The following is a 144179-nucleotide window of genomic DNA, read 5'->3' on the forward strand; positions in this document are numbered from 1 at the left end:
TACAATAGCTAATACAAAATTAACAAGAGATTACAGCTAATAATCACAAAATCAACAACTCACTTTATGCAAGAATTATTTACTTGTAATATTTACAAAAGGAAAATTGATGTTTTATAAATGAATAATCTCACTTTATCCCCTGTTCACAATGAACTACCAAACAGCTTCTGGTGCTTAACCACAGACAATAATACTAACCGAAAATTGAATATTTGTAATGCACTCTTCGCTCGTTTGTTACCCCATACTCACTCCAAATACTCAACACTCACTATGGTAATTTATTGCAAACTGTACTTGTATTTATTGCACACTGTGCTGAACTGTAACTCACTGGTACTCGACAGTATTAGTATCTCCAGGTCTAGGGCTTACATGTAATACCAGTAGCCAACTCATACATTTGTGTGTTCAAGAGTAAAGATTTCTATTGTTCACACCTTCTATGCTTTTCTATAAATTCTTCCTAGAAAGAATTTTTTTCTATTTTCTCTTTAAATTCGCTCTTCATTTTCTCTCTTTTTCTTCTGGAAGCTTCTACACCCATTACACTGCCTCCTTCTTAAAGCTGTTTGCCCCAAATAACCACAAGATGAGGCACCAGGCGAATAAAATTAACTAAGGTCTTCTTTGTCCTTGGATTACACAGAATTCTGTAGACTACATTTTTTATTGTAATCAAAAGATTCTAAGGACCTTCCCAATTGGTCTGAAATTCTGGACATCTTCCAATTGTATTCCTTGGATGGTACAGCCGTACTCAATATTCTTCTTAAAACCCGACGAATTTTCCTGTAGGTTGTATCTTCCTTTCATGCAATCATTGGCCATCTTCAGATGTTATCGGGCATCATGATGGACTTCTGGACTTCTGTTAGGTACCTAACTATTCTACTGTGTACTGTATTGTACTGCTGTTTTCCTGCCAGTGAACTGAATACCAAATCACATGGCAATCTCAGCTCTCTTCCGAAGATCGTCTTGGTGGGTGTAATTCCCATTAGTTCATGCACAGTTGCTCTTTAAGCATTTAGAAAGAGAGATAGTTTCTTGTGCCAATCGTGCTGATTAACCAAGATATCCTTTTGTATGTGCTCCTCTATACATTTGTAGTAGCGTTCTACCATGCCATCTGTCTGGCTGAAGCAACATAGTTCTTGTTTTATGTACACCAAAACTCTCAAAAACCTCTTGCAAAAGAAGAGATTCAAAGTTCCACTCTTAGTCACTGTGTATTTCTTTCGGTACCCCAAACGGTAGAAGAATTCATTCGCCAGAGCTTTTGCTACCGATGATGCTTTTTGGTTTGGTAAAGGGGAGACTTCCAGCTAATTACAATTAATGAAGTAATCTATGGTTACTTTCAATTATTTATTTCCTATGTTGATAATCGGGAAAGGTCCAGCAATATCAATGGTGATGCACTCAAATGGTGCTCCCATGTTACATTGATGCATGTGAACTCGGCTCCACATTCTGGGTCCTCTTCTAGCGACAGACATGTCACAATTTTCAAGCTGGCTTGTGATTGGAGCCAGTAGTTGCATTGTCGCATCTTGTCCAACGTTTTATTGACACCAAGGTTAAAGTGGAGGGTGTCTTCCCATAGGGGAAGACTCCATGTGGCAGTTTCAGTCACTACGCCACCCCCTCTGAACCTAACCCCTTATGGGCTTTACTGGAGGTCATCTTCAAAACCTCAGCAAAAGGCACCTCCCAGCCTTGTTCTTGCCTCAGTCAAGATGCCACCGATGCAAATGCCATGTACTACCAACATTAAGAACTCTCAAGAAAAGAAAGCAAAACACATAAACTAAGTCTCAAACAAGACTGAATAACAAAAATAAGGAACTGAGATCTACTACCTACCCAAAAGGTAAAGAATTGATTTCAAAAGCAATAACAAAGAATATGAGAACAACAACAAACATAAAAGATAAACCACGAATGCAAAACAACAAAAGCGTAACATAACAACAAAAACAGAAACAGAAAGCGGGAAAGCCCAAGCGGCACCCTAAACCTCTCAGCAAGTCTTTCTTTTGCCAAGTAATTTATGAAGTTTTCCACTACGACCCACTCGGCCTGGTTTCGCCAAATAACACGGAGATCTAACGCCGACCCGATAATATCGAGCCGAAAAATAGTCTACGTGTGCATCAACTCGCACTTGGAGCATTCATACAAAACATGATGAACGCCGTCCAACTGTCCGCATTGCGGACACATTCCTGAATCCAACATTGCCGCTTTTATTTCCGCTTTTTGCCAGCCAGTAGCTTCTATAGTTGTAATTCGATGTAAATCTGAAACTTCGGCTTATGTTCTACCTTGTGGCAAAACTACAGCTGACGTTACAGAGTCTTCTGGTAAGAGCGTTCACATTTGAATGTTTCTTTCTTGAAGTTATATTCTTGAAGACGTTCATTTTTAAAACTGAATAGCTACATGATTTCCGAATGATCAGTGTGAAGTGCCTTCCGTATAGATATTATAGAAGTGTTGTATCTTTACTACATCAAGTTATTCTCGATGACTCACACAGTACTTTCTCTCCGGTTTCGATAGTTTTGATGAAACAGCCGATTACTCGTTCTTTAACGTGTTTTATTTACGAGAGTACCCCGCCGATTCCAACATTGCTTGGAACATTGCTTCCAACATTGTTTGTCTGCAAAATTGAACAAGCATCGATTTGCAGCAAAGTCTGTTCCTCGTTTGATGACCAAACAGCAGAAAGAACATCAAGTGGACTTTTGTCGGCAACTTCTTGAACAAGCCAATGACGGTGAAGTATTCATGCTAAAGATCATCACGAGAAATGAAAGCCGGGTTTAAGGCTACGACATCGAGACAAAAGCTCAATCATCACAATGGATTGGTAAAGGATCTCAACGCCCAAAGAAAGCACATCAGTCTCAATTTAATGTTAAAGTGATGCTCTCTGGTTTTATAAATTTATAATGGCATTGTGCATTTTGAATTCTTGCCTCAAGGTGAAACAGTGAACCGTGCGTACTCTCAAGATGTTTACAACGGTTACATGAAAAAATTCACAAAAAAATACCAGAGTTGTGGCGAGACAACTCGTGGTTCGTTCACCACGACAATGTGCCCGCATCTCAGCTTTGTCAGTTCATCAGTTTTGTGCCAAAAATAGATGACAGTCTTCCTATTCGCCAGACCTGGTTCCTAGCGATTTTTTCTTATTTCCAAAATTAAAATCAGTGATGAAAAAATGCTATTTTGAGATTGTTGATGACATTAAACCAAATTCGTCAAGGACATTAAAGGCCATTTCAAATAAACTATCCAGGAGTGCTTCGCAAAGTGTAAACACCACCGGGAAAAGTATGTATATAGGAGAGAGGAGTACTTTAAAGGGAACAAGTACCAATAATCTGTATAATTAATAATAAAGATTAAAAAAATAAACTGACTACTTTTCAAACAGACCTCGTAGATTAAATCATTCAAAACTGATTCCATTACTCATTCAAATGTTGCTGGTGCATTGCATTGTCCAAAAGACATCACTGTGAATTGCCACAGATTTCACCCAGTAGAAAATCCAGCTTTCCCCTTTCTTCTGGCTGCACAGCAACCTACCAGTATCCACTATTCAAATCTAACATAGATAACAATTTTGAACCTTGAAGACTGTCTAAGGTGTAATCGATTTATGGTAGAGGAAAGTAGCCCTTTTTTACAGTGTCATTCAGTCTTTGATAAATCTTACAGAAACACAGTTCACCATTCTTCTTTTTGACTAGACTTGTGACCAAGGAAGAGGACCAAGGACTGTGGGAATCCTAAATGACTGCTTCATGTTCATATCTTATACCATCATTCACAATAAATTCACCCAAAAAGAAAGATAAAGAAAATTGAAATTTTCTGATGACACTGCTATTCTAGCAGAAACTAAAAATGAATACAAGAAATTCTTCATAGCACAGATTCATCTGAATCAGTTCATTTTGAAAATGAATAAAAGTAAAATACGAGATATATGTGACCAAACGGAGAATGATGAGGAATTAAGTATTATGATATGGGAATGTAATCTGAGGTTTGTCAGTGAAGCTGTTTCTATTTCTAAGCGAAAGCAATGAGAACTAATGATTGTGAGCTCTTTGGGAGAGACTGTGGAAGTGTCTGTACCTACATAACAAACTACGTCACTTCATTCTCACACTGCCATTCAGATGTTGTGAATCATTTAGTGCAGTTGTATTTTCTGTTGTGTACCAGAATAATGCTATATTTAAAAGTGAGGACAATGTCAATTTAAAATTTCAAGTAAAATACTAACAGAATGTTTTCAAATGCTTACTGCAGCTAACAAGAAATACAACATGTCTCACATACGAGTTTGAATGATAAAAAAGATTTAGTAAAGGATGTCAAACTGTGGACTTTCCATTTCAAGGACCGAAGAAAATTAAGAAAAAGTTAATCTTTTAGTGGTCTTAAAGTTAAAAGTTTTTGAGAAGATCACTATGTGATAGCTGATGTTGTCAACATTGGCAAAGAAAATGCGTGGAAAATTTTTCATGATCTCAATATAAAAAAAAGTTTGTGCCTAGATGGTCCCTAGGTTTTTCAAATCAGAGCAAAAAATTGCCTCAAAGAAATTTATGCTAACATTTCTGCAGCAGCTTGATGTCTTCCCCTAACCATTTTTAAAAAAATCATCATTTCTGACCAAATCTGAATTATCTTTGTATATTTGGGAGTAATTTATGTCTCATATCAGGTCAATTTTATTATTTTGGTTTTTTTCATCTAATATATATATTGTAAAAACTATTGCTGCAACAATTAAGAGCAATACTGTTTGACTTAAATATCATTTCTGACTCCAATTTGGATTCAGACCAGAATGCAGAACATAAAAATAGATTCATAAAAGTATAAATATATCTCTAAAGCACTTGAGAAAAGTAAGTATTATTTGGCATTTCTACTTGTTTTCATTTTATTAATGTAGATTATTTATTTAATGTATATGTATGGGTGCACATATATATGTATATATTTAATATTTATGTATTATTTAATGTAATGTTCTACATTTTCATTTTTAATCTAAAATGGCTAGTGTTTTAATAATGATTCACCAGTTTCTTCCATTTCAACCATTAAACCTTATACTTCTTACATTACAATATTTTACTTGATGGTAATACAGCAACATTTGAGTAACAAATTTTATACTTTTCTCATCATATCGTTCTACCAAACTACAAATAAATTGCCTTATCTGCAATTTTGTCCACAGATTGGTTTTAACTATAGTAAACTATTAACAAACTTTCATCAAGCTTTTACAGAAATACTCATCAATGCTGTAAATGTATATTGAGTTTTTGTGCAGTTGCTAGTTTTTTCTTGTAAGAATTATTTGCTAGAGACATATATTATAAAGACTGTTAGCGTTCTGACAAGATATTTATTACAGTCGTAAATGGAGGAAAAGTAATTTCTTGAAAATTAAGCATTCCCTTTTACAAGTGAAACGGTTTATTGTTAATTTCCTTATTGAACCGAATGTAGCTGAGAGTACAAGGATATCAAGCTGAACAAAAAGAAGGTAATATCTATCCATATCAGTATTGCCAATGACATAAATAAATATAGTGAAAATAATTACTATCAGAGAAAGTGCTCCACATTTGTCAGACTTGTATTTAATGTACCACAAGAAAGTTGAAACTGATAATGTAAAACAATAAATTAATAAAACTTTTTGTTCGTCAACTTAGTTAAACTTATTGCATCTATTCAGCAAGAGATATTTTTCAAATAATAATGATCTCCATATTGTTAACTATATATTATGTACAGTATATTGGTTTATAACCTATTCATACACTTAGCAAGGAGTTTACTTGGAGTTTTACTTTCTTTCTCACCGTGGTAACAGCAGATAGTCACACTTACATTATTCATTTGATTTATATTAGTTAGTTTAACTATTTACTACCGTACAGAGTGTTCTAGGTTCAGTTCTCTATGATGATAAAAACTAGAATGAAATTTCACCCAAATTTTTCTGACTTACCATTTTAAGAGTCTTTCTTTAATATGCTTCTGTATATCAGTTCCCTTCAGAAGTTGGAACTACTGTTTATTACCTTCAACGATAAAAGTTCTAATTCACAAAGTGCAAAAATGGCATCGAAAATACACTCTAAGTTAATCTTCATTCTTCAAACATTTATAAGCCCATAGTTCATTTGTTTTAAATTTGAATGTGATATAATCATAGAATAATCTTAAATAAAGTAATTTTTAGATATAAACTACCAACTTGAGAGCTTATTGATTCTTTTCAGTGCTACATCAGTTATGATAGAAAGTAAAGGATCTTTCTCTAGATGTACTAAAAATAGAATTTTCAGGAAATGATTTTATTATTAGAATGTAAAAGTAACTAAGCCTATTATAAATAAACAGAATAGAAAGTAATCTCATTTAGAGAAAAATATTTTTAAATGATTTAAGTAAGTGATAGGCTGTAAAAAAAAAATGGAGAACTCCAATTTCAGGGATCACAGTGTACTTTTCTCTATAAGTTAACATAATATATGTTTATTTTCATAGGGGCTACATTTGAAAAAAGTTAACAAAACATTTTATGTACTGGGTGGCCCAAGATAAACCAAATTCGATATGGCAGAGAAGAAACCGAAAAGCATTAGAGTATTCGACATAGCAACAAGCAAAAATATTTCAAATGCCACACAGTGAGCTGTGATTCACATTGACCTTAAATGGTGAGAGGAGAAAAAAGCAAGAGGGGCACACACACACACACAAATATGCTGCGACAAAGGATACCAGAATATTCATCATCAAGAAATATTACACACAGGGCAGATATAACAAAGGAGTGCAAGAAAAATTCCGTGAAGAGTTCAACAGTGATCCACCAGCCAAGCTATTCATATATGAACTCATAAAGAATTTTGGGCGAACTGGATCTGTGCTTGATAAGAAGTACCAACACCCACCTGTGAAAAGGATCGAAGCACAGAAGGAAGAAATTTGCCAGCAGATCATAAAGGACCTGAACCTGAAACCATAAAAGATCATGGCTTTACAAGAGTTAAAGCCTGTAGACCATGATAAACGTGTACAGTGATGCACATGGTTACTGCAGGAAATCGAAAGTGTTTTACTCGATCCAAACCTCTGCTTCATGATGGACGAGGTGTGGTTCTACCTCAGTTGGTATATTAATTCGCAAAATTTGCGATATTGGTCTGTCAAAAACCCATGACAAATATTCGAGGTAGTACTACATGATGTAAAGATTGGAGTGTGGTGCGTTGTGTTGAGACAAGAATTATTTTCTTCAGAGACAGTGAACTCAGCACGTTACATTGCTGACCTCTTCCAGCCCTTCGTAGAGCAACTGGCGCCAAATGAATGATGTTAACATATTATCAGCAGCACATATAGCACATGCGTTCTTGGAAACAGTGCACTCAGTGTTCACATCTGACAAGACTGCTCGAAGGATCTATGGTCTCCATGGTCATCTGATCTATCTAATTTTGATTTTTATTTGTAGGGAAATCTGAAGGGCAAGGTTTATCAGAACAATCCATGACCTCTTGATACACTATAATGCCATCATCAACATCAGGATGAGTTACAGAAAGTTGCACTGAATGTGATTCATCTGGTCAAACTGTGCCTGGACCATATAGGTCAGCATTTCCAGCAGTACCTGTACCATATAAGTAGGTTTTTGTCTTTCATTTACTTGTATAATATTGCCTTACAGTTCATGTGTTCTTCACTTGCTTTGGGTTTGATTTATCTTGGGTGATCGTGTAGTAATTACATTTCTAAATATTATTGTCTTATATCATCTTTACTCTTTTCCATCCTATCACTGGATTTTTTTTTAATTTCAAAGATTTATTAGTTTAATCTTACTGACAAAGAAATCTACTACATACTCATAAATTTCATGAATTCATGAGCAAGGTTGGATGGTAGTGATGGGTAAAGAATCAAATGCGTTACTTACCAGTACTGATAATATTAATGACATTACAAAAATTAGTTTACCTTTTTATTAGCTCCATACACAAAAGCTATTTTCAGTCAGTTACCTAGCTAACTTATTTGAGCTGATTAGAGCTCAAATAAGTTAGACAAGAGCAAAAGTAAAAAATGATTAATACAAACATATTCCGCTGTTGGTGCATTTCTTCTAATACTCAGAGCTTAGAGCAGACCCCTAGGTTAAGCCATAATTGAAAGTTAAAAAGTAAAATTCATGACTTTCCTTCAGTTAACAGCTTGGAAAGAAATAAAAAATACTTAACAAGGATGTAAGAGAATTAAGTTTATTAAACACTTAAGAGAATTTTCTTTATTAATAAAATGAAGCTATAAAATAAAAGGAAATTAGTTTTAAAATGGCTTACTAAAATTCAAATTAAAACTTTTTATTTTAGTTTAATAAAACGAATAGATTATTTATAGCCTATAAACACAAACCAACATGCTGAAGCACCAAATAAGTGATTCTATTTATAAATACAATTATTTTATTTTTCAGTTCATGCGGGGTTTGAGGATTGTTTTTGTAAATAAATTCTTTCATTATTTCCGATATACAAAAATTTGTAGTTGGGGATCTTGGTGGCCAGACATGCTTCAAAATGTGCCCATCACTGAAAACTACAGGGAACAAATTTAGCAAAACACAGACATTGTGTGCTGTTGCTCTAGCTTGTAGGAAGTATGCTCCAACAACTTTTTCTTTAGTTAGTTAGCCGATGAAAGGATAAATTATTTCATTGCAATAATGTTATGACTGTATTCTAATAACTGAATCTTCTTACTTGATGTAGCACACCAAATTTCAATTTTTTTGTTATGTAATGGTTACACAAAGACCTCATGAGGATTATTCAGAGACCAATTTAATTGTTCTGGTTGTTGATATCACCTGATAAATGAAACCATGCTTCATCTGAAAACAATATACATCAAAAATATCTTCCCCTTCTTCATTTGTAAAATCCAAAAACCATTGTATTATTCAACTTGCTTTAGGAAAATCACTATTTGTAACTGATTTTGTACAAAATAACATTGCAGTTGTTAAATACAGGTAACATTTAAATGTTTAGTCAGTGCTCTGGGCATACTTCTTGAGATTTCTGTTTATGTTGACAATTTTCTTCTTTTTTTTTAAATTTGAACTATGCAGTCAGAAATATCATTCTAATTATTCCTTTGTTGATAGATGGTTTTTTTTTAAATTTGGGCATGTCTTTGACAGATCTTCTTGAAACTTATTAATATAATTTTGAACAATAGTGTGATGGAACACTGATATCTAGAAACCTCAGATGAATCATTTCTTTCACATATTCTGTGAATTCACTACCACAACAAATTTCACTTCCAACCAAAAAAATGCAAGTTTCAAGTGTTAAATCCATAGTCACGTATTGGAAACAAAAGACTAACCAAAAGCTTTAGTGGTTAGAAAATAAAAAAAGTATTGTTTACATTAAAAATGGTAATTAGCTTTGAACAAATTCAATTCTTAGTTTTGCTGCTGAAAATATCAAAGTAAGTTAAATCATATTTTATTAATTGAAATCCAGATGCTTTTGTTTAGATACAGAGTTAGAATTGGTGCAGTTGGTATGATGTAGACCTAAAAATTAAAAAGATATTCTTAAAAATGTTTGTGTGAAATGTGCTTTGTGATTATGAAACATGAACAAAAACAGAAAGAAAAATAACAAAGACCTTTAAATTTGATGTTAAAGGAGGAATATGTTGAAAATTAGAAGGGTTTATGAAGTATAAATGAAGAGGTTTTCAGACAAATAGTTGAGAGAAATTATTGCAGAATCTGGTAAAGAGACAAACTAGATTGGTAGCTTCTGTATTAAGCATCAATGTTTGGTTAATTTAGGAATAGAAGGTTGTGTAAATGGTAAAATTTTCTCAAGGAAGACAAAGACTGGAATATTTAAAATAGATTATTAAGAATTTAGTTGTAGCAATTACACTGATATTAAAAGATATCATAAAAGAACAAAGAATAACTAGTTTCAAATAAATTAAATTCAAATGTCTGACAAAAAAAAAATCACAAGGGTAGAGGTAAATTATTATTTTTTATTAATTATTAAGTTTTAGTTTAAATAGCCTAAACTAAACTAATCTAAATAGAAGTTAATGACATACATAATTTTTTCAGGCTAAGTGCCTTACATGTAGAATTAACAAATTTTTTAAAAATTTTGTATTGGTTTAATAAATCAATCAAGCATTTTATTTCTATCTTTTTTTAATTAATTACTTAAATTACTTACGTAGGCAGAAATAATTTTTAACTTTATTACTTGAAAAAAAATCTAATTTAAACCAGGAAAATTCAACAACACTGTCTTCAAATTTTTCTTTATGTACTTGCGTTCCACAATAAGATTTAAACAATAGTGTCCATTTTAATTACTGAACATAGTTAAAAAATAAATGTACAATAATAATAGTTACTAAATTTTATTAATATCTCTATATACTCAATCATGTAGGCTCATTAAATTAATTTAATTTGCAACAAAGTCAAACCATAAGTGTTTTGCTTTAAAACATATTAATAAAATATTAATAAGCTTGTCATCATTATTCAGTAATTATTACACACATGCATTGTTTATTTCAGAATGAATTTTCAAGATATAAAACTGAGATGTCAGATCTATATTATGGATTGTATAAATACAAATCATGCAAACTGATACTTAATAAACAAAATATGTTTAACCAAAATATTTTTATACTTACTGTGGGATATGTGAATGTAGTTTATCAGCCAAATAGGATTTTTTTTAATATTTAATAAATCACCAACCCATTTGAAAAATATTCCCTCCAATTTATTTAAAATAAAATTTTATGATTCTCAGTTATAGAACCAATATTACTAATCGTGCATGATGAATTTTTAAACAATAATGGTATAAAAAACCTCTAATGTTTTTTTTGCATTGTTGCGTAACTTATACTAGTAATGAGGACCCTAATAATCTACAATAATCTGTAGTAATTTGTTAATTTTTTGTAGTTATTTTATGTATTTATTGTCTTAACAAATTTGCTTTGGTGTTATTTAATAAATGCATTACCTTTAAAAAAATTAAAGGTAATATACTTAAAGGTAATTTAAATTTTACCTTTAAGTATCAATAAATAGTTAAATCATTTTTATTTATTTATTAATTCTGTATTTTGTAACACTGCTCCAATCAAGGTTTAAACATAGTTTCCCTTGATCTGCCCAGGGAGTCCAGACAAGTGATCAGGTAGTTCCTTTTTATTATCTGTAGGCTAGCAACCTACCCAGTTCTTAAACAATCTGAATAACATTTATTGCATGTAAACACAAAAAATTAATTAACATGAATTAATTATTTATTTATATGTAATGTATGATGTATACTATATACGTTAGTATATTATATATACTATAAGTTAGCTTGATTGTGTGCATATGTGTGTGTGTTTGAATGTGTATATATTTTGATGTTAAAAATAAAAATGATGTATATTGTATTATTTGTACAGCTTAATATATAAATAAATATTTTATTCAAATATATATATAAAATTAAAGATATGTATATAATTCTATAATCATAGCTGGCTGAGAATGGAGAAAGTACTTTCATTAAAAATTATCTCAGTATTTTAGACTAGGTAGTTTATTTAATAGAATTTAAACATAATTCCACATTTCAAGGGAATAAAATGAATCTTAAAAAGATTAATTCCAGTAAAGTAATAAATATATATATATATGTGTGTGTACATACAGTCAGAGATAAATAAACAGGTCATAATGCAGGTAGGAAGTTTATTGTTATCTAATTTCTAATTAAAAAATAAATAATTTATTATTTTGCAATTATGGCTGTAATTTATTAAAAAATTATTGTACTAATTTCTCTGAAAATGTATCTTAATGTATGTATCAATCTTTAAAATAAAATTAATCATTAACTGAAGCAGTTTTGAACATCTAAATTATTAGACTTAAAATTTTTAATCCTCCATTTTAAAAATATTTTGTATTTAAATTTTTTTTATGTGTGTTAAATTTTATGTAACCTGACATTACAGCTAGTTAGAGAACCTGAAACTATTTAGAATTACAAGTTATATAAAAAACAACACAGCTATTCTCAAGAATAATAAGCATCTCTTGCTGATCTTTTTAAAGCAAGTGACGATTGAAATTGTTTCCTGTTACCTTGTTTACTAAACCAATTACATTTTTGCATATCATAATGCCTAACCCACTAAAATGCAAGTGACAAATTGCAACTTTATTGACTATGACTGACCGTGAGTGTTCATCACAAAGGCTTGTATTATAATGAATAAATTACTTTCAGAAAAAGTTATTCTGCTTAGTGCTGTTTTTATCTCAGATTATTTGTAAGCATCTATCATAGGAAGTATTGTAACAGATAGTGTAAAGCAACAAATAATAATTTCACTTTCTTTAAAAAAACGATGCATATTTATGTTGTTCCCATTCATCAGGGAAGAGGAAATACAATTTTATTTGGCATGTTGTATAGTGTACTGCAATAAATAATTAATAAAAACAAAAGAAATGGTTGATCATAACAACTCTCAGTTTTTACATGTAACAATGGAATGAATTACCTGATATATTATTTCATAATTGATGGTGAATCCATGAATTTAAATTGCTTTTTGTATAAATTGATAAGTTTTATATTAAGTTTGTTATTTAGGTATCTTCATGAGTGATATTTAACTACACATCTAATTTGTTAATATTTTAATTTTTTTTTTATAAGTATGTTATAATAATAATTATAACAATTATTTTACGACAATGAATTTTAGCTTTAATTATTTATAGAACATTGAGCTTGTTTCTGTTTAAATTATAAAGAACAGAGATCCTTTAACAGTTTATGTAGCAAGAGTAAATATGTAACTCACTTTACTTAAAAATCTTAAACTGTAAAAATAAAGAACAAACACAGGTTATCTTTGAAAGTGTAAACATTTATTTACCAGTACAATTTATTCTTGAATTAATTTTATTTATATGTTTGTAAAATTTTAAATATATATAATTTTAACTATTTTTAATGCATTCATACTTTTTAGTATTTTTATACTTCGTAATATTATATCTTTGGATGGTCCATTAAAATTTTTTTACTCTTGTACTTTTGAAAACATGAATAACAAATTTGTTTTAAAATCTACTGCTTGGATAACTTTAAAAGAATTAGGTAAACTATAGCATTCATGAATAATATTAATGTTTTTGTGGACTTAAAATTATTTCAAATTTTTTCATTTTTTAAGAATATAACCTGAACTTAAAATCACAAATACAAAAAGAGAGACCTTGTATAGGATATATGTTTAATCTCCAAAGAAAACTGTTTTGACAGCTGAGATAAAAAATATGACATTTTTATTCTTACTGCCGGTGGTGTCATGAGTACAAAATAGGAGTCTGAATTATTATTGTATGAATGTGATGTATAAAAAAGAATTAAAAAAAAAAAAAAAAAAAAAATAGAAAAAACTATTTTAAAGTTTGTTGCTAAATTTTATTTATTTCTTGATTTAAATTTTTTATTCTGCACATACAAGTAAAAACTCTTTTTTATGGTATAACATAAGTCTTAATATTCGGTTTATTAATATGTCTTTTTAATTAATTATCTTTAAAAATTTTGCTTTGCTTTTGTGTTTTTTTTTAATCGACTAATAATCATTATTTACCTTTCTTTCTTTTCCTGTTTAGCCTCCGGTAACTACCATGTAGATAATACTTCAGAGGATGAATGAGGATGATATTTACCTGTTTAAATATAAGTGTACAGAATAGCCACAAAGTCCCATTCCATGATACAACAATTGAGTAGATCTGAGTTTCTATTTGTAATTTCTATTGAATTCATTCTATTGTTGAGGAGGAATCCTGTTTACAGTCTCCTCCTAACTCGATCAAGAAAAGGTCTTCAGAGTTAAATATTCCCTATTCAATACTTAAACCAATTAAAAAAGATCTTGGATTTAAACCCAATAAGCCTGCTCATGTTAATAAGCTTTCTGATAGCGACATTATTTTAAGGGAAACTTGTTACAAAGCTCTTCTAAGGCATTTTCCCAATGTTCAGTTGTGAAAATCAGTATTCTTCAATATCGAGTGTCACTTACATAATAACTGAAGTAATATCATAATTATCAAAGTATGGTCTTACCATACTTTGAAGGAAGTGTTAGCAGCATTTCATATTTGAAAATTATTTTATTCCTCACCTTTGATGGACTGATGTGGAATTAACTACAGTTTTACAGCAAGATGGAGTTCCAGCTCATTATGCTCAGTCAGTAAAGGACTTTTTAAATTGAAATTTTGAAGATTGGTAGGGGCTCTGAAATTCAGTGGCCATTTAAAAATTCCAAAATTAACAACCTGTGACAATTCCTTCTGGGACATAATCAAAGAAAAGGTATCCTTTTGTAACTAAGGGATGCTGATGAGCTGAAAACTGCTGTGAGAGAGTTTTTATAAGTTTGATTCTTCAACATGGAAGAGAATGTCTAAACACACTTGGTGACTGATAAAACAGTGTGTGGACAATGGAGGAGCACATAAAAATGTAATTGAAAGTAAGTTTTGAGTGTAAAAATATTAAATAAACTAATAAACAATTCATGTTTATTTCTTTATGTTGAAAGAGACATTGTAGTGACTGTAGTTACAGATTGTGTTTTGCAAAGAGTTTTTGAAAGTTTCTATCTAATATTTTACTCATTTCTCAAAAATGTTAAATTGTTAAGTTCTTTATATGTTAAAAAAGTTCTTTAAAATGTACTTAAAGTTCTTAATGTTAAAAGTTATTTATATATATGTATATAGCTACACGTAGTACAACAAAATAGTATATGTATCAAAATGGTTTCATTAAGATCTCATTTCAATAAATAAATTAATATGCTTCAGCTGGCTGGTGTAAACTATACTTCTAGGCCAAATAAACAGACTATTATAAGCTTTGCACGTAGTTAATTATAAATTAATTTGTTTCAAAATTATTTCAAGTAGTTAACTTACTTTTAAGGAAACACCTACATATAAATTAAAATATAATTTTAAAATAATAATAATAATAAAAATAATAAATACTTAAAGGAGATCCATGTTTTGTAAATCATAATGAAAGGAAGTTACTTTGCTTTTTTCTAATATTTACTAACATAGAACCTATTGAATTTGGATAAAAAAGCAAGTTGTAGATACTCAGAACTCAAAAAAGAGAATTGTTTCAGCATTTGGCTATAAGGATTACTGAGAAAAACATCAAGAAAAATAAACTGAGTACCCCTTTAAACAAAGTATAATAAATAAAGTAAAAAGAGCAAGATAAAGGCAGTAATGCATCTGTATATGATATTAAACAAACAAACCAGTATAGAATAAAAGAAAACTTTGGAAAGATATGTGTTAAATGATGATATAGAAAATAAACTTTATTGCATTATTATTTAAAAACTCATCAACAAAGTAATAATTCTTGTAGAATAAAATCCTTTTATTTAATTTTAAATAAGTTGATCAGGTTTAGATTTGAATACTAATTAAAATATGGAAAATCTAGCTTATAAGGGTTCCTTTGTAGCAAGCCAGTACTGCACTATACAACTGTAAATGTTACGAACTTTGTTTTGTATTTTCTATATTTCTTTGTATAGTTTTGTTGTTTAGAAGTATATCCGTAAGAGCCCCCAATAAGCCCGGTAGAGGAAGGATATCCTGTTCCTTTTTTATACGTTCGTTTTATATAAATTATTAAAATAAATGGTACATGTTTTCATTCGCAGAATGAAACATCTAAATAATGTACATGCTATTTAATAGCATTAAAATTAAAATCAATTTGAAAACTTTACGACTCAATCAATCAAACTTTACAACTCAGCTGAAAGAGAATTTTGTGTTTCACTAGATCACATGATCATGCATCACTGTCAGACTGTAATTGCACTTGTTACTTGGGTATGGTCTGGTCTGTGGAGGGGTGGAGTTTGGTGTTGTTGTGTTTTGAACATTCAAATCTGGTATTCGCTGCGTAAATTTTATTGTCTTTGTCCTATTCTAGTGAAAGTGATGATAAACAGTGAAATGTAAAATGATATTATCGTAACGTTGTAATTGCGGCGAAAGTTTTGTAATGCTGTGAGTTCTTATGAACCAAAGTTGATATTTGTTTTAAATTTGTAGACAGTAATATTATAATGAGTAAAGTTGATTTTAAAGTTATCCTGTTAGGTGATGTGTATACTGGAAAAACAAGTCTGTTTCGTCGTTACACTCTTGGAATATTCTCCGAAAATTACCAAAGTGTGAGTATATTTCATACATATTTTAATCGTGTAAAAACGTTTGGATTTTATATGCTACAAAAGTAGGTACATAATATGATGTAGTTCGTATTGCAGTATGTCAGTTTTTGGAATTTAGAAAATTGGTTGTTGTCTATTAAAAATTCTCCAAATTTTATGTATAATAAATTTATTTGTATTACAAGAAATTATCATAGTATGTGCTAGAAATGTTGCTCTCTGTAGATTTATTAAGTGGGAAATTGTTTAAATTTTCGAAAATAATAGTATTTGGAAAGCTACATTAATAATGTGGTAAACTTTATAAAACAAAAAAGCAATATCACTCCAGTCAAATCAGGCAAGAGTTGCCAAGCAGTCATTAACACATTAAATAATACGGTTCTTGATTACATTTGGATACAGCCGCACACCCAAAATAGTTAAAGAAATTAGTAACAAATTTATCTAAACACTATACTAAACACACAGAAATTTTCTAAAAGAAATCCACCTATCAATAATTTTTAAAAATATAATTTTCTCACAGTAAAAAGATTACCACCATCAGTTTGTTTATTGTACTTTTCAGATGCTAAAATATTATTACATTTTTCCATATTTTATCAGTTTCAAAGTATTTGGAGTATTGCTTTGTTTTCCAATCACCATTTTGTTATTGGTATCATTTCTTGATTTGACTATGAGAAATAAACAATTATTGCATTTGAAATTTCAGTTTGCATTCTGAAGAGTAAGCTTGTTATGCTGTGGCTAGTTGTGGAGTAGTGTTGTTAGTTATTTGTTTAGCATATGGCATCAAAACACAACACCAATTACAGTCAAAAATTACAAACAAAGATTTAACAAATTAATATAAGCTACTGATTCTGGAGTCGCCTTCATAAGCTCTCCTAGGGCAAACTTCTGTGATGTGTTTAAAAGTTTGATTTTCACCACACTCACAAATGGGTGTCAGTGTTTTACCCCATTTATACAGGAAAAAGGCGCACCTACCATGCCAAGTTCGTATTCTGTTTAACGTTGACTATGTCTTATGTGGCAAGTCAAAACCTGGTGGCCTTTGAGTAATACGTGGGATTTGGTTATTCTGCTTTGTGGTCCATTCTTAACGCCAGGCGTCAGTTTGGTTAAATCCGTCCTCTGTTGCAGCAATTGCTGTTTTGATAGGTGGCGTTCTAGATTGAAGGTGACCACGATTGGCATCCTTAATGTTCTCATGTATTGGTAGGTTTCGATTGTCCATAATCTTCTTGTACTCCCTTACAAGAGCGTTCGTACCGTGCAGGTTCGGGGGTGGTTTGTGGCTCAGAACCAGGAGCCATTCCACAGGAGTAGACCTTGTAATCCTGGCAATCATTCTCATAGTGTTATTAAGTTGAGCATCAATTCTAAAAACATAAGGGCTGTTAAGCTACACTGGTGCACAATATTCAGCAGCCGAGAAGACGAGGTTCAGATTCGATGTGTGCAAAGTGGAAGCCGATGCTCCCCACGTTGTTCCACAGAGCTTATGTATAGTGTTGTTTCTTGCTTTCAATTTCTCTGTAGTTTTCATAAGGTGCTCCTTAAATGAAAGCGTTCTAACAAGTTTAGGTATTTTGGTGTCTTATTGTGGAAGTGCCATGTATTCTCGAATAGAATTTTAAGCTCCCTATTATAGCACCCTATTATAGCGAACTTGTTACTCAGATGGAAGCATGACACCTAGTTTACTAGCATTTGGTTGGAGGCGCCATCTCCAGAAGTACCTAACCAGTTTCTCCAGGTCAGCCATCAGGACCTCCTCCAACTCATCAAATGATCTACATTTTGTTGTTAGCACCCAGTCATTTGTCATGCTTTTCAGATCTTGTCTCTGGCATGTCTGCAACATAGAGGCTGAAAAGGAGAGGCACAAGTACCGACCCTTGTGCCAGGCCGTTCTTGAGTTTCCTTGGTGAACTTATATTGGATCCCATGATAACTTGGAACATTCTGTCGTTCAACATGTTATTAAGGAGGTGAGCTGTTAGTTTGCATGGGATTACACAGATGACCTTACAAATCATGTCTTCTTTTCAGACAGTGTCATAAGCAGCCGATAAATCAATGAATGCAGCAGAGATTTTAAGATTTCTTTGGAACCCTGCTTCAATGTATGTTGTGAGTGAGAGAATTTGGTTGGTGCAACTTTGGTTTGGCCTAAAGCATGCTTGTTCAGTTGGTATAACATCAAATATCCTCTGGTAGATTCTGTTGTTGATAAGCCTTTCTAGTAATTTATATGTCGCTGAGAGCAATGCTATAGGCCTGTAGCTCTTAGGTAAGTTTGCTGGTTTCCCTAGTTTTAAAATGGCTACTACCTTCGATTGCTTGGACTCTGTGGGTACGCTACTGGTCTGCATTATGTCAGTGAAGAATCTGGCCAGCCAAAGTTTTGCGTATTTTCCGCAGTTTAATAAAAATTCCGGATTGATACCATCGAATCCTGGTGCTTTTCCTAGAACAACATCTTTGAGCGCCGACTCAATCTCTTCAAGTGTAAAAGGGTGAGCATACTCAGTCTCTCCTGCCTCACTCCTCAAGTTTCTTAGTTCGTGTTTTATTTCAACTGTGTGCACCTTGTCTCTTGGTGCTCTGTATGTTGCCATTATGTGGGATTCTACAGTGTTTGGGGAGACACTTGCTTTTTGTCTGTGAATAGGAGATCCACTTCCTAATTTTCTTAGCAGAGTCCATGCATGACAACTCGAGGTCTTAAAGTTCAGGCTTCCCACCGTTTCTGACCATTTCTGTTGTCTTACAGCATCGAGGCTATGGAGAAGCTCATCTGCCACCTCTTGATCGCCTGTTGCAAGGAAGCTTCCGTAGAGAACTTTGCTATTTTGGGACCACCCTGGGATATATTCTCTGCGAAACCCTCTAGGGATGCACTTTTTAGCGATACTTGTTACTGCTCTAATAAATCTGCTATAGTTTTTGCTGATTGGTGGTATCCAGCTCAGACATTTATCCAGATCCTTAGAAAGATTTTCCCAATTCACCTTTTTGAAGTTCCATCTAGGGCAGGGTACAGAGGTCACGAATGAAATTTGGCTACCTGCCTCTATAATAACTGGACGGTCCTGGCTGTGGGGAAAGTCACCGAGAACTTTTTGGATGACTAGCAGTGGCCGACTGTTGCTGTCAGTTGAGGTGAAACATAGATCCGGGTTTTACTCCCGCCTCCAAGCCGCTGATTTAAAAGTAAATCAGTCTTTAGCATCAAAGACAAGACTGAGATTCTCATCCTCAGCCCATCTCACCAGAGCCTCATCGTTCACATCACAGTCCTTATATTTCCATTGCTCGCTTCCATTGCTTGGCTATTAAAAATCACCCAAGTAGACTGCAGGATGAGGTGGTATTTGGATTACTGACATTGGCCATGAGACAGCTGGCAGTTTATAGATATTGGACACTGTTATACTTTCAATTTTAACTATAACATTATGAATTCTATTGCTCGTGGAGGTGGAGATGAGAGTGGCGTTTTCTATATCGCGTTTAATTTAAGTAGTGACATCATGGTTTGTGGCACCAGGTAATTCATATCCAGGTATTTTGCCTCTTTTTCGCAATTGTTCCTCAGTGTTACAATGTGTTTCCTGGATTGCAACCAGATCAATATTGTCGTTCTTCAGTAGTTTCGATAAATACTGGCTCTTAGAATAACATATGCTTTCCATATTTATGTGGCAAATTCGGACTGAAGGTCCAAGATTTCTTGTTGGCAAGTCCTGAAAAGGATTGTTGGGTATATCTAGCAACATGGCCTGCAGTTTGTAATACTGTAGGCTTGTGTCTGCGTGGTCAGGAGAACCTATCTTCTTGGTTTATCTGACTGCCAGTATGTGCTAACTCATTTAGCGTTACCCAGGATGCACCATGTGGAGGCAAATTAGCTTTACACCCCATTAATGGTGTATTTTGCTGATATAACAAAGAATTGTATAAAGGTTCTTTTTAAAATCCTTTTTTTGTAAAGGAACTTTGTGAATCCTTATATAAAATACTTCCCTATTTTGTATCCAGTAAAATCTATGTTTTATCAATACCAATTTTTATTTTAAATTCCCAAAACCGTATGAAATTCTTCAATGATCAACATTTCTTTGTCTACATTTTTTTACCTAGATTTTTTATTTTTATTTTACATAACTTCCACCTTATTCTTTATGTTGTGCAATATGTGCTTATAATGTCTGATACCATGTTAAAGAAATAATTTCTCTGTATAATAATTATAAGGACTTCTTTTGGTGTCACCATATGGCCTAAAATAATTATTAATATTTTATTTGTATTGGCCTGTAACATTCTAAAAAATTTTACCAGTTTATGGCTGAAAAAAACATAATCAACAGGTGTGTCAGACAAATATGGCTTTACTACGCTTTGTTGAGACACCTAATTGTTTTACAAAACCAAACTAAACTGTTGACATAAAATCTGTTGACTTTTTTTCATAATTTAGACATGAAATGGGTCTGTCAGCACAAAAATAGTGTTAAAATCAAGCTGTCAACAAAAATAGCTTGAATGACTGATATTTAAAACAGTTGCATTCAAAATATTTTGATATTGTTAATTCGTTTAAAATTAAATTGTTAAAAATTACCAGCAACTCACTCTCAAATTACATGGAAATTGTTTTAGGGAATGGCTTATTATTCACATCTTTGCCATTGAAATTACGTTAGACATTTCAATAAGGTAAAACCATTTTAGGTGTACAGTAAACTATTTATTCAGTTTATTATATTCATTTTGTTGATTTTGTCAAATTTATCTATTTGTAAATTTTATTCACTCGGATGTGTTGAGAAACTAGTTTTTATATTCTAGTAAACCATTTTACATGTTATAGTTTGTGTTTGTGTATTCTTTTTTTATTAGATGATTTGCAAAAGTTGATTATGTTGGTTGTAGTGTTTATATGTGTTATATAGCTACCGTTACTGTTCCTTGTTTCCAATGGAAAAAGTGCTGCTAATTAGAAACAAATGGTTCTTTAGAAGAACAGTATTCTTGGAGGTGAATTTATTTATGATTTTTAATAATTTAAAAATATTATCACATTTCATCTTATTTTCAGTGAAATTAAGATAATTTATTCTTTAATATAATAAAGGACATAACTATTAGTTTATTGGAATTAAATAAATGCAGATATACTGGTTACATATAGATGATCAGAATCTCACACCCAGTTGCAGTTTGACTTAAATTGTATGTATTTGTGATCAGCATGAAGGCTGGTTCAACTTATCTTCTGTACTACAACCATATATTTATAATATTAAATTCTTAATAGTAATAAAAGAACTTCTTAAGAGTAATAAAAAAACTCACCAATTGAAAGATATCTTTGACCATTTTCAATTTTGATTCCCAGTTGTAATGCCTTAAAAAAAAATTAGTTATATTTTTTCAAGTTAGAGCCACCCTGACCTTTGTGAAGATACCTTATTAACATAGGATCCAGAAAGATGAAATTTTTTGTGAAGGATGTACAGCACTACAGTGAGGAATCTTCCTTATTTTATCGGGCCTGAATCTGTTCAAAATCTTTCACTAGACGTAACTCACAAACAAAGCATTTTAGAACAAATGTTTGTATGAATTTTTTCCATTATTTTCACGAGTAGAAAAATTATGAATAAATTATGAGTTGTCAAAGTATTTCCCTATCCTCCTGAATCACTCTGTATATTTTTTCCTAAAGAAAAGTTTACTTTTAAATTTCCATACTTTTTAGTGATCCGAAAATAATATTTGTTTAGAAAAAAATTATTTAATTTATGTAGTGGCCTTTTTTTTTATAACATAAAATTTATTTTATTTTATGTAATTTATTTAAATTTAAATAAAAAATTTAAAATTTATTTTATGTAATTATCTAAATTACTAGCTGCAAGGCGTGCCTAAGGCACGGCTCCGCAGCTAGGCCCTCCGGGCGAGTTGCTCTGGCGGGCAGCGTCTCGGAATGGGATTATAAAGTATCCAAAGTTGATTACCACGTATGTAAAACTTTTTTTGTATGATGAAAATTGATATAACGAAAGTTAAATTAGAAATTTAACCCTAGAAATTGACTAACGAATCGGGATTTTCCGCTAGTGATCAGTAGATTCCGGTGCCTACTTTTATGCATGTTTTTACCCCACTCTTTCATCAAGCGTAAGAAAAAATTTGCAAAAACATCAAATTTTCAATTTGAAGCTATGACTCGCATAATCTTATACATATCACCATCAAGCTTATTGTTAAATCCATTCTCAGATACCGTCCCAAAATTATTTTTTACATTTTAGTGCGTTTAATATAAGAATGGTGTTTTACAGATTTTTTTTGTACATATTTTTATTTTCTACTTTTCAGTGCATTTAATATAAGAGCTATTTTTAAAAAGTTTTTTTTATATATTTTTTTTTCTTCTTTTTAGTCTCGATAAGTTGTTTAAAGTACAGTTTCAGAGGGCGAGTGCAATCAAAACATGGGCTAAACGATTTAATTTCCTGATAACCAAGATCCGGTCGATCAAGAGTGTACTTGATGCGTTAAACAGTTAGCGCTCAACCTGCTAGTACATACGTCGTTTGAATCGTGAAGATTGGACGAGCGGTTGTCGAGATATTACAGTTGCACCCCATCGCACCCTCCCCAATTCCCGAATGGCGCCCTGGGGGCACTTGAAAATGTTAAAATCCGACGGGTGTCACTGGGAGTGGAGGGGGTGCCGTCGAGGGGTCGAAAAAATTTTTCAGAGCGCTAGGACACTGTTTTTGAGATATTTGCAATTTTTGTTTGAAAATTCTGATCGGTTAAAAAGTACTAAATTTTCCAAAACTTTAATATATATATATATACACACACACGGTATATCGCTATACAATAATGTAACAAGTATACACCATCAGACATGTACAAACGAATTGGGATTTTCCACTAGTGATTGTTAAATTACGGTGCTAAGCTAATGGGAACACAAACATACATACAAATGCTGTTTAGTAGGGTAGGATAATTGTGTAAGTTTGTGGCAGTTCTGTCTATTTGCAACAGCATCATGCGAGAACCAACTGATTGCTTTCAAATTTTCACCATATATTTGTGTAATCCCTGGGAAGGTGGCATAAATCAAGGCTGTAGCCCCTGTTTAGGTGAAGTTTTGAATTTTTCCTCTTGGACGACAACCTAATACTGTTTTTGACTTTGTTTTTTTGATGTAAAAACAATAGACTATGCATTTTGTTATATATTCAATTTTCAGCTCCCTACCTGACCCCTTCCTGAGATATAACATATTCTAGAGTAATGGAAAGGGGAACCAAAAGTGATATGTTTGTTTACCACAGGAGCTTCTATGTCAACCCACTGGATTGATCTAGTGGTGAATGCGTCTTCACAAATCAGCTGATTTCGAAGTCAAATGTTCAAATCCTAGTAAAGGCAGTTTCTTTTATACGGATTTGGATACTAGGTCATGGATACCAGTGTTCTTTGGCGGTTGGGTTTCAATTAACCACACATTTCAGAAATGGTCGACCTGACTGTACAAGACTACACTTGACTTACACTCGTACATATCATCCTCATTCATCCTCTGATGGTGACTCCCGGAGGCCAAACAGGAAAAAGAAAAAAGGAGCTTCTACATCAAGAACGAGGGATGTGTTGCAGAAAAGAGAGTGTTTTAGGCATTAATTATTATTTATTAGTTTTATTCTCACAACGTGAGGATAATGATCACAGTAGGACTCCACCACCTGGCTAGACGGGAAAGGCGAGCAAAGCTCTCCCTGATCGGGCCAGTTTTGTATAAAGTAAAATTTATGGATCATTCCATAAAATATATGATTTGAACTAAAATGGTTGCAATACCATCATAGAAAAATTTAATTTTTTCTCCATAATTTCTCTTATGTATGTAGAACCCACAAATGTACTTACTTAATTTTTAATTCAGAATTATACTCAAAAAAATAAATAAATAAAAGTAAATTAGCCTCCTTCATCCTGTAAAAATTATGCTCGCAAGAATTTACTCTTCTAAAATTATTAAAATATATAATTAATTATACAATTATTTATATATAATTATTAAGTAAATGTCAATTTACTTAAGAAACCCTTTTAATTAAGAAACTTACAAGCCACAAAATAAGATGTTATATGCACTGGTTTGTTTTATTTAGAATATAAGATCAAGTTAAAAATGAGAGCTTAAAATTTGGTTTTTCCCTAAGATCAGAGTTAAATAATTCAAAGGGACAAACATACATAAACTTATTTATTATGTATGGCAGAAAGATTAAAATAAGAGAACAATTATTTTTACCTTTCTTCATATGAACAATAGACCTTGAAAGCGACATTTTTCTAAAATTCTGATTTTTGATAGCTTAGGGCTAAAAATAAACCCAAATAGTGAATAGAAATGTAGAAATGAACATGTATGCCATTTTTTACTTATTTGTTACTTTTGTCTTGTTTGTTATAAAATCGTGACTTTTTTTAGTGGGTTATTGTTTCTACCCAAAATAATGGCCTGAATATGGTTAAATATTGTTTGTAGCATAATGAATTCAGGATTAAATTTTTTTATTGAGTTAGGCTGTCTGATAATGACAGAAGTTTAAACATTTAAGGAATTTCTAAAAGTCTTTTCTTGAATGGTGCTTTAGGGTAGTGAAATAAACAATAGGACAGCCAGAAAGGAATGAGGATGTAGTCAAAAATTTAATTCTCTTTATTTAACACCTTATTTCATACGAAATTTGGTGTGATAAAAGAGTTTTGAAAATTAGTAGGTTGATAAATTGTAAATAGAGATATGTTACAGTGAATCAGGGGAAATAAAAACTAGTGAAAAATTTTCATTAGAAGAAATACAAGTAGATTGGTAGATTAAGTGCTAAGGTTTAATAATTTAGTAAAGAAGTTTAGATGGTGGAAATTTTAATGATGACTGAAGAGTGGAGTAAAGTCTTTCCTTATAAAATTTTAATTGTAATATATGTTAGAGTATATCGATTAGATTAAAAATGTGAAATAAATAACTTTATTAATAGATACTTGTACATTATTAGAAAGATATGGAGAAAATAATTCGTAGATCATTTAATTTTCGGTTGGCTATCTCATTATTAATATTTCTTTGTTGTGTAGTTTTAGGAGATAATTAAGTTTTTTTTTTTGTTATACCCATCATAATGTAGCAATTTTTTGTCCATTTTCCTTTATTAATTTTAACATTAATGCTATATTTAGACATTTTTACCTGCTACATTGCAGTGATAGAAATAGTTGTGTCATTAAATTAATTGAAAAATACTGTAAATTTTTGACCTGATGAATTGTTCAGTCTGAACTATAAAGTCAGCATTAAATGTATTATTTATGGCTTTCTCTCTTTTTTTTTATAATGAATGCTTCATTGAACAACATTACAAAACATAACAGTTTAATAAAATGATTAATGGTTACAAATGACTGATTTAAAATTACGTGAAAACTATTCTTGTAGAGAACAACATTGAGCCTTTTGAGCTAATTGTACAACTTCTTCAGTGGAGTTACCTTTGGAAGTATTTTTAATGGATGAGTCTTATTACAGTTATGAAACACTGTAATATGTTGTCAATAAGTACGAACAGTACTCAATTTGTTCATTTAAGTCACAATTATTTTTTGTCAAATTTATTTATTTAATATTGTTTAAATAGTTAGATTTTTTAAAATATTTGTTTAAATATTTAATACTGAATAAAATTTGCATGCTGTGGTCAATGTTTTTGTATGCGAGATGATTTTCAAAAGTTTAATATGTTTTAGTGTTCTTGATCGTATGTGTTCTCTTTCTTTCCTCATGGGAGAATTTGCATCTACTCTGTCCAGTGTAGTATTTAGTGCAATCACTGCACTTTGATTTACTTACTTAAGAGTTGCTGTATATGTCACTCTTGTATGTTTTGTTAGTTTGCTGTATGGCCTTGTGTTTTATAGTTCTAAAAGCTTTTAAATGCATAAATCAAGTTTCAGTAATTAATTTTGATTGAAATTTCTTTATTCCGTTATTATTAATATTGAGTTATTAGATTATTTGATAATGACAGCAGTTTGTTGAGGAATTTCAACATTGAGGAATTTCTAAAAGTCTTTTCCTGAGTATGGTGCTTTAGGGTAGTGAAATAAACAATAGAACAGCCCGAAAGGAATGAGAATGTAGGCAAGCATCTAATTCTTCTCTTTGTGTAAAACACCTTATTTCATGTGAAATCTGGTGTGATAAAAGAGTTTTGAAAATCACTAGGTTGATAATTGTAAATAGGTATATGGCATTAATATCATTTTTGTAGAGATTGCCAATGGCAATCTCTACAGTGGAATTGTAGCATATTTATCTTTCAATAGAAAGCTGTTTGTTGGTCCAACAAACAGCTTTTTCCATTTGCTACAAATATTTTGTATCAAATTTTTTTTTACTTCATAAATATTTAAAATGTTTGATTTAAACATGAAGACAGACTAATTCATTGTTGTATTTATGCCATGTCTTATCTTCCTGTTAAAATCGTTGTGATATATGAAAAATAAATAATCAAAAGTTTGCATGGTAGTTGGTGGTTTTAGGATATATAAACATTATTACAATGGAAACTACGTGATTTTAAAGTATTGTAATCAGTTCAATGAAATGTTTTTTGATTAAATTGAACTTATTCATTGTCAGAAATTGTATGAAAATAGTGCACCAAATAAGTCTTCTGGCACAGTGCTGATTTAATTCAGTTACTAGAATTCATTATGCTATAAATAAAGAATATTTTTATTGGATGAATAGTCTACACTGTTTTAGTTTAACAGGAATTCATGTAATTCATCTGTAGTGGAACTGAATAACATTGTTGTCCTTGTCTATAAAAAATTTTTTGTTTTTATTTTTTTTAATGTTATTTGTATATTTGATAACAAATCCATTGAATTTATCAGTCATTCTTTTTTGGACTGCTAGTAGTTCGATAACCACTGTGATATTCTGTATTCCGTTATTATGAACAATTTTTAATTGATTAAGAACAAGTAATAATAATTTGTGATTTAAAAATTAGTTTTGGAAATGTTGCTTTAGTATAACTTATTCTGCTATTCCATGAATCAGTTTTTCTAAATGCAATATGTTGACCTCTCATCATTCACATAAGTTATGACTATGACTGTAGAAATAATCGTTAATCTAACTGGGTTTTGCAATTAGTTACCAAACTGATAGGTGTAGGCTTGGTATTTCTTCATATCATTTTACGTATTCTCTTTTATGCTTAATAGAAGTTCTGTTAGGCCTCTCTTCAGTAATTAAGTAAAAGAATAAAGGTATTCCATATATTTATGTTTTAAGATATAAAAACTTAGAAAAGTTAAAAAAAGAAGTTAAACATTTAACAATTAAAAAAATAACAAAGGTTAAAAGTTAACTAACTTGATTTAAAAATTAATATTCATAAAAAAAGTTTGAAAATAAAAACTGCATGACCAATGAACAATATCTAAATTTTGAAGATAAGTAACTGCAGAAGAAGATGAATTATTGGTTTCATAGTAACTTTTTCAGAACTTAATGGTAGAAAGTTTTTAATTTCTCATTATGTCATATTTTCTGATATATAATTTTATAAAGACAGTAATTTTAACATTTTTTAAGTCCATTGAGGCTGAAATCCTTTTTTTTCCTGTTTAGCCTCCGGTAATTACCTTTCAGATAATATCTCGGAGGATGAATGAGGATGATATGTATGAGTGTAGTCTTGTACAGTCTCAGTTCAACCATTCCTGAGATGTGTGGTTAATTGCAACCCAATCACCAAAGAACACCGGTATCCATGATCTAGTATTCAAATCCTTGTTAAAATAACTGACTTTACTAGGAGTTGAATGCTGAAACTCCCGACTTCCAAATCAGCTGATTTGGGATGACGCGTTCACCACTAGACCAACTCAGTGGGTTTGAGGCTAAAATCCCACAGATCTTTTTTAAAACCCTTGAATTCCATTTTTAAGATATGATAAATCTTGTTTCAGTTTTTTAAATCTACTTAGTAGTTATGTAGATAAAATAGATTTGCGGTTAGTTACATGTCAGTTGGCAGCTTTCATTAAAAACAAAAAATACAATTTTTGTTCAATGTGTTCATCAGAATTATAAAAGAGAAAACACTTTTTAGATATCTGAAATGACTACCTTCAAAAAGCATATGATTGCTCTTATAGGATCTTTTTTTGGAGCTAATTGTAGAGTTTATTAGTATTTGCTAACAATACAAGACTATTTTCTCAGAGAAGAAAAATGATCGAGTAGTGGTTAACAGTGAATGATGACCCTTCATTATAATTAAATACCAAAAGGCATTTTTTTTAAAGTTTATAATAAGAACTGGAAACAAATTATAATTTAATTATTTTTATTGAAATAAAGAAAAAATTGTTGTAAGTCAATGGGGGAACATGGAAACCATTTGTAGTTAATCCTTCCGTCAGTTATTTAAGTCTCTTTTTCATTTTTATAGTAATTTTTCCTCTGTACCTTTTTTAAAATATGTAAATAATAAAATTAATGATTTTTGACTGTAGGCTTTTGCTCTTTTTTCTTTTGTTTTTACAGACAGTTGGTTTGGCATTTAAAGAAAAAGTAATTGACTATAAAGATAAAAGTTATCGTATTGGAATATGGGATACTGCTGGCAGTGAAAGGCAAGAATATGTTATGTTCATTTTAGTTAATATTTAAGAAAAAAAATTATTTCTTTAATGTAGCTTTTATGTTATCTCTGGAGTGTTAACTTTATTACCTGTTTATTCGTTCAATACAAATATGCAATCAGTGAATTCAGTTCCCTTGTTCCTTTTTTAGCTACAGAAAGAAAAAGGTTGCCAGTTGGTGTAGGGTCAGCATTGTGACTTCTAAATCATCTGGTATTAAGTTTAAATCTTGTCAAGGATTTTATTACTTTTACCAATAATAAGTCTATTTTATTATTTAATTAATGAAAAAACTAAAAAATTGATAGGAAAGATGCTTAATGAGTTTTCATGGTATGATGAAGTAGCTGAAAGAATTTTTAAGAATTGATTTCAATGTTATGAACATTTGCAAAAATTAGCAACTGCTGAAGAACACTGCTTTTAAGGAAAATGTTTTTTGAAGTTTATGATATTATTTAAGTTATTGTTTTCTGAGTAATTTTTGAAGCTACCTCATGAAAATTTACAACTTTTATCAAGAAAAATTTTAATTAAAAAAAATAAAATAAAATTTTTGTAGATTTTTTAAAAATAAAAAAATGTGACTTATAAGACTAAAAAGTTTTTTAATGCCTATATAAAAGTTTAATATACAAAAGTTTAAAGATACATGAGCAAGCATTCAAATGATGAATGTTTCATCCAATTTTAATATCCTGATATCTCTCTATACGTACATATATTGACGTAAGGTGTGCGCCAATATATCCGGCGCAATGAAGAAGACAGCAAGAATCCATACTCACTTTCAATAACAGATTGCCCAGCAGTAGTTGCCTTTTTTTAGAATGACTGCATCACTTTCAGGGACTGACTAGTACTGTAAGTCAGGTTGCTTACAACTTTTTATTTTATTATAACATTTAATATACAAGCATACATACTATTTAAAAAAGTTTGCTACTTTTATTTTAAGCTTTGAAAATATCCTAATTTCATTTTTTTTTCTTTAAAATGATTGTGAGTGAAGTGAGGAACATTATCAGAATACCTTAGCTAAATTTTCAATCAAAATTGGCCTTTTGATAGTTGTCATTATTCAGTTTTGATGTGATGATTTATGTTCATGGATGTATGGAACCTTGTAACGCTGTAGTTTACCCAAGTCTACGTTTTTTTACCTAGCTGACAAATGTTAATGAAAAATAAATTCTAACGCTAATACTTTCTTTTTATCATCTAGTTCTTATCACTTACTTGAAAAAAAATTTATGAAAATTCATCATTATAAGAGTTAAATACCTACTCATATTATAAACAGTAAAAATTTTCACTATTTTTGCAGATTAACCGGATCATTTGTCCTTGTATAATGTTTAAAATACTGAATTAAGGGGCTTTAGTAACCTTCAACATGTATTTTTAACCTTTAAGTATTTTTCATTTGATATCTTGATTATGCAACATCAGAAAATTAAATAGGTCGTTGTGATGGGGAGAAAAGTTATGCACATAAAAAATTTCATCTTTCTATTTTGTCACTGTAATGAAAAACTAAACATAATGTTATTAGCTTAAAAAAAAAAAATTGTGTGATTTTTTTCTTGAAAAGTGAGTTTTTTTTTATAGATTTCTTACTTTCAAAAACATTTTCTCTTTCTAACATTAAACATGGTTAAATAGTAATGCCTCTCTTTTCAGTGCATTGTAAACATCTATATGAATTTTTATCAACACTTCTTAGTTTTCCCCTTATTGATAAAAAAATTGTTACGTTTTGGCCTAGTGCTCTTGCTATATTTTGGTAATGCTTCCCAAGCTGGTGATGGGATGTGCTACATGGTGAGTAGAATTATAACAGCTTTTGACAAAAAAAAAAATAACCTGGTTACTTCTGTCACATGTTATCACAGAAATGTAATACATTACTATATCATTGCATTCCCATTGTTATATCAGTTCATTAGTACTATTTATTATTAAATTATTTTCTTTCAAAAGATTATTCGTTGTTTTTATCTTTATTCAGACATAACATATAAATTTTATTTAATGCAAATACTAATTATTATTTTAAAAATAATTTAAAATAATAATTTTTAAGATTGTAATTATTATTCCATGTGTGTTTTAAACAGAAGCATGTTACTATACAATGTGAATGACTGTTTTAAAACCAATTTTCAGTAATAGAATTATACCATGAATTTTCTGTATGATATTATTAGATTTATGAGATTATGAATGATTATTCCTCAAATTGCAATGAATCACTGACTCCATATATCTCTGTTTTAAATTACATAGCCGTCCATTGTTCACTGTGACTTCTGAATGAAAGAATTCTGTTTCATTTCTTTTTGTTTCAAAAATTACATATATATATATATATATATATATATATATTGTTGTTGTTATAAATTCAGCAAGAATTCAGCAAGAAATAATCAAACTGTTTGTTATATTGTTGTATTACTTATGAAATAAATCTTCAGTCTATCAATTAAGCACAGGATTTAAATAGTGAGTGTCAAGAAATCAAATTTCATGTAACAGATTTTTTTGGAAAAAGAAGTGAAACTTCTTAATTAATGATTACTGGAAATTTGAGAGAGCTGTTGGTTCAGTTGGATTGCAGTAAGGCAATGTGGATTTCAGTCATGGAGTTTTGCATTTAACATGAATAATTTTTTAAGAAAGGTTTTTATTAATTTGAAATACTGTTTAAATTATTCATTTTTCATTTTGTTCCTTGAGTACTGCATTGGTGTGCAGGATCTCCTGTGATACAATACATGTTCCTCAGGTACTATAAGGTCAAAATAATTAGTAATTAATAATCATTAGTTTACCCTTTAATATTCAATCTTTAACTTTTACTTTTAATTAAATATATGTTAATTGCCATAACTTTAATGATTGTAGATGATCTGACATAAGACATTGAATGGCACAGCCATTCTAAGAATATTAACCCAAGATGTGATGAAGGTATCTATTGCATGAGGTAGTATTTTAATAACTGTTGATGAATCCATGGATTCAAGAAATGCTTATATGATTGTATATATATATATGTATAAGAGAAAAAGTCAAAAGGTAAAGAAAAATCTTTTTTTCCCTTCCTATGACATCATTTTAGCACTGATTTTTCTATAAATAATTAATCATTCTATAAATAATAATCTAGTCGTTGGAATTATTGTTTCATTGTTAAGTTATTTGTGGTTGTGTTTAAAATCAGTGTTAAAGTGATGTCATATGAAGGGAAAAAAGATTTTCCTATAAAGATAAAGGTCAGTTTAAAATTTGTGTTGTCCTTTGACACCAACGAAGAATTGCAACCATTGATATGCTTTTACAGTTCAAAAGGGGTGAAATTGGCTAAGTTTATTTGTAGAAAGAAGCAGCAACATGAAGAGAGCTGTTTTCAGTGGAAGCAAGATCTGTGAATGGATTGATTTCTTTAAAAGATTTAAGATTTATCTCTGTAATGAGGAGTGGAAAAGTAGGCCTTCCACTTAAAACAGCAATGACAAAATCTAAGAGGTAAAGAAGTGATTCACAATAATCAAGAAATTAAAATAGATGAAGTTGGAAGTGAATTAATATAGTACATGGTTTGACATTTTCAATCCAGAATCTGTAAACCTTTAAAAAGTTTTTGCTTGCTGGATTCCATGTCAACTGTCAGACATTCACAAAAAGAGTAATTTGAAAATCTCCTGAAGAATTTGAAATATTATGTAGATGAAGGAGACTCATTTCTGAAACAAATAGTAACTCTTGATGAGATATGGAACCATCATTTTAAATTGAAGAGTAAGTGACAAAGTTTATTCTTTCTTTTTTTGTTTAGCCTTCGGAACCACTGTAAGGTATTATTTCAGAGGATAAATGAGGATGATATGTATGAATGTAAATGAAGTGTAGTCTGGTCACTTCTGAGATGTGCGGTTAATTGAAACCCAGCCACCAAAGAACACCGGTATCCATGATCTAGTATTCAAATCCGTGTAAAAGTAACTGTCTTTACTAGGAGTTGAACCTTAGAACTCTTGACTTAAAAATCAGCTGATTTGCGATGACAAGTTAACCACCAGACCAGCTCGATGGGCTAAAGTTTAGTCTGGAAACATCTTTCATCTCCTGCACCAAAAAAATTCAAAACATGCATGTCTATAGCAGAGTTGATGTCAAAATTCTGGGATATGGAAGGTCCAGTTTTTAATTGATTTCATATCTAAAGGTGAAATGTAGAATAGTGAAAATTGTGAGCAGCTACAATCTCAGAAGACAAAAATCAAGTGTAATGGCATTGTAAACTTTCAAAAGGTGTGATTTTACTGTAGGACAGTGCTCAACATCATACAGCCAACAAAACAATCCCTTGCCTTCAAGATCTCTGTTCTGAGCTGCTAGACCATCCACCTTTCAATCTTGATCTTACTTCTCATGATTCTCATCTTTTTGGATTACTGAAAGAACTGTAAGGTAACATTTTTGTTCTGTTAAGCAGATTATGGAGGTGGTATGAAAATAGCTGTGGACCAGATCAAAAAATTACTTCTAAAAGGAATTTAGAAACTTGTTAAAAGATAAGTGAGCTCATCATCATTTGTTAACATCAAAGGGAGCTAAGTTGGGGATTATATAGTGAAAATAAGAATATTTTTTCTATGAAGTGCAAACAGAAAAAACTGGCTTTTTAAATTTCACTTTACTTTTTGATTTACTCTCATAAGTATATACATACTGAAATACCTATTATGTTCCTTACTTGTGTGCTTACGTAATGTTTTATATCTGAAATTTATTTTTATGATGAATTCAGAAGATGGTTTTATATGTTATTACTTGTTGCTACTAATTATTTTGTTTAACTGCACCAGATACTATTTTTAGTTAATGAATTGTTTAAATTTGTGAATTGTAAAATTATAAGAGAAATATCTTTTCTCAGTAGGATTTTGTTTGATTTTAGATTTGCTTCCATGACCAGAAATTACTATAGAGGTGCAACAGCAGCAGTATTATGTTATGATATTTTCTCTTGGTCTTCATGGGATCGTGCTAAGAGTTGGATGCATGAACTAAGACTTTATGAATCTGTAAGTGATGAAATATTTTGTAATTTTTAGTTGGACATGTTTGTTCCTGCCTCTATTTAAAAAACAAGCTGTCACTGATATAATAATATCAGTTTAAGCAAGGTGGACAATAGTCTTATTTAATTAAATAAGTTGGACTTTATAATTTAATTAATGGATCTTTTACTAATATTGTACTTTATTCACATAAATTATAGTCAAATTTCTCATCTGTATTTTCATAACTATTTGAAAAAAGTTATGTAAAGTAGTTGTAGTTTTTAATTTTTTAAAACATATTCAATAAACTTCTGTGTGTTGTAGAAGTTTTCTGCTGACTTCTATTTCTTTTTTTTTCTTAACCAACAAATAATAAAGAAATAACATTTTTAATTTTCATCCCAATAAACCATTCTATTTATTTATGCCTTTTTACTCATAAAAAGTGTAGTTATAGTATTAAAGGTGCTGATTACAGCTGGTTATTCTACCTTATTGACTATAAACAGCAATTAATAAATACAAGTTTAATATATATACATGAGGTCTGTTCAGAAAATAACCAAACTTTATTTTTTTAATCAGTATTATTAATTTTACAGATTATTGGTCCTTATCTCCTTCAAAGTACTCCTCTCCTATTCACACACTTTTCCAAGTAGTGTTTTCACTTCGTGAAGCAGTCCAGGATAGTTTCATTTAAAATGGCCTTTAACGTCCATGATGAATTTGCTTAAATGTCATCAATAGTCTCAAAACAGCATCCTCTCATCACTGATTTTAATTTCAGAAACAAGAAAAAATTGTAAGGAGCTGGATCTGGTGAGTAGGGAGACGGAGGGAGAACATCATCCTATTTTTGGCACAAAACTGATGAATTGACAAAGCTGAATGTTCAGGCACATTGTCTTTGCGAAGGAACCATGAGTTGTCTAACCACAACTTTGTTTTTTTTTGTGGATTTTTCATGTAACCGTTGTAAAACACATTACACACAATTCACTGTTTCACCTTGAGTAAGAATTCAAAATGTACAATTCCATTTAAAAAAAAAAAAAATCGAGAGCATCACTTTGATATTGGATCGAGACTGATATGCTTTGTTGGGGCGTGGAGAACTTTTGCCAATCCATTATAATGATTGAACTTTTGTCTCAGTGTCATAGCCATAAACCCAGCTTTCATCTTCCATTATGATCTTTGCATGAATGTTTCATCATCATTGGCTTGTTCAAGAAGCTATCGCTTAATGTCCACTAATGTTCTTTCTGCTGTTCGGTCATCAAACGAGAAAAACTTTGCTGCAATTCGATGTTCATTTTTTCAGTCAAAATGTCGTGGCATAATCCACTTGAGATGCAAGTTCTCTGACAGTCAATCAGTGATTTGCATGCACTTGACTGTTAATTATCTGAACGTGGTGTCATCAGTTGAAGTCGAAGGGCTTCCTGGTTGAGGGTCATCTTTAATTGACTGACAACTTCTTTTAAGTCTTGAAAACAATTTGTAACATTGCATATGACCCAGAGAATCATTTCTGTAAGCTTGTTTCAATAGTTGAAATATTTCTGTGCAAGTTTTCCTCAGTTTCACACAAAATTTTACATTGTATGTGAATAATGAGAAACAAAGTTTCTCATTATTCACAGAAACTGGTTGCCCACTGTGGAGGTTCATCCTCAATATTCACTTTGCTGATTCACTGGTTAATTGATTGACTGACTTATCCATCAGTGCAGATCTCAATTTGTCTAACCTACATTGACGAATTTTGGAGGGTACATTATTTTTTGTTTTTATAACATACACCTCCTACTGAGAACAGAATTTTGAAATCTGTCTATAAGGGATGAAAAGGGGACAAATTTTTAAATTGAGATCAACATCTCATTAACTGAAAGTGTTACTATTGTGAAAATTGTGGTATTTAGACTTTTCTTTAAAAACAAATGACATGTATGTATTTCATAATTTTTCAAAAATCGTATAAATAAAAACTTTGTATGAAAATTCTAAATCTCAACAATATGTAATGAATATTGATTATACTTCAGGAGATAAATCTGGTCCACTTTCTCCATCATTGTATCATCCAAATTTGATGAAAAGTAATGTTACATTGTTGTTCACTTATTTTTGTATGCTTATCTAACTCTGGTCATTCTGCTTACATCAGAAAGGAAAGTCACTAATGTAGTTTACCTATGTAAACTACATTAATATTAACTACATTAGAAGTGCTCAAATAAATTTTTTGTTGTGTTTTCTCTTCATCTAAAAGAATACATCATCTGCAAATGCTAAAAATGCTGGTCAACTAAATCTGCAGTGTACGAACATTTCTAGGATAAAACCAACCACTAGAAACAATTAGATAATAAAACAAGAATCCTTGCTATAGTAAATAGACCATCAAAGTAGTCTATTAAAAATTAATTTAAAAAATGGATTTCCAGAAGTAAGATCAATTGAAATGAAAGCATGAAAACTTATTCTAGTTATGTTTAATTACATACGTGTATTAAAATGAAGCATAATTTTTGCTTATTTTACATTTCCAGTTTTTTGAAGTGTAGCAGGAATACTCTTATTACATTTTGTGTTTTACTTAACACATAATGTAATATAATGGTTGACTTTTAATTCGGTTTATTCTTTATTGATTTGTATGCGTAGAATCTCTCAAAGTATTTCTTATGAAGTTGTTTTTTTTTTTGTAGTTATTTTTTGTTGTTATTTTATATTGTGAGTCTTTTAATTTGGTTTATTTTTGTTATTTTCAGTCGGATATTTGATTTGTTTGTTTTACTTTGTGTGGGACATTTTGTGTTTTACTTAACACAAAATATAATAATAAAAGATGCCTTAATCATTTAAAAAAGATGAGGATAAAGTTGTTATACTTGGCATTGGTTATTTATTCTTATATAGTGGAAAAATAATGATACATGAAAAAAGTTTAACAAATTTGAAAAATCAATATTTTTTACTCTTTTCACACACCTTTACCCCAAAATCATTTCTCAAGAAAGTTTTTTGATTTATCTACATTTACTAAATTAAATGGAAGAGACTAAAAAAATACCACTGAAAAATGTACTACCTAAAAAAAGTTACTTAAGATTTATCTTTTGTGGGTGGGGATAAATTATGATGAAATTTTATTCCAATATTGTTATTAAAAAATTAAATAAACTAAAAATAATTTTTAAATATTAAAAAAAAACCAGTATTTTTAAACTTTCTTCAGCTCCCTCCAACACCAATATTGCGTTCAAAATACTTTTTGGGGCCACTAGCACTAACACTAGTACTGTACTTAAAAAAAAGTTAATAACTTAACTTTTTTATACTTAAGTTTATACTTAAAAGGAAGACAAAAAAAATTTGGTTAAAAATATAAATAAATAAAAAGATATCTTGTTTCAATTGTTGGGCAGAAGGAGAATTTTGGGGCAAATTTTTTTTTAAAGTTAAGGTAAGTATGGTTGTACTGAGCTTAATGTAAAGTGGGGTTATGTTTGGAAACTTGTTTATGTTGAGAAAATTGACCCCCAAAGAAACTATCTATCCCACCCCCTGGAATCATTGATCCAAAAATTTTACCAACAAATTGTCCCATATACACAAGTCTCTGGGCCAAATTTCATCAAAATCTGTTTATCCAGTCAAAAGTTATTTAGTTTCAAACACACCGCATATGTACATATAGCTTGGCCAAGCCAAATTGGCACAGATCTGATCTAGGCGATGGTTGCTTAGTTAGCACAGGGCTATAATATACTATTCATGGAAGACAGTATAATAAATTTTATGGTATACATACAGTATAATTTTTCTTTATTTTACAGTAATTTTTTAACTTAACTAATTTTTTTATACTAATTTACAGTATGAAATTTTTTTTTAGTATTTTTTATACTAATATTCATTTCAATCAGTAAACAAATTCACATCATGAATTTTTAAATTATTTTTAGTTTTATATTTATACAGAGTGTGCAACATTAAACCGAACCATAACATAACCACTGCAGATCGGTAGTTGGAATGAAATTTTACGATTGATACAGTTAAATTAAATAAGAAAAACGCAAAACGTAATTTAAATGTAGCATTTATTTACCTTATTGTTACGAAATGATGTTGTAAATGATGTTCAAAATGACCACCCTGGGCACTGATGCATTTTTGTGCTTGACTGATCATATTGAGTCATCTGATGCAAAACGTTATTGTCAATTGCGTTGATTTCTCATTGAATGTTCACCTTCAGTTCATGTTTTGCAAATTAACAGCGCCAGATAAAATAAATCTTGCCTCATCTGACATGAAATATGATATCGTGTCTAACTGTCCACCAACAATGTTTTCGAGAAGCCAGTTGCAATAATCAAGTCGTTTTGCTTTGTCTACTACTTCAATTGTTGCACAGTTGTAATGTGGTATGGTTTCAATTTTAATTTATGAAGAATTTTACAAGATGTATATTTAACACCATAATGTCGGGATAACTTGCATAGTGATATTTTTTGGACAGGCAGTAATTCTCCTTTCAATATTGGCAATGGCCTGTGGATTCCTAACAAAAGATTTTAAACTATTCATGTTTTAAGTAAAAACTATAAAAATCTAAATTGAAAAGTTATGAGAGGAATTAAAAAAACATAATAAAAAATATATTATAGTCAGTACATATGAGTTGGTTAGTAGTCTTACCCTGCATTGTATTTTCTTTTTACATTTTGAGATACTACATTCAAAAAAACTCATTCCTATTACTATTTCTAATATATTAGAAATCATATGAATGAACCACACTTCAATCTGTTAGGAAGTGATTTTTTCCTTATTGGTATATGTTATAAAAAAAATCCTGCCAAGTTTCTAAGAGTACTGAGGTTGAATGATGAGCTAATGTGTTTGAGAATCATATGTAGAATGTAGATGTAGTAATATTATAGTAATGTGCAGTAACATAGTTAAGTAGTATAACATTCATTAATTGTTATAAAGAGCTTTTTTTTTTGCAGCTGTAATTCTAACAATAATTTTCAGTTAAGTTGAAATGAATTAATTCATATTTTTAACTCTATTAAATAGCTACTTCCTTATTATCCATATTATAAACATACTTTGTAATTCCTTTTTTTTGTAATTTCTTTTTTTATTTCTTTTAGAACTCGTGAGTTCTGTGATTGTATTTATGTCTGAATAAAAGAATTTTGCAACTTAGTAGTTTTCACACAATTTTTAGACTGCTATTTTAAGTTCTAAAACATAAAAGAAGTCATAAAACATAAAAGATGTGTTCTAGCTTAATACATATTTATTCATTACAGATCTTTGGAATTTAATACAAAATTAACTAACTTTACTTTGAATTATTTTTAGAGAATTCTGATTAAAGTTTCTACAATTGTGATAAATATAAAATGGTTCATTTGCCTTTAAAAAAATAAGTAAATAATTTTGTACAATATTCTTTTATTTTATTTTGTTTATAAACAAACTAGTAGATAAAACGTAGTTATTGTAAAAATTTATCTTTATTTTTTGTGAACTAAACTTTGGTTGTTATAACCAAAATAAGCAGTGTGTCAATTGATTTTTGCTTTCTTGCTTGAAGTAAATGAAGTATTGTGATCGTGAAAAATGTTGGTTTTCAGATTTCAATGGAAATATCCATTTTGATCATCCCTGAATTCATTTTGACTAGTTTCAGTATGAAGTCTATATGTATGTCAGTATGTATGTATGTACGTACGTATGTATTATCTTGTATATCTCAAAAGGTATTAGCTGTAAGATGTTGAAATTTTGGATTTAGGACTATTGTAACATTTAGTTGTGCACCTCCCTTTTTGATTGCAATCGACTGAAACAAAAGTGTCCAAAAAAGCCCAAAATCCTAAAAATTTGAATTTTGGACTTTATTAACCGCAGAAATAAGCCCTCATTGAGAGCTTTTCAACAATATATCTTAAGTGGTACTTATTTTCATTGGTTCCAGAGTTATAGCCAAATGGAATTTTAATTATAAAATATTTGGATCTTATAAGGGGAAGGCAATTGGTTCGATCAGACTTCATCTCTTTTTTTTTAATTTAAATATGTTGATTTATTAATAATTATTAACCTCTGATTGTAAAGAAATGTTTACAATAAATAATAATTCAATAAAAATTAAAAAAAAAATAAGCAAAAGTCAGAAGTTATTAACGAAATAAAATTTTATGTACTTTTCATTTTTAAAAAATGTGTATATATAATTAATTAGGCATACAAGGAAGTTATGTGGTGCCCATATGAGATTTTTAAAAATTAACAGAAATTAGTGAGAAATCTATTGATTTTATTATAAGAACCAGTAGTTTGAGCTTTATTATCTAAATATTTATTGTTTTTACATGACCTTGAACATACTTCTTCTTTTTTAAGTATCTTTACAAGAAAGATGAGATGGATAAAATAGGTGAACAATGCTGCAATTTTATTAAGAATCTTACCCTATACCAGCAGCTGTAAGAGCCAGTAAGATAACCGTTGAGCCAGTTGGCCCAGAAGTATACATAAAAATTCATGGTACACCCAAAGAGTATTAAAGATTATTCAGAGTAATTATTTTTTTTTTTTATCAAAGAAGATAGTGACGAGGTGCTGTCATAATAGGAAAGGTTTTGAATATTTGTTTTTAATGACACTAAATGGTCAATGGAGTATTATCCTTGTCGGAAACCACACTGTTTTGGTGATAAAAGGCCATGTCTCCAAGTACGATGGTGAACCGCGTAAGTCTGCGGTTCACCATCCTCTCCATTACCTTGCTTAGGACAGTAGCTTGCTTAGATTAGACAGTAGCTTGGGGGGACTTGCTTTGTTGTTACTAGATTTAAGTACTTTTATGGGAACGGCTTCCGACCAGACGGGTGAGAAGAGTTATGCAGAGAGTAGATCATTACAAACGTTCAATAGATGTTGTTACACCGAATGAAGAAGGTGTGACCAAGATGTGTTCTCAGGTCCAGGGGACGTGTCATGTGAGTTTTTAAGTGGGTGTGACGACTTGTTGAATGCGGATGGAGTTTATTCACTGACCGAATCACCAATGTTTAACAATAATACTTCCATCTGTATTTTGTACCTTTGAAATTCGTTACTATTTGATGAAGTGAGAGAATATGAGCGGAAAGTATTTGCTAAGGTAGTTGCCACCGCAAAAGATGATGAAAGGTGTTCTCTTTCATGAGTAAGGTTGAGAATAGATTGTTTTGGTGACCAACAAATCACACAGACTTTTTTCACACAGTAAATGTGGGATTAGTGCATGAGATGGTGTCCATCTGTTTGCTCCATGACTTCCTTGTAGTGTCTAAGAATATCTGATGACGTACTGCTCTAGCTTTATGGTACAAATTTAGATGCTCATCTATAGGCCTGTGGTTAAATTTATGCAGTACCTGCTGTCGTTTGCTAATAGCCTTTCGGGAATCATCATTCCACCAAGGATTTCCTGATGTTTGTGGGCTATATCTATTAAAGTCTCAAATATCATGGACGTAAAAGAGGAAAGTTGATCAAGGACACCCTTGTCACAATCGTACTGTGATGGGAAGGCTGTATGGTAACCGTTCCAATTTGCCTGTTCAACAATCCATCTTCGTGGCCTTTTTCTCACCTCTTGGTCAACATTAAAAGCCTATTAATAATAATTGGCCTGTGATCACTGCCGTGAAAGTTATCGCAGACCAATTAAGACGAGGGAATAAACTCGGTGAGCGTACAGAGAGGTCCATGTTGGACAATGTACCAGATGATAAGGATATGTATGTGTCTGACCCATCATTTAGTAGACAAAAGCCCAATGCTGGTCTCACTCTGTTTATCATATTTCCTCAAGCAGAAAGATGAGCCCCAGGAAATATGGTGGGCATTAAAGTCTCCTACTATTAATGATTGTGATGGGATTTGCATGAGGAGATTTAACATTTCTAGAGCATTGAACTCAGAGTTCGGTGAGAGATATAAGGTGTATGTTAAATCTGGTCAAAAGTAGAATAGAACAAGCAATTTGAATAAGGTTAAAACTAAAGAGAAACCAATTCATAATAATAAATTGCCATTTCTTTAGTTTTTTTTTAGTCTTCAGAAATGAAATCCAAATTTCCTAGATGAACATAAAGGTTATTGGGGAATGAAGTAGTTGACTCAGTTTTTTCTGTATTATGAAACAAATTATTAAACTTCAAATTTATCAACAAATATATTACACGATTAGTACAATTACTGGTGTAGAAAGATGAACACTGACTGATAAGATGAGCATTAATAAATTTGTGATTTAATTATTGTAATATATTAATTACTGTTATTATTTTTATTACTACTATTTTCAAATCAGATGTGTTTATAAAGATTTATATCTTAAATTTTTATGCCTGAAGATCTTTATCTCATCTTTATCATTCTATCTCAATTTTATTTATTCTAAAAACAACTTTAGTTCATTCAGAGAAGAATTCACTTATCTGTGAGGAGTATATTTGCACTATGAGACTAATAAACATAATTTTTTTGCAGATTCTTTGTAAGAACCTACCTAATATGCATTGAAATTTTTTTTAAACTGGTATTCTTCATATATTTTGCGATACACTTACGTGTATCAATTATGTATTTATTATTCAAATAGTTACATTAACCTATTAACTGCGAGACATAAAGATACATAATTTTTTTTATAAATCCTTTATTTCATCTGTTATTAAGTATAAAGCTAGAAATAGGTAGAAATATATTTCTAGTTATTAAGTATAAAGCTGTACTTAAGCATAATGCTATATAAAGCTAGAAATATTTTCGTATCAACAAAAAAAATCAATTATCACTCAGGAATAAAATTGTTTGTTTAAAGCTGTTCGTTTAAAATTGTTTGTATAAAGTTAGAAATATTTTTATCAGCAAAAAAAATCTATTATCACTCAGAAATAAGATGCGCATTTACGCACCTTTGGCAAAAAGCATGCAAAAAATGTCATTTTCAGAAGAATGCAGTAAGACAGGAACAGTTTATATTACACTTTATTAAACTGAAAATAATAGTTATACTTAAACTATTTTAATTTAGTTTTTTTTTTTTATAAATTATTTATTTGCTGTGAATGAAATTCCTGTAAAGTTGTTGAATGCAGGTGCACTTTACATTTTATACTCAAAAAAAATTGTATGGTTTTTGCATAGTTTACGTCTTCATCTAGTTTTTTTTCACATGCTATGAAATAACATGGGCCCTATTTGATCTTAATGAATATCTTCTGGCAAATTGTTTTTTGACTGATGACCCTTGGTTGCTATTGGATGAAGGAAAATTATCTTTACTTTTTCTTCATTTTAAGCAATGCTTCATGGTATTTTATTGTTATTTGCAAGTGTATATTTTGCATGAATTTACTAGAATCCACAGCAAGTAATTTTTTAATAGAATCCACAGCATTATAAACAGTGGCCATCACCATTTTTTTCCACAAACTCAAATTCTATAATTTCCAATACAATTGTCATAAGAATCAACTGCATCTGTAATTTTTCATTTTTAATTTTAATGGCTGATTGCTCAGCCATTAATGATGTGTCTTCCTTCTTTTGGCTCTATCTTTTTGTATTTGATAATGCCATTGCTATATCCCATTGTGGTTACTGGCAACTGCCACCACTGCATTACCATTCCATCTAGCAACTGCAAAATTTGTTTTTTCAGTGGGCAATTAGAAAGCCTATTTTCCCTGACAGTGCAAAATAATGTTTTTAGTTCAGTAAATTAAACAGATCATATGTAAAAAAGAAATTGTCAAAAAAATGTTATGCTCATTAGGATTGGTACAACATTTAGCAATGGTAGTATTACTTGTGTCCAAGACCATATTTAGATTTTTCTTTGTACCTTCGTATGGAATAAATTGTCACAAATACCCATCTGAACTACACAAACACCAAAGCTTAAATCTAAATCTAATTGGTTTTCCTTGATAAACATTTTTGCTGAATTTTTACAAAAATATGGCACAATTTCTTCATCAATGTACAAATTATGAGAAAAAACACCAAATTGTAAATTCTGTTTGTTGACAAAGTAGAAAGAGAACATTTGATAAAATAATGATGTCTATAAAAATAGTAAAATGATAAACAAAACAAAAATATAACAATTCAAACATAAAATTAGTACAATGCGGGATTGCAAAGAAATTATATTACAATTGATGAATAAAAGCAAACCTTAAATAAGCATATAAAATAGAAGTATTATTTTTAACAAGTATATCGCAATCATTATCTTGTACAGAAGTGGTTATACGATCTTGTAAAATATCGTAATGGATATACAGATAAACTCTCTAATTAAAAACCTATAACCATATAATTTTTTTTTGTGATTACACCAAAAAAAATAATGGAAAATTGTACAAATTGTGAAAAATCTTGTAGAAATAAAAAATAAAAAATGTTTATGAAACAGTTTGTTTATGCACTATTGTTAACATGTATATACTTGGACTTAATAGATATTTTATTAGCAGCGAATATTAGACTATTGGATTATGTGGAATTCTATGGCCCTAATAATAAACACACAAATCATATTACATGTAAAATAAACATGATAATAAATAAGGAAAAATATACTGAACATCCTGTTGATACAGATTACAATATTTTTTTTACTCTCACAGATAGGAAATTGTAATAGACAAAGAGTTATGCAAAAATAGTTTATGAATGCCATGCTTGTGTGGTAAATAAGAATTGTGAAGTGTGTTGTGCATTGATATTGATGAGTAAAATAACTGTTTTATCTTAATACAAGATTGTATACAATAAATAGATAAAAACAAGACTATTATGGTTAAGAGAAAGATTACATCTATCTTTCAAGTGATGTGTGTAGTGATGTATGTGAACACACACACATCTTTAGTTGAGTTTTCAAGATAAATGTATTTATCAGTATGTAAGATGTTATCCATAATGTACATTCCTTTATAGAAAATAAAAATGTCAATGTATTGTTACTTATTTTTTTGTACACAGTATATGTTTTTATCTATACCCACAATATGAGACAATCAGTAATTATTGGTTTTATATTTAGTATTTTAAATTATTATATAATTATTTTATTATTGCGAATACTATTAATTTTTTTATGTTTGTTTTCATTGAATTTTTAGGAGGGTTTAGGCATAAATTTATCCAGATAATTCTATTATTAGGTAAACATTAAAGCTCAAACAGATATTTTACTGTATTAATATTTTGTTCACTGAATGAATCATGGTTTGTTTTTTTTTCTTTTTAAGACTAACAATATAGTTAACTCTGTAGGTGAAATTTTAAAGAATACTTTATCTTGTTTTGGTATTTTTTAAAACAAAATTGGGTACATTATTCTTTGAATAACACTGTGTGGGCAGGCGCGTTGTCATGATATAGCAGCCAGTCCTCAAATTGTTACCATTCAGGCTGGTTTTTTTTCTCACTTCTCAGCACTTACAGATAGTAATTTTGATTCATTGTGTTGCCCTGGGGAAAAAATTTAACTTTGAATGACTTCTTTGATATCAAAAAAACAAACTATCATGGACTTTTTGATTTTACTTGTGTACTTTTTTTGGTTTGGACAATGAAGCTGTCTTCTACTGGCTGGACTGCTGTTTAGTTTTAGGGTCGTAGCTGTAACACCAAGATATGCCCAGGGTAGGGCTTGCCTTAGTCCTGCTTGTGCTCTTTTCAGAGCGAGGGCCATAATCAGTGTTTTCGTGATTAGTTAGCATAAATGAGCCAGCATTAAAGAGTGACAGGAGGGCAATCAGGCCTCCAGCTGCCCTATCTCGCTGCAGGCAGTTGTCACATTTGTGGACTTGCCTGACAAAGTAGTAATCAGTGAGTAAGTAGATAGATTAGCTTAGCTTATTTTATTTACTTAGGGAAGCATTGGCAAAAATGTTGGTTATAGAGTCTAAGGGAAAACCCAGATGGATTAGAAATGAAGAGGTTGTTGGGAGGGGAGTGGAGGATATTTCTGTCTTCTCTTCTGAGGAGCTACTCAGGCAGGTAGTCCACCCAGGTACCAAGAAGGAGCCTGATTAGTTATTTTGTCAAGGATGATGGCAGGGCTAGTAGTTCTGTCCCTCTAGTAGCACACTTTGAGGAACAATTGTTGGGGTTTCTTGAAGGCTGTTGAAGCACCTCTGCAGCTGTTCGCAGATGAGTGATCCTGAGGCTTAATGAGTTTTGGGCAATGTTCTCTGTTTTGGTGAATTGATTTGAGGCACTTGCCTCTAAACCAACTGAAGTCAAGGAGGTTTTAGTTAAAGAGGCTCCATTCCAGTACCAGCGCCTTGCCTATTAGGGCAGAGTGGAAACGCTATGGTGAGGTGCTTAAAGGCAAATGAAAGGCCAGCTTAGCCCAAAAGCAGCCAGAAGTCACTGTTCTAAACAGAAAGGAGGCTCCACAAAATCAAATAAGGAAATTAGAGGAAAATTTCAATCTGCCCTTCAGGGCAAGAAGTCAAATTTGAAAATTAGGAAAAAAAGGACACTAGGAAAGGACTAGTTATCGTGGTGGATGACAAAGAGACAGTTAGTCATTTCAGAATCTGTTGTTAGTAAAAGTTAGAGGTCAAGATGGATCAGAAAGTAAAAAGAGACCTTGAGCCATTTTCTGTGATATAGATCATCGCCTGTCAGAGGAGGAGGTTGTGTTTCTCAGAAGGGAGCAAAACAATGACTTGGATGAGTTGACGTTCAAGTCTTAGTGTAGGTTCTTGTTCAAAACTGGTAGATGTGATGCCCAAAGATATCACAGTGTATTCAAAGTTGGGCCTACTCTGTTTAACAAGTTTGTCACTGAGGGTAGGTTGTTTGCAGATTTCTCTAGTAGAGTCAAGGAGTATATTAATGTTCAGAGATGTTATAGATTTGATCATAGGGCTAAATTATGTCAATATGCTTCACTCTATGCAAATTGTGTTTACGAGGGTCACAAGCATGAAGAGTGTCCTAAAAAGTCTAAATTGTTAAGTTTGGACAGATAAATTCTCAAGGTTGTTGAGAAGGTAAATAGGTTGACAGGTAAATTCTCATTGTTCAGATCGAATTAGGTGAAATTGTTGAAAGGATATCGATATAATTCTTCTGCAACATCCAAATACGGTACAGGTTTTATTGCATCCAATCTGCCAGGTTTTATTGGTTGGCATAAATGTTGTACTGAAAGTAACAGTATGTCCACAGTTCTTTGTAGGAGGACATTGGATTATGTCTTTTTGAGGCAAGTTTCTGATACTCATTATATTGCTGTTAAGAAATCAAGACCATCAATAACAATGGTCTTGATTTCTGTGGTGTTAGTTTGTATTTTCAGTATAGAGATCCCACTGAGGAACATTTAGAAAGGTGGGATTAGTTTTGTTAGTAACTGTCCTGTAGTGCTATATATTGATGTAAATGCGAAGTCGCATCTTTGGCATAGTGGAGTCACAGATGATAGTGATGAATTAGTTGAAGGCTTTGTTGTGTAGTATGAATTAGAGGTCTTTAATGTTTATGGTGAGTTACCAATGTATGCTGGAATGGTAAACGGAAGGAGATTGTGCACTAGAACGATTATTGATATTACTGTTGGTAGGAATATTTCTGTTAGGGTTGATGCTTGGTCTGTTGTTGCTTGTTCTAGTGATCATCGATTAATTATCTTTGAGTTGGTTTGGGAGTTGTGAGATGCTTATAGATGCAATGTCCTTCTTCATTGGGGAACTTTCTGTGCAGAGAGGCAGACTTGTCTAAATTTGTTAATATTCTCTCCGCTGCACTCCATGTCTTAGACTGAAGACTGGATAATATTCAGTTTGAAGACGTGGCACAAAATCTTTCTCTGGCTTTCATTGATGCTGCTGATAATTCAATTCCTTGTAGTTTGGGTTGAGAGAGAATTGCTCCTTAATGGTCTAGACAGTTAGTTGTCTTTATTGAAACATTCCTTCTTTATTGAAACAGTGAATTGTCTTAGGAGAGCTGCTCAGTAGGAGAGTGATACTGAACGGTGAGCAATTTTGGCAGATGACTACCAAAGGCAGAGGTGTGAATATTTTCATTTGGTCAGAACATGAAAAAGGGATTCTTGACATTCTTTGGTTAGATAGCAAGGAAGTAAGGGTTCTTGGGGTGTTATGTATAGACTCCTAGGGGATAAGTGTAAGAAAAATATTCTTTTACTGGCTCTCTCGACCCAGCAGGTGTCTAATAAAGCTGGAAGATGCTATTGTTAAGGTTATCAACATTGTTTCTTTTAGTAAGTCTAAGTATCTTTTTGGACATATCAGGGGCGTTTAATAATTTGTCATGGTCCTCTGCCCTGTTTCAGCAGCAGAAGCATGACTGTACGCAGAATGAGCTGAATGTATTATATAGTTACTTTAGCAATCGAGACACTCTTTCAGACAGCATCTCAGAAGTAGGAAAAATGTTATCTAAATGTCTGCAGGGTAGTGTTATAGGACTTCTGCTCTAGGTTGTTATGGATTTATCCCCTGACAAAAAATCCAGGTCAGTTTTTGCCTGTTCTCTTCAGTTCCTGGCATACTTACAGATGGTTTCCCTCTGGTCATCGGAAAGCGGTCATGGAACAAACTTTGCCACGAAGCATGTCAAGTTCAAATCTTCAGGTAGGATTCTTTGGCATCAACTCCAGGAAATTCCAGTTATTTCCTCCAATTTGCTGATTGTTCTGCAACATTCAAACATGATGGCATCGCACACTTTTTGAACATTTTCATCTATTCTGGAAATTTGGGTGGTAACCCGAACGAGGTTTATCTTCAAATTACATTTGGCTACTTCTGAACAATCAGATCGCTTGTAAATTCTTGCCTGGCTTAGATTTTTCTTCCAATAAGTTTCCTGAAGCATTGAAACTGTTTCTGCCGCTTTTTTCTTTAACAGGAAACAAAATTTAATGTTGATGTGTTGCTCGTTAAAGTTTGCCATTGCAAAATCGTCGAGTGTGTTGGGAGGGCTTAAGAGAACAGTCACTATCCATTACATTGCTTTCTCATGAATACCACCTGGTCAAATGAGCAGAGTGAATATCTACTAAACACATAGTGAGAGAGGGTGACACTGCCAACCCACTTGCCCACAGAAAAATTTTTTTTTGGGTACCCCTGAAAATTAAAAAAAAAATAAATTCACATTAACAAAATTAAAAATTAACTAAATTATTTAAGAAAAAGTTTAACAGTGACTAATCTCTTACTTATTTCATCCATAACTTGGTCATTTTTGAGATGAAGTTAGAAAGAAATCCAAATGTGGGAAAATATTTCTTTATTGTTTTAAATGGCTTTTTTTATAGTACCTTAATTTGAAAGTTAGTTACAAAAGTATATTCAAGAAACACATTTTTGGTGCTTAGGGGTAAAAAATGGAAAACAAAGACATATTCAGCTATTCTGTCTAGTGAGTAAAAAGAAAAAACAGATGGAGAGAATTTTGTAAGCTTTAAAGAAGACCTTATTCATTTTTTGTTTTAAATTTAGTTAACTGTTTTGGTCTTCTTTACTCTAAGTGTCTATATACTTCCTAGGATTATTCAATCTTAATAAGTAAGTAAGGTTTAGCATTCTAAAGAAAAAGGTCAGTGGCCTGTATTATTATTTCTTACAGGTCTTTTTACTGAACTAATTATTTCATTAATTAAATGATCTTTCTGACTTTATCAATTGACAAATTAACATCTTCTTAATGAAAGAAATACCATAACATAGATTATAAAATTCTCTTTCTCTTTCTTTCTTTCTCTCTCATCTGGATGTTTGTATCTAATACATGCGTTGGCCTCAACACTTATTTCTTATATTGGTATGATTTAACTTGCTGTTGTGAAATTTGTGCAGTAGCTTTCTACAGCAATAACCTTTTAATTCTATTATATTTTAACAAGATGAGGAGATAGGAAGATAATAAGGGGTGTTTTATATTTCAAATGAGATCAGATTTCATGAAAGTTTTTTCTTGAAAAAGAAAAAATTGCTGCCTTTTTTAGCTTATCAGAAATTAATTTCATTGTAAATGATACAGTTGAAAACTTTGTGAAATAAAAAATGTTTTTTTTTTTTTTTTTTTATAAACACCTCAAAAAAACTGTTTTTTATACATTTTAAAAAAATTTGACTTTTTAACTTATTCATTAGAAATTTTTTAAATTATTTTACTGTAAGTGAGGAGTTATTAGGTGGAAGCAATTTTTATTTTTTATTGAGTAATCTGATGAAGTTTTGATAGATAAATCAAATTCCTAAAATTTAGATATTTAGAAATTTCATTTATTTTTCAACTTTAACTGCATCAATTTATCAACTTTACAAAATGTTTTATCTCTAATTCTCTTTTATTCATTTTTAACTGAGAAAGTATCAAGATGGAAATCATTTCTATTTTGTATATTTAATATAATATATATATATATATATATATATATATATGTATATTTAATATAATTTATTTTATTTTAGAAGAAAAATTTTCAAATTAAATTTTTTTCAAACATCCCAAAATTTTATTATTTGAATTACTTTTAATACGTTTCAGTTATAAGATATGTTTTATTTTTCAAGACAGAGTGTCTTTATACAGGATTGAGATGGTGCTAATTTTATCACCGATAAAACAGATCAGTATAAAGTGTTTTAAAACAACTTTTTTCATCCTTTTATTGTTTGGGGAAGGGTTAAATTTGAAGTTTTATGCAAATACTAGGAATGTTTAGCAACATTGAAACTTATTGGTAATGTAAATAATTTCAACTCATTATTCACAGTTTTTTTTTCGTATAATTGTTTTAGATGTTTTCATTATGTTATCATTTCATGTTTGTGACAGAATGTATGGAACAGTGTTACTGAAGTATGTTTTCCTAAAAAGGGTTTTTGTACCCAAGTTAGTGATTTAAAAAATTCAGCACGAATCTAGAAATGTTAGGGATTGTTTAAAAAATTGCCAAAATTTTAGTGGAAGGATTATGTATCTGGTAGACTGTTAGAACTGTTAGACTGTTAGTATCTGGTAGAACATATTAAAATGTTGATGAATGAGGTTAAAAGTAGCACCTCAGATGTCAGGAAATTATAATATAATCAAGAAGTTTTTCATTGTCTTTGTGAAGCAGTTAGCCAAAAGAAGATTAAACTTGTGTAAGTTGTGGGGACTAGAAATTCTGTTCTAAAAGTGTTCCCCATCAATTCCTCATAATCCAGAACTTTTTAATAAAACTTGCAATTCCTCAAGGTGTGCCTTGCATCATTAATTCTAGATGTGACTCCCTTGATTTCTGGTCAGTGTACAAACTAAAAATTCTAATTAAGAAGGATGAAATTTTAGACCCAAGCAGACTTTATGAAAAACATTATACTGATAAATTCCATTCCAAAATACGAGGCATATTTACAGTTTTAGTTTATTCTTTTCCTTATAACAGCCATTCAGTTCTAAGCACTCTTCGTACCGCTACACCAGTTTCTTTAACCCCTCTGCAAAGAACTTTGACAACTGCGAATTAAACCAGTTGACAACGGCAGTCTTGAGTTCCTCGTCGTTTTCAAACGTTGTTCATCAAGCCATTTTTTCAAATGCAAGAAGAGGAAGTAGTCTCTAGATGCAAGGTTGGGACTATATGTAGGGTGGTCAAATAGTTACCAACGAAAATCTTGAAACTTCTTGGTTAACCTTTTCTGATCAAGTAGCCATTAAACTGGCTATATACGGCGTCAGTTTTAAAACGCTGTTACAAAATTATTTTATATGTTATCTAAGTTGGTTATTTTGTTTTATATTCACAAAGGAATCAATTTTATTACACAATTTGAACGAGGTTTATACGATGTAAAATGTTTTTAGAGTAGAAAGAATATGACTATTTTTTTCTCAGAAATGTGTGTGTGTGTGTGTGTGACTTGTGTATTATAATTGCTATGATTGTTACGGATTTATTTATTATTTACAAAAATAGCTTATTATATTAGCAACATATTGATGTATTGAAACACATAATAAATTATGTTATACGGCACAAACAAAAAAAAATGTTGTCATAAATATGTCACTTTTACTTGAGGTCTAAAATATCTTTTCTGACAAAAGATATCGGTAAATATGAAACACAACGATTCGTAATGAGTAACAGTACACAGTAAAAATTGTTTTTTGTCAATCTGAATAGCCGTTTAAGTGGTGGGAATTTTTATAAAACTTAGTTTTCTGAATCTACTTTCACTTATATTAACATATGTGATTTATGAGACGGGTTTTTCATCATATTTTGCCCAATTTTCAACCGATTTGCCTGAAAGTATTGTTTTTAAAATCAGCAAACTATGTTTCATAAAGACAAAAAAAAATTCGCTAATAAAAACGCGGTAGAAATACACAAAAAATCCTGCAATTAAATTATCGTAATTTCTGTACTGTTTCAATTTTTTTGTTGTTACAGGCATAAAAAATATCCAATCGTAACGGTTTTTTTTGTCAGAATCTGTTAAGTCTCTTTAATATACTGTAATTTTTTGAAATTTTTTTCAAAGAGGGTAGCATAAGAATATGAAGGAAGGCAATCAGATACAAACATATTTTCGCGGAGCGCTAATCAACCGCGGATCATTGTGATGGGAAAAGATTAAGGCAGCGGTGTGAGGACGCGCGTTGTCGTGAAGGAGGATTACGCCGAACGACAGTTCCTGCGTCGTTAATTTGGATCGCACGTCTCAGTTTAGTAAGCGTTTCGCACTACACGTCAACTGTAATTGTTGATCCACGTTCCATAAAATCAACCAAAATGACGCCCTTTTCATCCCAAAAAAAACTGTGGCTAACATTTTTCGACTCAAGTACGGAGATTGCTTAAATTTTTGCGGTTTTGGGGAACTTGAATGGTGCCACTGCATCGATTGTTGGTTGATTCTGCGTTGGGATGTAGGATATCCACGTCTCGTCTCCCGTATCAATGTGGGAAAACAAATCATCTCCATCGTGTCGATAGTGGTCCAAAAACACTCGTCCACTGCATATTCTTTGCTCATTGTGTTGGTCGGTGAGCATTTTCGGTACCCAACTTGCATACAATTTGTGATATCCGACCGTTTCTGTGATAATCGTATAGATAGAGTGCGTCCAACATGCATAAATTCATCAGCCAGAGCACTAATCGTCAATCGCTGATCACATCGCAGTTTTCGGTTCACTTGTTCAACGATTTCGTTGGTCTGAATACTGGGCCCGTTCGTCATTACTGTAGGTCCATAAGCTAGGCACAAATCCCGATGAATTTTAGCTGAAGATCCATTTGCACACAAAAATCGAATCACAGCGCGTACTTCACAACTGGCAGGAGAAACAATTGTCGCGGACATTGCGATCTCTGTTCACCAGCAGGCAAACGACGACTTTATCAAAACAACAACTGCAGTAGCTTCGTAAATAGCCAGTAGATGGCCCTGCATGCGTGAACTGTGTTCAGATCTGCTAATATTTAAATATAAGCCGGCGGCCCTTACTTTATGAATATGCCTCGTAGAATTTTCTGGAAATTTTTTGAATAATGGAAAAACACTAGGATAAGTACATTGAGTCAGTAGAAATAATACTTTGAAAAATATGAATGATAAAGTCACATAGTGACATGTTAGTGTATAATATGTTTTTTCAAATGTTCTAAGATAGGATGCTTTTTATACTGATGAATTTAAGCTCAATTTATGCCAAAGGTTAACTTTCAATTAATATTAAATCAAAATTACTGCTGTTTAAATTAAAGCAGTACCATATTTCTTCTGTACTAGGAAGTATACACATATAAGTATACCCAGAAGTAGGTGTATATTTATTGCTACTACATATATTCCGAACTTAATATCGGGGACAGTAACGGTAGCAGCTCAGATGTCAGTGGGAGCATAATACAAGTACGCCCTGGGTACAAGCGTCACTTCCGCTGCGCAGATGACCGCGGAGTTCTCCCACCATAGCGGCGCTGCGGCCCCACCACTCTCAGGCTCCAATAAAAGAGCGTGCACGAGAGTAAATTTTCAATTCATCGTCGACCACCACCTGGAGAAGACCAAGTAGAAGAAGAAGAAAAAAGAAGTTCCCTGGCCGTCTCAACGTGGGACCTCCCGGCGTATGCCAACATCTCCGCCGTAACAGCAGGCCTAGCTGACCAACCGAGGGAGCCGCTGGACGCGGACGCTACCTTCCCGCTCCAGCTCGCCGGGCTTCAATCACCTTGGCTGACGGACTCAGCAGCAGAGCCGGTTCAGCATGGGATCGTTCGGGGAGAACCGCCTCGGCCGCGCCGACACTGCGGGGCTTTGGTGGCCACCACTTCCACACTGTAGTGGGGACCCAACTGCCATTGAGGGATAGCCCGGTTTGATTTCAATGGACGAGCCACAACTCCCCGACTACAACCAAGTCGACTTCGCCGAAGACCAGCTTCCGGACCCAACAGCTCTTCTCAGAGCTAACAACAAAAACGGTTCTTTTCAGGGCTATCACAAGGTTATTAATTAAAACGAGTCATTGAAGCCAATCAACGACAACAACAGTCCTTCTCAGAGCTACTACAAAATTATTAAGTGCTATTTTCTGTCGAAGCCATTGGGTGACATAGATATATATATGTATATATAGGTACACACACACATAAACACAAATTCACCTTCATATATATATATATATATATAACAACTTACAAGTTCTAATTCTTTACAGGATTGTAAGATTTATTTGTGTGGAACAAAAAGTGATCTTTTGGATCCAGAAAAACCAAAGCGAGCTGTCAATTTGGATGAAGCAGTTGAATTTGCAGCAAGTGAGTATTAATTATTTACTGTGTGACATCATGATAACTTATTTTCCATTAGTTTCGAAGTAACTAATTGTAAACATAAATTTATTTTACAACTTCTTTTTTACTAAGCATAATAAAAGTTTTGAACAACTTGTCCATTAGGGTTGCAGAATTTTAGTCTCTCCAGATATTATAATTGATTTTCAATAATTTATTTATTCAAATTTGTTTAAAATGGTAAAAAATGCAAAGAATCTTTTTTTTGTAGTAAATAAGACCAAGAAAGCTGGCTCATTACTTGTTGGTCTATGCTCCATTTGAGAGGTTTACTCTATGTATAATTTAGTGGTCTGCGTATCAGAAAAGTATGCTGTATCAGTTTGCTTGCCATTCTCTATTCAATTCTGTGCTGTTCAGTCACAGTTATAAATACACTGCACTTGTTTGTCATGCTGTAATCCTTAATCTTAAGTTCATCTTTTTTTTGTATTTATGTGATGTTATGAAATTAAGGTGTTTGCGTTTACACAATCTTTACATAGGTTCTCTGAAAATGTGATTAAAAATTTCTTAGTATGTTTAGAAAGTGTTATTTTGTAGTTATGTGTGATATTTTCAATCGTTAAAATCAGCATTTATGATGCCCTCTTCCTGAATTCTTTGTTTTTTAAAATATATTTTAAATAAGAAATATAAATATTTTTAAGAAATTGAACTTGGAAATTAATTAAATAGGTTTAATATAATCATCTTCCTGTTGTGTGAACCTGACTGAATAAGTCTTTATGATGGACATTATAGAAAAATGTAATTATTATTGAACACAGGTTTTGCATGTGTAATATTTTAGTTTCCATCTCATAAATTACACATGATTATCATTTTATTATATATATAGATCTCCCAAAAAAAGTATACACAGTTTGAGTGATTATAACTTCAGCTTTTATTCGCATATAATTGATATTTAAATTGCAGAAGAATCTACATAGAATGTATAACTTTTCCTCCTACTACAGATGTTCAAAATTATTACTGTTCTGGTAATACATTGCTGATAATGGTGGGCTATTGATTCACAAACTTCAACAAAGATTTCTTTGGTGTTCTGGTGTATTCTTGTTCAACTGCAGCTTTTAATTCTTCCAGTGTCATCTGTTTTCTGGCATAGACTTTATCTTTAAGATATCTTCACAAGAAAAAGTGCGGTGGCATCAGGTTTGGGGAATGGGCAGGGACCGTGGGACCTCTTTGTCCAAGCCATCTGTTTGGAAGATTCTCATCAAGATATGCTCTTACATCGTGATGATAGTGTGGAGGTGCTCCATGTTGTTGGAAATAAAATTTGCCATCTTCACCAAACTCCTCCCGAATGTGTGGTTAAACAGATTCTTGCAATAAATTCAAGTAATTGGCACCAGTCACTATACTGTCAAAAAGGAATGGTCCAATTAATCCTCTACTTGAAATACCGCATTACACTGAAACTCCTGGTAAATTTACATTGCTTTCCTGCTTAACATGTGAATTTACAGTTGCTCAGTAACTGCAGTTATGTCGATTAATTATGCCATTTAATTTTAATGTAGCTTCATTGCTCTAAACAATTTTTCCTGAAAACTGTGCATCCTCTTCACATTTTTCCAAAAAGTACAAAGTACCATTTGCAAAATTGTTTTCTTTGGTTCGGGTCATCTTCATTGATAGCATGTACCATTGTTAGAATGTAACATTTTCATGTACAACATCTTAAAATGCAATGGACACTTTATTTGCTGATGCCAATCTCATGACTTGATTGTCTTACAGATTTTTGGATGTTGTGCAATAACTTTCTAGGTCGTGGATACCGGTGTTCTTTGGTGGTTGGGTTTCAGTTAAGCACACATCTCAGGAATGGTCGAACTGAGAATGTACAAGACTACACTTCATTTACACTCATACATATCATCTTCATTCATCCTCTGAAGAATTATCTAAACGGTAGTTACCGGAGGCCAAACAGGAAAAAAGAGAGAAAAGAGAGTACTCATTCTTGGCTGATGTTCATTGATGTTCTTGGTCTTCTGGAACATTGTATGTGAACATCCTGAACAGTTCTATTCATTTCAAATTTATCTTTTATTTGATTAATTGTAAGTTGCATTGGTGGGTCTTCCTGAAATTCTGTGCAATATTGTTTTTATGCTTCGGCTACACTTTCATACTTCCAACAGAATTTTAAAATATATTTTCTTTTTTCAAAAGTTTATCTTGGTCCACTCATTATTTCCAATTAATTATACACTGAAAAGAAAGAAAAATCAGAAAGTTATGACCTGTTATTGACCAGTATATATATTTTTTTGTAACTCTATATTAAATGAAATATAAACCACCAAAACACAGTAAATAAATAAGTTATTAATAACTTACCATATTAATTCGAATTTTATCTATTTATTGTGTTTTGATAATTTAAATTTTGTTTAATATTAGATTTTATTAGAACAGTGATCAATTTGTTAATGAATTATTTGAATTTAAAAAAAATGTATATATATAAATTCAAATATATATAATTCAACTTAATCCACCAAAGTACAGATATAAGACAACCCTTACCTTATTTGTATATTTATAATTTTTCACAAAAGTACTTTTGCAGAATCCCACATCATCAGTCGTGTGATATTTATAAAATTGCATATTAAACAATTAAAATTGCAATCATATACGAGAGTATATGAAGTCATGTAATAAAATATATTAAAAACAAACATTTAAACATATATTTGGCCAGCCAAATATTGCAGTACTGAACTATCTAAATAAATATTTTATGAAATATTTATGAAATTGCTGCTATCTATTTCAGCTTTTATAAGTATGTCTCCTTCAAAATCTGTCTGTAAATTGGTCAAGTTGAATCCTTGTTTATATAATATTTTTCCAAAATATCTACATTTTTATTTATGTTTCCTTTTTCAAATTTTAATATTTCTAAATTATTATTAACATCAATAATGGAATGTTTATTGTTATAAGGTGATCTGCAACATTAGAGAAGCCCAGTTTTTTATTTTTATAATGCCTAAAATGTTCATGAGATCTGGCTTTAAACAATCTATTGGTGTTACCTATGTAAATATCCTCACAATCATTACACTTTAAACCCCACATAAATTTTATAAATCGGTATTTTTATTGTTTTTTAAATATTTTATTATGTGGTTGTTAGTTTTGTATGCAGGTTTAAATTTATCTTTGTCATAAACATTGATTATATTTTCAACAATACTGTTAGTATGATTATTTTACATAAACGTTATCAATCTTCTGTGCACTATGGTTTTAAAGTTATTATACTATTAATTTTTGACATTTGTTTTTTATATATGTTATCAATTAACAAAGTACTGTATCCATTTTGAATTGCAATTTGTTTTATGATTTTACTTCTGTATTTAATTTTTCTATATTATTTTGTATATAATGGATAGCTCTGTTAATCATATTTGTATATATGTTAATTTTATTAGACCAAGGATGATTTGATTTTCTGTGAACTGTTATTTCATTGGCTGTAAGTTTCCTGTATACTGAAGATAGAATTAAATTATTTTTGTTAATTTCAATGCTAACATCTGGAAAATGTATTGTTCTGTTTGTATCTATTTCATAAGTAAATTTTGAATCGTTATATGAGTTAAGTTTATTTAAAATTATGAGGTGTTCATTGTTTATAACCAGATCATAAACGACCAAAACATCATCAATATAATGAGTCCATAATACAGCATTATGTGTGTGAATAATGCCATAGACTATTTTATTCTCAAAATCATGTAAGTATATCTCTGACATAATGGCTGACAAAGAAAATCCCATAGGCAAAGTATTTTCCTGTGTATAACACTTGTTTTAAATTCAAAGTAATTTTGATGATGTTATCAATAAATTTAGGGTCTTCATGATTATTTATTAGTTTATACAATAGGATATACATTACTTATATCATAACTTACCATCTTAGTGTTTTTGCCAACTGTTAAGTTTTTAATTTATTTATAAATTCATATCTGTTTTTTATGTTATAAGTATAATGTAAATTCATCTTTATCCTAAGGATTTTATCCATTATTTTGAAAATGGTATAAGATGGAACAGATGAAAAATCAGTCAAAGGATGCTAGGTTTATGTATTTTTGGGAATCCTGTTAATTTTGGAGCGACCAGTTCAAAAGGGTATAATCTAGTATGGTGTCTTAAATTACTGTTATAATTAAAAACAGTTCGATGTTTTGCTATTAAACTTATTTAAAAAAAATTATTAGTAGGGTCTTTTATTTCTTTAAACTTATTTTTGATTATATATTGTTTAATTAAAATATTCTATTTTTCAGTGTACATAGCAACAGGTGTATTAGTTTTATCAGATTTCAGTATAATGCAATTATTTTCGTTTAATTTATTGTTTAAGTTACGAATTCTTTTTTTATTAAAAAGTGGTTTGTTATTAAAATTTGTACCTTTAATTCTATGGATATTACTACTAATAATATTACGTAACTGTTTTTACTTCCTTGTATAAAGTAAAGAGAAGTATTGTCATTGTGAAAAATTTTGGTTTTCAGATTTCAACGGAAATATCCATTTTGACCTCCCCTGAATCTATTTTGACTAGTTTCGGCATGACATCTATATGTACATATGTATCTCGCATAACTCAAAAACAATTAGCCGAGGATGTTAAAATTTTGGATTTAGTGATTGTTGTAACATCTACTATTTGTGCACCTCCCCTTTTGATTGTAATTGACTGAACCAAAACTGTCTAAAAAAACTTGGACTTTTTCTTAACTGCAGTAATAAGCCCTCATTGAGAGCTTTTCAATGATATATCTTAAGTGGTTCTTATTTTCATTGGTTCCAGAGTTATAACGAAATAAAATTTTAATTAATAAAATATTTCGATCTTAGGGGAAGGCACATTTGTTCGAATCAGACTTCACTCCTCTTTTTTTAACTTTTTTTTCAATTTAAATGTATTGATTTATTAATGATTATTAACCTCTCATTGTAAAAAAATGTTTACAATGAATAATAATAATTCAATAACAAAAAAAAAAAGAAAAAATATATCAGAAGTTTTTAATGAAATAAAATTTTATGTACTTTTCATTTTAAAAAAAATGTGTAAATGTAATTTAAAGGTGTACAAGTAGGTCATGTGTTGTCCACATCACATTATAAACAACCATAATGAAGTATTATTTTTTATGTGATAGTAATATAATTAAAAATTAAATTCCTGAATCAAAGAAAATTATGTTTCCAAGCCTTTTTCAGTATTTATTTAATATTGGCTGACCATTTTCATTAGGATACCACTTCAGATCATCCATTTCCAAATACTACTTGTTAAAAAAACTGTAGCCTCATCTTCCCTGGAATAGGACAAAATGCCACTGTCCTCCTGCCTTTGCATATTACACATAGAACAAAGCTGAGAATTAATCGAAAATGAGTACTTATTCAGTTATATCAATTTGGCTCTTACTTTAAATAACCATTTAATTAAATTAAAATGTTCATTACTGCATACATAATTAAGCTCCAAGTCTCGTTCTTAGTAAATTAAAAAATTGCGACTGTTGTTCAAAATACCTGTGTAATCTGATTTCATTTTATTCTCAATCATTTCTACAATGGAATTCTCTTTAAATTCTGGGTAAACATAATAAAATGGTACGTCATAGTCGAATGGTGTGTTATACTTTCAAACAAGCTCTTTCTATTCATCATAAAAATATATTCTTTTTTCTATAATATGTATTAACTAACTAAACCTTAGAATACCTGCTATCTGGCAACTTCAAACATTGCTGTATGTATTTTAAATGGAGTCTGATTGTATGCAAGAAGATAGACTCTGAACCAGTTTCCAGATGCAAACTATAAGCTGGAGTATTCTTGGGTAAACAAAATACTGTCTATAATAAATCTATACAGAATCTCATTCTTATCATCCATCCTAAACCAACTTAAGGCACCATAATGAATTATTGATCTACACGACCTTATTAAAAATAACGAATTTTTTCTCAAATGCGATATTATCATTGCACAACTGATTACTAAATGTTTTCAAGGGCGATTTCATCACTTGTATTTTTTCCGTACAATGTATTTCCAGAAATAATGTTGACTAGTGTTTCACCCAAATATTTGTGACAGTTTACAACTTCTATTCCTTCTTTTCCACACCATCATGTTAGTTTCCCTCCTTTCCGAAAAACATTTTTTTATTTACCTAGATTCAACTGCAAATTCCACTTTTAGCAGTATTGTAGCAGTCCATTTATCAACCTTAATGAAATTGAATCTTCAGCCAGCATCATAATATCATCAGCAAAAGCCAGCAAATTTATTAAAATACCTGCTATATAAACTCCTCCTTCCAAAGCAATCTCCAGATCATTAACAAAATGAAAAAAGGGATGGGCTCAACAGACAACCTTGTTTTAGACCAGTTATTGTTTAAAATTTTTCTGTTAACCTGTTAGAACTCCATATTTTCACCTGTGTTCCACTATACATTTCCTTAAGAAGCTTAATCATTTTATATGACTTTTATAGTTCAAAGAGTTTATAAAAGCACATGTTGATCTATTCTGTTTATTGGTCAGTGGACCAATAAAAAATGCATGCAGTTTACGTTTCTGATACAATTTATTTTTAATGATACTAACTAAATTATGGATATTATCTATTGTACTATAACCTCTTCTGAATCCGGCTTGGTATTCCTGCAATATTCTTTGTCGTTCTGCCCAGTTTAAGTCGATCTAATAACATATTAAATAATACTTTCCGATATTTCATTCTGCAAGTGATATTACAGGTCCGGAGTGGATATTTTAGTAGTTTTTAAATCCAAATATTATTTCTTTTAGAATAGTTTACTGTGAGCCTTTAATGCTTGATGAAACCTTGGATGCTCACTTTCAATTAACAGACTTGCTCAGTATAATCAAAAGAAGCAAAAATAATAAGGCACTGGGAGAAGTTTGAATACCCTATGAGTTATTCAATAATGCTCCTATTGTTTTACTGGATAAATTGTTGGATATCTACAATAAAATGTATGAAACTGCTAAAGTGCCCGATTGCTTTAAGATGTCAATAATATTCCCATTATATAAAAAAGGATACTTAAGTAAGGTAGAGAACGACTGAGGTATTTCTTTCGGAAATACTGTCAGAAAGTTATTCAACTGAATATTATTAGTTTTTAATTCCAGGGCTATTTTTTAATTAGTTTTATTTTCTTAAAATTAAATTAAATTAAAATTGTACTTTCTTATATTATAAAATATATCTTAAAATAATAAAAACAATATTGTAAAAATTAAAAAACACAACTGCCAATAAATAAAATATTTAAATGCAGTTGGGGAGCTGTAATATAGGATAATTACTATTCAGAGTGCAGCAAAAAATATTTTCATTGAAGGACAAAATTTTCTTATCAGTGTAAGACCTGGTGAGAACTTATAAACAAACTTAAATGCCTGCTATTTCTACAACATGCAGAATATATTTAAACAAATTAATCTGCCTGAAAGTTGATTGGTCACTCATTATTTTATTTAATTAAGTACTGCGTAATGATGTTTAGTCCTTTATTTCCATACCCTGTTTTCATTTTTTACTTCGTATGTATTCCTAAGTATTGTAATTTGCAAAAATTTCGGTTTTCAGATTTCAGTGGAAATATCCATTTTGACCCTCTGAATCCATTTTGATTAATTTCGGCATGATGTCTACATATGTACGTATGTACCTATGTATCTCGCATAACTCAAAAACAATTAGCTGTAGAATATTGAAATTTTGGACTTAAGACTGTTGTAACATCTAGTTGTCCACCTCCCCTTTTAATTGCAATTTACTGGACCAAAAGTTTCCAAAAAAGCCCAAAATCCAAAAATATGGATTTTGGACTATTACTTAACTGTGGTATTAAGCCCTCATTGAGACCTTTCAGCAATATATCATAAGTGGTACTTATTTTTATTGGTTCTATAGTTATAACCAAATAAAATTTTTATTAATTAAATATTTGGATCTTACAGGGGCAAGGCTTATCGGTTCAAATCCGACTTCATTTCCTTCTTTTTTAACATTTTTTTTTAAAATTTAAATATTGATTTATTAATAATTATTAACCTCTGATTGTAAAAAAAATTACTATAAATAATAATCAATAATAATAAAAAGTATGAAAAAAATGAGAAGCTATTAGTGATTTTTTTTTGTCTTCAGTCATTTGACTGGTTTGATGCAGTTCTCCAAAATTCCCTATCTAGTGCCAGTCATTTCATTTTGGTATATCCCTTACATCCTACATCCCTAACAATTTGTTTTACATATTCCAAACATTACCTACCTGCTCAATCTTTCCCTTCTACCTGTCCCTCCAATATTAAAGCAACTCTTTCAGGATGCCTTAATATGTGGCCTATAAGTGCCTCTTCTTTTAACTATATTTTTCCATATGCTTCTTTCTTCATCAATTTGTTGCAACACCTCTTCATTTGTCACTTTATCCACTTATCTGATTTTTAACATTCTCCTGTAGCACCACATTTCAAAAGCTTCTAATCTTTTCTTCTCAAGTACTCCGATTGTCTAAGTTTCACTTCCATATAAAGCTACGCTCCAAACATATACTTTCAAAAATGTTTTCCTGATGTTTAAATTAATTTTTGATGTAAACAAATTATATTTCTGACTGAAGACTCGTTTCGCCTGTGCTATTTGGCAATTTATGTTGCTCCTGTTTCTTCCATCTTTAGGAATTCCACTTCCCAAATAACAAAATTTTTCTATTTTTGTAATCTTTTCTCTTCCTATTTTTATATTCAGTGGTCCTTCTACATTATTTCTACTACATTTCATTACTTTTGTTACTCTCACACTACATTCATTACTTTCTGCTAGAATTACTATATCATCAGCAAATCGTAGCATCTTTATCTTTTTACCTTGTACTATTACTCCAGATCTAAATTGTTCTTTAACATCATTAACTGCTAGTTCTATGTAAAGATTAAAAAGTAACAGGTACCTTCCTCTTTTTTGTTAATATTACACACTGGTTTGTATAATCTATATATCGCTTCCTCGCCTGCACTGTGCAGTAATTCTGGAGGTATTTCGCCTATTCCAAGAGCCTTTCTGACATTCAAATCTTTTAGTGATCTCTTAAATTCAGATCTCAGTATTGTTTCTCCCCATTCATCCTCTTCTTCCTCTGTAACACCATTTTCTAATTCATTTCCTCCATATAATTTTTCAATATACTCCACCCACCTATCGACTTTTCCTTTCGTATTATAAATCGGTGTAACATCTTTGTTTAACATATTATTAGATTTTAATTTATGCACCACAAAATTTTCTTTAACTTTCCTGTATGCTCCATCTATTTTACCAATGATCATTTCTTTTTCCACTTGTGAACACTTTACTTTAATCCACTCTTCTTTGGCTTGTTTGCACTTCCTCTTTATAGTATTTCTTAATTGTCGATAGTTCCTTTTACTTTCTTCATCTCTAGCATTTTTATATTTTCTACGTTCATCCATCAGCTGCAATATATCCTCTAATATCCAAGGTTTTCTACCAGTTCTCTTTGTTCCACCTAAGTTTGCTTTTGCTGATTTAAGTATTTCCTTTGTAACATTCTCCCATTCTTCTATATTTTCTATCTTATCGTTTTTACTCAGACCTCTTACAATGTCCTTCTCAAAAATCTTCTTTACCTCCTCTTTCTCAAGCTTCTCTAAATTCCACTGATTCATCTGACACCTTTTCTTCAGGTTTTTAAATCCCAATCTAAATTTCACAATCACTAAATTATGGTCGCTATCAATGTCTGCTCCAGGGCAAGCTTTGGAGTCGACGAGTTGATTTCTAAATCTTTGCTTAACCATGATATAATCTATATGATACCTAGCAGTATCACCTGGCTTTTTCCATGTGTATATTCTTCTATTATGATTTTTGAACTGGGTGTTGGCAATTACTAAATTATACTTCGTGCAAAACTCTATAAGTCGGCCCCTTCTTTCATTCCTTTTGCCCAACCCGTATTCATCCACAATATTTCCTTCCTTGCCTTTTCCAGTGCTTGCATATCAATCTCCAACTATTATTAAATTTTCATCTTCTTTTATGTGTTTAATTGCTTCATCATTTTCTTCATATACACACTACTTCATTATCATCATGGGCACTTATAGGCATATAGATGTTAACAGTTGTCTATTTAGGTTTTGATTTTATCCTTATAATAATTTTGTTGTTATACATTTTGAAATACTCTACTCTCTTCCCTATCTTCTTGTTCATTACGAAACCTACTACTGCGTGCCCTTTATTTGAAGCTTTGTTAATTATTCTAAAATCACTTGACCAAAAATTGTTTTCCTCTTCCCACCGAACCTCACTAATTCCTACTATATCTATATTTAACCTATATATTTCCCTCTTTAGATTTTCTAACCTACCAAGCTTTTTTAGACTTCTAACATTCCACACTTCGACTCATAGAATGTTATTTTTTAATTTTCTGGTGACCCCCTTGTAGTTTGCAACTGGAGATCTGAACGGGGGACTAGTTTACCTCCAGAATATTTTTCCAAGGAACGTGCCTCCATCTTTGTTATGGTAATACAGAGAGTTACATTTTCTTGGAAAAAAAAAGCTGCTGTAGTTTTCCATTGCTTTCAGCTGCACAGTACTCAGAAGATTGAGTGATCTTGATTTGGTTGTTTAAGTCTTCCTGACTTAACAAGTCTTCCTGCCCTTAACAACTACTGAAAGAGCTGCTGCCCTGTCAGGAATCATTTCTTAGTCTAGCTCTCAACAGAGACCTCTTCGATAATGGTTGCACCTTTGTTCCAGCTACTCTGTATCACTGAGCACTCAAGTCCCCTCACCATCGGCAAGGTCTCATGATTCATAGAGGAAGATATTAGTGAAATAAAATTTAATGTATTTTTAAAAATGTGTATAAGTAATTTAGTAGATATACAAGGAAGTCATGTGATTTCCATGTCAGATTTTTTTATCAGAAGGATTTATTTTATTAACATTTATTTCAGAATCAACTATAATGTTTTTGATAATATTATTCTTGTTGTTATCAAATATATTAAATTTAAAAGCATTATCAACAACAGATTGTTCATTATCACTAAAGTAAACATTTGGCAAATGTAAAAACTCATTATTAGTATTAGTATAATTTTTTGATTTTTTTTTTGTGTACCAGTAAAACATGAAGCACCGTTTTTATTCACAACAATATTTTTTTGAAACTTGTTATCATGAAGATTTATTTTATTATAATTATTGTTGTAATTATTTTTTATCTTTAAAATAAATTACCAATTTTTATATGTTGAGATTCTTTTAGCTTATGTTTATGATTTTCAACATTAATTTTAATCAAATAAGTACATAATCAAAGATCACCTGTACTAATATTTTTAGCAAATGATGTGTATTATGTAATTTTTAAGTTTATACAGTTCCTTGTGTAATAACCTTGTTTAATTTCCTGTTTTATCTTAAATCTTTCTGCAAATTTTTTTGTTCTGAATATATTTGTATTAATTTGAGAGATTTTATATTTATCCTAGCTGCTATATTTATCATAAAAGCTGCAATAGGTAGTAGCACTTTCGCAGATATTTCATAAGATATTTATTTAAATAGTTCAATACTGCAGTATTTAGGTGGCCGCATACATATTTAAATGTTTGCTTTTAACATATTTTATTACATGATTTCATGTACTCTTGTATATGATCGCAATTTTAATCTTTTAATCGTTTAATATGTAATTTTATAAATATACAAATAAGATACGAGTTGTCTTATATCTGTTCTTCGGTGGATTAAGTTGAATTATATATATATATATATATATATATATATTTGAATTTATATTATTAGTGCAGAGGTGATATTGGTCTTGATATATATATATATATATACACACACTCACATATATATGCATATGTATGTGTGCGTTTGCATGCATACATTCTAAAACATTTCATGTGTTTTCTCTAGATATTTGGAGTTATGTTTTAAGAAAAATTAGGAAGTTATCATTTTAGACAGGTTCATAAGACAACTCCCTTTACTACAAAATCACTAGCCCTACAAAAGTCCTGATGTACTCATTATGGCCCTCCCAGAGTCTGAAGAACCCAAAATGGGAAGAAGAAATCAAGAATAATGAAAAGGGTTGGGTGAAGAACACACCTCCTATTATTAAATTATTTTTTCTTAAAAAGTGGTGTACCATGCTTTCATCCTAATTTTTTTTTTTATTTGCTTCACTGTATTTTGATACGGATGCTAAGTTAGTGTTAGAATTTTATAATCGTATTTGTGCTTTTTCCACACCTTTTGGTATCTACTCAACAGCAACTCTAAGTTTTCTTACTCTTTATTTTAATATTGCACTGTTACACTATACACAGTTAGCGTAATTACTGTTTTGACAGTTAGTTTTCTCAGTTCAGGGTTACTGGTGCTATTTCAGGATTAGTGCTATTAATTGGATCATAATAACCAAAATATATTGAAAACATAGGCATCCTTAGAAATTATTGATTAAAGTGAAAGTAACATCACCATTAATTTGATTTAAAATGTGGTTTTACAGTGTTATGTCTTAAATATCTAAATGTCATATCTGTCAATGTCTAAATGACTGTCATGTCTTATTGGTTGTGTAAGTGCTTTTGTTACTGATCAGCTATTACTATTTGTTCCTGTTGTGTTGCGGATACCTGTTTCAATAGCTATGTTATATGTAAATTTTAATAATTGGCTTTAATTAATGTCACTGAATTAGAAGTGAAGGTTCGGACTGCACATAATCAACTGCTAACTTATATATGGGTTCTTAGCCTATTTTCAGATATTGTATTCTCAAGATATTATTAATAAAAGCGTAATAGTTAATTGGTCAAGCAGCTGATGGAGTGAAAAGATTTATAGCATAGTTATTACTGATTAACTGTAAAATATAGTGTATGGAATGTTTTAATATTATATTCTAGATGTATGTTCATTGTATTATTTGGGATATAGTTTGTAAACTGATTTACAAACTACCATTTGTAAAATACAATCATCATTTGTTAAACAATCATCAAACAAACTCAAGAGCCTTTTATGAAAGACAGCAAAACTAAACATTACAGGCCTACTAGTAGTCTGGAACAGTCTGCCAAATATTTTTTGGTTTCTTTGCTATTCTTGTTACATGTATCATTTTTCAAAGTAGAAGTCAGTGATATGTAACATATCATAAACCACACAGAGCTAATTATTAGCCACTTATAATATAACAAAATTTTAAAACATAACAATACTAATTTTGACGAAATCGACTGGATATTCTATTGTGTCAAAAGTTATTTCATAGAACAATAAACATATTTAAGTAAATGGTGGCACAAAATATTAGAAATCTCAATTAGCTTGTTAGCACTCAATACACATAATAATTTGAAAAGAAATAATAAGAAATATGTTTGCCACATTTACATAACAGAAAATTTCAATACTCTGTGGACATAATTTTATCAAATATTTTTAAGCAATTTTTTTAAATTAAAACTTGTTTCCAGTTTTTAACTGGATTTGATGTATTTAATATCCTTTTCCCTAAACAGAATTGTAGTTTTTCAAATAATTTCAGATATAAATAAATAGCTAATATTTTGAGAGTTATACTGATTTGGAACTTTTTAATAGTAAAAAATTGTGGTTTTTGTAAGTTAATGTTAATAATAGAAATATGTAATGCTCAAACAGATAAAATAAAAAATGATTAAAATTTATGGTTATCTATTTCTGACTTTAAATAATAGTCTTGCTACTTTCTCATTTGTAGGGTAGATATTGAATGAATTTCTGAGTTATTCCTCCAAAAAGTAATCCCTGTAATGGAGTGCCATAAAACTTAAAAAGTGAAAAATCTTGGAAGCCAGGTATTCTGAATAGATTGTAACAAAAGTATATGGAATATGTTCTTAAGACCCATTGGAAAAAGTTTACCTATTACAAATTTGCACTTAAAAAATGAGTACATCGGTGTTTAATTGACTGTTTTAGATTTTTTTTTATAGAAAATAATGTAAATTAATTATTTTATCTTAAAGACAAAAAAAATATATAAATAAATTACAAAAAAAAAAAAATTCGACTGATTTTTAGCTTTATATCAAATAAATTCAATGCTGAAACAATATCACAAGATTTCATATATAATAGCCGATGAAACGTTATAACATGTATTCGCATATTTTTGAAATTTGCATTTTCTACTGAGGTTTTTATAGCAGTTACTGATTAACTGTAAAATATAGTGTATGGAATGTTTTAATATTATATTCTAGATGTATGTTCATTGTATTATTTGGGATATAGTTTGTAAACTGATTTACAAACTACCATTTGTAAAATACAATCATCATTTGTTAAACAATCATGAAACAAACTCAAGAGCCTTTTATGAAAGACAGCAAAACTAAACATTACAGGCCTACTAGTAGTCTGGAACAGTCTGCCAAATATGAGCATTATAGTGAGTTATATTCGCTGGGAGGTGCATTAATGGTAAAAATATTATGGATGAAATATCAAAATCTTGTGTATTTTTTAACAAATTCATAAATTCGTTACATCCTGTGAATCATTATTGCTCTTGAATTTCAAATATATCCAAAGTATATATATATATATATATATTTCAAGTTATAGTTGATATTAGATTCAGTTCTTCATTTGATATTGTAATGGTTATATTTTTGAGTCCTTGAACAGCTGAGGAAGGATAAATTTCAATCAGAATATATCCTTTTTCCACATCAGACTGATGGCATTTTCTCCAAATGTTTTATTGCTTCTGCAAGCAGCATATCGTCACTTGACGTAACAATTTCAATTGATCCCAAATTATGAAAAGTTCTGTTGCCATCACTTGTATTCACATTGAAGTCAGTGTTATCATGGACAGATTGAACAAAAGTACCAATCACCATGTAATGTCACCATTACATGTAATGGTGATATGAAAAATCGTGGTCATACTGCAGAAATAATAGCATGAGCTATTAAGGTGAATTTATTTTCATAATTACACATTTTCTGACTTGCTCCATTTATCTGTTAAAATTATTTCAGATAACATGAAACGTAATGATTCTGGAATAAATTTGTGAACGCTTTCAAACATTTTATCACTTGCCAGGTAGATTTCGTTATTGTAAACTTGTGACCGAATATCTCTTTAAATAATCTCACTAGCAGCTTTTAATATTCTTTTGTTTTCCAGTTCCTCATTATCTGATTTTTGGTTATATCAGTATTAGATAAAATTTCATGCGAGACATTTTCCCAACACAAATAGTTGTGTTGGAACTAAATTTACTGTAAAATAGTATATTGTCACCAAAATGATTCATTAATCTTGTCTTTATTGTTTTTTTTTATTTGGAATATGCTGTGTTGTTAAAATACTTTTCAATTCTTGTAATGAGAATTGGTAGTCATTGCTTTTTTTCATTGTATTTTTAAATTTGTTCCACTGTTGCATCAACTTGCAAAACTTGAGGATGTACTTTTTTATCATGATCAATTATTTTTGTGAAATTTTGTAATGAAGTGAAGCAATCCTCCTGATATTTGTCTCCAGTGGCTACTAAGTCCATTACACCTGATATTCTTCGAAAAATATCTCTGGTAAAATTGTCTTTTTGTAATGCCAGCAAACAAAGTATCGATTTTTTAAAATCTAAATGTTTTACAATTATATTTTTTTGTGTCGCCTTTGACTGCTTTTTTCTTTTATTTTGTCAGCTTCTTTTCCGCAAATAAAACAAATTATTTTTCCAATCAAAAGCTAGTGATGATGACGTATGCAGCTTTTTCTTCGGTGGAGAGTAAATTAACTGCTTTTGATCCTTCCTTTTAAATGATTTGATACATTTTTTGTTAATATGTCTTTGACAAAACAAATTCTGCATTATTTAAAGAATTAAAACAATTGTCTCCTTGTTCTGCAAATGCCTGTCTTAAAGTAGGTATTCTTGTAATTTTTATTATTTTTACTAAATTCGTATTTTCTCCAGAACCAGTTCCCAATCTTTCGAATATGAAGCAATTTTCAGCTTCACAATGATCTTTGGCATTAGCTTTGTCCATCCTTAATGAAAGTCTGCAGAAATAAAGGAAAATGAAAGAAAAAATAATTTTAAGTAAAAATACATAGTTTTATTTTTGCGCAGTAATATAGTTGTTAACAATTATACAACTAACAATTATTATTACTTAATATTTAAAAACGTGATTATATCCACATAATATAAAACTAGCTGCCAAGAAGTTTCATTATTTACAAAAAAAAGTTATATACAAACCTTTCATGTTTAAAAATTTTAAATATATTCACTATTTGGACACAGTTAAAATATTCTAACTGTATAAGTTACGTTCTAACTGTAACTGTATAAGTGTATATGTTCTAACTATATATATATATATATGTGTATATATTATGTTATCGGTTAATAATTGTAAATTGTTCTGCAATTTATTGTTTTTTATAAGTAGAACAACCACATGTTTCATTCACTTCAGTAGTGTAAGTGAAACTGAACTATTCTGCAATGTGGCAACAGCTACAAATTCTGGATTTCATTTTTATGCCCTTCTCCCTCTTTGATCCCCTTTAAAGGTCTTTGCTTTATACCTGAGATATTAGCAGTATCTTATAAAAAGGTTGTCTTTAATGAAATTCAATTTTTAAAGCAGAGAAATATAAATAAGTGGGATATCTTAAGTAATTGGTTATTATTAGTTTAAATAATTAAAAAACAAAAAGCACAAAGAATTGTTAGGTATTCTACTAAAATTCGTAGAATTTTAGTATTCTGCATAAAAAACAATATCCAACAGTTTTTACTTAAATTCATGTAGAATACTCGGGTTCCGAGGTATAAATCTAAGAGTACTCCACCACTCACCTAATCAGGAAGATTAGAAATAACCATGATAAAAACTATCAGGGAGGAATTAATATTTGAAACTTCACTGACTGACTAATGACAAACAAAGAATTTGACAGTTATTTATGCAAGTTATTATTACTTACTTGTTACTATCTACAGACAAACCTAAAGAGGACGTTAATGATGGTATATGTATCTTTCATTTAACTGCCCAACACTCATAAAAGAAGTTCATCTGATTTCATATTTAATTATATAATTTTATGTTGTAATTGTTTAAAATTGGTTAACTGTTAGATAAGGATTACACACTATTGTATATTTATTTTTTTTTAAATGCCATAAAACATTAAAAAATATTTATTTTGTGTTTTGATTATTATTTGTTACTTTGGTGAAGAATGAAAATTTTACTAGTGAAAAGAAATGTGGTTTTCAGTACAAAATCATGTATGAAAAGCAGTTATGTTTAATTTTTTCATATATAAATATTTTTTAAAGTTTTTTTTAATTTTACATAAGTAATACCAATACTGTAAATTAAAACAAAATATTTAAAATAAATTTATTACTGTTTTATGTGAAAATTCAATTATATATCTTTCATAGATTCACTTTCATAATACTCTGCTAACACACATCAGAATTTTATTTTAGTTATATTATTTTATTACTCATTAAAATGTTCTTTTTATTTATATACATTTTTTAAATAATAGTTGGAGAAAAGTTCACGTTCCGAGATACTTAGCAAGTACTTAATCTTATATTACTTTTGAATCTTAGTTCACCTACCTTTAGCAGAAAATAAATGCGCTGCAAATTTTCAGATGTTTGGATCGAAACTACAACAGAGACATGTTTTCCCAGTCTAATCTAAATTTGTTTGAAAATCTGCCGTTCCCTGTTATATGAGTGTTATTGCTGGCAGATTGATGATCAGTTTTCTGAGTTATAGTTTATGTTCTTAAAATAAAATGCTTGACCAATTCAATTTACATTGGATTTTATATATAATTATTAATTCTACCAGCTTTTTTACTTGACTAAATTAAAAATAAATGCTTTAATATTAATAGATCTAACTAAAAAAAATTGCAATCTTTGGCATAGAATTATTATTCATTAATGAAACTAATAAATTTAATAAGGAAACTGATGAAATTCTGTTTTGCAGAAAATTAGCCGACTTATTAAGACAGAAAAACAACATTAATTTGCTTTCATGCAAAATAAAATAATCTGATTATTGTTATATCCGCTATAAGTAAATACAAATTATTAGTTTTGAATTTATTGTCTGAAATAAGTGTTATTCAGTTGTTACTAAGATGACTATCTTAATTTTGTTATTACAAGCTGATGCCTGGTTGTATCAGGAGACTGACAATATATACAAAAGTCTGTTGGCTACAATAAGAATGGTTTTGCTTACCAACTTTGCTCTAGAACAGTTTTACGGGTTCCAAACATTAGCAACATGGATTTAGCCAATTTAGTTTTTTTCGTATTTTTCTCAAGATGAGAAATTTACCTTTCTTACGAACAGTATACTTTCAAATGGTTTTTTTTTTTTAAGAAGGCATAGTATTTAGAATTAAGGAAATTTTTCAAAATAATAAATCAAATTCAAAACAAAACCCCTACTAAAGTAAAAAATAACGTTGTTAAATTATTACCTTGAAACAACTCTTTAATTTTTCAAAAGTTGCTCATAATTGGTTCTTTTAATTATGGCACAAATCAAAAAGTTTTTTTTCTTTTTTTGTTTACATTTTAGATTTTTTGATTTTGTTGAAAATTTTAAAAGTTAATTTTATTGAATGTAGATATCTTATTTCTTTATTTGTTTTAAAACAGTTCTACAACTCATTTGTATTTTATGTATATTGATATTACTAGGGTGCAATTTTTTTTATTAATCAACAATTCAACTAAATTAAAAAAATAATATGTCCATGTTTCATATTATAAATAAATTATATCATAATTTATTTATAATAAATATGATATAAATGTATCTTGCATGACAAATGTGATAATTTAATTTACTGCAATAATTTTGGTGATTTATGGTGTGTAGCAGTTTTTAAGACAACCTAAAGGTGTTTATGTTTTAAAAGCTTTCTTTTTCTCTAGTACATTGCAAACAGAACCAGCTGTTGCTTCTTTACTGGGTTGAACAAATTTAAAAAAAAAAAATGTTCACATAGAACCATGATAAAATATTCAATTTTTCATTAAAAAAATAATGGTTTTGTCTTTTTTTCACTATTTTTATATTAATTAAGAAAGGTTGTCTACTTCGCATTAACATATTTTTAATAATAAACTTTGCCATTGCAAGCACCTGTAATGGGCAAATAACTATTTATAAATGATTAATAAAATTAATTACAAGAATAAAATTTTACATTTATCTGTATTTTAAATAATTGTTTTTTTTTTTTTTTTGTTTATAATAGAAAATGCTTGTAAAATCATTGAAGTATCTAACAAAACTGGTCATAATGTTGGTAAGTTTTTTGTGTTAATTATATTAACATTTAACTTTTCAATAGTGATACTAACTGGTTTAGTTGTTACCCTTCAGCATGAAGTTACCCATCTATTGTGAATTGAACCAAGAAAGGTGGTAATCATCTTACAAGGGTGAACATACATTAATATGGTCGTTCAATGCCATTTATTCTTACTTTACATTCTTCAACATTAACTTAAAAAAAATGTGATAACACTAAAATTATTACAAATTATGAAATATGTAGATTCAAAAATATAATTTTTTTAAATCCAAAGGATTTTTTTGCTGGTAATTTATTACCAACAGCTTTTTCCTGTGTAGCTTACTGGCAGCACTGTTGGTAATGGTACCTGTTTTAAAAAGGTTAGAAAACTCTTCAGTGTGTATTAAATTATGTAGTCAGTCCATGTTGTATTCAATAATATGCTTTTAAGTCAATTTTAGTCAAATTTATAGTTTTTAAATTTCATACAAACTTATTTTATTCAATTTATTTTTTTAGTTATTGGTTTTTATTGACCATTTGTAAAATTATCACATTTTAATTAATGTCTTTGTATGTATTCCCATTCTCTATGAGGTGGTTTGCATAAAGTTGACTTTGTTATCTGTTTTATAGTACTTATGCTACTTGATGCTTACTGTATTTTGGTAACAAACTCCCAACAACAAGTACCTTTCACTACCTCTACTTTTATTTTATTTGTATTTTTTTTTAAATTTATATGTATGTTTTTTTCAGTTTGTAGTTTTTATGTAGTTATATAGTCTGAATTATGTCCAATAGTTTTTTATTCTGAATAAGTAGTATTTTATTCAAAGCACTTTTAAACCCTGTTCTAAAAGATGAATGTCCAAAACTGTATTAAACATCAATGTAAAACTAAATTACAAAATATGACATTACATTATTATTGCTCCTGCATATATTTAACAAGATTATTAGATGAATGAAATGATAGGTGGAAAATGCCACAACATAGCATTGAATCTGAGATTAGGTGATCTACAACCAACCAGTGCTTTAACTAATCAGCCAAGCTAAAAAATTTCACAAGGAGACTAAAATAATTAAATTTAGTATGTAACTTAATAATGAAAATTGGAAAGTGTTATTTTATATTATACAAAAAAATATTGAATAAAAAGTTTATTAAATTTGATTTTATTTTTTTAATTTTCAGAAATAATTGGGGGAAAACCATGAACATCTTGTCCCATTAAATTAATTCACTTATTAATTTACTTTCCAGTTCTATTTCCCTCTACACTAGACAATTCAGCTGATGAAAATGCACCTTTGATATTGCTTTTGCCAATTTGCTACTGCTAATTGAATGACTAAGTTCCTCATCAATGACACATTCTTTATATCAATTCTCATTCTTGATTTTAATTACATATAGTCAGGAAATCCTAAAAATCATCAATTGAACAGACTTCTATTACAAGCTTTAGTATGCCACTTGTTTTAAAAGTAAAATTTAGATGATATTTATTATTTCCCAATTCATCTCAAGAAGGTAGGGAGGTGACCTGAGAGTAGTGCCAGTAACTTAATTTTGTGCAGCATAATATTTTCTGTGCTGTCCCATCTGTAAAATCTTTGTTATATAAAGATAATTTCACCAATTTTATGTCTGGCCACACCTTGTACCATCAATTGAAAGCTGCAGCTAACTGTAAAAAATTGAAAACTAATTTTTCACTGTTAGATTCTTCTATTCTCTCTGAAAGATCAAATATAAAATTTTCAAACAAGAACACATTCTTTGGCAGTATTTCTTCAAACAATGTATTGGGTACTGTCAAATTCTTTGGGTTTAGCATTCTGATAAAAAATTAAACTGGGTAGCGTTTATAAGAAACTTATGGTACTATTTGAAAATTATGATGTTCTCAAGGTCCTTAGTGAATATTGGTAGTGGACTAGCCGAGTATATGTTCCGTTTATATATATTCTTAGTTTGATCTTATATAGATTATGGTTCTGTAGTTTCTACTCCGCTGGTTCTTTTTAGAAATGCTTGAAGCTGTCTAGAACACCTCTTTTTATGAATTTGTTTAGGGCATTCGGAACTAGTTCTAGCTTATATGCTGAAAGTGATTTTGTATCTCTGAGACCAAGAACTTCTTATCATGAGGCTTCAATAGAATTTGTGCTAGCAAACAGTAGGCTTTCTCCCATAGTATTACTGATTACAATCACAAAATTGTATATAACCACCCGGTGAACTACTATGCTTTTTGGTACAAGATCTTATCAGCAGATTTACACCAGGTACTTCATCTTTCTGAGGTTTTTATTAATTCTTCTGGCTGTCTCTTACTCTAAATTCTTATGTTGTTTTGTAAATTATTAGCTTTCTTCTTTAAAAAAGACCATTGCTTCTAACATTTACTAGCAGCATTTTTTATATACTCCTGGATAATCTACACTCTCAGATCATCATCTGTACTGACTCTGCAAAATTTACTGCAATCAACAACAGATCTTATTTCTCCATTCAAGTTGGCATCACTTTCCTATAAAGTTCTCAGTGCTGATTTATTTTATACTGCTGTCTAATTGAATCGCTGCATCCTAATTCTGGTGAAGTTAGTACTACCAATATTTTCCCACAGCTCAGTTTATCACATTTCATTTTTAAGGATGTGAAATTATTTTGTGTGAGCCATTCAATATATATAGTAACTAACTGACCATCTTGATAAGGAGGTAAGAACATGTAAGAAAAATTACCAGTAAATTACCTTGGAATCAAAAATTTTCTCCAAGGGAACTAGTACTGTCATTGTTGGATACACAAACCAACTCCAGTCTATTACATTGCATGTTACTTTATGGATGTCATCATGCTGCTATGGACCAGGAGATGAAGAGAGGAGATGGGACTGGCAAGATTAAGAATTAGCCATTCTTTCTGTTAACATGGCCATCTCATGAATGTTTTCTCACCATTATTCTCTTACTGTAGGATTAATTAAATTATTGTAGTTGAGATTCCAGCTACTAGTGTGATTAGAAGACAGTAAAAACTACCAATTGAAATAAACATCTTGCTGGGTAATGGTGATTATATTTTGTGTATATTCTAACATTAGAAAAGACTAGAAATATTTCAGATTTTAAAATGGATATACAACCATATTTACCATTTTTCCTTTGTTATTTGTGATCTTTTTATTTTATCCCCTGTTTCTTTCTTGTTAATTTTATTTTATTTCTTTTATTATTGATGTTAAATTTTATTGTTTGTTCTATTATATATATATATTACTTTTCTAAAATAGATCCTTTCGGGAATCATATTCCTCTGCACTATACAAATTATGTGAATCCAATCAACCCAACTACAGAATTAATAAAATAAAATAGGTTGACATGTACCTTATTCAATCATAATACAAGCAAGAACACTTTCGCGAGTACCTCGCATCATCAGTTGCTCTATATAATTTTCTAAATCATTCGTTCCAAATTACACATCAAAATTAAAAACCCTATACTATACATGAAATTTAAAATTGTTAAAATATCCTTTTCCAATTAAATCAAAACAGAAAAAAACTAATTTTTTTTAAATTCAGAAATTTAAATTAAAAATTGCATATGTATAAATTCAGATTGATAATTCATAATATTTCAACTCTGTACAGTCACATAACTTTTGCTAGCTGGTCTGCATGGATTTCTATTTTGTTTTTATTATTAATTTTAATTTTGACTTTTAATTTAATTTTATTAATGACTTCATATTTTATATATATGCAATTTTTATTTTTAATTTACAATTTAAAATTATTGAATTTAAAAAATTTTAGTTTTATTTCTGTTTTGATTTAATTGGAAAAGGATCTTTTAACAATTTTAAATTTCATGTATAGTATAGGGTTTTTAATTTGAATGTGTTATTTGGAATGAATGATTTGGAAAATTATATAGCGCAACTGATGATGCGAGGTACTTGCGAAAGTGCTCTTGGTTGGATTGTGGAATAAAGTAGGTGTCATCTTATTTTATTTTGTTGATTCTGTACTTGGGTTGATCGGATTATATAATATAATATATATATATATATATATATAATATTACACACACATGCTTAGATGTGTTTTCATTAGGTTGCCATAATTATTATAAAATTATAGACACATTATAAGTATCTTGTATCAAAATAATTATTATTTAACAGTCTTTCCTCTGAATTCGTTTGTTTTGTATAATCTCTTACTTTTTTTACATGAATAACTTATATAATTTGAAATTCATTGTGGTAAAAAGAAAAACGGTTATGAAAATATCTATCTTCAATGGACTCTTGAATTAACTGAATCCTGAGTAAATCTTTTTTATTTTTTTATTAGTCTTATTGATAAGTAGATAAAATATGGCAAAATTTAAAAAAATACTTATACTTTTAACTTTATAAATATAATAATTAAGCTTTATGTAAGGGAAGTATATTTCAGAGCTTTTGTGCAGCTCCGTCATTAATAATGTTGTGTTTATTTTTAATGACACCTATCTTGAAGTGGTTTGGAACCTCTTTTATAGTGTGGTCAAATTGTATATTCGATTTTTTAATCTGTTAATTTTATCTAGTTTATTGTGTTTTCAAAAAGTTTATGTGTATTCAATTTCAAAAAGGTGATTTGCAAAGTTTGATTTTATTTTGTGTTCTTTATATCTGGGATTGAATGTTCATCCAGTCTGTTTGCTGTAGCTAGGGTATTTGGTACCTGGTGCTGAACTGAGATTTGTCACCTTCAAATCCCAGCATTTAAATAGTATTTAAATTTGAGTAATGATAATGTCTTATTACATGTAATGACTGGGTCTTTTTTATTTTAAACTTAAATTTTAGATTTTTCAACAATGCTAATGCAGCATTTAAATACAGTAACATCAAAACAACATTAAGGTACTTATAGTATTACGTATTATTTTGTTACTTATTAAACTTCTCTAGCACTTGCTTCATTCTGGAACTACACTTCCAATGTTAACTGCACTCTATGCAGTTGTATTACTGTTATCAGGCTCAATATTTTAATTCACTAATAGTAACATTTTAAGAAAAAATATGGCTTTTTAGCAATGAAAATACTCATTTCAATTTAAAAATACTGCAATGTCACTTTTAACCTCTTAAGTAATTTCAAAATTTACTAAATACATAATTGCTTATAAATACTTTACGTTAATACTGCTTTAAATTTGATTTTAGAAACATAATTTTTGTCTTACTTTGTTTACAGTAAATTAACTGATAACATCGTCAAAATTAATTTTACCAGATGTTTTGTGCTTGACTGATATTATAGCCAAATTTGAAAGCCTCTGCTGTTTTATGGTGAAATAAATCTTTAATCATCTTAAATTTAGAACAGCTTTGCTTACATGAAGCAGTTGTTATGCAAATTGTCTTTGTGCTAAAGCCAAATTTGGAACTTAAAAAATTCCATTTCAGTTATGAATTCCAAAAACTTCAACAGTGACCACTTCTTGTAATCTCTTGGTCAATTTCAGTCACTTGTCTTCTCAGTCAATCAGTTTCAATGATTATGATGTCTTCTTTGGTGAATTCATTGAACGTTTGGATAAGATTTGATGAAAGAACTTGCAGATCTTCTGCACATTCGTTTATCAAAATGACACCCAGTGTGAAACATACTTCCTTAGCTACATCACTGCCTTTCTGTCCAACATAATGTATATATTATGTTGCACGTTCTCCATAAGTGTAGATAAGTAGACCATAAAAGTAGTTGTGTTATGGTCCTGATACATCATCATTTATACAGGAGCAGTTTGGTAGCTTCATAAAGCTTTTGAAAACATAGCTGTATTCATTTAGCGATCATTTATTTCAAAACTTAATGTTAAATAAAAATGCAATTTTATTACAGAATATTGTGTAAATTATGGAAAATATTTTCAAGAGAGAAAAAAGTATAAAAGACTTTTGATGAAAGTAATTTTTGTCAGATAATATTCTAATGGTTTTAAAATGTTAATTTATTTCTCATTTTTTATTTACATTATTCCTCATTTTAAATTGTGTAATGTAAATAGAATTGGAAATCCATAAAATTAAATTATATTTTATGAACCTAGATATATTAGCTAGTAGTTAGTCAGTTTATTTTTTGAAGTTTCATTTTTGAAAGAGCATGATTTTGCTCATCAGTTTCTTATTCTGGTTTTTAAACAGGAAGAAATCACACTGAACATACATACATTCATATCCCCATACCATGACACCTAATACCAGATCTGATTCACAATTAGCATTCCCACCTTCTCCTATTATCCAACCATTTCAGCTGTTTACCTATTGCCAGTTAATATCCTTTCACTTCATACCCACAATTCTCTCTTTCAACATACTCCTTAGGCAATATCTAGGTCATCTTTAATTTTTTTTTTTACTGTTAGTATTCTTACCAGATATTCTTTTAGTTTATCCATGCCATCTCAATTTTATTCCTGAATTATTTTCTCCACATATGTTTAATATCACCTCTTTTATTTGTGTTTCTCACCTGTTCTCTTTTAATGTTCTGTTTGTGGCACTATTTTGTAGCAGGAGTTTCTTTTCTCCATAATCTGAATTCTGCTTGAATCCTATTACAGTGTGTTCAAGAAGTCTTTCTACCACTAGAAAAATTTATGTTTTGGACTTAATACATATTTTGAACATCTATATATCTTTGTACTTAACAAATTACTTTTCCAGCGAATTTCAGTGAATGGTTTACACCACTGTGTTAAATGCACAGAGCTATGAATCTCCTTGACATGTTGCAAAGCATCTTTGTAGTTGTAATTCAAAAAGCTTCTTCCACACATAAACAATTCTTCATTTGTTCTGCATCAATGTTGAGATACATAGACCTTAATTATTCCCCACAATAAGTTGTCAGGCTTTGTGGTGGCCATTACAATGGGACTGATGATGCTTGTAAACCTCACCCGATCCAGAGGCTGGAAAATTATTCATTTAGGTGATCTTGTACTCGAAGAGCAAAATGAACTGTAGCCCTGTCTTACTGTACCCAAATACACTGAATGAAAATTTTCTCTTGAAGTTGAGATATTAATCACCATTTACATATTATTTTTTAAAATATGGTCTGAATAAGTATTGCAATACAATCTCAGCCCAAATCATGACATCTGGTAGATTCCTTCTGACTCACGCTTAAAATGAGAATTCTTCTTAGTCTAGAAAACCACTTTCCTGGCTTGTGAACTGCAATAAATTAATCAACTGCACTTTTATCAAAAAATAACTGTTGCATTGTACATTGCTTGGAAGTCGTGTTAATTAAGCATGCAGGTTGCAGCACACTATTCCATATCTTTATCAAAGTGGTTTCATATTCAAATCTTAATGATTTTGACATAACATGTTACCATCCGTTATGTTTAAAGTTGAAACTTCAACTTTAAGAGTATCATTTTGTGTCTCTTCAGTTTCATAAGTATCATGACAACTACATAAAAATCATATTAGTAATAATTATTAGAATAAAAATGAATCTTTGTTTCAGATGAGTTGTTTGCAATGATTGTAGAAGATTACATTAATAGCCAGAAAAATTCTGCACCTACTAGAAATGGTGAAACAGTATCGTTGATTGATTATTCTGTTGAAGAAAGCAGGCCTTATTTTTTTTGGACCAGGTGGATAAAATGTTAAAAATGATACATATATAGTATTTTTATCATTACTAATATTCCTTTATGTTTCTTTGTTGTATGTATAATACTTATACAAGCTTTAAAGGTTTTAAGTCGTTAGATTTTTTAATTATATTTGTAAATGTTCATGCAAAAAAATATATCTTGTGGTACTGTGTAGCTATAGATGTATTAGTTTTCATGTTATTACAGTCAGCAGCAGGGTTGATATTTAATACAAATAGTTATGTTCAAACTTCTCTTTCTCTAGTAAAGAAGTAGAACTACACCATGTTCTCAACAAATTTTTGTTTTAAAAATAGTATTACTAAGAGTGTTTAGTGAATTCAATTTTAATGAATGCAGACTTATGTACTCATATGCATGTCAGAGTTCTGTTGTCTATAATGATTTCACTGTGTAGTAGTATAATGATCCCCTTTATAATGCTTTTGTAATATTTAGGTGAATACACTGTAGGAGATAACTTTTCAAAAATATTTTTTTTTGTGCAATTTATGTTAACTTCTTGTCATTTATAAAATTGGATAATAGATTTTGTAGAATTCTCTTAACTTTCAGAATGTTAATGAATATTATTATTTTGAGTTTAAAAAAGTACCATAAAAGTTTTGGAAATTAATCAAAAATACATAAAAAACATACTTAGTTTAAGCTATATCCCACATAAATCAATCCTGCAGTGCGGAATTCACTCTATATTTCATAGTTTGCTGGATTTTGTGTAGTAAAGCTCATTTTAATGATATATAATGTCCACAAAAGGAGGTGTTAAGCTGTAATGACTTTCAGGACTGTAAGAAAACAGGTTAGGAGAATGTACCTACTGTAAATTTGGAAGAAGGAATAACCAGCAAAGCAACACGTACACTGCATTATAACTAGTGCACAATATGGACTATTTTCTTATTGGATCATCTTCATATGTTGGCACTTTATTCAACTTGATATGAAAAAAACAAATACCTGGATGAAAATTAAGGTTTATTTAATTTTTAAAAATATAAATCATAATGTTGAAAATATGAGAGAAACAAAATTAGCTATCATTGCTACTCTCCCAAAAGAATTGCCCTAACAGAAAACTTTGTAGTTAAAAACCTGAACAAAAATGGTACATTTTAACTCAACTTTTCATTTGAATGATTGTCTTATAATGGATAAATTCATTTCTGACTAAATTAGAAATGGTAGATACAGACAATTCATGGAGATGTACCTGTGTGACATAATTTATTTAAATGTATTTTGGATTTTCATATACATAAATTAAACTGCTACTTCACAGCTTTGCTGCTGATTGCAATAACATTATTATCATTACAGTTTACAGTACATTGTTACAAAATAAGTTAAGTAACATATATGTGTACAGGCATGGATATTTATAATTTAGATAAGATATGGAAGTAGCTTGTAGTGTAATAATATTAAATTTTGTTAAATATTTTACAAGATTTTTATGGGTGTGCATGTGTCAGTCGCTTATATTTTTAATATTATTTATTTGTTATTAACTAAAGTTTTATATTCATGCCTGATATCTGCATATTTGAGATATATAAATATTTTTAATTTTTTATGTTGAAAAGAATTTAATACTCATTTACAGAATTATTTTTAGCAATTTATTTTAATTAAACACTGCATAAAAATTACTGTATTTTTCAAAAAATATTAATACATTCAAGTATGTCTTCCCAAGATATGCTAAGTATCCTTGGTTTTTTTTTGTCTGCCTTCTAAGATTAAGTTCAAAATTGAGCTCCTTTGTATCCACTATCTTTCTCTACACACCAAAATTGGTATTAATGTAGTATACTTTTCGTTTGTAATTTACCTGAACTTTTCAGTCTTTTCATTGTTCATCTTGTGTCTGAGAAAACTTTTGTTGAAGTAGTGAAGTGAACTTTTTAAAATTTTTTTGCTGGCTTAAAAAATAGGCCTGATTAATTTTTAATGTTCCAATTTTGAAAATTACATAGACATAAAATTAGAAAATTTCCTTTCGTTTTTTTATTGTCATCTTTACTTAATGTTAAATGTTTGCAATGTAATTATAAGTTGGATAATATCATTCTGATATTTAAAGTATTTTAATCCAAAACTTGAATGTTTTACTTGAAAAACTTGAGATAAAAATATAATAATTCTTTCCATTTTGCAGTCAACACCGGCCCCTCACTTAGTAAGTTTTATGTTATTTTCTCTTCACCCCTTTTGTTTTTAACAAGACAGATTTCTTATTTTTTGTGAATAAATTTTTCTTTATGTAAAGGTCTCATTTTATAGCCAAATTCATGTTTTTAATATTCTATTAAAAAATTTGATTTAAAAATAAACTAAAAAGTCAAATGTAATGGTGTTTAGTTGGAAAATTTCAATAATAGAAATTTAAAGAATTGAGTATTATTTTTCTTTTTGAAGCAGATTTAATTTTATAAAGTATATTTTATTTTACAAGCAAAATTCATTTAATGCAACTATGATCTCCATTTTTATCATGCTATTTCAATAGACCTAAAAAAAGTGTGTGAGTATTGTATTAGATTATATAAAATTACATTCTTTCAGCATCTTTTTGAAAGTATATTATCTTTTATAAATTTTTTCATGTATGCACCTTAAAATATTGAACCACACTTTTTTTGCATTCACACATTTTGAGTTATAAAAAAAATCATTTTAGTAATTTGTCATGTTACACCTTGTCACTTTATTTAATAAAATATAGTTTAAGTATTAGAAAAAGAGGTAACTAATAATGTGATACAATGCAGTATGTTGAAGCATATTGTGTAGTCTGTATATTTGTTAGGAGATTTATCAGAGTTTATTTATATATAGTTGTTTCTTGAGTAGCATAATTTTATAGTTATATATTTACAATGCATATTCATAAAGTAAGGGCCCATAAATGACCGCACATTTGTGTGGTCATTAAAAAAAATTAACGCGTGAGAAAAGGTTTTTACTTACAGTTTTAGTTTACTTCATATCTACTTCTCTTTTCCATGTAATCACCATTCAGTTCTAAGCATTTTTTTAACGCTGCACCAGCTTTTTTAACTCCCCTGCATAGAAGTTTGCTGCCTGGGAATTGAACCAGTTGACAACGGCAGTCTTGAGTTCCTCGTCATTTTCAAATGCAAAAAGAGGAAGTAGTCATTAGATGCAAGGTCAAGACTATATGGAGGTTGGTTAAAAAGTTACCAATGAAAATCTTGAATCTTCTTCTTGATTAAGACAGCGGTGTAGGGATGCACATTATTATGAAGGAGGATTATGCCGCCGGATGACAGTTTCCCTGCATCGTCAATTTTGGATCACACATCTCATTATGGTGAGTGTTTTGCAGTATACGTCAGCTGTAATTGTTGATCCATGTTCCATGAAATTAACCAAAATGATGCATTTTTCGTCCCAAAAAACAGTAGGCAACATTTTTTGACTAGTACAGAGATTGCTTAAACATTTTTGGTTTTGGGGAACTTGAATGGCATCACTGCATGATTGTTGTTTTGATTCTGTGTTGGTGTAGGATATATACATCTCGTCGCTTGTAACAATGTGGGAAAACAAATCATCTCCATCTTGTTGATAGCGGTCCAAAAACGTTCATCCACTGCACATTCTTTGCTCTTTGTGTTGATGAGTGAGCATTTTCGGTACCACCTTGCACACAATTTGTGATGTCCAAGATTTTCTATGACAATTGTGTAAATAGATGTGGACCAACATGCAGAAATTCATCAGCCAGAGCACTAATCGTCAATCGCTGATCACATTGCAGTTTTCGATTTACTTGTTCAACGATTTCGTCAGTCTGAATACTGGACCTGACACTCCGCTCTTCAGCATGCACATTTGTGTGGCCATTTTTAAAGTCTCAGTACCATTATCTAACATTTCTTTCACTCATTACTGAAGGTCCATACATAGGCACAACTCCCAGTGAAGTTCAGCAGCTGAAGATCTTTTGCACACAAAAATTGAATCACAGTGCGCACTTCACAACTGGCAGGAGAAACAATTCATGCTGTTCATCAGCAGGCAAACAACTACTTAATCAAAACAACAACTGCAGTAGCTTCGTAAATCGCCGGTAGATGGCCCTGTATGCGTGAAACTGTGTTCACACCTGCTGATATTGATATATAAGTAGACAGCCCTTACTTTATGAATATGCCTCGTATATGTTGTTATCAAATTAATGTTAGATATATTAATTAGAAAATGGTATTTTTAGAATCAATTATGTTTGTTATTTCACACATACTTGTGGATCATATTTATTATTAACTTTAACGTATTAACTCCCTGTTTTAACTACAATACAGGGAAATCTCAATAATTAAAAATCCTAAGAAATAGATTTAAATTTTACATTTTGAATTGTATGAGTTTATTGAATGTGTAAAATTTTCTCCAACTGATTTTTGTGGAATTAAGTATTTACACATATTACACATTATCATCTTGAAATTAAAAAAATAATGTAGTAAAAACTAATGGTTTTTTTCTTAAATATTGGTTGTTGTAAAAATGAACACTGTCGATAGTGAATAATAATTTTACTTTTTTCTACTGTTCGTAATGATGCCAATTTTATGTTGTTTTCCAAACATTTCGGTGCAGAAATACATTTTTCTTCAGTATCTCATTGAAGAAACATTTTGATTATTGTAGATATCAAACCAGAATTTTTATAAATCCCTTAATATCTTTATATTCCAGAGAATTCTAATTTCAAAACATTCTGTTATTAGAATCCCAAGCAATTATACTTTAATTCCTAGGACTAGACTTTTACCAAATTCCAGTGTGCTAATCCCTACTAACATTTGTTGACATAGAGATGCATTTGAATTTATGAAAATGTTTTATTCTCAAGAAGAAAAAATTAATTTTTTACTGAAAACCATAACTGTTAATTAATCCTTTTTTGAAGGATTTTCCCCTTATTATCCATCACTGATAGAAGAACAATCAGTGATTTTATATCATATAACTTTTTTATGTCTGTTACAAGTTTCTTGTTTTCATTTTTAACTTTTTCTGGGGACTGATTTCACTTCATCATCCACATGAAAAACAGAGAAATCTTTTTTGAAATGTGTTTTTTCCACTTCTGAAGTTTATTTAGCAACAGTTTCATTTCTCTGTAAAATGTTAAATCTTATTCCTCATGATCTATAAAGTTTTTCATAAAATACTTTTCTTAAAATAGTTCATAATAATTGTATTTAAATTTTTTTTAATGTTTTTAAATTACACCATTGGCATCTAAAAAAAGCTGTTGTTATTTTGAATTCTATTTTACATATTTTTTTATTTAGATAAAAATGTAGAACTTTCTGAATAGAAAAATAGAAAAATGTAGAATAATATTATAAGAATATTCTTTGACAAATAGTGTTGTTAATCAATGAAAATTTTTGAAAGTTCAATTTCTGAAGTTTTATGGTGTTTATAATAACATGTTTACTTATTATTTCCGAGTCATATTTGTATGTGGGAGTATCCCCCATGTAACATTTTATGCTTTTTTTTACATAATTATTTGCCAGTGCATTTCCAGTTGCAGCACAAAATATTTCAAATTAAACTATATTAATTATAAACAATTTTCAGTCATTTTTTTATCTATAAATGTTAATAGTGGTTATTCACAGTTGAAATGAAGTAACTGGTTTTTATATACTTACAGACATTTATGTTTTTATATGTCACAATGCAGAGTACAAATGCACTTTTATTTTTACACTTATATAGTTATGTGGTATGTAAATAGCCTTTTTACTTTTTTTATAGTTATATTAATTAGTATAAAACTAATTGGTATAGTTTTATTTTTTTTTAAATACAATATTGGTATTGGTTTTTCTATTTTTTTTTTTTATAGTTGTATAGTTACATTTCATCAAACTTAAGATTATCTTTATTGTTATTTACTAAAAGAGTAATTATAAGATAATTGTATAATCAGTTGTATAAAGTAGCAAGAAAGGGTTGATAATTTTAGTTAACCCATGAGTATTAAGTTGTTAGCAGTAAAAATGGCAATTTAATGGGTGTAAATAAATATTTGTAAAGAAAACTATGTGACTAAAATATAATATTAATAAGTGTAATAAATAGCTTCTGGTCATATTTAATTTAATCCATTAAATAGTAAAATATCTATATTAGCAGTGTACTACATTATTATGTTTTCATATAAATTGATGCTGGTACTTTAAAGTAGCAGAACATTTTTATTTTAAAAACGAAAAAAACCATTAACACAAATAGACTTAGAATTTTGTTACCAGATCACTTTCAGTGTTAATAAAATTTAAACTGTGCCTTTCTAAGGATTGCAACGAACTTAAAACAATAAAACAACTTAAAACGTTAATGGTTTTGACTTATGTCCTGGTTTCTTCATCCTCTTCTGTCATTTCCTTCATTCCATAAAATACCCTTGGATTCAAATCTAGTAAGAAAGACTCATACTAATGTAGAAATTATTTAACATTTGAGTACTTCTGTAATTCTCAGTACAAGTTATGTTATTGATGTAGTTCTACATAGTAAATGAACAAAGTACATGTAAAATGTACATAGTACATGAAGCAATTCATTTATTTGAATGAATAAAATCTAATAGCACTGTATTCTGTAAGTCACTCATCCATTCCATCATGTTGGTATTGTAATTTTTAAAAAGATTTTTGTTTCTGATGCAGGACAATTTAAATTTTGTTTCTACCATCTTTTAATTTGTGATAATGGCTCCAATAATTTAGATTTATTCCATTTTAAAATGAGGATCTCTTCAGTTGTATTAATTCATTTTATAGTTTTATGTCCCTTGAAGCTCTTTAGCAAGTATTTTTGATTCCTTTAAGGATACTTTTCCAGTTTTCTTGTATTAACAGTCTCTGTGAATTCATTATTTTTAAACCAAACTAATTAGGTTTGGGTACAGTATTTTTATAGAAAATATAAAATTGATGAAAATGAAAAATACTAAAATTATACAAGGTGTTACGCATCGGTAACAGCTGTATTTAGTTTGATCATAATTTCACAACCCGTACTACTAGGAATTAGGTCTTCTTTCTTTCTTTTTCCTGTTTAGCCTCTGGTAACTACCGTTTAGATAATACTTCAGAGGATGAATGAGGATGATATGTATGAGTGTGAATGAGGTGTAGTCTTGTACATTCTCAGTTCGACCATACCTGAGATGTGTGGTTAATTGAGACTGATTTAGGAAGACGCGTTCACCACTAGACCAACCCGGTGGCTTACTAGGAATTAGGTCAAAAGATATTAAGGTCACAATATGTTTAAAGCACATCCTTGTTATAATACAAGCTGATACATACATATTAAGTTATACCACTTATAAAAGGAGTCTTATATTTCTATTTATAAAAATTATTTTTTTTCTATAAGAAAAGAGTTTTACCTTATACAAACGTGATTTTTCACAGGGGTTAATTGCTTCTCTTTAATTGCCAGTAAGAAGAAAAAAATTGTTGTCAAAATAGATTTTTAAATAATAATTCTTAAGGTTCAGAAAATCATTTTAAAAAATTGCTTATATTTTTTGTCACTGAGGGCATCTCTCTTCGTGGTTGCATAGGTTTTGTATAGCAACTGATAGAATCTTTGGGCAATTTAAACTAGTCTTCAACTTGACTAAAATTTTGCACATTAGCTAAAAATTATTTTAACTATGTAACTCTAATTAAAATTGAAGTAACATTTGTTTTCAAGTGTAGATTTTTGAAATCTCTTTGATATTCATCTCATATTCAGTCTCCCCATGCATTCATTTGTCTGTGTTTGGACAATATAAAGAGCTTAAATATCGTACAAGGTTACAGCATAGGGATAGCCATATTGTATAGCTATGTAGGTTATCATTAATTATAACTTTCTCTGTGGAATATTAAGGATGGTTGCTATTTTCTGGTGTGTGATTGAAATACAATAATATTTATACATGTTAGGTACTTTGTAGTGAAAAGGTGAGATTGGGAAACCCTTCACAGAGTGATTCACAATAGAAATAAAATAATGGCTAGTTTATTGAACTTGGAATAATTTGGGTACATTCATAAAATCATAAATCATTTACCTTTCTTCACTGATCCAGCTACAAAAGTGGGTTACCAATACCAACACATAGGTTGGTAATGTGTTAACACATTTTAGTTTCTCCTGCAACTAAAATTTAGAATTGTGAGGTCCATGAATGAAACAACTCCACATCTACTTTCTTCTATTTTGAAAGAAGAATGAAGGCAGTACCAAAACAAAATTATATTTTAAAACTTTTTCATGACAGTAGCATAATTTATTTTATAGAGTTAAATGTTAAGTTGAATGTTACCAAATTTTATGCATTATGTAATTTTTTTTATATTATGAAATACATCTTTCATTAAAAAAAAAAATTGAAAGCAAAACAAAATTCATTCTGTTTTGTTTCATATTAAAATAAAACAAACAATAAAAGAAGGTAGAATTCATACAAGATTGTAAATAGCCAGTACACAGTATGCAAGAATTAAATACCATTGCAGACTGCATAAGAGAAACAAAATTTTTTAACAATATTTACCTTCATGTAAAGTGAATGATCACAGTTATAGAAACAAATATTTAGTAGTCTTTGTTATATTGGTAATTGTAATTTTTTAAGATAAAATTTCTTTAGTGATATCTATTTGGTCATTCAGCTTAAAGATGGAAACTGGATCAGCTGTCAAGGTCTTGGCATGTTACCTGCACCAATATAAAGGCAATAATCATTGGAGGTGGCTTTTCCTTTGTGCATTTCAATTTCCAATAATATTTTGTATGTTGCACAATTTTTGTGTGTACTACACCATTCTTTATTTAAGTAAATAAATTTATTAAAACATGTGTTATTCCACTTTACCTATAGAAAAAGGATCTGACAAATTTTGGATAAAGAAATCCCTTGAGGTTAAATAAAAATATAGTTAAGCAAAAATAAATAATATTGAATATATTAGAAAACTATGATTTTAATCTTCAGCAAAGATACAAGTATATGACTATTTGTCCACTTTATTTGCATCTTTAAGTAATGATTGTTTTAAAAACAGAAAAGTTGAATGTTTATGTTGGAGCTTCTTTATGCCTAGTTTTCAGGTGATTTACTTAAAATAAGTGAGGTTTTATTGTCTTTGTTAAAGAATTGTATATTTATAAGTTATTACTGTATAATTCAAATTTGGAAATGTATGTATATTTTTTATTTATAGTGCCTTAAGTCAAAACTCTTTTTAAAATTTATTAAATAAAAATTAATAATAAATATGCTTTATTTTTATTATATTGATGCCTTATTTTTGAAAATAAAATTTCAAGACTGAATTTTGTGATTTGTGAGGTATTAATATCATACTTTTTGTTGAACTGTTTTGTTTTATTTTATAATAGCTATTAAAATTCAAATAGTTACTGAGCTTTTTTATTTTAAATTATATTGAAAGTAAATTAGAATATATTTTTTCAAATTTAATATTAAATAAATTTTGTTTTAGAAATAAGTTTTTTATGATTTATAATTTCCATCATCCTAACTAATCCTACTTAGTATGAAGTACTGAAACGTGTATGTTTTAGGCTACAAAATTATGCCTTTGACTTTTAAAAAGTACCAAGAATTTCAGCATGGCTTGTTTCCAAGCAATTCAAAAAATGAATTCCAAACCCATGTTTATGTAAACATTTTTCTTTGTTTTTACTTACAGAATGTGCACATACATGTGTGTATATATATATATTTATATATAACACACTAATTTACTTAATAAATAATTTGGAGGATATTTCATGACTTTTAAAAACTGTATATTATACAGATTTATCAGGAAGTAACTAACTAAAAACGAACTCGTTAAATAAATTTTCCCCGACTTTAAGACTTTGGGGGTTGGTGTCCCCACAGGCCTAGCCTCTGCGGCATTTCTCCCCACTGCACACTTAGCTGCAGAATACTTTACACTATACACATATACTACACCAAGAACACTACACGAATTACAACATATACATTTACTCAACTACACAACATCCAACACAATTTTCTCTTTCATTTACACTCGGTGATGTTGCGACATCTTATGAAACGCAACCGGGAACTATCGTCCCGATGGGTGAAGGGCTCTACATAGTGAGTCTCGAACAATGTCCTCTGGGCACCAAAGCAAACCCAGTTGTATTTAGCTCTAGCTCCAGTACGCGTGCGCCCTGCTGGAATGGTCTATTATATCGCCAGTTCTCGTGGAACCAAAATTTCAGTTCCTTCAGCAAATTCTATGATGGTTGGTGGTCCATCTGAAATAACCACCAATTTCAGTCCAGTGTAACGGCCTCGGCCAGCTTCATCTGACGAAGATAATCTTGCTACAGCAGATGAAGATGGTGTCAGGTGTAAGAATGTTTGCTTTGTTGTTATTCGAAATAATCAGGATGGTGATTCCCTTCAAAAGGTCTCACCTTTCCTGATTAACAAATGCGTCACGGGTTGTACGATGAGCAGAGTCGCTCACTATTACGTCTCACCAATATGGGCGGCATAAACATAAGTACGGCTGATATTTAGGGTCTTGTGGCATTCCGTACTTATGTTTGTACTTTGTTTAAAGTCATGAAACATCCTCCAAATTATTTATTAAGTGAATTAGTGTGTTATATATAAATATATATATCATCAACCCTAAGTATAGAAACATTCTTATTTGCAGTGACTCGTGTAGTGCTCTCCAGGCGTTAGAAAACTTTATTCCAAACATCGTGTCGTCATTGAAATTTACAGTGCAATCGCTGAGTTGAGTAATCACAACACAGAAGTAAGTTTTTGCTGGGTCCCTAGCCACGTAGAGATTCCAGGTAATGAACAAGCAGATTATGCTGCCAAAGAAGCGTGTATTCAACCTCCTTTCACCACCGGAGTTACTACCTTTGATTTTATTAATCGTGTAAAACAATCACTGAGAGCAAGGTGGCAAAGTGACTGGGCGGATTAAAGATTCAGTGTTGCCATGGGACTCCTCTTGCAGAAAAACTCATCGTGAGGAAGTAGTCCTCTGCCGATTACGGGTTGGACATATGAGGATCACACACGAGTACCTAATGTGAGGAGGATACGCACCCCTATGCACACGATGCAACTGCCGCATGACTGTGCACTACATTCTCGTAGACTGCATATGTTATGCGGCGTTGCGTCGTAAATTAAATCTACCCAGAAATATCCGTGGTATCTTGTACAATAATAACAAAATTTTGAACCGGATGTTTCTGTTTTTGCGTAGTACCAGGTTACTGCAAAAAATTTAATATTATCATATATATTTTTATGCTAGAAGTTTTGATAATTTTTTTCCTTTACTTTCAATTTTGATTTTTTGGTTCTACGTCTTTAATTTTATCATCCGAGAAGGGAGCCATTTGCACAACCTATCGAAATTAGGTAAGTTTTATATAGTTTCTTTTTCTATTATTTTAACTTTCTATTTTAAAGACTCCGTCTGCGATATTAGTCTTGAATTTTATTTGACTTTTGTTTTAATAAATTTTTATTATATGATTTATATTATTTTTAAACCTTATAAGTTTAATTGTTTTACCTTTTTATTAAAGAAAATTCCGGGCGATGATAACACACAGGTGTTTTTCACCTCCCCCACCCAAAAAAAAAAACCTTCAACTATCTTGTATGTAACATTTAGTTATTCTGCTGCAGTATTATTGTTGGGATAAAATTTTTGTTTTCCATCAGATTGAAGGTCTCACTGTTCAAGGTTGGTGCACACAGTGAGAATAACCTGCAATTGTAGATTATTTATTTTTAGAGGTAGTACTATTTGTAATTCTGTCAATTCCAGAGTGAAAAGGACATGTTACAATTGTAGGTAAGCACAATTATTAAGAATGCTCTAACTGACAAACTTATTCACTTTTACAATCACTTAATCTTTGCTTTTAATGAGCAAAGGTGAAGGTTAAACTCACTTTGAATGGGCTAAGGTATGATAAGAGGCAGGAGCTGGCTCTAATTGTATGAGGCAATCCACACCTTCTTTTCTCACCCCTTTCCTTCCTTCTTGGATGACTATCATGGAAACTGGTCACATAATTCAGTTTGAATGGAATGGGAATATTTTTATATAGGTGAAACTAATGAAGAGTCCCACCTGGGGTTGCATAAAAAGAAAAAAAAAATGGCCAAGATGCCTACTGGTTCTTATTTCTCATAAAATTTAGCCTAATATATCTTTCTTTTTTTTGCTGTTTAGCCTCTGGTAACTACCGCTCAGATAATACTTCAGAGGATGATATGTATGAGTGTAATCTTGTACATTCTCAATTTGACCATTCCTGAGATGTGTGGTTAATTGAAACCCAACCACCACAGAACACACCGGTATCCATGAGCTAGTATTCAAATCTATGTAAAAATAACTGACTTTACTAGGACTTGAACACTAGAACTTTCACTTCAAAATCAGCTGATTTGGGAAGACGCGTTCACCACTAGACCAACCCGGTGGGTTTAGCCTAATATAATCTAAGGTATAGTAACTGTAACAGAAGAGTCCCTGGTCCTCCAAATACAGTGGTTTGTTGTGGAGTTAACAACTCCACAAGGAAAAATCCTTTTAATTTTTCCACTGTATTGGGGTACCTTATCATAATCTATGAATGTGATCATAAAGTGCAGTTCATAAAGTTTAAGACAGATGTATAATAAATGCTATAACTGTAATAGTTGTAAGCCAGCTACTTTCAAGAATAATAAGCATCTTAAGTGATAATAAGTAAATAATTATTAAGTAAATAATAAGCATTCCAGGCTTACTATGAAAGTGAGGAGTAATGTGGTTTCCTGTTACCTTCTTCAATGAACCACACTTTTTATTGCATTTCGGATGCCAAGCTCCAAAAATACAGGTGACAAGTCAGCCTTACAAGTAACACCTTCAATTCATCAAAACTGATTGCGCATCATTATTCTGAGAGAAAAAACTCTGGGGATGTCTCTTGTACCTCAGTTGCTTTACATGCATCACTGTTATAAATAAGTCTGGGACAGATAAGCGACAAACTAACATACTCAATAGTTAGGCAAAATAACTATAGTTAATTGAAACAACCTCTTTGAAATACAATAAACAATCCTCCTAATTCAAAATTTAATACTGTCCACTCCAAAAAGTAAATATGAATTACAACCTACAATTGTTAGAAAAAAAGTATAATACTCAGGCCACTTTCCTACTACATGTGTGTGTTTTTGTTTACTTTTTTTTTTTTTTACCTTTACTCCACTGAGCCGGACATACAGTTAAGTAAAACTCGGCCCAGGGAAGTGTCCTTAAACTCTAAGGGGGCTTCCCCACCCACTGTCAGTTCAGCCTCCCCACCTGGTTGAATCTTTTCTGTCTTTGCCTGCCACCAATTTCCAGGAGGGGGTAACTGAGCCCGACTATGTTGTTCTCCCCCCCCCCCCTAGGGACCAGGCCTCAGTCTTAAATTGTGCCAGCCTCTAACCGCCAAGGAAGTGAACCACGCCCAACTATGTTATTTCCAGAACCCCATATGGCGCCTGGTCTTGGTCTTTTATTTCCCAGTCCTAGTAATCTCCCTACGAGTCCTCACCCATTCACCGGATTTTTTGTTTACTTAATTTCTAAAATGTTTACCAAAGTGGAAAAATATTCATAACTATACATTATTTTATTTATTTTTACTTCTACATTTCTGCCATTATACTTAAAAGTAAATAAGTCTCGCAAAATGGCTAAAATAAATTGAAACAAAACTATTATAAAGGACACTTTAATGGGTTTTTAATTCATGAGATAAATTTCCATTAACAACTTTTTTGTATAAAGTTGAAACTTCATTGTACTTAAGTTTCCATGAAAACTTACATTACATCAGATGCAAAAGGAAATTGAATATTCTTTTATATTAAAAATATGTTAGTATAATTTCTAAGTGTTAAAAAACTCATAAAACAGTACCAAAATACTGTGTGTTCTTTGAAACATTTATTCTTAATCCTGTATAATCAAACATTAATAAAATAATTTTTTTCTGGTTAAATTTATTTGCATTAATGTTAATCTATAAATTTAACCGATGCTGCTTTTTCTATTCCTTTTCTAATTGTCTCTTCATCACTTAAATATTTGATTGGTTTTAAAGGTTTTATATCATTACCCAGCTCATATAAAGTTGGTATAGCTATGGGAACATTAGTGTTCATAATATCCTCATCAGAAATGTCTGCAAAAAAAAGAAATAGTTTAGAATCTCATAAAATAAGAAAGTAATACATTATTTTACTATTATCACTACAAATTTATAAAAGTTATATTGCCATTCTGCCTCCATTTACCAACAAAGTTCATCAAAACAGTCTTCATGGTGCCACTGTGTAATTATTGTTTTCTGCATTTTCTTCATTTTGGTGGTGTTAAGGTTATTGAAAAAGATGTATCACTTTCATTCTGAGAATAAAAGAAATGTTTCTGTAATTTTCTGGTTTTTTCTCAAATTTATACCCGTTGAAGTATTATGCTCAATCCTTCTACATCTTACAGAATGAAGCCACATGCTTACTTCAGTTATGCTCACAGTACCATCCATCCTCATCGTAACAGATATCAAAGAATTTTTTAACTTTTTCATCTGTTTTCCTAGCAAATTATGCTGTGGGATATCTAAATGTAGCTAAATGTTTTAACCATAAGGTTTAACTTTATTCAGTAAAAAAATCAGCCCCAAAATATGATATTTTTCTTTAACCAAAAGACCAATATTTTCACTTTTATTTACCTTTACTTTAATTTTATCTTTTCTATTCTGTCACATCGTAAACCTTACTCCGATACAACTTTTCTCATTAGATAATCTCCATCCAGCCAAAAATTCTCCCTTTTCCTTTTCTCTCTCTCTCTCTCTCTTTCTGTTTAGCCTCTGGAACCACCATAAGGTATTACTTCAGAGGTTGATATGTATGAATGTAAATGAAGTATGTAGTCTTGTACAATCTCAGGCCATCCATTCCTGCGATATGGTTAATTGAAACCAAAACTTTCTACTGTTGAATATTCTTATTACCTATGTTTATCTTCAGATGACTGTTGCATATTTGTCTTCAAATTTCTCTATCATTCATTTTAAGTGATTGATTGATCTGTATGATATTCAATAAATTTCTCATTATTGAAGACATCTTGTGCAGCTATGTTGATTCGTGGCTAAAAAGGAGCTGTCTCTCTTCTTCATGAAGTGAGTATTACCTGTAGTTTGTTACATCCCAGTTACCACCAGACCAAGAAGAGTTATTAATTAGAACAAGGAAATGGTATCAAAGTCAATGACATTAAAATATAACTGGTCTGGCTAAGCCTGGGCTTGTTAAGATTTGAATGGAAAGGGAAGTGCCAACTTTGCTTCATCATTACAACCATGTATCTCGACTTTTCAGAAATGTCGATATCATAATAAAATGTATAGTAATTATTTTACATCACCAACAGGAAATCTTGTGAAGCTACATTTTCAACTTCTATTTACATCTGTATTTATATTTAAAATCATAACCTTATTCTTGAACTCATAATTATTAACTAGAATTTGAAAAGATTAAAATTAAAATAATGTCCCCAGCCTCAATCTTTCTATAATTTTTTCCTAATTAATATTCATATTTAACATTAGTAAGCAACAACCACTTGCATGATTGGAGGGAAGTACATGCTTCACTGTAGGTTGCAGGAGGCTCACATATGTAAAATTGAAAATACTTATATATTTGCATTGGCAATAATTGTTATAATAATTTTACAGTTTTTTTTATATTAGTTTGCTTTCTATTTCTATAACATAAGGTTCTTAGACTGGATTATCTTTAAGCAAGGGAATATTGATGTGGATAACTAATCTATTTTTAGATTTTGATTATAATTTATAGTTAATTAGCTTTTCCTATGTTTTATTTCCAATTACTATTTTGGGAGTATTTGACTGGTCTGATGTTATTCTCCATTCGATTTTTTAATCATTAATTAAGATTCCTTAATCCTCAGTTAATGTTTTTATATTTAAAATTTTTGCTTCTCACTAGTTTTTGTTAGCATTAAACATCTCTTTATTACCAAATTATTTCAATTTGGATGGATTACTGTAAATTCACCAACTTTGTTCATTTCTTTACGAGATTCTTACAAAATCTTTTCTTGTCTGCTGTTTGTTCTAGGAACTCTTCATTTTAAACTTCATCAGTCTTAATTTTTAAAATCTACTCTTTTAAGACCTCTACTCTTTTCCTTTCTGCTTCTAGTGTTCATAATTTTGGTATCATAAAGCAAGCATTATACTTCACACAATTACTTCAAGAATGTATTTCTGTTCCTTAATAACGTATTTGATGTTAGAAAGTTTTATTTTCCACATGAAAGGTCTCCTTGCTAGTTCCAGTTTACCTTGATATTACCTTACTTTGTCTATTTTTTGTAATATTACATAAATAACAAGATTTTGTAACTCCTGACATTACGTTTCACTATCTTAATATTTAATCCTTTATTATCCTCTTATCTGACACTTGATTACTTCTGTTATACTTTTATTTATTTTCAAATGAATCTCTCTATTTATCTGATATCTGCCAATGACAGTTTCCCATTTTATCTGGCATTGCTACTATTTGTATGTGCCTACTTATTTAGATACCTAAATAACTAGCTGCTGTTTGTTTTTCCCTAACTGAAACCTCTAGGCAAATTTTGTTCACAGCAGCTATGCTTCCAGTCCATAAAATAGGGAATCAACAAATTTAAAAGTGATTTTTTTAAAAATTCATAAAACCTACCAATTTATAATAAATCACAATGTATAAAACTCTTTTATTAAAGTAGATGAAAAGAAAAGTGTTATAAGATTTTGAAGTATATAAGTAAACAAAACAGATGTGCCAGCTTGTAACAGTAAATTAGTAACTGGGCTTTTCACATGATCCACTGTGAATCACAAAAGGTATGGCTGCCTTAAAAATTATGTAAAACATTAAAAGGATAAATATAAATATTGTAGTAACAATGATTATTGTAAAGCTTAGGCAACATGTTTTAATGATTCAGAATATAAGTTGTGTTGTACTCAAACATGCAGTTCAGTTGGTGTATATAATTTGGTTAAAAAATGATTCAGACCTACTGGTAATTTAATATAAATGTGAATTGTTGCAGGAAATAAGTTCCATTGTGACAAACTGATGATGACATAAAGGAAGTCACTGAGCATGAAAATCTGATGGGAGTTGCTAAGATTCTGATTGGAATCTGAGTAAAGGGAGGGTGGTTTCATTTACAACACATACTTTTTTACAGTAGGGTATACGTTAAACATTTTAACCAATATGATGACAACCGTTTTATGTCCATTTGGAAACTGTCTATTGCGAAAGTACATTTACATAGTTTTTCATTTCCTTTTAATACTTCAACATCTCATCACATTTGAAGAAAGTTTTTTTTTTAGAACAGTGAGCAGTGGTTTCATACTTCATCCTTACATGGTTTGAAAGTCATAATATTAAGATGTAACAAGTAATGTGCTAGCTTCACTTTACTGAATTATCTAGCAAGCATTGGTTGTCAATTAATTAATTTTTGTATTCTATAAATTAAATTTTACAGTATTTTTTAAATTATTTAAATGTTACTTGTAAAAAACCTTTATGTATACATGAAACTGTGCAACTCTGCGCCTTTGACCCTATATAACACAGGACCTCCATATTCTAAAATTTTTATGATTTATAAAAATTGCATTAATTTTATGATTTTTATATGTTTTTATGTTAAAAATGTTATTAAAAGAGATTACCATCCAATATCAAGTAATTAGAACTTAGATATCAAGTAATTTTTTTAATATTTAAAATTAGAAAGTTTTCAACAAACTATTTGATACATAAAAATGATGATCCAATTTTTTGAATTAATGGATTTCTAATTATATGTTTCAGTTACTAAAGTTGCATTATGTATTACTCACTACTCACCATCAATATGTTTTTGAATAGCACGAAGACATGTACCATGGCAGACAACAAGTACACGCTTTCTCAATTTAATTTCAGGAACAATATGTTGCAACCAATAAGGTATCACTCTTTGCATTGTCATTTTAAGAGTTTCAACCTTTGGAACATCAAAACTTTTTAAATTAATTACTGATTTTGCATATTCTTTAATTGAATTATAATAAGCATGTGTCTTATCCATAGGTGGAGATGGTACGTCAAAACTTCTTCTCCATATTTGTACCTTTAAAACAAATACCAATATTTATTTATTTTAATAATAGAAAAATTCAATACATTTGCCTAACATGAACACAGGTAGTGTAACTGATGAGATATAACAAGATATCCCATTCTCTACTATTAAATCAGATCTAACCTTGTTAACTAAATACTGAATATAATAGAAATGAGGTTTGGTTTAAAACCATTTAGTTCGTTAAGGCAGTTGTAATTTAATACAGCTTGTTTTAATACTGACCTTTTCTAAATTTATTCATCTACAATGTTCTTTTAAAAAGATTCCTGGAAACTTTATTCCTCTTAATTATGAAATAAGTGATTTTTAGTACATTTTCAAATAGGTCAAATTTGAGAGGATGTAGCATATGTAATTTTTAAGCAAATTTACTCTTCATTAGAAATATTCTTATTTGTTTTTGGGTGTTAGCTATGTTTCACCATTCTAGGACAATCTGTCCAAGAATTATAACATTTATAGAAAAAAAACTGTAACTTCTAATCCTGAGGTTCTTAGTGAACAGGTACAGGTTTTTATCACCTTTGCATAATAAAAGATTCATTATCGAAATGAAATTTTTTTTTATCAACTCATTCATTATTTCTTATAGGCATCAGTATATTTCACTCATGAATTACACTATTAGTAACAGGAACAAAACTGGAAAATACAGCTTCAATGAGATGAGCATAGGAAGAACAAATAAAAGGAATTTTCATTAATTACATTACTTTTCTCAGAATTAAATTCTCTACAAGTTTTGTTACTAAATCTTCCGCATTTATTAGTCATTTAGCAAAACTACTGTACTACAAACCTAAAAAAAAACTTGTTTTTTGACACCGAATTCTGTGTTTTATGTCAGATATCTTAAAATCTACTGGAGTTACAGTTCTGGGACTTGTTTTATCCTATTTTCCAGATCAATTTATGTTAGAGACCACTAACCTTACTCCTTAAATTGAATCCCAAAGATTACAGCAGGACTTCTTTTTGTTAGAAGAGCTGAATCCAGGCGAAATCTTTCGCTAGCCCTAGAAAATAAAGCTTATCAGATCAATGTTTATATAAACTTTTTTCATTATTTTCACCAGCGAACATGTCCTGAAAGTTTCTGTTTCGTGGGATACCTACATATAGTTCTCTGATTTCAGAAATATTCAATTTCTCATCACCAATGGCAGTCTCATGTTTTCTAAAGAGCATTTAAAGAACAAAATAGATTTGTTCTTGTATAGAAGATTTCAAGCCTAAAGAACTATAAAAACAACTACAGGATGTTTATGTAACAGCACCATTTTCTTTCTGAATAACTTTTGAATAAACTAAAAGGGAAACAATTTTTTTTTTTACACTGATCACTTATTCAAGCAGTGACGCAATTAATATAAAAAATGCATCAATCTAACAACCAACTCTGACAGTAGCACAAATTCTGGCATTTTTATATATTTTTTAATCCATTAGATCACATTTCTGAGGTTATTTGCTTTATTTTATGAAAATATTGGTCTTAAATTGTGCACTTGTAATATAGACTTTTCTTCAGGTAGTCCATGAAGAAAAGGCTAATGCATTCAAATTGGTATGGCTTATCTTATATTCAAGGCCAACTAAGCGGGTCAATCAACATCACCTGATTTGAAAATTATTTGACTGGAAAATGCATCCTTCAGAATGTCAACTGTTGCACAAGCTGTATGGCATGTAATGCTATCCTGTTGTAACTATATGTGATGGTAGACCATATTCCACTTTAAGAAAAAAAAGCTTGCACCATCACATGAAACTGAGTCGAGGTAACAATCATGCATTCTAACTAGCAGCTTTGAAAAAATGATCCAGTAACACTACCAGTCCAATGGCACACTACCCTGTCACTTTGACAGTGAAGAAGTTTATAATGTATTTTTCTCGGGTTCTCCAGGTCCCCCAAAAGCCAACTCTTGTGCTTGTTTACCGTATCCATCTATCAAGAAGCGAGTTCTATTGTTCATAATGAAATATTTTAAAAATTCAGGATCATCATAATGTAACTTTAGCACTTTTTTACTCAGTTCATGATGACATGCATGGTTATTGTATTTAAGTTGTTATACGAGTTGAAATTTATACAGAAAGAATTATAAATCTTTCTGTAAAATTTTCCATGCAGAGGTTGTAAAAACACCAAATTCTTGAGCATCCCTTAATGAGGTGGCTGGATTTTTAGCCACACTCTCCTTTACAACATTAATGTTTTCTTGGTTATGAGCTCTCACAGTTTTTCCACGCTTTAAAAATTTTGTAAAGTGTAATGCTTCTCAAAATGTTTAATTACATGCCATAATTGCTTCTTTGAAACCACATTATGTACACCAAAAACATTAATGGTTTTCTTCATTTTTCACAAATGAATATCTGTTTTTATAAAATAATTTTATTGAAAACCCATGTTGCTGTTCATTAAAATTGGCATAATGAATTGCTGTTATTGCATTTTATGACACTCAAAACAAAACTTATAGCAGGTACTAAAACAAAATTGCACCCTTACTGTGTCATTTTCACAAAACAAAATCTACTGTGAATTTTTTCATTTTAAATAATGTAAATTATAATTGGCTAATTGTTTATTTAAATATTTAAGAAAACTTTCTGAATTTAAAAAAACAATTTTATTTGTTTATAAACTGATGAAAACTCTTCTACCACAACAGTTAGTTGTGAAACCAATCCATAATCCCGACAACCTTTTTTCCTTTGTTAATATATATCTGAAAAACTACAGCCAAATTCAGCTATATATTTGAAAATATCCCTTAAAATATATGTGTGTTCATATATACTTTCTATTTTATGTATATATACATACTACACATATTAATACCAGCAAGGTAATTAATTTTACTTCAGTGACTGAGGCAGTTATCTCTAAAATTTTAATTATGCTTCTAATGAACTTATAAAATAAATAAGTTCTAAAGAAGCAGAGATATCTCCATAAGAACTCAATAAAATAAAATGCAACAAGTGAAACAAATTTAATTAATTTGAATTTTATTTTTATTCTCTAACGTAGAAAACAAGTAAAAAGTTAATTTAAAAATGTGTAATGTTTTATCATTTTTCAAATTATCAGAAATAATAATACTAAAAATATATAATATAATTCCATAGATCCTGTTTTTACTATGTACTATATGATAAGATTATTTCCAATGTGATTTCTGGCAAAGGTTTGTAATATAATTTTACTTTAATTCAAAAGTCATTAACTGATAAGATATGTTAAAATAATTTCACTTAATATATGTTTCACAGTTAAAAACTTTGTAATATTTTTATTCATTAATTTACTCTAAAATGATTTAATATGTAGGTATGTCGTTTTCAAGGTGGACCCCTTTTTAAATAAGCTCCAATATAATTTTTTTATAAATAATTGCTTGAATATAGATGGCAATATCCACAAAACATGTGCAATGAGGTCTAAAATAAATAAATAAACATGATTTATAATTGAAGGTTGGGTGGGTTAAAAGACCTAGTTGTTATCTGTTGTAATGATGAATGAAAATTCCATGTAGAAAAACAATACAGCTTTAAAAATTTGCATTTTCAACAAGGCTTTGACAAATTTTGTTAAAATACAATTGAATAAGGTTTAAAAAAAATTCTATTTTGACATCCATCATATTATGTTTAAAAATATAAACAATTTTTAGATCTACTGTAGAAGGCTTGGGCGATAGTTAAAAAAAAACTTTACTCAAGACTGGTGTAGTGATTATTGTGTTTTTGTGCCATATGGTGCAGCAATGTTTGGATAAAATTTCAATGGCTCTTTGTTGTTGGCAATAATAATATACTCAAAGAGTAAAAGCAATTTTAATTGTGTTTTATACATTTAGAATGCCATTTCTTTAAACCTTTATTTTTGCATGAGATTTTCATGTTTTTTATAAATGTGTAATTTAATTTAGTGAGATGGTTTGCAAAAATGTATTATAAGTGCTTTTTATGTATATGAAATGGATAAGTATTTATGTATCCTTACAAAGATCACATGTCTTTATGCGATTAAAAGAGTTCAGGAAAATGTTACCTATATAAGAATTACTACTGTGTAATAAGATTTTAAAAGAAGTCCTAATCTTTTAAAAAATTTAAATGTGCATTCATTTTACAAAAGATGTATATTAAAATCTGTAAAATGCCATGCCTGACCGGGATTCACACCTGAGACCTATGGATAAAAGGCTTAATACTTGATACATTTAATGACAATTGAAAAGTTGAATTTGGCGGTTCTTGAGATTTTTGCTAACATACAAACATATGTTTGCCCTTTATACAGGACGTTTCATAATGTTCTTCGGAGTTTGAAAATCCATTAAGAAAAAACTACTTCACTCATAATAATAAAACAAGTACTGTGTGAAAGAATACTTCAAATAGTTTTTTCCAAATATACTAGGCAGTTAGTAAACCATTTGCTTGCTAGGCGTCGACAGTAGAGAAAATGGCTGCCATGGGAAGCGAGAAGTCGTTTTGTGTGTTAGAATTTCACTTGTCAAAGTCAGCAATTTCTGTGCAACGTGCGTTTTGGTTGAAATTTCATAAGGAACCATCAAGTGACAATTCAATTCGTGCATGGTATAAACAATTCAGTAAAACTGGTTGCTTGTGCAAGTGAAAATCAACTGGTCATCCATCAACCTCAGAAGTCAATGTCGAACGTGTGCGTGCAAGTTTCATTCGCAGCCCATCAAAATCAAATGCGGCTGTAGGCAGAGAATTAGGAATTCCGAAAACAACAGTGTGGAGAGTTTACTGTAAACGTTTATTATGCAAACCGTACCATCTTCAGTTAATCCAGCGTCTTTCTGATAGAGATAAAACACGTAAGCTCGATTTTTGTTTACAGTTACAGGAAAATGTTGTTAGATGAAGGTTTTCTAAACTAGATAATTTTCAGCGATGAAGCTACTTTCCATATTAGCGGCAAAGTAAACATGCGAGTTTGGGGAACTGAAAACCCACACGCTTATGTGGGGCACATTCGGGATTCTCCAAAAGTAAACGTGTTTTGTGCGATCTCTCGTGAGGCAGTGTACGGGCCGTTCTTTTTTATGGAAACAACAGTAACCGGCATGATATACCTGGATATGTTACAATTATGGCTTATGCCTCACTTACTCAATGACTTCATTTTCCAACAAGATGGTTGTCCTGCCCGTTTTCATAACGAGGTTCGACAGTACCTTAACACAACATAATCTAGGCGCTGGATAGGACGTGCGTCTGAAGAAGACCAACACATTATGCTGTGGCCACCAAGATCACCAGACCTCACGCCATGTGATTTCTTTCTCTGGGGATACGTGAAAGATAAGGTGTTTATCCCACCAATGTCGCACGATATCGCTGAGCTAAAGAATCGCATAATCAATGCAATCAACTCTATCGAAAATAACTTGTTAGAACGAGTTTGGCAAGAGCTAGACTTTCATGTTGATGTGTGCCATGTCACCAGAGAAGCACATATTGAACATTTATAGATTTTAACAAAAACTGTTTCAGTCCCTGCATCACCTCATACAACTTTCACTTAGGTGAAATACTTTTTTTGTACTGAATTTTTGTAACTCCTAAGAACATTATGAAATGCCCTGCATAATACAGAGATAATGCATTATAAATCTGAAGCTTTTAAGACTGTGATATCGAAATGAGTGCTTCATGCAAGAAAGAATGTTTCAATCAAGAATTTTTTAAACTCTGTTCTAAGAAAATGCTGGTTTATAAGTATAATTTCAACAAAACCAAGAAGTAAGCTATATTATAGAACTTTGTTCTATTATAATCCCCTGCTAATCACAAGGAATATGTTTATGATTCTACAGTTGTGCAAATGTTTTACAATTTTCTGCAGAGTGTAAACCATAAATTATAAGATCAATGTTAAGGAAAAAAGGGGTGTGTTTAAAAAGTTACAATTATTATGAAGTCCATTATTAAAATGGATGCAGCATTATTAAAATCTTAGTATAAAATAGTTAAACATACATATGTAGTGAACAAAGTTTTTTTGATTTGTTTTAATTATTCTCAGAACATATAAATATTTTATTACCTATGTGTCCAACTCACATTTTGACAAATTAAAAATTAATTAAATTCTTTTCCTCATTTTCATTCAAAAAGCATTATAACTAATGGTCTTAACATTAATGTCAACTATTCCTGTTACTTTAATTACTCGTAAAAAACTATTTAGGCCTGTTAAATGTGTGAAAAGACATTATTATAGTTTTTTGTCTATTGCTTGAAAAATATTAATATTTTTTCATATTTCTCATCAGTTTCTTTTCTTTTACAGAGAAACATTGTATTTCAAGTACATTTTAAAATTTTAACTTCTTATAGTTTTTGGTAGTGATTTTTTATAGTAGTTAGGAATGAGGGTATCATACAAGGCAAAATTGTTTTTGGTCATGAGGATATAGTTTAATGTCAAGAAAAAAGTTAAGTTTGGCTTTATTTAGATCAAAGTTGTATGAAGGAGGCGTGTGCATATTTGGTGTAATGGTTTGAGCTGACTTAGGTTTTTGTTGAGGAACCGTTTTATGAGCAAATGCTTAAATGAGTTTGGGCAAAGCTGGCCTGCGTCCCGAAGGGGCGAGGGCAGCAGAGACAAGCCTGCAGGGTATGTTGAAGTCTTATTTATTGTAAGCTTAGGCTGATATTAATATCTGTGACTGTTGATGTAACCCTATCATTCATTATTAGAATTTTGGAAAAAATACTGCAAAATATTTTTCTCAGCTTTGCTGTTAGATATCTGACAAACTGTATAATGTTAGAAAAGTAAGTATCTTGAAATTTTCAGGTTCTAATTTGTATACAACAGACACCAATTTAAGACATAATTTCTTCATCATCAACCAATAAGCAGTCTCTTTGTACAGCATCATGCTTTAATGGTTTTCTAAATCCATACCCAGAGATAAAAAGTAAATGAAAGCAGACTATTGTATACTACAAAGTGTCACGAAGTCAAGGTGCAGTTTTAAATTACCAACATTGAGAGAGAAACTGAAAGGACCAAATTAAAAAGTAATGTCTGATGAACTGATGGATGAGAGAACACAATCCCACTCATACATAAGAGTGCACACATGACACACACACACACACATATATATATATATATATATATATATGGAGTAACATCCAAGATAAACTGAACCAAAAGCAAGCGAAGAACACATGAACTGTAAGGCGATATTATGCACTTATGTGGTTTCCTCCATCTCTACAGGCACTGTTGGAAATTTTGACTGCTATGGTCCAAGCACAGTTTGACCCGATGAATCACATTTAGTGCAACTTGTTGCAACTTTCCCGTTGGATGTTGGTGTTGCATATATTCTGTTGCAATGTGTCAAGAGTTTGTGGATTATTCTTGTAAACCTTGCCCTTCAGGTTACCCCACAAATAAAAATCACAACTGGATAGATCAGGCCACCACGGAGACCATAGATCCTTTAAGATAGTCCTGTCAGGTGAGAAAACCGAATGAACCATTTTTTTACAGACCAATGTCGAAAATTTTGCAAATTAATGGAGCTGCTGAGGTGGAACCATGCCTTGTTTGTCGTAGAGGTCTGCTGGATCGAGTAAACCACTTTCAATTTCCTGCAGAAGCCATGTGCAATACTATACACATTTATAATGGTCTGTAGGCTTTAACATTTGTACAGTCGTGAACTTGTTTGGCTTCAGGTTCAGGGTTTTTAGGATGCAGGATGCGCTGGCAAATATTTTCCATCTGCACCTCGGCTCTTTTCACAAGTGGGTAGTGATACTTCTTATCAAGCACAGATCCAGTTTTCTCAAACTTCTTTATGAGCTTGTGTATGGATGACTTGGCTGGAATTTTCTTGCATTCCTTTGATCGATCTGTCCTATGTGTAGTATTCCTTGATGATGATTATTCTGGCATCCTTCATCAATGGCTTATTTATGTATGTGCACTGGTGGTTGGCTTTATCTCAACTGCATTTCCTTCACAGCTACAGGTTGTGTTCCCCTCCTGCGCTTTTCTCCTCCCACCATTCAAGGCCAACGTGTATCACAGTTTGCTGCATAGCATTCAAAATGTTATTCCTTGCTGCTACATCGAATACACTTAACACTTTTCAGTTTCTCCTCTCCTTGTCCAGTTCGATTTATCTTGGGCCACCCATTATAACAAAATTTGATGACCTGCATTTAGCAAATATATATATATTATATAGCAAACAAATACATAAAAACAAAACATAGAAGAATCAGAAAAAAAATGTACAACTGTTATTAAACATGTAAACCATAATTTACAGATATTTTTTATTTACATTATTTATATATATATATATATAGGCCTACTAAATTTTTAAGTTTGCCTATTTATTTCCTGAGAATAAAATACCACTCCCAGTAGTTAAACATGTCAACCAGCCTTTTGAAGGGAGGTTTGGTACATGTTGTGACTAGCAAGATTTGAATTTGTGATGCTCCAATGCAAAGAGAATATCATCACATTTTCAATAAAGATATCATTATCCAAACAACATTAGTTGTTGGGAAAAGCAGTTGAAAGAAAACACAAAGTTGACTGGATAAGAATTACTGACGAAGACCATCTCTCAAGTGATTAAACAACTGAAAAAAATCAAGAAAGTAATTCTTACATAACTAGAAAATTGTTTGTGAATGTGAACTCTTGAACATGAACTGACTAAACAATCTATTAATAAGGTGTTAAAAACTCCATCTCATGGTGTAAACTGCATTTACTTACTACACACAGTACATCCAGGCAATAAAGTAAACAATTGTTATCAGTATTTTCAAGAAAACAGAGTCTGATGAAAATTTTTAAATGATTTTCATTGACCCACTTCTCATGTTTATGGACACGTGATACAAAATGAGGATTTGGCCTCTACAAAATTGCATGAATTCATTGAACGTGAACAATATTCCCAAAAGTAAACATCTGTTATACTTTGGTAAGGCTGAATAAACTTTTTTTGTCATCTACTGTAATAGTATGAAAACAATTACATGAAAATGCTTGAACAGTTTACATTTCTGCAAATAGGTAATAATATCGATTTTTCAAAGGATATGCTCCTCTGCACTAGCCAAATTGTGTTTATAAATCCTAATTATCAGAAAAGACATATGGAATCTATGACCTCCATGATCACCTGATCTTATTGCTCTAGATTTTAACTTCTGGGATTTTGTGAACCAAAACGTATACATCACACCCATCACTAACACCTACCACTTGAAACAAAGGATCTTAGAGTTAATTGCAATTTACGGACTCATTAAAAACATTGCTTACTCATAAGAATTACATGACCTGAATCGCTTAAAGGAAAGAATTGAAGAAACAATTACATCCATAACAGAAGAAATGTTATGTTGAGTATGGGCAAGCTTATTGAATTTATTGGTTCCGTAAAACTGAAATGGAGAATTTGATGAACTGCATTTAGCAAGTGTGTGTGTGTATAACACTATATATATAATAGCAAATACATAAAAACAAAACTGCATGGGAAATTCTGAATAGATCTACAATTATCAAACCTATAAAGCATAAATTATGGTATATAAATTTTTAACAGCAAATGAGAGGCGATTAGAATTCCTCAACTCTAAATTAACCTAATTATTAATCATAATTAAAACCAAACTTTGAGACCTGTTTTAAAAACTTGCAGATAGGGGGTGACTACTACTTCTATTAACAATTATTTTATTTAATAATGTACGTTCAAAGCCATACACTTGATGTTGGACATTGAGAAGTGGAGGGAGAACTCATAAAAAGGTTTGGTTGTAACCAGTCTTTAAATCAGTCATCCTAAATATTTGTCAGGAGAAACATCGTCTTCGTCCGCCAGCGAGCAGTTGTGCTTGGTGTTTTTAAGTAACACGGCTCTGCTGCATCAGCGAGTGTATCATTATGCGCATTTACTATATCTTGTAGTTTAGTGAATCTTATTCAATATTGTTTATCTTATATATCAAGTATCTTCATTCTCATACCGGTCTGAGGGATTGTCCAGCCCTAGCATTTTTCTATACAATCCACTATCACCAAATCAACATAAATTCTCTACCTATATGGTATCATCCTATCATTCATTATACCCAACATTTCTATTGTCCTCCGATTGCATTACTTTTTTAGTTCCATACCCCTCAATTGAAGTTAATCAATGAATTTGTTTTTTTTTAACTTAGGCAATTAAAAATATTTATGAAGTATTTCTATGAAATTTACTAAACTAAAGCAAAAGTCCTCACATATGTTAACGAAAACTGAGGAGTTGTAACAGTTTTCAAACTTTAGGTGTAACACTGAAACTTTGTTTCACCTTGAACTGAAAATAAAAATAGATGAACAATAACTGCATATAAATATTAAAATATTTAAAATATACTAAATATATTCAATTGGTTAAGAAAGCTAGTTTTGGGGTTTATATTTATACAGTTTCATCAAATGTAAATAAATAAACATAAAGTAGTCTATAAAATAGACTGATCCTTCTTTCAAATACTATCTTAACTCAATCACAAAAAGAAACACATGATAATGCCATAATATCATATCACTCTCCTGCTTGATATTAATATAACTAATTACATAACGTAATTTACTATAGTATTGCAAATACTGTTGCACATTGTACGTTACATTGTAATACTGTTGCAAATATTGTATGTTGCACATTGTTGTATTAGACAGTTTGTTATATTATTTGTGTATAGCTTACATCATAACATCCTCACTATAAAAATAAAGAGAACACAACAGAACAAATTTTAACTTTAAATAAATCCACATTCAACTTTGAATAAAGTAATAAAGCAATTACAATACAAAAAATAAGATTGCATATTTAAAAATACATATAACTTATAAATGCAGTAAATAAGTACTATAAGTATAAGCAGTATTATAAGGTAATTAATCATCTAAAAAAGAAAACTAACTGCAATGCTAGCAGGCCATGTTTCTGTCGGAAATATTGTAGCAGTGATGAAACATGAATGCCAAATTTAGTTAGTAAAATAAGAAGATTGATTATGTATTGAATCACAATTCTATGCAGAAGCAGATGATAAATATTAAATTGTAAGAGGATTAAATTAAATTAATTTAAACAAACTATTATGGGTACTTTCAAATAAAGTTTTTGTGCATATTTTAAAATGAAATATGCAATGTTCATTTTTATAAAAAATAAACAATAAAAATAACATTACTTCTTCTTCTTCTCTTTTTTGTTAGCGAGTAATATAATAAATCAAGCTCTAGTGAAGTCATGGCATCCAAATCAAAGGATGATTTTGTTCATATAGATTAAATGGAACCGATTTCAAATATGTTTCTATTGATTATGGCAAAGGAGAAAAAACAAGAATTTTGGGATGCCCGTACTGGGCATATCCACATCATTTGAATATAAATAAAACTGTGTAGATTCCTGGTTCTTATATAAATTCACATATCAATATCATTAATGGAGATGAAAATTAAAAGTAAGGCAAGATTAAGATACTAAATCACTGTAGATGGCTGCATTCCTTCAGTAAGGTGGAGAAGGCATATCTGATTAAAATAATGATTACTTCTTGAAGATTTTTATTTCTGGTCAATATATAAATAAATAGATTTCAAACTTCATTGCAATGTTTTGAAGGATGTAAGAAAATTCATATGCTACAAATGACAAAAACTGTGGTACTGTTGAAATCTCAGGATATTTAATAGGTAACAATATAACAGTTATACTAAAAGACACATTTCAAATTGGTGGGGGCTACTTTGAATATTTAATTAAAGTACTCTTAGGTAACTGCATATCAAGTTGCCAGGATGACTTAAAATAACCAGTTTTTATTCATAACTGAAACCTTTTGTAAGAATTAGCTACCTTTTAACAAAAACTAAACCATAATTTATCATTGTTCCTTTTTAACTTTTTTAAATGAATTGAGAATCTATTTGCACAATGTCTGAATAGCAGAACTGCTTAGGTAACTTGAAGTTAAAATATAGTTATCATGGATCTAACTCGTACAACAAAAGTTGGTTTCTATCTCTAAATAAACAGGGCTATTCTGTTTTTTTAATTTTATTAAAACAAATTAGGTACAGTTAACGTATACCAGTTTAAGTTAGAATACAAATATTTAGACTTGCATATCTATGTTTTGAAATCATGTTGACCTAATTCTGTTTAAAAAAATAAAACTGCAATAATAAAACTCATGTGCAAGTTAGAATTATATCCTTACATTCAAACTTCAATCTTTCTAAGCACTGCTGCTATCTGAACTTCATGTCAACAAACAACTTTTTTTAAATTAATCACGTAATGATTAATTAATTTATTAATGATTTAATTAATCATGTAATGATTAATTTAAAAAAAGAAGAAAATTCCTACGTAAATTAAAACTGTGATGCAACTGTATACTAACATTACTGGAATCTTTATTTGATTAAAAGATATTGTTGAAAGTTGGCAATAAAATTATAACATTTAATTAAATTTTTTATACAAATTAAATATTCATATCACATTAAATATATGCTGACATCTCACTTCAAAGAAAATTGTGTTAGTTTGAGTTTATTGTTGTAAAGTTTAATTTGGGTCGTCTCATATGTACTACTGAATTTTAGTATTAATAGTTCACTCATTTCTTGTAACATTTTGTTGTATGAGTGCAATGATTAATATTATTAAATTGAAGGTGCTAGTAATTTCAAACAAGTACATGGAAATTTCAGACAAAAGCAATATTGAAAGGCATGGATGTATTCAACAGTGTTGATAGATCGACACCAAAACCAAAAAAGAAGATTTCATATTGTTAAAGATGTACAGGCACAAATTGTCAAATTGTTTTGAGAACATTGGTAAAATTAATGACACATTTACTAAACTGTGAAACTTTATCTGATATGTGACCAAAATTGAATAGTTTTTTGAGCAAAAGTCAACTCTGTATCACTTACAACAGAGATTTGTGAATTATAAATACAAAGGTGAAGATTTTTGTTTTTGGGGGAGAAAAATGCTTTCACTCGGTTGAGGGTGAAGATGAACCTAGCTATAATGTTCAGTAAAGTTAAAGAAATGATTAATCAACTTAAGAAATTTGGTGAAACGGTGTCTCATCAGATGATTATAACCAACAGTCTGATATTGTTGCCTGATAATTTTAAACTTTTATATCCACATGGGAATCAGTTCCAGTTGAAAATCAGAAGCTTAATAATTTATTGAAATTGTTAATTAAAGAGGAACAATTGAATAATAGTAAGCACAGAACAAGCAGTTGCTTTGACAAGTATATAGTAAGCAAAAAAGGGTGTTTTAATTGCAAAAAATGGACATCTTAAAAAGGTTTATAGAATGAAAAAGGTTATGTGTAAACAAGATCAACAGACATGCTATTTCTGTAAAAAAAAAAAAACAAGGACATTTGATTAATGAATGTCATTCTAGATTAGGAAAAGAAAAGAAAAATACGAGTAATGAATTTTTTGTAACTGAGTTGTTTGCTGATTTTTCTGAAGAATAATTGGATAGTGGTGCAAGCAAGCTCATGTGTCATATACAAGAACTATTGGAAGATTATACAGAAATTGTAACACGAAAATATGTAATAGTAGGAGATGGGTCAAAGATATAAGTTGTGGGTATTAGAAAAATAAATTTAGAGTTATAACAGTCATGATTGGGTTTCAACATTAAATAATGTTCTGTAGGTACCAGATTTAAGATAAATTTATTTTCAGTGAATTGTGTTGTTGAGTATGGGATACAGTATGATTTTGGATTTAAACTAATGGAAATTTAAGAAACTTAAAAAGAATAATAATGTTAGTGCTATAGTCAAATATCAAAGTAAAATTTTTATCATGTTTTTTCGTTACATTTCATCTAAATCTTTGATAGATAATATTACGCAGAACCAAATTTTGAACAAAGCTTGGCAATAGGCATGAGCGTTTAGGACATCAAAACTTTAATCACTTAGAAAAAATTTTGAAAAAGATTAACATAAAAGTTTATGTTAATCTTTTAACATAAAGACAGATGTCAGTACGTATCGACATTTAATAAATAAGATGGGTGTATTACTTGTATAAAGGAAAAACAACAAAGGTTTGCATTCAGTACAAGTAAAAAGATAACCAATTACGACATAAGTTTTAATTCAGTCCAAGAAAAAAGATAACCAATTACAAAACCAAAAATTAAGGAAAAGAATTTGAAAATGTAATTGAAATGTCAGAAATGATCATTAAAATTCAGTATGAAGAGAATGAGTGAGGAACAAGATAGAAAGAAAACGAACAAGAAATAAGAGAAGAAAATCAAAATCTTGGAAAAAGAAAAAAGACATAAGACATTTTTATCACATGTGGATGATTTGCTAATTTTTATACTAGTGAAAAAGAAGTAATTAAATTAAATCCTTAAGAAGATTCTTTATATTATTGTATGTTTTGTAAGAATAATTAAATATTCATACCACATTAAATGTATGTACCATTTCATTTTCAATAGATACTTAATTTGATTAAAAGAAAAACAATTACATATAAAATACAGCATATTCACACAAGTTCAATTTTGATATTGAATTATAAATTCTATTATGATCCAATGTTCAAGCCATCCTACCAACCTGATATTGAGATAATGGACCCTTACTTATGTAAAAACTAAACTGAAATACAGTTTTTATTTCACAAAGTTAGCTATAGTTTAATTTTAACCTAGTCCCATTAATTTACACGGACATACTGAACACTTTGTACTAGCCAGATTTAATTTTTTTGTGATTCAACCATTCCCAATAAAAAAACTAGTTGAAGTTCTTCAAAAGTTCGGAAACCAGTACTTTCAGCAAAGTAGGTTTATGATGTATTATAAAATAATATTTAAAATTTTTATCCATCATAAGCACCTGTTTTGATCCATATTTTTCAACAGCTTCTTCTTTATTCATTCCAGTAAGTGCTCCATAATGCCGTTCATTTAATTTCCAGGATTTTACTACAGGAAGATCTGGTTGATCAATTTCTTTAAGAATCAATTCTAATGTTTTATTTGCTCTCATTAACTGTGATGTGAATGCAATATCAAATTTAATTTCTGCTTCTTTTAATACTTGCCCTGCACCAATAGCATCTAAAACCCCTAAAAAAAAAGACATTTTTTTTTACCATTATCATCAGTAATAGAATCCAGATGCTAAATCATGGGCACCCTCTCAATTATTATTTTTGTTTTACTATTTGCTAGCTATAAAATTTTCATTAGATTAGAAATTTGCTCATCTGGTATATAATTTTTCTACAGTGATTTGAAAACATACAAGTATTACACAATAAAAAGATCTTCATTAATGACATCTAGAATTATAGGTGCATAGTAACTGGTGGCAATCACACTTCAAGTTTTAATAGTGAGTCACTCCAGCGTTTTTTACCAACAGTGGTGCTGATATGATGCACCACATTTGGCAAGAGTTGAAATACCAGGTAAACACTAAATACAACTTAGATTTAGTATCTGCTACCATTGAAGCTCATATTTAATGTTAGCGATTTTAGTATTTTACGAAAACTTTTTAAAGTTTTTATATATCTTATTGTACAATTGTAGGAATTTAATAATTTTTGTATAATAAATTTTTTTTGTGAAAATCTTTATATACACCATTAAGATCTTCAAAATAAAAGAGCCATATATAACAAATTATACCAATCAGAGTTGTGAATATTAATAACTCTTGAATTACATATACCACTAACAAAATAAGTTAGACCATAAAATAAGAATAAGTAATAATATAAGAACAAAACATACATTGATAAATATAATCACCCAGATTGGAAACAGGGTATACTCAAAAAGATTTTTACATCACATTAATTTTGTGCGAAACAACATAGGAACAAATCTAATAGATTTGAACAATGTAAAATCTACTAACCAAGTAACTGATAAAAATATCAAATGAACAATCATGGCATTTGACCAGTTACTAAACATCTCAAAGCTGCTATCATCAATAATAGTAATAAAATAAAAAGGAGGTAAAAAAAAAACTTCAGAAGTGTAGTTTACTAACTTCTGGTGGTGATATTATATTGGCATTTATATACTTAAAAAATGAATTATTCGATTTTAATGATTAATATTAAATTTACAATTATTTTTAAAAAGATTAAACCTTTCAATCATATGATCAGCAATTACATTCGTTTTTCAAAATCATATACATATCACATTGTATGATGCATTCTGAATTCATTAAATAAATGAATATTTAGAATAAACAATCAATTCATCACACTTGTGGATTATGCTAAACAATATTAAATCCGATATACTCTACTAAAGCATTTTTTTTTTGTTTTAACAAGTAGTAAATTCACTGAATTTGCAATTAAAAAGTAACATAAAATAGATAATTATTTTCAATAATAAAAAAACTATTTTACCTTTATCTGTAAGAGGCGCATTATACCATCCACAAAACAGATTCTTTTTGGTCCATTCACTCTCACCGTGTCTAACCAAAACGACAGTACTGAAAGCCATGAAAATAATTTACGTTAACATTAACAAATAAATGTCAACGAAATGTTTAAGGGCTAAGTTTTAAAACATTATGAAATATCACAACTGTAATAAAAAAAATTAACCTGTTGTTTATTCTAATCAATTTAAAAGGAACCAAAATGCCGCAAATCACAATTAACGAGTCAGCAGCTGTCAGATTCTAATAAACGGAACAAGAGGAACACCTGTTTCAATAACTCTCACCAAATTGCTCCTTCCATGTTTTCTGAAAAGTTTTCTTACGTCACTGATAAGATGTTTTCATTGAAACGTTAATTAAAAGTTAAAACTCAGAATGATAAACGCAGTTGGTTAATATACATCTTCCTTGATTATAAGATACGCTGCTGATATAAATCGCACAGCGATAATTCGCAATCAGAACATGCTCGTTAAATATAAAATTTATTTCAGTCCATTTATGCTGACTTAATGTTTTGTAATAGAACATTATCTTCTTTTTGTTTACAGCACAAAACTATGGATTTGACAATTAATACAGTATAATTTTAACATGCTTGAAGGTTTAACATGTTTCTTAGAAGAGCTTGTCGCAAGCAAATGGTTATTTTATGCCATTATTTTGTTTTGTTAGTGACAAAATATTTCCCTTAATTATCATTTTAATACAAATAAAGAATTTCGGTTTTGCGTTCCATTCCATTATACCCAACTACTGGACATTATTATTAGCACCAATGTTTGAGTGGGAGGGCGCCCAACTATGAAATTATTAAAATTGACTAGAATCTGGGCCTTAAAAAACTCGATCATTTGCGCTGAACTTATTAAATTTTATTTGTAAATAATTGTGACAAAGCATTTTAGTTTTATAACCTTTGTTTAAACAGTTTGTATTTATAAAAAAAAATAACTAATATATATATATATATATACAGAGTGATTCAAAGAAACGGGAAATTACAAAAATTAAATAACGTTAATGAAAAACTTTTTTTAGAAAATGAATTTTATTTCATGTATTTGTACGAATGTTGCCATTTTAGGATACATACATTTTGGTTTATTTTTTAAAGATGACATCTTCCAGGTGACCTCCTCTTCTACGTAAACACTCACGAAGTCTCTTCGTTAAATTGTTCATGGTTTGACGTAACATCTCAACTGGAATTTCCGCAATTGCTTCTCGGATCTTTGCCTTCAGTTCTTCCGTTGTAGCAGGTCTACTGTGGAACACTTTGCTTTCAAGGTGACCCCAAAAAAATTAATTGCAAGCTGAGAGATCAGGCGATCTGGGAGGCCGTCTAATGTCCCCATTTCGTGAAATGACACGTTGTCCAAACAATCGGCGTACAGCTGCCATCGATATTCGTGCAGTATGTGACGTTACTCCGTCTTGTTGAAACCAGGCTGTGTTAAGAATCGGTGGAAATCTCTTTTGCTGTTCCACAACAAAGGTTTCAAGCATGGCTACGTAACGAGCCGACGTCACTGTAATCGCAAGACCGTTGTCATCCTCAAAAAAATAAGGGCCTATAACGACGTAAGATGACATAGTACACCACACGGTCACTTTCTGGCTGTGCAACGGACGCTGGTGTAGCTGCGTAGGATTTTCTTGTGCCCAGTATCTGAAATTTTACTTGTTAACAAATCTACTGAGGTGGAAATGCGCTTCGTGAACAAACTCTTCGTTATCATTTATCTTCTGAAGCATTACATTACAGAATTGTGCTCGCACAACTGCATCGTTCGGTTTCAGTTCCTGGACGATCTGCAACTTCTATGGATGGTATCCATGGATGGAAGTCCTTCACTAACATTCTTCGAACACTTGAACTATGCAGTTGTAAAGATGCTGAGAGACGACGGATTGACCGATGTGAACTTCGTGTGACAGCATCTTGCAAAGCTTGAATATTCTGTGGTGTACGGACGGTTCGCTCACGGCCTGGAGGTTTCTTTTTCATTGCCGAACCGGTTTCCTCAAAATTAGATATCCATGTTTTTTAATTGCATGTGCTGATGGAACACGGTCGTGCCATCACAGATTAAAATGACGGCGAAATTCTCTACGCGCTCCCTCCACACTGTCATTGTTTTTGTAAAACGCTTTGATAGCAAATGCACGTTGCGCACCACTCCAAGGATCCATGACAGCTAAATGGCAGGTTAGGTTAGAGAGGCTGGCGCCACTTATCAAGTGGTACCAATCGCCCACGGCTACCAACACAACTTTCAAAATTTCCCGTTTCTTTGAATCACCTGTATATATATATATATGTGTGTGTGTGTGTGAGAGAGAGAGAGAGAGAGAGAGAGAGAGAGAGTGCGTGTGTTTTGTCAAACATCTTCAATGCTACTGACTCTCTTTTTTCTGTTTAGTCTCTGGAACTACCATAAGGTATTACTTCAGTGGATGTATGAGAATCTCAATTAACCACACATCTCAGGAATTGTCGAACTGAGACTATACAAGACTACACTTGTATCATCCTCACTCACCCTCTGAAGTATTATCTGAACGGTAATTACCGGAGGTTAAACAGAAAAAAGAAAGGATGATATGTATAAATGTAAATAAAGTGTCATCTTGTGTAGTCTCAGATATGTGGTTAACTGTTCAAATGCTAATTACTACTAAAAATAACCCTTAAGAGTTTTGACTTGAGATGGATGCTGCGTATGTGTGACCCAAAGAAGTTTCTTTGTTGCATCTATCAACGACAACTCATTACAACAACAATTTTACACAAGAAAGTGAGATCACTAAGCATGTTGCTATAGAAACTACTTTCTTGCACTATTTGTGTTTCAGTTCTCTAAGTTCTTGTATAACTTGATCTATTAAATTAATATTTTAACTATTACAATTTAATAAACAATTACTATTAAATTACATATTTCTTTATTTTAATGATTGATGTTATAAATTTACAATTGTTTTTAAAATGATTAAACCTTTCAATCATATGATCAACAATTACATTTCTTTTAGTTTACATTACACTTGTTTTCAGATGAGCAGATTTTAATTTTTATTGTTAAAACCTTTGATGCCATTTTTTGTCACAGAAAGACAAATGCATGTCTGAAGTATGCTTTCTAGCTAAACGTCATTTTAGTTTACAAACAACATTTAATTAGCACTAAATATACCACCCAGGATACATTTTTCCATTGCTGAGATGATCCAATACTTCTAAGTATACTTCTATCATGACCTGTTTTGTCTTACAAAATTAACAAGTATATTTATAAGAACTTTGAGAAAAAAGTACAATAATTTTTCTACAACAAACTCATGATTATTTGTTTTATCAGTATTTATTATTCAATTAATAACTGATGGAGATTGTTTTCATTTCCAAAAAGATATAAAAATAATACATAAAAGGTGTAATTGATTCAGATTCTATTGTTCAACAACAATAACAACGAGGAACAAAATTAAATGTTTTTTGGCACAAGGAAAAAATTATGATCCAAATAGAACTTTTTATGCTGAATTCAAATATGGAAATCGATTTTCTCCATCACCCATTATTTTTTTGTAATACGTTGATAAACTTTGTAAGAAATGTAAGAATTTTCATCCTTGCAGGGCACTATTTTAATTATCTAAAATGTAGTAGTTATTTTCCTTTTGGTTTTGACATCTGAATATCCCTCTAGCATCCAACAATTATCGATGAGCATTCTTGCACTCCATTGTTGTAGGTACCTGTTTTCTGTAACTGAGATTTGCTGGTTAAGCATTCCCCATGCTTATCACTAATGGTGCCTCAATTACCCAGAAAGAAATCCAGACATGAATTTAAGAAATGAATTTTTAGCAATATATGACCCACACTGTTTTGAATGATTGTAGTAATTCACCCACAATATCACAGTAATTCAGGGATTTATGATTAGGATTTTCAAATTAAAATATGTTTCTTTCAAATTAGTTGCATAAGCTAATGGCAAAGAAAAAAATTTGTTGCCATTGTGCAAAAAGGACAGTCTTTAAATTAGTTTTCAAAGAACTAATGAACAGTCTTCATTCTGAACAGTCTTCATAAACTATTTTCTTCAACATATATATTTTTAAATTCTTCCGGATGATTATGAAATAAACACACTTTAATGTTAGTATGGAGAAGATTTCATCAGCTTGTCAGCCTAAATTCCAAAAGCTCAAACTTGTTTCTTCAAGTTCAAGTCCTGAACAGGATTACTTAATTCACCTTATCAAATGAGGTTCACAAGATTCTGCTTCAAAAGTAGGATCATCTTGCTTCTCATGTCGAACTTAAGTGGTTACCCAAATTCCATATTCTGATTCAGCTTTTAAAATTAGATAGATATATTGATGGTTACAGTACAGGTCAGTCCTGAGGCACTGGCTTTATAATAAATTGTAAATTCAAGTACTGCACTATGTGTTTGGATTTACTTATTCTTACTTATTCGTACTTCTTCGTACTTATTCTTTATATTTGTAATATAGAAATAATAGTCTGACAAATGGTCTTGTGGTTGATGTCACACTATCCATATGGCAAAACTCATGTGCCAATTATTCTTAGCCCAGTCTGTCAGACATTTCATACGATAAGCATCAAATATGAGCGGCCCAGTTCTTATTTTGATCTCCAACTTTACAGCCAAATTATAGTTCATTAAAATTTTGAACTAGTAGAGTGAAAGTTCATCGTTATTCTGTAAAATATCAAATCCCCATGTATGCAAGTTAACCGTATCATTTATGCACTTCCTTAGGATATTTATTTACAACATAACACAGTTGACAAAGTAACTAAATCACAGAATAGAATGAAACCGCAGTATGTGCATACACAGCAAACATTTAAACAATATCGGTGTGTTAATGCAACATATGCAGCTAATGCCTTCATAATTTTATGTTTGGACCCCACCTTCTGTTAGAGATTATTTAAAATATTCTTTTATGTACATAAATTATCCCTAAAAAAATGAATTCGGGAAAAGGAATAATTAAAACTGTTATTACACAAGAACTGTGGGTGATGGAAAAATTCTGATTGCATTTTTGAATTCAGCATAAAAAGTTACAACAGGAACACAATAAAAGTTTCAGTGCCAATATCTGTGTTTATTAATGTAATTTTATAATTTTTTAATTGTTATTTTTATCTAATTGTTATTTAACAGTACATGTTCAGATAAACAGAACTTTTTATTCTAAATACATCTTTGAATTAATAATCAGGCTCTTTTCAGTGTAGTATATATTAACAATGTTATTAATTCATATTAAAATGTTTTATGTAATCAAATAATACATTTGATCAGTGTTGAAAAAAAAATTATAAAAACAATAAATTTTGCCAGCGGATTTTGTCTAATCTCTTCTTGTTGTGACACTGTTATTCTAATACAAAACTCACTAGCTAAATAGAACATTAGGACTAGATGTCAGACATTCAGAAATTAAAAATTAATTCTTCAATAAATCACTTTATTCAGAATAGTAAACCGCATATTGAATCTGATCTGAAATTGCATACAGCAAAGTTATGGATAGAGAATTGTGAACACCAGTACTATATAAATAAAATTGTACACATACAAAAGTACTTTTGACATTGGCTGAAGCCAAAAATATATATATACCTAATGATCTGGAATAAATAATAAACTGCTAATAGTCTATTATGAAGAAACACATCACATACGTTTTTGGTAAAGGGCTTTGCTCCGCCATAGACTATACTCTTTTTCATAACATTATTGCAAAGAACTATCACTTGCCTCAATCAAATGCCAAACAAAACAATCCACAAAAAGTGACTGCATGTGAACAACCATGTAGGTAAATAATTTTCATTGAAACAACTCTTTGGGAAGATTTACCAGTCAGAATATTTGCAATTGTTCTTTTCTTAGGAATAAAATTTATCACTCCTTATAATAATCATCTGCTAATAAAATTACTTTATAAAACTAGGAAGAATCAGTTTTCACACCACATTAATCAGGGGTTTTGGTTTAGAAACTCATTGCCACTTTCATAACAAATGATTGATAGTTAAAAAATTGAAAAGTAGTTAAAATCTTTGTAGATTGGGAGAACGAAACAGATGGTTAAAAACTAACATAAACATCACATTTTAAAACTTACTGGAAATTCAAAAAATATTAATTCCTTTCATTAAAAAGAAATTCACAATTTTTTTTAATTTGTACTCATTCAGGAAAGGTGCAAATAAGGATTTCTTTTAAAATATTATACATTATATGTTTTTCCTGTATATTTAGGTAAAGTATATAGTAGATTGATTTATTGTAAAGGAAGTACATTAAATTTGTTGCTTTACAATACATATCCCACCTTTCTTATGGTTATGACATACTTGTAAAGTTGAAAACTTGTAAAGTATGTACTTGTAAAGCTGTGGTACAAAAGGCAGCAATCAAAGTTTCTGAGAGAATAATCATGTACATTTTACTGGGTGTATCCACAAATAATAGTGAAAATATTACTTGTAGATCATACCTACCTATTTGTACCATGATCTATTTAATGCATTGTTATGTATAAATCTGTATGCAATATCACCTGTTTTTGATTGGCTAGGCATTTTGAGTGCATTAATATATTTGTTTCAGTGAAGAAGGCAACTTGAAACATATCACTCATCAATTTTCACTCAGTTTGTTACTGAGGGCTAATTATTCTTGGGAATGGTTTATTAAATATTTCTGAAAGTGACTTATGTCTGATATTAGGAATATGCAACTGTGATTATAATACCTCATAAAAATCACATAATTTTTTATAATGTATTTACATACGTTATTGTGGTAATGTGACCCAATATTTTGACATTCAGATAAAAATGCAGGTTACTTGTAGTAACAGTTTTAAATAACACTTAAATGGAAAACAAAATTTATTAAAGATAAAAATAATTTTGAAAAGTACATTAAAGATTAAATAATTTTCTTTTCTTCCTATAGGTAGTTTCAATGAAAATATTAATACTGATCACTTTGGTCCAGTAGGTGGTTCAAGGAAGAGGGTTTGAACATGATTTTAAGGTCATAGATCATAACTTGTTTCAATGGATTTGATTAGTATTATGAAGAGGTTCCAAATCATGATCAAATTTGGGTTCACTTGTAGGGCTCATGAAGCAAAAATTGAGTTTTAAATTCATCAAATTCATGAATTTCATTAATTCCCATGGGATCAGATAAGAAAGTAGACATGTAACCTGATGTAAAGTGTGCAGGTCAGCTCCATGGATATGCTAGTTAATTTTGAACCAGCTAAGTGTTTTCATAAATTGACTGGCCCCTGACATTCCTTTTTAGGGCTTAAGCTATCTTTAGCCACTGAACCACCACAGGGAATAATAGCAGTCTGCTGGTGATGTAGTAACTTTTAATTTATAATGTCATTGCATGTTCTTGGTCAGCTGTAATTTGTCACTAAAAATTCATTTCTTGGATTCACACCTGGATTTCTTTTTGGACAATCACATCATCATCAGTGACAAGCATGATAAATACTTCCATCAGCAAATCTCAGTCATGGAACACAGGTACCATTAACAGTGAAGTGCAAATGCTTGTAGATTATTGTTGGACACTAAAGAGAACGTTCTACATGTCAAACACAAAAGAATCCCCTGAAAATTCTTACATTTCTTTCAAATTTTATCTACATATCACAAAAAGAGTTCAACATGAAAACTTTTACTAGGATCATATTTTGTTCAGTGTGCCAAAGAAAAAGTTTAATTTTGTTCCTCAGTCTTATCAGACTTACAGACTTAAGAATGTAACTTAAGTTTTGATACTCATGATGAAGGACAAGGGGCACACCTAACAGAATTTTTGAACCTTTAAGCTCTCTCCTGTAGTGAAGGAAGAGCCTCAATACAAAAAAAGTTTTAAAAAAGTATTATTATTTATGTATTATTTTTTTTATCCAGTTACAAAGCTTACAAACTATTATTTATTGGCTACATGAGTTTTAATTTCTTTATGATTCGGATTGCTGAAGTTGAGGTTTGACTATTATTAACTGTAATTTTACCACAGTTTATATTTTAAGAAGAAAAAAAAATAATTGAATAAAATCTTTTTTTTTTAAAGCAAATTAAATTTAAAAATATTTATATTAGAAGATAAATCTACAAAAAATTGAAAATCTCCTTAGTAGAGCAGTACTTCATTACATAATCCCCAATTTTAAGAAAAGAAGTTAAAATAAAAGAAGTTTAAGAAGTTTTTTAAGATGTGATAAATTTATTATTATTAGTTGCACACTATAGTAAAAGATAATTACAATGTACATACAATATTATAAACCTGAATAGAAGTTAAGTAAAATGTATCAACACAATCACTTAATTAAAAGGTTTGTGTTTGATCTAATTCTATAATATAGAGTAAAATGAAATTAATAGAATTATAAAAAATAGGTCAATTACAATACAAAACAGTGTTAAATGTTATAAGTATTTTACCATCTTCGTAATTACACAATATCTTCAGACTTAATCACAGAATAATTAGACCTTTTTTGAAAATATAAAAATATAATCTTACAAATGCAGTTAAAGTAGGAATTATACTTCATTAAAAATCTCAATAACAGATTTTATATACAGATGAAAACCAACTAATACATTAATTGATATTAATTTCTAAAAGGAATAGAATATTACAGAGATAAAAAAGAAAGATTTATAATAAAAAGGAATTAGTTTTAATTAGATTTATTACAAAAAGGCAAAAAAAAATTATCTCAGATGATCCCTACTAGCTGGTGCACATATATTTCTACCCTTGTTAATAACTATGAATGTTATTTTGAAAAAAAATGTTACTTAAAAGATAGATAAGACTGCAATTTGCACCTACTTAGAGAATCTTAATAGTTTTCATTAATAAATTATAGTGAGACAACCAAAATGGATATCTTCTATATCATCTGAGAAACAAACTTCAAACCACAAATCTGAATTATACATTTTCAATCAATTTATTGTTTTCTAAAAGGCCTTGATACAGTACACTTGTATTCTAAAACTGAAAACAATTGTATAATAAAAATTATATAAAGAAGGTTATAATTTCTAGAAATTCTAGTAATAAATTCAAGTTTTTTAAAATGCTTTATTAACAATTTTCATTTCATGAAAATTAAAAAATTCAGATTGAATTTTTTAAATTTAACACATGTTAAATTTGTGTAAATTGTGATGCTTAAAGAATATATATATTGCTTTATACTGGAAAGATATGATTTTAACAGAAGCAAGAATTCATAGTCTATGCCCAATACATGAATTTTCATTAACAAAATACCATGATCTCCTTTATTGAAAGCTATCATGAAGTGTCAGTGTTTACTTCTGTCAACTTCTGAATATGAAGTTGATATGAAATTATGAAGTTGTACTGATACATAATGTACAAAGTTAATTAAACTGGAAGCAGTAGAACATTGTCCAATAAACCCATGCTGGTTACTGCTAAAGTATATTTGACACAGAAACGTAATCATTGGCAATAAATAAGCTCAAATACCTCTCAGTTTGCTAAAATAATTGAAATAGACCTGTTATTAGATATTTCAGTTTTTCTATCCATCTTCTGAGTAGATCAGAATCTATTATTGTCCATCTCTGGAATTTTATCAGTTTCCAAGAGCAAGGTTGAATATTAGAGTGAATGGTTTAGCAAATACTTCACCACAATCCTTATGAATGTATGATGGTATATTATCTGGATTCACATTTCAATTTAATTTTTTAAATAGTGTACTGTATTTCAGATGTTTTAATTGAAGAAAAGTGTAGAACAGGAATATTAAGTCTATCTTATACCCACTTATATAATGAGTGAGATAGAAAATCAAAAATAATTTATGAATGTAAAAATAATTTCACTTCTAAAATTATTTTAATTAAACTTATAACTGTTTTTATTTTTGATTCCTCTTGTAATTGGTAAATTCCAAAAAAAATTACTTAATGAATTATTCTCTGCACTATCAACAAATTTGCAATAAACAATATTTTTCTTTTATTAATTTAATAAAATTTATCAGTAATTTTATTTATCAGTATTTATCAATTTTTATCTTTATGTCTTTCCTTAGCTTTCTAAATTTATAATAGTCAGTCTTATACATCCTTTTATGATAATATTATTTCTCTTTGATTAAGTTTTTATCAAATCATTTCTTTTTAGAATTTTTATCAAGGACACATAAATTCTGAATAGTTATTCGTTATACTATAAAACCAGTCCACTAACTTACTCTCAAATGAATCATAAGTCCAGTCAATTTTTTCAGATAAGTTATACTTAAGATAAACCTTTTCTAAAATTATTATATATTACGAAAGAATTTAGATCTAATGTTATATAATTTAATGCTAATACTTTCATCTGAGGAAAGATGATGACTTTTTTCCTTTACTGCTGATTTTATACTCAGGTATATTTGTAATACCTACTATACCTTGTGACCATAGATGTTGGAAAAATGTATCATTAAGGAACGTAAAAGACAAAATAATATAGTAGAAGTCCGATAATCCGGCACGTTCGGGACCGGCTCGGTGCCGGACTACCGAAAATTCCGGTCTATCGGGCTGTAATTATTAGAACAATTAGGTTAATAATTAAACTACAAATACAGAATGCAAATAGATACAGCAAAGTTTATTTTACATTTCATATAATGTATGTACACGTACTGTAAAACATATTTCACTTAGATTTAAAAAAGTCACGAATGTCTTTTTGTTTTCTTGACTTTTGGCTTTTAGTATAAAATTTATTTCTAATGATATGGAAATCAATAATTTCTGAAGCGCTGTAGCTAGTACTAGCCTCAGCAAAACAGATAAAATTATTTAGTGATTCTGCAGCTTCTTCCCAGCTGATATTTTCCTTTTCTTCCGTTTCAGCATCTGAGTCACTTTCTTCAAGATTTTGAGTAGGCTGAGGGTTTACTACAATGTTGATAATGTCCTCATCGGTTAGTTCTTGTTCAACAGGCTCATTCTCGTCGATTAGAAGCCACTCCTCTAGCTCATCTTCAGGCAGGTTTTTCAAGGGATTGTCAGCACTTCTAACGACATCCAAAACTTTGGTCAGAGCATCTTGATGGTTTTCTTCCTCATCAGCCTGTAGAGTTAGGTCAGATGCAGGGTTTGCAGCTGGCCAAAGTTTTCTCCAGCAGTTTTGGAGGGTTGTATTTTTTACCTGGTTCCAAGACAGTGCAATAGCATAGACGGCATCTTTTACTGTAAACTTTTTTTGAAAATCAGTCACGTCACAGTCGGCATTTAACAGGCCTTGAATAAAAGACCTTCTATAAAAACATTTAAAATTTTGAATAACCCCTTGGTCCATGGGTTGAATCAAAGATGTTACGTTAGGTGGGAGCAGAGTAGCAACAATATTTCCAGAAACTAACTCATCTACTGGCGGGTGGGCTTTGCAATTGTCCAAAAGAAGGATGGCTTTAGTATCTTCTGGTACACCAAGGCTTTTGAAGGATTCCTTGACCTCAGGCATAAAGTGGTAAAAAAACCAGTCTTTAAAGAGGGCGGCAGTCATCCACGCATTTGATTGAGCATCGTATTGGACAGGCAAGTGTGTAACATTCTTAAAAACCCTAGGTTTTGCAGATTTACCTATCACAAAAGGGGTCACTCGGTGGTTTCCAGACGCATTAGCACATAGCAAAACGGTTAATCTGTCTTTGTTTTTTTTTAAACCCTTGGCTGCTTTTTCTCCTCCCCCAGCTAGTGTAGATGTTGGTAAACATCGCCACAATAGCCCTGTTTCATCAGCATTGTAAATCTGTTCTGGTGTTAAATCATTATCAGCCACGATTTTCTCAAACTCGTCTTTGTATTTTTCTGCAGAGTTTTGGTTTGCTGAAAGTGTTTCTCCAGTTACATCAAGTCTTCGAATTCCATGCCGAAACTTAAAGTTTCTGAGCCAACCATCAGAATAATTATATTCACTTTCAGCAACTCCTAAATCTTGGCCGAATTTCTTTGCCTTTTCAACAATCATTGGCCCTGTTACCGGCTTTCCTTCAGAACGTACTGCACTAAACCATTTGAACAATACACTATCTAGCTGTTCCAGTTTTGGTTTTTTTAATGTTTGTCTAGAAGCCAATTTTTCAGTTGTTACGATTGAGAAGCAAACTTCATTAGTTCATCTTTTTGTTTTTTAATGTCATAAATAGCCAATATTAAACTCATTCATTAAAACATTTCTATTCTCGCCTTTTTCTAGCCTTTTGATGATTTCTAGTTTCTGATTGAGAGTCAGTGTTACGTGTTTTCGTTTCTCTCCTTTTGAACTCGAAGGCTTAGGTTTTGGAAACATGGTGATTGTACAGTTAGAACGAAAATCACTTTTTTTATAAACAGTTTCAAAAGTTACGTTTACTGCGATGTGAAAGGACACAAAACAACAACGCACAAAAAAATGGCGAAGACACTTCGTGATTGATTAACGGAGCTGCACTGCACCTGAATTTGTTGTGACAGCTGAGACTAGCCGGCCGCTATTTGTTTCCGAACAATACCGAGCGCTTCCGGATGATCCCGAAAACTTCCGAATAGCTCTCGAGCGTTTTTATTTGCTTTAAAGACACACTTTTGGAGAAAACCAAAATTTTTACAATTTTCTGGAGCGATGCCGGACTATCGGGCATTCCGGACTGTTGGATGCCGGACTAATGGACTTCTACTGTATGTAAATTATTATTAATATAGTCAAATTTGAAATTACTGCCCAACAATGGCAATAGATTAAAATCATCCAAGATAATACTGTCTGTTATTGATTGGGTTATTAAAAATATTTTCAATCATAATTTTTTTTTTTAACATATGACAAATGATTTATATAAAAACAAAATAGGTAAAACACTTAATAGCAAATCTAATATTGGTATCAACATATTTATATCTTAATAACATATTTATATCTTACAGTGCCAGCTCATTACTATCCAATTTTTGAGTTCTAATATTACTATTGACAGCAATAAGAACACCTATACCTCCTTCTTTATTAGATTTTTGTTATAGCTATTTACAGAGTAATAATCTTCACCAGTTAACTCACAATCAGAAATACTGAACTGTAAATCTGTTTCTCTTAAGCAAATATGAGTAACATCATAAACAGCATTAGTTAAACTAAGAATAAATCAGCAGTTTTTGTTCAAAGACCACCCATACACATTATGTTAGTAAATATTTAGAGACTGAATATAAAAAATAAATGTAAATATTTAGATCATGAGAAACTCAATATTATTTTGGTTATAACTTTCATGATAAGCACATAGTTTTATCTTAAAGCTTTTAAGGAGTTAAGTTTTGATGGCCAGTGTGTAGGATGAAGTTTTTTAGAGCATAGCAAGTTGAGCAGAGAGGCTTCTGTTTTTTGATAATTAGACTGAAAAAGACTACAGTTTTTTAACAATTGTGGAAAAAGTAGTGTTTTCTTGAATATTTTATACAGTATCATTCAATACTAGGTTTAAACTGTGAGTGGCACAGTGAATGTACTTTGCTGCTGCTTGCTTTTTCTCGATTCTAATTTTTACACCCTTGTAAACACCACACATGTTTGCCACTCCATTATAGCCTTGTCCATGGCGTTTTAATAACATTAAGTTTTCATCTGCAAGACTGTTTAAAATTTCTTTGACTAACCCTGTCCAGTTGGACAAGGTTAGTTACTAACCTTCCAGGGTCCAGTAACTAACCCTGTCCAACTGAACAGGATTAGTTATTACTTCTTTAAATCAGGATTGTTGGTTATTTCTTTAAATCCTAAGAAGCAGAGTTATTACCTTTGAAAATTGCATTTTCAGCGTTTTTGAATAAAAGCTGAATCAGTTCATTTTGAATTTTTGGACTTACGTACTTTTCACTTTTCCTAGGAGCACTGATTAGTTCCTTTAAACTCTATCATATTTACTTAAAATTTCAACAATTGCCAAAAGTCCACTATTGGGCTAGTTTATCTTCTCTCTATGATCTGTAAAAGGTAAATTTAATGCTGCCAATGTCAATGTAACATTTGTAATAAATGTAAAATTTTGGCCAACAGCCTCTTTTTCAACTCAAATTCCAAATAAATATCAACAGTGTGATTTTTCTCCATTTTATTTGTTATTAAAAATAACAAATCCATTCAAATTGGCAATGATTGCTCCATGTGTGTTGGGAAGCCTTTTCCAGCTTTTCAGTCTCGAACACCATCTACCCAGAGGAAAGATGATGTATTTTTCTTTACCAAGAATAGTTAGCAGACTTCATTATCTATTAATATCTTTATTATCTGCTAATAGTTAGCAGACAGTTCACAGCATCCTTTTTTAAAGTATAACAAAGCCACTCTCGAGCTATTTTTAATCATTTTTATTTATTTTTCATAGTATTTATTGGAAAATGGTCTGTTTTTGTGTTCTGGATTCTTTGGTAAAGGACCTTTTGGTTTACAAGGACCATTTTTAAGTATGCATTTTTTCATGATCATTTAATAGATTGGGAAAATTTGTGTGGTCTGTTGGATAATTCTGTTATATTAAATAGATAATTATCAGTTTCAGTTTCAGTTGTCTCATTGTGCAAATCATTAAAAAAATGTATTTTTATCTTCACTTACATTTTCCAAAGATATAGCTGCCCTGCCTTCTTGAAAAGCCTTTTCATTTGAACTACAAACACCATTCAAATCATATGTATTAATTTCTTCAAAGGACTGACTCAGCATCACTTTTATTATTACTTTTTGCTGAGTGGAAGTCAAAGAAAGATCTGTCTTGTAAAAATTAATCTAATTTTACAAGCTTCAAAGCAGCCTCTGTTATCTTTTGAGTTTCCTCTTTTGGTTGCCACTAAAATGTTCATAATGTTTTTCAAACGGCTTCATTTTAATTTACCCTAACTCACAGTATAGTTACAAAAATACAGATATGGTAAAAAAAAGAATAGATGTAATTTAAACAATATAAAATTTACACGTATCAGTAGTTAAAACTCCATAAATAATTTAAATCCGAACTCGGTCAAAGAATACTGTCAACTGACCAAATGTTTGGGTATGTCAGCAAAAAATGCACTGTCTGCAAGATTTTGGGAATTGCAGGAGGGGTAAAGAAGAATATGAAAATAGATAACATTTTCTACCTCACTCCATGTGCCATCACTACTCTTTCAGGCTTGGTTCCAAGATTGCACATATGCCAGTACCAACCCGAGAAGTACTACAGACCTGTAAAACACCACCCTACTTTTCACTAAATTGAATTGTTTGTTTTTAAAGTATACCATCTGGTTTTGGTAAAACTATGTGAAAACAATTATTTTACATTAAGGAATACGATAAACATTTTTTTTTTTACTATAATTCAAGATCTTGTGAAAATTCTTTTTAAAAAATGAGAGTCTTCTTGCTTCTGTGAACACCTTGCACTACAGGGTCTGTGAGTGCAGCAGTGATGCTACTGCAAAATTATTTGATTGCTTAATTCTTTCCACGTAATTCAAATCTAGTTCCCTTTTCTACCAATTACTTCATAAACTAACCACCAGCAAAAACTGTAGGAATAACACATTGTGAAACAGCAACTCTAGTATTACTGAATAAGTCTGCGAGTGCAATTGAAAATATTATATTCAATGACACTCTTCAAAGAAAATTTGGCTTGAATTGTCTTAAAAATAAACTATTTTATATGAACTTCACTACCAACAGTTATGAAAATAACATTTAAAAAGAACTGTTAAAACAGCATGTTTCAATTGACTTACCTTCTGAAATTCTTTAATCTAACAGACCATTTTTCTCATCTAAAAACAGATGTTAGCCTATTATAAAGGATCATTTTGTAAAACAGTTGTTTAAATAAACAATTATAATTTTTTTTTATGTGTGAAAATGCAAGAAGTTGTTGATATTCTGAATAAAAGTACAGTGGATTTATGATAAAGAAATTAAAAATAGTAATAAATCTATAACATAACTGTGCTACAGCCACTTTCATGTTACTACATGTCTGATCATTTTCCTGCCTCCCCACCACCTCTATCTTCTATTATAAGAAAAAAGCTAAGCTCAGTACCTTTAACAACTGTGGTGTGTATTTTTTATATTTGTTGTGACAACTTCAACCAACTTATAATTTTTAATAATATTTTTTTATGTGCTTATATTTAACAAGTAATTTTATGTAACTTATATTTTAAAAGTTTTTATTAAATTAAATTCCAATAACGTCAAGAAGCTGTGTCAATGCACCTGACTCTTTTTGCTATAATTGTGGAAATTCTACTGTTAAAAACAACAAAGAAACATATAATTCATAAAATAAGTATATTTTGCATATTTTGGTGTGCGATTAGGAGACCAAGACCAATCTTGGGCTCCTCATAAAGTTTGTTCAGTGTGTGTGAAAAATTAGTCCTTCTACTTTGGAGTGCCTTTGGTTTGTAGAGAACCAACCAGTCCTAGCGATGATTATTACTTTTGTTCATGTATAATACAGAGATTCAATTTAAAAAACAGAAAGGGCATTTTTTACTCAAACCTTCAATCAGCAATACATTCTGTACCTCATGGACCAGAAATACCTTTTCCTTCATTACCAGATAAATTAGGTGATATATGTAATGAAGAAATGGTTTTACAGACCTATGCTAATGAACTGGATAAATGATGATTATAATCCTAGAAATGATGAACCAAAACTCTTTGAGCTATCCGAATTAAATGATTTAATGAGGGACTTAAACCTTCCTAAGGACTCTCCATTGAACTTTTAGGTTCAATGTTGAAGGAAAAAATCTGTAGGCTACTGGCACTACTTTTTACTGGTTTAGGAACAGAGTAAAGACACTGTTCAATATTTTTCTCAAGAAGATAAATTAGTTTAAATAGTGATGTAACTGGACTCACGGATCAATATCACAATGACTACAAAGTATCTGAATGGAAACTGTTCATTAATTTGTAGAAAAGGAGTCTTAAGGCAGATCTTCTGCACAATGGAAATAAGTAAGCTTCTTTACTAGAAGGGTGGCATTCTGTTCATTTGAAAGAGTTATAAAAATTTTGAGTTACTTTTAATTAAACATTTGAATCTAAAATGGAGGAAGCAGAAAAACAAGCTTGGAAGCCTTCAAGGATACAATTACAGAATTTCTTGGTAACAGAAAAGATGATTATAAAAATATTGTACAAAATTTGCTAGAAAAGTTAAAAGATTTAGGCCATAAAATGAGCATAAAAGTGTATTTTCTAGATTTGCATCTCAACTACTCTCCTGAAAATCTTGGTGCACTAAGTGAGAAGCAGGGGGAAAGATTCCACCAATACATGAAAGAAATGAATACCAAGGAAGAGGGAATGTGAGCATGATAACTAACAACTGTTGGATGCTAAAAAGGGATAACCTGCTGTGAGACCACAAAAGAAAAAAACATCAAAAGGAGCATCAAAACAAAGAGAAAAAAAAAATTGTTTAATGCATTGTAAGGATATAAATTTTACTTTATATTTTCATTAGTTTTAATGATATTTTTAAGTAACTTTGTTTTTCATATCACTTGTAAATATATTCTAAATTTAATTACAAATTGATATATATATAGCTTTTTTAATTCTGAAGCAGTTTTATGAAAACTCCTTTTATGGTGAAGAGAAATTGAGGTCATATTTGGATTCAGAGCCAAAAATACAAGAATCAGCTAAAAAATTGAAAATAATTTTTCAATTGTTTAAAACACAACCTGTGTTATTTAAAAAGTTTTAGATTAAAAAAATATTATCAAATTTCATATTATTTTTACAGAAGTTTGTTTATTTCTTAAATAAATGTAAAATCTTTTTCTTGTTTGCATAATTTATTTTGTTTTTTTAAATCTGCACTTCATTAATTAATTACTATCATAAAATTAATTAATTAATATATACCATATTTGTATTTAATACCTATATAAATTTAATTAAAAATCTGCATATTTATTTTAATATCTTTATGTTAAGATTTCTGTTATAATTTTATTGATATAAAAATATCAATAAAATTATTCTAAAATAAAACAAAGAAACATATATTATATGTTCAGAATTATTTAAAAAAAAAACTTAAAGCAGCTATTTGGGTTGTGTAGATGCATACAATGCACATGTTGTGTAGATGCATTTGTTTTTTAACATATACATTTATGAATAATAATACATCTATGAATATTTTAAAAAAAGAAAAGAAAAATGAAGCAACTACTGTGTGTTGTTCCTATGCATAATGCAATTTATGTAATAATGCACCTTTGCTTATTAAACAAAATTTTTCAAATTTAGTGAATCATCTTGCTGAACAATCACTGAGTATATAAACCAAACCTGATTAAGTACTAAGCAGCTGCATTGTGAAAGTTCTTTCATCATTTATCAGTTACATACTGTCAATACTTTATTAAAAATATGTATTCGCCACTCCTTTACATTTTACTGCTTCTTTGTTTTACTGGTTTAAGATGCTTAGGTTCAATTGATTTCCAGTTTCCAGATGGGTACCTAATACTATCATGTAAATATTTTTCTAAAATAAATAATAGTAATTTTAATTACTATATATAATATATATTTTTATTTATTTAATTTTGAATAGTTTTAATAATGTTTATAATTTTCTATTATTAATTATTTCATTCTTTATTTGATTAATTTTATGAAACATAATATTCAGTTCAGTGAAGAATACTACAAGAAACCACTTCATTGGTATCTTTTGGTTATAAGTCTGGCATGAGATGCTTATTATTTTTAAGAATGGCTGTGTAATTTTTAGGAATGACTTGTGATTACCTAACTGTGAAAATTCAGATCATCAGGAACTGAACCTAGAATTTTCAGTTTTCCAGTCAGTGATGCTATTGACTGAGTGAACCACTAAGGCAGCCAGTGTTTTCTAATCAAAATTAGTTTTATACAATGACTTCAGTTCATTTTTGCAGAAATCGTATGTGCAGTTATTCTTACCTGAGAAAAATATTTTCCTACTATGAAAGTATACTTCATTTTACATTCATAAAAACTAATAGAAATCACATTTCATTTCAATTATATTAACAAACATAATTTGAAAATTTTTAGTTTTTCCTTGAAAAAATTTAGAGTGAAAAGTTTGAGGTCACTGAAAACAATTTTGCAACCAAAGTTGTAAAAATTTAAATTGGGGGATTCATTATGGTCAAATGAAATTGAAAAATTCATAAAATTAAAATAAAATATTTAAATAAAAGTTATAATTGAGAATTTTTGAGATAGCTGAAAATGATTCTGGTATCAGAATTATGCAATTCAGAATAGTTATTTAAATTAAAAATTCACATAAAATAAAAAAATGAACATTAAATCTTAATATAAATATTGTGATTTTGAATTTTTGAGTTAGCTGATCTCAATTTTATTACAAAAAATTAATACAGACTCGCAACAAACAGTAGAAAGCAAAAGTTAGCTTACAATAGTTTTGACCTAAATCTTACACCACAATTACTTTTTGTTTACATTTTATTTAGTTTTATAAGTTGTTTGTATTTAAATGTGATTTAGTAATTCAGTTGAAATGTATACTTAGTTACAGCTTTTCTAACCTTCAACCTTTTCTAACAATTTTTAAGGGCTCTCTTAATTATTTTATTTTATGATAATTTTTTCTTCTTAATTTAGATTCTGGAGTTACAGGAGATGAAAAAAATGAAATTTTAAAATTTCATAACCAAATTCGAGCTCAAACTGCTACTGGAGAAAATAATGGTCAACCACCAGGAAAAAATATAAGGAAAATGGTAATTAGCTTTGATGTATTTTATTAAATAAAGAAACCATTAATTTTTCTGTGCTCTTGTCTGTTTTTATCTTTCTTTTTTTTTTATTTATTAACATTTTATCTAGTTATAATTTGTGAAACATGTTTCATCTTTCCCTTAAGGCCAACATTTAACGTTATTCTGGGTTATTTTCTTAAAGTGAATTGTAAGAATTAGGTTAATGTACATTCTAAGTTCATCTCATATTTTACCCTTTTTTAAATCCTACATTTTTTTGATAAATTTTTCATTTTTACATAAAAAATCTTTAACTGATTCTAGCTTTTCGGAATGGTTTATAGACCACTGAAATTCTGATGTTTGTTTGAAAATGATTTGATCAAATATATACAACCTACAAATAATAATCATACCCAGTCCTATGTTATAAAAATATTTCTAACATAATTAACAAATAAACACAATTTACTTACTATATTGATATTTTTTAAACAAAATTTTCAAATATTGAAAAAACTAATGCAAATTACAAAAAAAGGTCAGAATTTTTAATAAAACTTCATATTATATAAAAATTTTCACATAAAAAATAAAAACAATTCCAGAATACTAGCTTTGATTTTTTTTCTTTATTTTTGTTTTAATTTTTACCCGTATGTTTTGTGTAAAGTTTTCTCTGAGCTGAGAGGGCAGTACCCAATGGTAATTACATTGACTCTGTGGATACTAATGGGTTGGTTAAGGCAGGCCTTACAGTTTTTAATTGCTTGGTGTCTTAGTAGCTTAATGGCAGGCAGAAGACCTGACTAGCAAAACAGAACAAAAACTATTTCTGATCCTATAACAGAAGTTGGGCAAAACACAACTAATGAATGTACTTAGAAGGCAGAGATGAACTTAGAAGACAGTCCTAATGTAAATTGATATATGGACAAACTTTTCCTTATCCTTGATCCCTTTTTCTTCATTGCAAATACTTCTGCAGATGGAGATTTGAATCTACTAAGTCCCCAAACTGAGGATGCCAGGATTTGAAATGCCAACAAATCCTTGTTATCAGGTAGTTAGGTGCTGCCTTTGCCTGTAGATCAACTTACGGCCTCTTTTTCCGGTCTTGTGGCTGCACAACTATCTAATGGTTGAATTGCATATCACATAAAATGAGGTCTACTAATTATATCCCCTGTTTAAGAGGGGGAACTGTCCTCAATCTTGGATCAGTCAGGTTAGAATTAACTTTACATATATTTTTTTTTTGGTAGACCACCTGCTTATTCACATTAGGAAGGGTATAAGTAAATGGCTGGACGGGAGAAAGTGATCAGTGTACCTACTGTCCATAAGAACAATATTGCATAACTGACATTTACAAGAAAAAGAGATTCTTTATAGCACTTATTTTGTATAGTAAAATGTATTATCATTTGAAGAAATCTGTGTAATTATAAATTAATATGAATTTCATTTCAGGTCTGGAATGATAATTTAGAAAATCTTGCACAAAAGTGGGCCAATGTAGCTCCAAATGGTATTAACCCAAATTTGGGTAAATGTGAGTAAATTTGTTTTTACATTTTCAATCCTGACACTTTATTATAAAAATATCCGTAAGTTAATTAATTATGCTTGTTATATGCATAAAAAATTTTCATTTCATTGTTAGAAAGGTTTGCACTCATAGATGGGAATGAACAATATAAAGAAAATAACTGCAATCTGAACAAATGTTTACGAATATGTTAGACTATTATAAACACCTCAATCTAATGGGTTTATCTAAATCCAGATTACTACTGTAATTTTGTTTCATTGCACTGATTGGCAGGCCCACTATTTAGCAAAATTAAAAATGAATTTTTTAAAAAACTTCATAGAATTCTGATAAAATTATAGTATATTTGTTAATATCTATACTAATCTGTAAACTACCAAATGCAAGCTGTAAACTACCAAATCGATGGGTGGATGGCTCTACATAGTGAGATTCAAACAATGTCCTCTGGACACCAGAGTGAACCTAATTGTATGAAGTTCTAGCTCCAGTACGCACAATCTTCTGCCATGACTTGGCAGATATTGAACCATCAGAAATATCTGAAGAGCTATCAGTCTGTTTCATCTATGCAGAGGATCATGAGAAAGGAGAATGGTGTTGAAGTGCCAACATTCTTACTTATCCTAATCTTTTCGACTTCAACTATTCCTGAGCAAATAAGAATCAGTTACTTATCTTTCTGTGTGCAACTGTATATACCAAACCCATGACTGCTTTCAGTGCCAGGGTTGGGATCACAACAAAGATGATTGCACAAAGGAACAAGTTTGTGCATGTTGCAGAAACTGCAACATGCACAACATAACAGCACGATAACAGCACATGCACTGAAATAGAAAAATTTCATATGTCCATATTGGACTGATTACAATACTTTCCTTTCTAAAGCTATAGCTCTGCTATAGAGCTATCTGGAGGAGAAAGTAAAAATATGTTAATTGTAAAGGTCCACACTCTGCAAGGTCTCAAGACTGCCCTCTCTATAAGGAATAAAAGGCTACATTAAAAATCTGTACTGAGTAGAAAATATCCTTTCCTATGGCTCATCAGGAATACAGAAAATCCCTCAGTATGAGAAATTCAGTACAACCTGGTGTTAATTGTATACAGGCTCTCTCTAACAAAGTACAAAAAGAGAATGAATGCCCATTGTGCAGAGTTAATAAAAATGTTAGAGGCCTTGTCAGACCAAGTAAAATCATTCATATCTGGTTCTACAGCACTGAGTACAAGCAAGAAGATCACTTCTGCTAGAAAGTCCGAAAGTGGTTTACTGAAAACCACTCTTCAATCAATCCACCACCAATAAAATTTCCGCTGCACCAACAATACAGAAAACTATCAAGATTCCTATGTGATGATCTACTAAAAACTTATCGCCTGGTATGGTATTTCCAACCTCCCAGGCTTCCAAATCACCACCACCATCTCTAGGTCACTTCAAGGACATGGAGGCCAATGAAGTAGTACCTGAAGAAGCAAAGCATTTCCTAAAAATTATCAATAGCAAAAAAAAAAAACAGGATTGTACGAGGGTTATTTTTTTTTCAAGGCTCGATCGGTCACAAAATTAAAACAACAGTGAAAATAAAAAATTTTTTATTTGTAATAAGTACTTACATAGTTATGCTATTTCTCTACATAGTCGCCACTCTGATTTAGACATTTGTCATAGCGTGATACCAACTTTCCAATACCCTCGTCATAGAACGGAGCTGCCTGTGTTTTCAGCCATGTTTCTACGCTGGTCTGCAGCTCGATATCTGTTCCAAAATGTTGTCCTCCTAACCAGCGTTTCATGTAAGCAAAGAGGTGAAAATCAGATGGAGCCAAGACGGGGCTGTATGGTGGTGATCAAACACTTCCCAACAAAAACGCTGCAGGAGCTGCTTTGTTACAGCTGCAGTGTGCGGCCGAGCATTGTAATTGTCAGAAAGACAATGCCTGATGACAACATTCCTCTCTGCTTATTCTGAATTGCCCTTCGTAGACGTTGAAGAGTCACGCAGTATGAGGCTGCAGGGATGGTCGTGCCACGCTCCATGAATTCCACCAAGAGAACACCATTCTGGTCCCAGAACACAGTAGCCATACACTTTCGTGTAAGTTCGTTCGCTTGAACTTCTTTGGTTTACTGGGAGAAAGAGAATGCATCCACTGTTTGGATTGTTCTTTTGTTTCTTCAGTTTCGAAATGAACCCATGTCTCGTCCCCTGTGACAATTTTGTTCAAAAAATCTTCTCCTTCAATGTGGTAGCACTGAAGAAACATTAGGGAGGTGTCCATTCTCATTGTTTTGTGATGGTCGGACAGCATCTTGGGAACCCATCTCACACACAGTTTGCGGTACTGAAGTCTCTCATTCACAAAGGTTCATCCAATTTTTGCGTGGGTTTTTATTTCATGACTGATCGGACCTTGAAAAAAATAACCTTCGTATTTGACAAATAATCTGGACACAGAATTTTGTATATAAAAAGAAAAGAATATCTTTATGGGTACTAATATTATTCACTGGAATTTTTGCAATCTCCATTCTCGCCATGAGGATATTGAAATCCCACTAGAGGAAGGAAATCCTTTAATACTGTGTCTGCAGGAGACTCGCCTTTGACCCCAGGATGATGGGTTCATTCTCTGATACCTCTGCGAAAAATGTGACCACCAAACTGAAGGGTGAAGACGTGGCTGATTTTTTTTTAAGAAAGTCATAGTAGCCGCCTGTATTTTGCTAGCTACAAACATACCTGCAGTCTCAATGAAGATATTGGCGCCATTCAGATTGAATATCTGCAACTTATACCTTCCTCCAAATTCTGATTTCAGTGAAAATGATCTGTCCGTCTGTTTTTCCAGATTCCTTACTCTGCCTAATAAGTGGTGATTTCAACACCCATCACTATTCATGGGGTATATCATCATGTTCTTCCAGAGGCATTATACTTGATTGACTGAGGCAGACCTTAGATCTCTGTTTATTGAATGATGGATCGTACACATTTGTATCATCTTCATCAGCTACATTTTTGTGCATTTATCTGTTATTATGTTCAGCAACTCTACTCCCATGTCTCCAAAAATTTCCTTGGAAGCGATCATAGACCGTTTGTTATCTCACTCAGTAATAGCGATTTACCTCAGAGTCAGCCACGTAGATGGGTAGTTCAGAAAGCAGACTGGATCCGATTACAAGGATTCCTTTAGCCAGTATGAGAAGAGTGGTAGCACAATCTACCAACTTGCCCAGTGTATCCACCAAATTCTCAACAATGCGAACAAATTCATCCCTTTCACATCTGAAAAGCCAGGGCGGCCTGCTGTTCCTTGTTGGAATGAAGACTGCAGGCATGCACTGAGGGATTGGCGCAGGGCTTTACGTGATTTCAATTGAAGACTTATGTCTGAATTGCTCTGCACCTTCTGCAATGCAAGGGTTGTTTGGTGTCAAGTGTTTCAATGTGCTAAATGAAAATCTTGGCTGAATCATGTCGATTCCATTTCTTGAACAACACCATCATCTGTTATATGGAGAAATGTTCAGGAAACAAGTGTACCACAATAATCTCCGCAGCCGATTGGACTGGAAAACAACGGCATTCTTATAAAAATGCCTATGGATGTGGTGATCACATTTGGAAACATGTTTATTGCAGTTTCACTTACATCATCATATTGTTGTGAGTTTATCAGGTATAAGTTGCAGATAGAAAATGTTCCATATGTTATCGGAGATTCGCAAAATGAATAAATTATCCTTTTTATTTTAATGAGCTAAGCGCCCTGAATAATTCCCGTCACACTTCCCCTGGAAATGATAATATCAGGCTGAGCATGTTATCTTACCTCCCTGATATTGCATTACTATATCTTTTGTGTATGTATAATAGAATATTTTCTGATCAGGTTTTTCCAGATTCTTGGTCAAAAGCATTGGTAATTTCCATACTAAAACCTGGTATGTCCGTCAAGTTATCGTCCTATCTCCTTGATCAGTACTCTGTGCAAGATGATTGAACGATGGTAAACCTTGAGATAAACGCTCTAATTGCCTCCGAACAATCGGTTTCCGCCAAGGTATATCATCTATCGACCATGTAGTTTCTCTTGAATCTGTCATTTAAAATGCCTTCCTACTCCGCCAAGCCTTGTTGCTGTATTTTTCAATATGCAAAAGACGTGTCACGACTTGGAGGGAGGAATCCTAAATAAACTGCATGAATGGGATATAAAACAGAATCTCCTTGCATTTTTCAGAGGTTTCCCTAGTAGTCAGTCCTTTCGAGTTTGAGTTGAAATGATGGTATTGAAAATTATACACCAGAAAACTGAATCCCACAGAGAAGTGTCCTAAGCGTTACCTTGTTTGCCGTAGCCATAAATATTATAACAAACTGCATGTGAAAACCCACTATGTGCTCTTTATTTGTAGATGATTTTTCAATTTACGTAGCATCTAGAACTTCAGCTACTGGTGAGAGGCTGCTTCAAAACACAATAACCCGTTTAGAATCATGGTGTAAAACGACTGTTTTCACATTTTGTCCAGAGAAAACGAAATCCATTTGCTTTTCAAACTTGAAGGAACATGTTGATCCTCAACTGTTTTTACATGGTGAACCAGTTGTACCAAGCCTGCAGGTTAGATCTACAGGTGTGTTTCATTCAAGTCCTGTGTTTAGTCAACTAGTGGTCAGTGGTGAGCCATCTCTTTGTAATAGACGACCCTAAACTGCTTCTATGTAGCTCGCATTAAAGCGCAACCAAATCATCCTACCTTTGATGCAATGTTTTTCAACCAGCATGTTAATCGATATGAGTAACAGCCAAGACCTTCTGCTCTGCTAGCCATCAGAGCTCTTATCTCTAAATATAGAATTACCTCCAGTATCTCCTGTTAGTCAGGGTTATAACTCCCCCTTGGTGGCCTTCCCTCATGAATTATTACTTTACTCTTGACTAGTATCAAAAGAGGACATAAACCTGGTTATCTTTTGGAAAAATTGTTTTGATATTGTAAATAGCGTTTGTACAGACGGCTCTAGACACGAAAAATTCTGTTGGTTGTGTTTTATGGTTGGCAATAGGACATACATGTTTGGCCTTCCCAATATCGTCAGAGTTTTCGTCACTGAGCTGTTTGTCATTAACAATGTC

The 144179-nt window shown here is 30.4% G+C and overlaps 3 protein-coding genes across 3 annotated transcripts in view; 2 read left to right on the forward strand and 1 right to left on the reverse strand.

Moving 5' to 3' along the window:
- Window positions 1-16108: 16108 nt before the first annotated feature.
- LOC142325003 (ras-related protein Rab-24-like) lies at window positions 16109-91945 on the forward strand. Its single transcript, XM_075366239.1, has 6 exons — window positions 16109-16464; window positions 29150-29238; window positions 34214-34340; window positions 55140-55239; window positions 74774-74824; window positions 82393-91945. The coding sequence occupies exons 1-6, from the start codon at window positions 16357-16359 to the stop codon at window positions 82539-82541; spliced, it is 624 nt and encodes a 207-aa protein (XP_075222354.1). The 5' UTR covers window positions 16109-16356; the 3' UTR covers window positions 82542-91945.
- Window positions 91946-96611: 4666 nt separating this feature from the next.
- Window positions 96612-117844, reverse strand: LOC142324438 (phosphoglycerate mutase 2-like). Its single transcript, XM_075365270.1, has 4 exons — window positions 117512-117844; window positions 115969-116201; window positions 100659-100923; window positions 96612-96871 (listed from the first exon to the last, which is right to left on the reverse strand). Exons 1-4 carry the CDS (start codon window positions 117609-117611, stop codon window positions 96705-96707), a joined length of 765 nt encoding a protein of 254 aa, XP_075221385.1. The 5' UTR covers window positions 117612-117844; the 3' UTR covers window positions 96612-96704.
- An 18144-nt stretch (window positions 117845-135988) lies between these two features.
- Window positions 135989-144179, forward strand: part of LOC142325004 (venom allergen 5-like) — a 24044-nt gene continuing 15853 nt past the window's right edge. Inside the window, exons 1-3 of the mRNA XM_075366240.1 lie at window positions 135989-136224; window positions 137370-137488; window positions 138941-139022. Coding sequence (XP_075222355.1) covers window positions 136119-136224; window positions 137370-137488; window positions 138941-139022 — 307 coding nt within the window. The 5' untranslated portion in view covers window positions 135989-136118. The remainder of the gene's footprint in view (window positions 136225-137369; window positions 137489-138940; window positions 139023-144179) is intronic.

Source organism: Lycorma delicatula, chromosome 5 (assembly GCF_047948215.1).
Source record: "Lycorma delicatula isolate Av1 chromosome 5, ASM4794821v1, whole genome shotgun sequence".
Classification (NCBI taxonomy): domain Eukaryota; kingdom Metazoa; phylum Arthropoda; class Insecta; order Hemiptera; family Fulgoridae; genus Lycorma; species Lycorma delicatula.

Excerpts from the sequence above, each read along its gene's own strand:
- LOC142325003 (XM_075366239.1), top strand. The coding sequence starts at position 16,357 with ATGAGTAAAGTTGATTTTAAAGTTATCCTGTTAGGTGATGTGTATACT. Across the intron at positions 29,239-34,213 it reads GATACTGCTGGCAGTGAAAG|ATTTGCTTCCATGACCAGAA; the intron begins GCAAGAATATGT and ends GTTTGATTTTAG. Across the intron at positions 74,825-82,392 it reads CAAAACTGGTCATAATGTTG|ATGAGTTGTTTGCAATGATT; the intron begins GTAAGTTTTTTG and ends TCTTTGTTTCAG.
- LOC142324438 (XM_075365270.1), bottom strand. The coding sequence starts at position 117,611 with ATGGCTTTCAGTACTGTCGTTTTGGTTAGACACGGTGAGAGTGAATGG. Across the intron at positions 116,202-117,511 it reads TGCGCCTCTTACAGATAAAG|GGGTTTTAGATGCTATTGGT; the intron begins GTAAAATAGTTT and ends CTTTTTTTTTAG. Across the intron at positions 100,924-115,968 it reads AAAAATATGGATCAAAACAG|GTACAAATATGGAGAAGAAG; the intron begins GTGCTTATGATG and ends TTTGTTTTAAAG.